General features: G+C 44.4%; 1 protein-coding gene across 1 annotated transcript; it reads left to right on the plus strand.

Annotated features, from left to right (window-relative positions):
- Nucleotides 1-8,043: 8,043 nt before the first annotated feature.
- Nucleotides 8,044-106,263, plus strand: WASF2 (WASP family member 2). The gene is made up of 9 exons (XM_069756723.1): nucleotides 8,044-8,122; nucleotides 84,412-84,542; nucleotides 84,926-85,060; nucleotides 85,272-85,425; nucleotides 86,115-86,232; nucleotides 96,429-96,553; nucleotides 96,716-96,859; nucleotides 97,784-98,223; nucleotides 103,599-106,263. Exons 2-9 carry the CDS (start codon nucleotides 84,413-84,415, stop codon nucleotides 103,754-103,756), a joined length of 1,404 nt encoding a protein of 467 aa, XP_069612824.1. The 5' UTR covers nucleotides 8,044-8,122; nucleotide 84,412; the 3' UTR covers nucleotides 103,757-106,263.
- Nucleotides 106,264-144,179: the final 37,916 nt, after the last annotated feature.

Genomic DNA, 144,179 nt, shown 5'->3' on the forward strand with positions numbered 1-144,179 from the left:
TGGGCATACTCTGTATGGTATAACACTGGGCATGGTGTGTATGATATAACAGTGGGCACGTTGTGTATGACATAACAGTGGGCATACTCTGTATGGTATAACACTGGGCACACTGTGTATGTTATAACACTGAGCATGGTGTGTATGGTATAACACTGGGCACGCTGTGTATGGTATAACACTGGGCACGCTGTGTATGGTATAACAGTGGGCACGCTGTGTATGGTATAAAATTGGGCACGCTGAGTATGGTATAACACTGGGCATACTCTCTATGGCATAACACTGGGCACGCTGTGTATGGTATAACACTGGGCATGGTGTGTATGGTATAACACTGGGCACGCTGTGTATGGTATAACACTGGGCACGCTGTGTATGGTGTAACAGTGGGCATACTCTGTATGGTATAACACTGGGCACGCTGTGTATGGTATAACACTGGGCATGCTGTGTATGGTGTAACAGTGGGCATACTCTGTATGGTATAACACTGGGCACGCTGTGTATGGTGTAACAGTGGGCATACTCTGTATGGTATAACACTGGGCACGCTGTGTATGGTATAACACTGGGCACGCTGAGTATGGTGTAACACTGGGCATACTCTGTATGGCATAACACTGGGCACGCTGTGTATGGTATAACACTGGGCATACTGTGTATGGTATAACACTGGGAACGCTGTGTATGGTGTAAAATTGGGCACGCTGAGTATGGTGTAACACTGGGCATACTCTCTATGGCATAACACTGGGCACGCTGTGTATGGTATAACACTGGGCATGGTGTGTATGGTATAACACTGGGCACGCTGTGTATGGTATAACACTGGGCACGCTGTGTATGGTGTAACAGTGGGCATACTCTGTATGGTATAACACTGGGCACGCTGTGTACGGTATAACACTGGGCATGCTGTGTATGGTGTAACAGTGGGCATACTCTGTATGGTATAACACTGGGCACGCTGTGTATGGTGTAACAGTGGGCATACTCTGTATGGTATAACACTGGGCACGCTGTGTATGATATAACAGTGGGCATTCTCTGTATGGTATAACACTGGGCATACTCTTTATGGCATAACACTGGGCACGCTGTGTATGGTATAACACTGGGCATACTGTGTATGGTATAACACTGGGAACGCTGTGTATGGTGTAAAATTGGGCACGCTGAGTATGGTGTAACACTGGGCATACTCTCTATGGCATAACACTGGGCACGCTGTGTATGGTATAACACTGGGCATGGTGTGTATGGTATAACACTGGGCACGCTGTGTATGGTATAACACTGGGCACGCTGTGTATGATATAACAGTGGGCATTGTCTGTATGGTATAACAGTGGGCACGCTGTGTATGGTATAACAGTGGGCATGCTGTGTATGATATAACAGTGGGCATTGTCTGTATGGTATAACACTGGGCACGCTGTGTATGGTATAACACTGGGCACGCTGTGTATGGTGTAACAGTAGGCACACTCTGTATGGTATAACACTGGGCACGCTGTGTATGGTATAACACTGGGCATGGTGTGTATGGTATAACACTGGGCATGGTGTGTATGGTATAACACTGGGCACGCTGTGTATGGTATAACACTGGGCACGGTGTGTATGTTATAACACTGGGCATGGTGTGTATGGTATAACACTGGGCATGGTGTGTATGGCATAACACTGGGAACGCTGTGTATGGTATAACCCTGGGCACGCTGTGTATGGTATAACACTGGGCACGCTGTGTATGGTATAACACTGGGCATGGTGTGTATGGTATAACACTGGGCATGGTGTGAATGGCATAACAATGGGCACGCTGTGTATGGTGTAACACTGGGCATACTCTGTATGGCATAACACTGGGCACACTGTGTATGATGTAACACTGGGCATACTCTGTATGGCATAACACTGGGCACGCTGTGTATGGTATAACACTGGGCATGGTGTATATGGTATAACACTGGGCACGCTTTGTATGGTATAACAGTGGGCACGTTGTGTATGACATAACAGTGGGCATACTCTGTATGGTATAAAAGAGGGCATACTCTGTATGGTATAACACTGGGCACACTGTGTATGGTATAACACTGAGCATGGTGTGTATGGTATAACACTGGGCACGCTGTGTATGGTATAACACTGGGCACGTTGTGTATGATATAACAGTGGGCATACTCTGTATGGTATAACAGTGGGCACACTGTGTATGGTATAACACTGAGCATGGTGTGTATGGTATAACACTGGGCACGCTGTGTATGGTATAACACTGGGCACGCTGTGTATGATATAACAGTGGGCACGTTGTGTATGACATAACAGTGGGCATACTCTGTATGGTATAACACTGGGCACGCTGTGTATGGTATAACACTGGGCACGCTGTGTATGATATAACAGTGGGCATTCTCTGTATGGTATAACAGTGGGCACGCTGTGTATGGTATAACACTGGGCACGCTGTGTATGGTATAACACTGAGCATGGTGTGTATGGTATAACACTGGGCACGCTGTGTATGGTATAACACTGGGCACGCTGTGTATGATATAACAGTGGGCATTCTCTGTATGGTATAACAGTGGGCACGCTGTGTATGGTATAACAGTGGGCATGCTGTGTATGGTATTACACTGGGCACGCTGTGTATGGTATAACACTGGGCACGCTGTGTATGGTATTACACTGGGCACGCTGTGTATGGTATGACAGTGGGCATACTCTGTATGGTATAACACTGGGCACGCTGTGTATGGTATAACAGTGGGCATACTCTGTATGGTATAACACTGGGCATGGTGTGTATGGTATAACACTGGGCACGCTGTGTATGGTATAACACTGGGCACTCAGTGTATGGTATAACACTGGGCACGCTGTGTATGGTATAACACTGGGCATACTGTGTATGGTATAACACTGGGCACGCTGTGTATGGTATAACACTGGGCACGCTGTGTATGGTATAACACTGGGCACGCTGTGTATGGTATAACACTGGGCATGGTGTGTCTGGTATAACACTGAGCATGGTGTGTATGGTATAACACTGGGCACGCTGTGTATGATATAACAGTGGGCATTCTCTGTATGGTATAACAGTGGGCACGCTGTGTATGGTATAACAGTGGGCATGCTGTGTATGGTATTACACTGGGCACGCTGTGTATGGTATAACACTGGGCATGCTGTGTATGGTATTACACTGGGCACGCTGTGTATGGTATGACAGTGGGCATACTCTGTATGGTATAACACTGGGCACGCTGTGTATGGTATAACACTGGGCACGCTGTGTATGGTATAACACTGGGCATGCTGTGTATGGTATAACACTGGGTACCCTGTGTATGTTATAACACTGGGCACGCTGTGTATTGTAAAACAGTGGGCACGCTGTGTATGGTATGACACTGGGCACGCTGTGTATGGTATAACACTGGGCACGCTGTGTATGGTATCACAGTGGGCATACTCTGTATGGTATAACACTGGGCACGCTGTGTATGGTATAACACTGGGCACGCTCTGTATGGTATTACACTGGGCACGCTGTGTATGGTATAACACTGGGCATGCTGTGTATGGTATTACACTGGGCACGCTGTGTATGGTATGACAGTGGGCATACTCTGTATGGTATAACACTGGGCATGGTGTGTATGGTATAACACTGGGCACGCTGTGTATGGTATAACACTGGGCATGGTGTGTATGGTATAACACTGGGCATGGTGTGTATGGTATAACACTGGACACGCTGTGTATGGTATAACACTGGGCACGCTGTGTATGGTATAACACTGGGCACACTGTGTATGGTATAACACTGGGCATGGTGTGTATGGTATAACACTGGGCATGGTGTGTATGGTATAACACTGGGCATGGTGTGTATGGTATAACCCTGGGCATGGTGTGTATGGTATAACACTGGGCATGGTGTGTATGGTATAACCCTGGGCATGCTGTGTATGGTATAACACTGGGCATGGTGTGTATGGTATAACACTGGGCATGGTGTGTATGGTATAACACTGGGCAAGCTGTGTATGGTATAACACTGGGCACGCTGTGTATGGTATAACACTGGGCACGCTGTGTATGGTATAACACTGGGCACGCTGTGTATGGTATAACACTGGGCACGCTGTGTATGGTATAACACTGGGCACGCTGTGTATGGTATTACACTGGGCACGCTGTGTATGGTATGACAGTGGGTATACTCTGTATGGTATAACACTGGGCACGCTGTGTATGGTATAACACTGGGCACGCTGTGTATTGTAAAACAGTGGGCACGCTGTGTATGGTATGACACTGGGCACGCTGTGTATGGTATAACACTGGGCACGCTGTGTATGCTATAACACTGGGCATACTCTGTATGGTATAACACTGGGCACGCTGTGTATGGTATAACACTGGGCACGCTGTGTATGGTATAACACTGGGTACGCTGTGTATGGTATAACACTGGGGACGCTGTGTATGGTATAACACTGGGCACGCTGTGTATGGTATAACACTGGGCATGGTGTATATTGTATAATATTGGGCACGCTGTGTATGGTATAACACTGGGCATGGTGTGTATGGTATAACACTGGGCATGGTGTGTATGGCATAACCCTGGGCACGCTGTGTATGGTATAACACTGGGCATGGTGTGTATGGTATAACACTGGGCATGGTGTGTATGGTATAACACTGGGCATGGTGTGTATGGTATAACACTGGGCATGGTGTGTATGGTATAACACTGGGCATGGTGTGTATGGTATAACACTGGGCATGGTGTGTATGGTATAACACTGGGCAAGCTGTGTATGGTATAACACTGGGCACGCTGTGTATGGTATAACACTGGGCACGCTGTGTATGGTATAACACTGGGCACGCTGTGTATGGTATAACACTGGGCACGCTGTGTATGGTATAACACTGGGCTCGCTGTGTATGGTATAACACTGGGCACGCTGTGTATGGTGTAACACTGGGCACGCTGTGTATGGTATAACACTGGGCACGCTGTGTATGGTATTACACTGGGCACGCTGTGTATGGTATAACACTGGGCACGCTGTGTATGGTATAACACTGGGCACGCTGTGTATGGTATAACACTGGGCACGCTGTGTATGGTATAACACTGGGCACGCTGTGTATGGTATGACACTGGGCACGCTGTGTATGGTATAACACTGGGCACGCTGTGTATGGTATAACACTGGGTACGCTGTGTATGGTATAACACTGGGCACGCTGTGTATGGTATAACACTGGGCACGCTGTGTATGGTATAACACTGGGCATGGTGTATATTGTATAATATTGGGCACGCTGTGTATGGTATAACACTGGGCATGGTGTGTATGGTATAACACTGGGCACGGTGTGTATGGCATAACCCTGGGCACGCTGTGTATGGTATAACACTGGGCATGGTGTGTATGGTATAACACTGGGCATGGTGTGTATGGTATAACACTGGGCAAGCTGTGTATGGTATAACACTGGGCACGCTGTGTGTGGTGTAACAGTGGGCATACTTTGTATGGTATAACACTGGGCACGCTGTGTATGGTATAACACTGGGCACGCTGTGTATGGTATAACACTGGGCACGCTGTGTATGGTATAACACTGGGCACGCTGTGTATGGTATAACACTGGGCACGCTGTGTATGGTATTACACTGGGCACGCTGTCTATGGTATAACACTGGGCACGCTGTGTATGGTATTACACTGGGCACGCTGTGTATGGTATGACAGTGGGCATACTCTGTATGGTATAACACTGGGCATGGTGTGTATGGTGTAACACTGGGCACGCTGTGTATGGTATAACACTGGGCACGCTGTGTAAGGTATAACACTGGGCATGCTGTGTATGGTATAACACTGGGCACGCTGTGTATGGTATAACACTGGGTACCCTGTGTATGGTATAACACTGGGCACGCTGTGTATTGTAAAACAGTGGGCACGCTGTGTATGGTATGACACTGGGCACGCTGTGTATGGTATAACACTGGGCACGCTGTGTATGGTATCACAGTGGGCATACTCTGTATGGTATAACACTGGGCACGCTGTGTATGGTATAACACTGGGCACGCTCTGTATGGTATAACACTGGGCACGCTGTGTATGGTATAACACTGGGTACCCTGTGTATGGTATAACACTGGGTACCCTGTGTATGGTATAACACTGGGCACGCTGTGTATGGTATAACCCTGGGCACGCAGTGTATGGTATAACACTGGGCATGGTGTGTATGGTATAACACTGGGCATGGTGTGTATGGTATAACACTGGGCACGCTGTGTATGGTATAACACTGGGCACACTGTGTATGGTATAACACTGGGCACGGTGTGTATTGTATAACACTGGGCACGCTGTGTATGGTATAACACTGGGCATGGTGTGTATGGTATAACCCTGGGCACGCTGTGTATGGTATAACACTGGGCATGGTGTGTATGGTATAACACTGGGCATGGTGTGTATGGTATAACACTGGGCACGCTGTGTATGGTATAACACTGGGCACGCTGTGTATGGTATAACACTGGGCACGCTGTGTATGGTATAACACTGGGCACGCTGTGTATGGTATTACACTGGGCACGCTGTGTATGGTATAACACTGGGCACGCTGTGTATGGTGTAACACTGGGCATACTCTGTATTGTATAACACTGGGCACGCTGTGTATGGTGTAACACTGGGCATACTCTGTATTGTATAACACTGGGCACGCTGTGTATGGTGTAACACTGGGCATACTCTGTATTGTATAACACTGGGCACGCTGTGTATGGTATTACACTGGGCACGCTGTGTATGGTATTACACTGGGCACGCTGTGTATGGTATAACACTGGGCACGCTGTGTATGGTATTACACTGGGCACGCTGTGTATGGTGTAACACTGGGCATACTCTGTATTGTATAACACTGGGCACGCTGTGTATGGTGTAACACTGGGCATACTCTGTATTGTATAACACTGGGCACGCTGTGTATGGTGTAACACTGGGCACGCTGTGTATGGTATGACACTGGGCACGCTGTGTATGGTATTACACTGGGCACGCTGTGTATGGTATTACACTGGGCACGCTGTGTATGGTATAACACTGGGCACGCTGTGTATGGTATTGCACTGGGCACGCTGTGTATGGTATAACACTGGGCACGCTGTGTATGGTCTTACACTGGGCACGCTGTGTATGGTGTAACACTGGGCATACTCTGTATTGTATAACACTGGGCACGCTGTGTATGGTGTAACACTGGGCATGGTGTGTATGGTATAACACTGGGCACGCTGTGTATGGTATAACACTGGGCACGCTGTGTATGGTGTAACACTGGGCACGCTGTGTATGGTGTAACAGTGGGCATACTCTGTATGGTATGACACTGGGCACGCTGTGTATGGTATAACACTGGGCATACTCTGTATGGTATAACACTGGGCACGCTGTGTATGGTATAACACTGGGCACGCTGTGTATGGTATAACACTGGGCATACTCTGTATGGTATAACACTGGGCACGCTGTGTATGGTATAACACTGGGCATACTCTGTATGGTATAACACCCTATTACCGCCCATACAACCCCCAATACACAACGCAGGCAGCGAATGAAGCGAGCACATGACACACTGCAGCTGCCCCAGCGAGTCAGTCAAGACTCCTAGACTGTGCTGAGGGAGGTCATGGGATCACAGTTCTTATCACGCGATGAACAGCATTCCGGTCTTCGGAATCATGGCTTCTCACATACTATCGGCCACCGACAGATAGTGCGTCTTCACGTCACTGCGAAACGTACCCAGGATGTTATCAGTAATCACCAATCAGTGTCTAGCAGGAAGCAGCAATGAGCCAATCAGAAACATAAAAGTATTCTACACCAATCACAAGCAAAGACAAAGCAGACATAGCCAATCAACAGTCTAGACATTTTTTACTCTAGCCAATCAGAGTGTTTTTGGGGAGAGTGTTGGTGGGGCGGTGTCCTAGCTGGTAGTTTTGTGGTTCCTCGGTGGAAGGAGTGAAGACTCCGGGGTACAGGTAAGGCCTCAGGCCAGGCTGAGGTAGATATGTCCGGGCAGCAACTAACTTATAGGAGTGGGAAAGTTATGAACTGCCAACATGCTGAGACTTCACAACTGTGTTAACTCCTCTGCCAACATGGTAGCCATATTCAACTTGTGTGCCAGTCTGCAAGCTGGGTATATGGCATGGTCTAATCATACGTGATATATATTGTCATAGGGAGCAGGAAACATAGCAGGTGACAGTAATAAACCTCTTGTGACGATGTATCTATGTACAGTGTATATTATGTATTATAGGGAGCAGGAAACATAGCAGGTGACAGTAATAAACCTCTGGTGACGATGTATCTATGTACAGTGTATATTATGTATTATAGGGAGCAGGAAACATAGCAGGTGACAGTAATAAACCTCTGGTGACGATGTATCTATGTACAGTGTATGATAGTATTATAGGGAGCAGGAAACATAGCAGGTGACAGTAATAAACCTCTTGTGACGATGTATCTATGTACAGTGTATGATAGTATTATAGGGAGCAGGAAACATACCAGGTGACAGTAATAAACCTCTGGTGACGATGTATCTATGTACAGTGTATGATAGTATTATAAGGAGCAGGAAACATAGCAGGTGACAGTAATAAACCTCTTGTGACGATGTATCTATGTACAGTGTATGATAGTATTATAGGGAGCAGGAAACATACCAGGTGACAGTAATAAACCTCTGGTGACGATGTATCTATGTACAGTGTATGATAGTATTATAAGGAGCAGGAAACATACCAGGTGACAGTAATAAACCTCTGGTGACGATGTATCTATATACAGTGTATGATAGTATTATAGGGAGCAGGAAACATAGCAGGTGACAGTAATAAACCTCTGGTGACGATGTATCTATGTACAGTGTATGATAGTATTATAAGGAGCAGGAAACATAGCAGGTGACAGTAATAAACCTCTGGTGACGATGTATCTATGTACAGTGTATATTATGTATTATAGGGAGCAGGAAACATAGCAGGTGACAGTAATAAACCTCTGGTGACGATGTATCTATATACAGTGTATGATAGTATTATAGGGAGCAGGAAACATACCAGGTGACAGTAATAAACCTCTGGTGACGATGTATCTATGTACAGTGTATATTATGTATTATAGGGAGCAGGAAACATAGCAGGTGACAGTAATAAACCTCTGGTGACGATGTATCTATATACAGTGTATGATAGTATTATAGGGGGCAGGAAACATAGCAGGTGACAGTAATGAACCTCTGGTGACGATGTATCTATGTACAGTGTATGATAGTATTATAAGGAGCAGGAAACATAGCAGGTGACAGTAATAAACCTCTTGTGACGATGTATCTATGTACAGTGTATGATAGTATTATAGGGAGCAGGAAACATACCAGGTGACAGTAATAAACCTCTGGTGACGATGTATCTATATACAGTGTATGATAGTATTATAGGGAGCAGGAAACATAGCAGGTGACAGTAATAAACCTCTGGTGACGATGTATCTATGTACAGTGTATGATAGTATTATAAGGAGCAGGAAACATAGCAGGTGACAGTAATAAACCTCTGGTGACGATGTATCTATGTATAGTGTATGATAGTATTATAAGGAGCAGGAAACATACCAGGTGACAGTAATAAACCTCTGGTGACGATGTATCTATATACAGTGTATGATAGTATTATAGGGGGCAGGAAACATAGCAGGTGACAGTAATAAACCTCTGGTGATGATGTATCTATGTACAGTGTATGATAGTATTATAGGGAGCAGGAAACCTAGCAGGTGACAGTAATAAACCTCTGGTGACGATGTATCTATGTACAGTGTATGATAGTATTATAAGGAGCAGGAAACATAGCAGGTGACAGTAATAAACCTCTGGTGACGATGTATCTATGTACAGTGTATGATAGTATTATAAGGAGCAGGAAACATAGCAGGTGACAGTAATAAACCTCTGGTGACGATGTATCTATGTACAGTGTATGATAGTATTATAAGGAGCAGGAAACATACCAGGTGACAGTAATAAACCTCTTGTGACGATGTATCTATGTACAGTGTATGATAGTATTATAAGGAGCAGGAAACATAGCAGGTGACAGTAATAAACCTCTGGTGACGATGTATCTATGTACAGTGTATGATAGTATTATAAGGAGCAGGAAACATAGCAGGTGACAGTAATAAACCTCTGGTGACGATGTATCTATGTACAGTGTATGATAGTATTATAAGGAGCAGGAAACATAGCAGGTGACAGTAATAAACCTCTGGTGACGATGTATCTATGTACAGTGTATATTATGTATTATAGGGAGCAGGAAACATAGCAGGTGACAGTAATAAACCTCTGGTGACGATGTATCTATATACAGTGTATGATAGTATTATAGGGAGCAGGAAACATACCAGGTGACAGTAATAAACCTCTGGTGACGATGTATCTATGTACAGTGTATATTATGTATTATAGGGAGCAGGAAACATAGCAGGTGACAGTAATAAACCTCTGGTGACGATGTATCTATATACAGTGTATGATAGTATTATAGGGGGCAGGAAACATAGCAGGTGACAGTAATGAACCTCTGGTGACGATGTATCTATGTACAGTGTATGATAGTATTATAAGGAGCAGGAAACATAGCAGGTGACAGTAATAAACCTCTTGTGACGATGTATCTATGTACAGTGTATGATAGTATTATAGGGAGCAGGAAACATACCAGGTGACAGTAATAAACCTCTGGTGACGATGTATCTATGTACAGTGTATGATAGTATTATAAGGAGCAGGAAACATAGCAGGTGACAGTAATAAACCTCTGGTGACGATGTATCTATGTATAGTGTATGATAGTATTATAAGGAGCAGGAAACATACCAGGTGACAGTAATAAACCTCTGGTGACGATGTATCTATATACAGTGTATGATAGTATTATAGGGGGCAGGAAACATAGCAGGTGACAGTAATAAACCTCTGGTGATGATGTATCTATGTACAGTGTATGATAGTATTATAGGGAGCAGGAAACCTAGCAGGTGACAGTAATAAACCTCTGGTGACGATGTATCTATGTACAGTGTATGATAGTATTATAAGGAGCAGGAAACATAGCAGGTGACAGTAATAAACCTCTGGTGACGATGTATCTATGTACAGTGTATGATAGTATTATAAGGAGCAGGAAACATAGCAGGTGACAGTAATAAACCTCTGGTGACGATGTATCTATGTACAGTGTATATTATGTATTATAGGGAGCAGGAAACATAGCAGGTGACAGTAATAAACCTCTGGTGACGATGTATCTATGTACAGTGTATGATAGTATTATAGGGAGCAGGAAACCTACCAGGTGACAGTAATAAACCTCTGGTGACGATGTATCTATGTACAGTGTATGATAGTATTATAGGGAGCAGGAAACATAGCGGGTGACAGTAATAAACCTCTGGTGACGATGTATCTATGTACAGTGTATGATAGTATTATAGGGAGCAGGAAACCTACCAGGTGACAGTAATAAACCTCTGGTGACGATGTATCTATGTACAGTGTATGATAGTATTATAGGGAGCAGGAAACCTACCAGGTGACAGTAATAAACCTCTGGTGACGATGTATCTATATACAGTGTATGATGGTATTATAGGGAGCAGGAAACATAGCAGGTGACAGTAATAAACCTCTGGTGACGATGTATCTATGTACAGTGTATTATAGGGAGCAGGAAACATAGCAGGTGACAGTAATAAACCTCTGGTGACGATGTATCTATATACAGTGTATGATAGTATTATAGGGAGCAGGAAACATAGCAGGTGACAGTAATAAACCTCTGGTGACGATGTATCTATGTACAGTGCATGATAGTATTATAGGGAGCAGGAAACATACCAGGTGACAGTAATAAACCTCTGGTGACGATGTATCTATGTACAGTGTATGATAGTATTATAGGGAGCAGGAAACATAGCAGGTGACAGTAATAAACCTCTGGTGACGATGTATCTATGTACAGTGTATGATAGTATTATAAGGAGCAGGAAACATACCAGGTGACAGTAATAAACCTCTGGTGACGATGTATCTATGTACAGTGTATGATAGTAATATAGGGAGCAGGAAACATAGCAGGTGACAGTAATAAACCTCTGGTGACGATGTATCTATGTACAGTGTATGATAGTATTATAAGGAGCAGGAAACATAGCAGGTGACAGTAATAAACCTCTGGTGACGATGTATCTATGTACAGTGTATGATAGTATTATAGGGAGCAGGAAACATAGCAGGTGACAGTAATAAACCTCTGGTGACGATGTATCTATGTACAGTGTATTATAGGGAGCAGGAAACATAGCAGGTGACAGTAATAAACCTCTGGTGACGATGTATCTATGTACAGTGTATGATAGTATTATATGGAGCAGGAAACATAGCAGGTGACAGTAATAAACCTCTGGTGACGATGTATCTATATACAGTGTATGATAGTATTATAGGGAGCAGGAAACATAGCAGGTGACAGTAATAAACCTCTGGTGACGATGTATCTATGTACAGTGTATGATAGTATTATAAGGAGCAGGAAACATAGCAGGTGACAGTAATAAACCTCTGGTGACGATGTATCTATGTACAGTGTATGATAGTATTATAGGGAGCAGGAAACATAGCAGGTGACAGTAATAAACCTCTGGTGACGATGTATCTATGTACAGTGTATGATAGTATTATAAGGAGCAGGAAACATAGCAGGTGACAGTAATAAACCTCTGGTGACGATGTATCTATGTACAGTGTATGATAGTATTATAGGGAGCAGGAAACATACCAGGTGACAGTAATAAACCTCTGGTGACGATGTATCTATGTACAGTGTATGATAGTATTATAGGGAGCAGGAAACATAGCAGGTGACAGTAATAAACCTCTGGTGACGATGTATCTATGTACAGTGTATGATAGTATTATAGGGAGCAGGAAACATAGCAGGTGACAGTAATAAACCTCTGGTGACGATGTATCTATGTACAGTGTATGATAGTATTATAAGGAGCAGGAAACATAGCAGGTGACAGTAATAAACCTCTGGTGACGATGTATCTATGTACAGTGTATGATAGTATTATAGGGAGCAGGAAACATACCAGGTGACAGTAATAAACCTCTGGTGACGATGTATCTATGTACAGTGTATGATAGTATTATAGGGAGCAGGAAACATACCAGGTGACAGTAATAAACCTCTGGTGACGATGTATCTATGTACAGTGTATGATAGTATTATAGGGAGCAGGAAACATAGCAGGTGACAGTAATAAACCTCTGGTGACGATGTATCTATGTACAGTGTATGATAGTATTATAGGGAGCAGGAAACATAGCAGGTGACAGTAATAAACCTCTGGTGACGATGTATCTATGTACAGTGTATGATAGTATTATAGGGAGCAGGAAACATAGCAGGTGACAGTAATAAACCTCTGGTGACGATGTATCTATGTACAGTGTATGATAGTATTATAGGGAGCAGGAAACCTAGCAGGTGACAGTAATAAACCTCTGGTGACGATGTATCTATATACAGTGTATGATAGTATTATAGGGGGCAGGAAACATAGCAGGTGACAGTAATAAACCTCTGGTGACGATGTATCTATATACAGTGTATGATAGTATTATAGGGGCCAGGAAACATACCAGGTGACAGTAATAAACCTCTGGTGACGATGTATCTATGTACAGTGTATGATAGTATTATAGGGGGCAGGAAACATAGCAGGTGACCGTAATAAACCTCTGGTGACGATGTATCTATGTACAGTGTATGATAGTATTATAGGGAGCAGGAAACATAGCAGGTGACCGTAATAAACCTCTGGTGACGATGTATCTATGTACAGTGTATGATAGTATTATAGGGAGCAGGAAACATAGCAGGTGACAGTAATAAACCTCTGGTGACGATGTATCTATGTACAGTGTATGATAGTATTATAGGGAGCAGGAAACATAGCAGGTGACAGTAATAAACCTCTGGTGACGATGTATCTATGTACAGTGTATGATAGTATTATAGGGAGCAGGAAACATAGCAGGTGACAGTAATAAACCTCTGGTGACGATGTATCTATGTACAGTGTATGATAGTATTATAGGGAGCAGGAAACATAGCAGGTGACAGTAATAAACTTCTGGTGACGATGTATCTATGTACAGTGTATGATAGTATTATAGGGAGCAGGAAACATAGCAGGTGACCGTAATAAACCTCTGGTGACGATGTATCTATGTACAGTGTATGATAGTATTATAAGGAGCAGGAAACATACCAGGTGACAGTAATAAACCTCTGGTGACGATGTATCTATGTACAGTGTATGATAGTATTATAGGGAGCAGGAAACATACCAGGTGACAGTAATAAACCTCTGGTGACGATGTATCTATGTACAGTGTATGATAGTATTATAGGGAGCAGGAAACATAGCGGGTGACAGTAATAAACCTCTGGTGACGATGTATCTATGTACAGTGTATGATGGTATTATAGGGGGCAGGAAACATAGCAGGTGACAGTAATAAACCTCTGGTGACGATGTATCTATGTACAGTGTATGATAGTATTATAAGGAGCAGGAAACATAGCAGGTGACAGTAATAAACCTCTGGTGGCGATGTATCTATGTACAGTGTATGATAGTATTATAGGGAGCAGGAAACATAGCAGGTGACAGTAATAAACCTCTGGTGACGATGTATCTATATACAGTGTATGATAGTATTATAGGGAGCAGGAAACATAGCAGGTGACCGTAATAAACCTCTGGTGACGATGTATCTATGTACAGTGTATGATAGTATTATAGGGGGCAGGAAACATAGCAGGTGACCGTAATAAACCTCTGGTGACGATGTATCTATGTACAGTGTATGATAGTATTATAGGGAGCAGGAAACATAGCAGGTGACCGTAATAAACCTCTGGTGACGATGTATCTATGTACAGTGTATGATAGTATTATAGGGAGCAGGAAACATAGCAGGTGACCGTAATAAACCTCTGGTGACGATGTATCTATGTACAGTGTATGATAGTATTATAGGGAGCAGGAAACATAGCAGGTGACAGTAATAAACCTCTGGTGACGATGTATCTATATACAGTGTATGATAGTATTATAGGGAGCAGGAAACATAGCAGGTGACATAGCATGTTTAATGTATTTGTCTATATTTGCCCCGTATTCACATGTAAAGCGCCATGGAATAAATGGCGCTATAAAAATGTATAATAATAATAATAAAAGGTGACCGTAATAAACCTCTGGTGACGATGTATCTATGTACAGTGTATGATAGTATTATAGGGAGCAGGAAACATAGCAGGTGACCGTAATAAACCTCTGGTGACGATGTATCTATGTACAGTGTATGATAGTATTATAGGGAGCAGGAAACATAGCAGGTGACAGTAATAAACCTCTGGTGACGATGTATCTATATACAGTGTATGATAGTATTATAGGGAGCAGGAAACATAGCAGGTGACATAGCATGTTTAATGTATTTGTCTATATTTGCCCCGTATTCACATGTAAAGCGCCATGAAATAAATGGCGCTATAAAAATGTATAATAATAATAATAATAAAAGGTGACCGTAATAAACCTCTGGTGACGATGTATCTATGTACAGTGTATGATAGTATTATAGGGAGCAGGAAACATAGCAGGTGACCGTAATAAACCTCTGGTGACGATGTATCTATGTACAGTGTATGATAGTATTATAGGGAGCAGGAAACATAGCAGGTGACCGTAATAAACCTCTGGTGACGATGTATCTATGTACAGTGTATGATAGTATTATAGGGAGCAGGAAACATACCAGGTGACAGTAATAAACCTCTGGTGACGATGTATCTATGTACAGTGCATGATAGTATTATAGGGGGCAGGAAACATACCAAGTGACAGTAATAAACCTCTGGTGACGATGTATCTATGTACAGTGTATGATAGTATTATAAGGAGCAGGAAACATAGCAGGTGACAGTAATAAACCTCTGGTGACGATGTATCTATGTACAGTGTATATTATGTATTATAGGGAGCAGGAAACCTACCAGGTGACAGTAATAAACCTCTGGTGACGATGTATCTATGTACAGTGTATATTATGTATTATAGGGAGCAGGAAACATAGCAGGTGACAGTAATAAACCTCTGGTGACGATGTATCTATGTACAGTGTATATTATGTATTATAGGGAGCAGGAAACATAGCAGGTGACAGTAATAAACCTCTGGTGACGATGTATCTATATACAGTGTATGATAGTATTATAGGGGCCAGGAAACATACCAGGTGACAGTAATAAACCTCTGGTGACGATGTATCTATATACAGTGTATGATAGTATTATAGGGGCCAGGAAACATACCAGGTGACAGTAATAAACCTCTGGTGACGATGTATCTATGTACAGTGTATGATAGTATTATAGGGGGCAGGAAACCTACCAGGTGACAGTAATAAACCTCTGGTGACGATGTATCTATGTACAGTGTATATTATGTATTATAGGGAGCAGGAAACATAGCAGGTGACAGTAATAAACCTCTGGTGACGATGTATCTATATACAGTGTATGATAGTATTATAAGGAGCAGGAAACGTAGCAGGTGACAGTAATAAACATCTGGTGACGATGTATCTATGTACAGTGTATATTATGTATTATAGGGAGCAGGAAACATACCAGGTGACAGTAATGAACCTCTGGTGGCGATGTATCTATGTACAGTGTATGATAGTATTATAGGGAGCAGGAAACATAGCGGGTGACAGTAATAAACCTCTGGTGACGATGTATCTATGTACAGTGTATGATAGTATTATAAGGAGCAGGAAACATAGCAGGTGACAGTAATAAACCTCTGGTGACGATGTATCTATGTACAGTGTATGATAGTATTATAAGGAGCAGGAAACATAGCAGGTGACAGTAATAAACTTCTGGTGATGATGTATCTATGTACAGTGTATGATAGTATTATAGGGAGCAGGAAACATAGCAGGTGACAGTAATAAACCTCTGGTGATGATGTATCAATGTACAGTGTATGATAGTATTATAAGGAGCAGGAAACATAGCAGGTGACAGTAATAAACCTCTGGTGACGATGTATCTATGTACAGTGTATGATGGTATTATAGGGAGCAGGAAACATACCAGGTGACAGTAATAAACCTCTGGTGACGATGTATCTATGTACAGTGTATGATAGTATTATAAGGAGCAGGAAACATTGCAGGTGACAGTAATAAACTTCTGGTGACGATGTATCTATGTACAGTGTATGATAGTATTATAAGGAGCAGGAAACATACCAGGTGACAGTAATAAACTTCTGGTGACGATGTATCTATGTACAGTGTATGATAGTATTATAGGGAGCAGGAAACATACCAGGTGACAGTAATAAACCTCTGGTGACGATGTATCTATGTACAGTGTATGATAGTATTATAAGGAGCAGGAAACATAGCAGGTGACAGTAATAAACTTCTGGTGACGATGTATCTATGTACAGTGTATGATAGTATTATAGGGAGCAGGAAACATACCAGGTGACAGTAATAAACCTCTGGTGATGACGTATCTATGTACAGTGTATTATAGGGAACAGGAAACATAGCAGGTGACAGTAATAAACCTCTGGTGACGATGTATCTATATACAGTGTATGATAGTATTATAGGGAGCAGGAAACATAGCAGGTGACAGTAATAAACCTCTGGTGACGATGTATCTATGTACAGTGTATGATAGTATTATAGGGAGCAGGAAACATAGCAGGTGACAGTAATAAACCTCTGGTGACGATGTATCTATATACAGTGTATGATAGTATTATAGGGAGCAGGAAACATAGCAGGTGACAGTAATAAACCTCTGGTGACGATGTATCTATGTACAGTGTATGATAGTATTATAGGGGGCAGGAAACATAGCAGGTGACAGTAATAAACCTCTGGTGACGATGTATCTATGTACAGTGTACATTATGTATTATAGGGAGCAGGAAACCTACCAGGTGACAGTAAACCTCTGGTGACGATGTATCTATATACAGTGTATGATAGTATTATAGGGAGCAGGAAACATAGCAGGTGACAGTAATAAACCTCTGGTGACGATGTATCTATGTACAGTGTATGATAGTATTATAAGGAGCAGGAAACATAGCAGGTGACAGTAATAAACCTCTGGTGACGATGTATCTATGTATAGTGTATGATAGTATTATAAGGAGCAGGAAACATACCAGGTGACAGTAACAAACCTCTGGTGACGATGTATCTATGTACAGTGTACATTATGTATTATAGGGGGCAGGAAACATAGCAGGTGACAGTAATAAACCTCTGGTGACGATGTATCTAAGTACAGTGTACATTATGTATTATAGGGAGCAGGAAACCTACCAGGTGACCGTAATAAACCTCTGGTGACGATGTATCTATGTACAGTGTATGATAGTATTATAGGGAGCAGGAAACATACCAGGTGACAGTAATAAACCTCTGGTGACGATGTATCTATGTACAGTGCATGATAGTATTATAGGGGGCAGGAAACATACCAAGTGACAGTAATAAACCTCTGGTGACGATGTATCTATGTACAGTGTATGATAGTATTATAAGGAGCAGGAAACATAGCAGGTGACAGTAATAAACCTCTGGTGACGATGTATCTATGTACAGTGTATATTATGTATTATAGGGAGCAGGAAACCTACCAGGTGACAGTAATAAACCTCTGGTGACGATGTATCTATGTACAGTGTATATTATGTATTATAGGGAGCAGGAAACATAGCAGGTGACAGTAATAAACCTCTGGTGACGATGTATCTATGTACAGTGTATATTATGTATTATAGGGAGCAGGAAACATAGCAGGTGACAGTAATAAACCTCTGGTGACGATGTATCTATATACAGTGTATGATAGTATTATAGGGGCCAGGAAACATACCAGGTGACAGTAATAAACCTCTGGTGACGATGTATCTATATACAGTGTATGATAGTATTATAGGGGCCAGGAAACATACCAGGTGACAGTAATAAACCTCTGGTGACGATGTATCTATGTACAGTGTATGATAGTATTATAGGGGGCCGGAAACCTACCAGGTGACAGTAATAAACCTCTGGTGACGATGTATCTATGTACAGTGTATATTATGTATTATAGGGAGCAGGAAACATAGCAGGTGACAGTAATAAACCTCTGGTGACGATGTATCTATATACAGTGTATGATAGTATTATAAGGAGCAGGAAACATAGCAGGTGACAGTAATAAACATCTGGTGACGATGTATCTATGTACAGTGTATATTATGTATTATAGGGAGCAGGAAACATAGCAGGTGACAGTAATGAACCTCTGGTGGCGATGTATCTATGTACAGTGTATGATAGTATTATAGGGAGCAGGAAACATAGCGGGTGACAGTAATAAACCTCTGGTGACGATGTATCTATGTACAGTGTATGATAGTATTATAAGGAGCAGGAAACATAGCAGGTGACAGTAATAAACCTCTGGTGACGATGTATCTATGTACAGTGTATGATAGTATTATAAGGAGCAGGAAACATAGCAGGTGACAGTAATAAACTTCTGGTGATGATGTATCTATGTACAGTGTATGATAGTATTATAGGGAGCAGGAAACATAGCAGGTGACAGTAATAAACCTCTGGTGATGATGTATCAATGTACAGTGTATGATAGTATTATAAGGAGCAGGAAACATAGCAGGTGACAGTAATAAACCTCTGGTGACGATGTATCTATGTACAGTGTATGATGGTATTATAGGGAGCAGGAAACATACCAGGTGACAGTAATAAACCTCTGGTGACGATGTATCTATGTACAGTGTATGATAGTATTATAAGGAGCAGGAAACATTGCAGGTGACAGTAATAAACTTCTGGTGACGATGTATCTATGTACAGTGTATGATAGTATTATAAGGAGCAGGAAACATACCAGGTGACAGTAATAAACTTCTGGTGACGATGTATCTATGTACAGTGTATGATAGTATTATAGGGAGCAGGAAACATACCAGGTGACAGTAATAAACCTCTGGTGACGATGTATCTATGTACAGTGTATGATAGTATTATAAGGAGCAGGAAACATAGCAGGTGACAGTAATAAACTTCTGGTGACGATGTATCTATGTACAGTGTATGATAGTATTATAGGGAGCAGGAAACATACCAGGTGACAGTAATAAACCTCTGGTGATGACGTATCTATGTACAGTGTATTATAGGGAACAGGAAACATAGCAGGTGACAGTAATAAACCTCTGGTGACGATGTATCTATATACAGTGTATGATAGTATTATAGGGAGCAGGAAACATAGCAGGTGACAGTAATAAACCTCTGGTGACGATGTATCTATGTACAGTGTATGATAGTATTATAGGGAGCAGGAAACATAGCAGGTGACAGTAATAAACCTCTGGTGACGATGTATCTATATACAGTGTATGATAGTATTATAGGGAGCAGGAAACATAGCAGGTGACAGTAATAAACCTCTGGTGACGATGTATCTATGTACAGTGTATGATAGTATTATAGGGGGCAGGAAACATAGCAGGTGACAGTAATAAACCTCTGGTGACGATGTATCTATGTACAGTGTACATTATGTATTATAGGGGGCAGGAAACATAGCAGGTGACAGTAATAAACCTCTGGTGACGATGTATCTATGTACAGTGTACATTATGTATTATAGGGAGCAGGAAACCTACCAGGTGACAGTAAACCTCTGGTGACGATGTATCTATATACAGTGTATGATAGTATTATAGGGAGCAGGAAACATAGCAGGTGACAGTAATAAACCTCTGGTGACGATGTATCTATGTACAGTGTATGATAGTATTATAAGGAGCAGGAAACATAGCAGGTGACAGTAATAAACCTCTGGTGACGATGTATCTATGTATAGTGTATGATAGTATTATAAGGAGCAGGAAACATACCAGGTGACAGTAATAAACCTCTGGTGACGATGTATCTATGTACAGTGTACATTATGTATTATAGGGGGCAGGAAACATAGCAGGTGACAGTAATAAACCTCTGGTGACGATGTATCTAAGTACAGTGTACATTATGTATTATAGGGAGCAGGAAACCCACCAGGTGACAGTAATAAACCTCTGGTGACGATGTATCTATGTACAGTGTATGATAGTATTATAGGGAGCAGGAAACATACCAGGTGACAGTAATAAACCTCTGGTGATGATGTATCTATGTACAGTGTATGATAGTATTATAGGGAGCAGGAAACCTACCAGGTGACAGTAATAAACCTCTGGTGATGATGTATCTATGTACAGTGTACATTATGTATTATAGGGGGCAGGAAACATAGCAGGTGACAGTAATAAACCTCTGGTGACGATGTATCTATGTACAGTGTATGATAGTATTATAGGGAGCAGGAAACCTACCAGGTGACAGTAATAAACCTCTGGTGATGATGTATCTATGTACAGTGTACATTATGTATTATAGGGGGCAGGAAACATAGCAGGTGACAGTAATAAACCTCTGGTGACGATGTATCTATGTACAGTGTATGATAGGGAGCAGGAAACATAGCAGGTGACAGTAATAAACCTCTGGTGACGATGTATCTATGTACAGTGTATTATAGGGAGCAGGAAACCTAGCAGGTGACAGTAATAAACCTCTGGTGACTATGTATCTATGTACAGTGTACATTATGTATTATAAGGAGCAGGAAACATAGCAGGTGACAGTAATAAACCTCTGGTGACGATGTATCTATGTACAGTGTATATTATGTATTATAGGGAGCAGGAAACCTACCAGGTGACAGTAATAAACCTCTGGTGACGATGTATCTATGTACAGTGTATATTATGTTTTATAGGGAGCAGGAAACATAGCAGGTGACAGTAATAAACCTCTGGTGACGATGTATCTATATACAGTGTATGATAGTATTATAAGGAGCAGGAAACATAGCAGGTGACAGTAATAAACCTCTGGTGACGATGTATCTATGTACAGTGTATATTATGTATTATAGGGAGCAGGAAACCTACCAGGTGACAGTAATAAACCTCTGGTGACGATGTATCTATGTACAGTGTATATTATGTATTATAGGGAGCAGGAAACATAGCAGGTGACAGTAATAAACCTCTGGTGACGATGTATCTATATACAGTGTATGATAGTATTATAAGGAGCAGGAAACATAGCAGGTGACAGTAATAAACCTCTGGTGACGATGTATCTATGTACAGTGTATATTATGTATTATAGGGAGCAGGAAACATACCAGGTGACAGTAATAAACCTCTGGTGACGATGTATCTATGTACAGTGTATGATAGTATTATAAGGAGCAGGAAACATAGCAGGTGACAGTAATAAACTTCTGGTGACTATGTATCTATGTACAGTGTATGATAGTATTATAAGGAGCAGGAAACATAGCAGGTGACAGTAATAAACTTCTGGTGACGATGTATCTATGTACAGTGTATGATAGTATTATAAGGAGCAGGAAACATAGCAGGTGACAGTAATAAACTTCTGGTGACGATGTGTCTATGTACAGTGTATGATAGTATTATAGGGAGCAGGAAACATACCAGGTGACAGTAATAAACCTCTGGTGATGACGTATCTATGTACAGTGTATTATAGGGAGCAGGAAACATAGCAGGTGACAGTACTAAACCTCTGGTGACGATGTATCTATATACAGTGTATGATAGTATTATAGGGAGCAGGAAACATAGCAGGTGACAGTAATAAACCTCTGGTGACGATGTATCTATGTACAGTGTATGATAGTATTATAGGGAGCAGGAAACATAGCAGGTGACAGTAATAAACCTCTGGTGACGATGTATCTATATACAGTGTATGATAGTATTATAGGGAGCAGGAAACATAGCAGGTGACAGTAATAAACCTCTGGTGACGATGTATCTATGTACAGTGTATGATAGTATTATAGGGGGCAGGAAACATAGCAGGTGACAGTAATAAACCTCTGGTGACGATGTATCTATGTACAGTGTACATTATGTATTATAGGGGGCAGGAAACATAGCAGGTGACAGTAATAAACCTCTGGTGACGATGTATCTATGTACAGTGTACATTATGTATTATAGGGAGCAGGAAACCTACCAGGTGACAGTAAACCTCTGGTGACGATGTATCTATATACAGTGTATGATAGTATTATAGGGAGCAGGAAACATAGCAGGTGACAGTAATAAACCTCTGGTGACGATGTATCTATGTACAGTGTATGATAGTATTATAAGGAGCAGGAAACATACCAGGTGACAGTAATAAACCTCTGGTGACGATGTATCTATGTACAGTGTACATTATGTATTATAGGGGGCAGGAAACATAGCAGGTGACAGTAATAAACCTCTGGTGACGATGTATCTAAGTACAGTGTACATTATGTATTATAGGGAGCAGGAAACCTACCAGGTGACAGTAATAAACCTCTGGTGACGATGTATCTATGTACAGTGTATGATAGTATTATAGGGAGCAGGAAACATACCAGGTGACAGTAATAAACCTCTGGTGATGATGTATCTATGTACAGTGTATGATAGTATTATAGGGAGCAGGAAACCTACCAGGTGACAGTAATAAACCTCTGGTGACGATGTATCTATGTACAGTGTATGATAGTATTATAGGGAGCAGGAAACCTACCAGGTGACAGTAATAAACCTCTGGTGATGATGTATCTATGTACAGTGTACATTATGTATTATAGGGGGCAGGAAACATAGCAGGTGACAGTAATAAACCTCTGGTGACGATGTATCTATGTACAGTGTATGATAGGGAGCAGGAAACATAGCAGGTGACAGTAATAAACCTCTGGTGACGATGTATCTATGTAAAGTGTATTATAGGGAGCAGGAAACCTAGCAGGTGACAGTAATAAACCTCTGGTGACTATGTATCTATGTACAGTGTACATTATGTATTATAGGGGGCAGGAAACATAGCAGGTGACAGTAATAAACCTCTGGTGACGACGTATCTATATACAGTGTATGATAGTATTATAAGGAGCAGGAAACATAGCAGGTGACAGTAATAAACCTCTGGTGATGATGTATCTATGTACAGTGTATGATAGTATTATAGGGAGCAGGAAACCTAGCAGGTGACAGTAATAAACCTCTGGTGACGATGTATCTATGTACAGTGTATGATAGTATTATAAGGAGCAGGAAACATAGCAGGTGACAGTAATAAACCTCTGGTGACGATGTATCTATGTACAGTGCATGATAGTATTATAAGGAGCAGGAAACATACCAGGTGACAGTAATAAACCTCTGGTGACGATGTATCTATATACAGTGTATGATAGTATTATAGGGAGCAGGAAACATAGCAGGTGACAGTAATAAACCTCTGGTGACGATGTATCTATATACAGTGTATGATAGTATTGTAGGGGGCAGGAAACATACCAGGTGACAGTAATAAACCTCTGGTGATGTATCTATGTACAGTGTATGATAGTATTATAGGGAGCAGGAAACTTAGCAGGTGACAGTAATAAACCTCTGGTGACGATGTATCTATGTACAGTGTACATTATGTATTATAGGGGGCAGGAAACATAGCAGGTTACGATGTATCTATGTACAGTGCATGATAGTATTATAAGGAGCAGGAAACATACCAGGTGACAGTAATAAACCTCTGGTGACGATGTATCTATGTACAGTGTATGATAGTATTATAGGGAGCAGGAAACATAGCAGGTGACAGTAATAAACCTCTGGTGACGATGTATCTATATACAGTGTATGATAGTATTATAGGGAGCAGGAAACATGGCAGGTGACAGTAATAAACCTCTGGTGACGATGTATCTATGTACAGTTATGATAGTATTATAAGGAGCAGGAAACATAGCAGGTGACAGTAATAAACCTCTGGTGACGATGTATCTATGTACAGTGTATGATAGTATTATAAGGAGCAGGAAACATAGCAGGTGACAGTAATAAACCTCTGGTGACGATGTATCTATATACAGTGTATGATAGTATTATTGGGAGCAGGAAACATACCAGGTGACAGTAATAAACCTCTGGTGATGATGTATCTATGTACAGTGTATGATAGTAGGGAGCAGGAAACCTACCAGGTGACAGTAATAAACCTCTGGTGACGATACATCTATATACAGTGTATGATAGTAGGGAGCAGGAAACCTAGCAGGTGACATGTAACAACCTACCAGGTGACAGGAATAAACCTCTGGTGATGATGTATCTATGTACAATGTATGATAGTATTATAGGGAGCAGGAAACATAGCAGGTGACAGTAATAAACCTCTGGTGACGATGTATCTATGTGCAGTGTATGATAGTATTATAGGGAGCAGGAAACCTACCAGGTGACAGTAATAAACCTCTGGTGACGATGTATCTATGTGCAGTGTATGATAGTATTATAGGGAGCAGGAAACATACCAGTTGACAGTAATAAACCTCTTGTGACGATGTATCTATGTACAGTGTATGATAGTATTATAAGGAGCAGGAAACATACCAGGTGAGAGTAATAAACATTTGGTGACGAAGTATCTATGTACAGTGTATATTATGTATATGCGCTCTATAAGGCTGCTTTCACACATTAGGTTTTTGGTTTCAGGCACAATCCGGCAGTTACAGGCACAATCTGGATCAGTTTTTTTCTGATGCCTAATCCGTTTTTTCCCCATAGAGTTGTATTACTGCCGGATTGTGCCTGAAGGACATGCGTTTCATCCGTTTTGTGCCGGATCCGTCCCTTCAGGCTTTTTTGCCGGATACAAAAAACGTCTCCTGCAACGTTTTTTGTATCCGGCGAAAAAGCCTGAAGGGACGTTTCCGGCAATAAACGCATGGAACTGATGTGTGAAAGAACATTTCCGATGACCGAATCCGTTTTTAACACACTGAGCATGCCCAGAAGCTTTGTTTTTGATTCTAGCACGGAGAATCTCTCTCTCCCTCTCCCTCTTCCTCTTCCTCTCCAAACATGCGCAGTACATAGAGCCGGATCCAGATAAAAAACTGATCCGGTGCATCAGTTTGCATCCTTTTTTTCACTGTTTACACCGGATCTGTTTTTTAGCAAATTTGCCGGATTGTGCCTGAAACCAAAAACCTGATGTGTGAAAGCAGCCTAATACATAATCGTCACCCGAGGTTTATTACATGTCACCTGGTATGTTTCCTGCTCCCTATAAGGCTACGTCCCCACAGTCAGTAATCGGCAGCACATGTCCGCTGTGTCCAAAGAGCTGCCGGCTTTTGAACACAGGTGATTCCGCATGTGTACATTGAATCATGCGTCTCCGCAAGATGGACATGTTGCGGTCTAAAAAGACACGCCGTATGTCCGTCTCCGCAGGTGATCCGTGGGTGCTGGACGCATGGTGGACATGGGATTTCTTGAAATCCCATCCACTATGCTATAACATCTTGCCGCTGCGGATGTAGGCAATGTCCAACCCGCAGCATTTACTGACCGTGGGAGCATACCCTAATAAATAACATAGCAGGTGACATGTATCTATGTACAGTCTGTTTCCTGCGCTCTATAATGCATAATATACACTGTACATATGTACATCGTATCTGTAGGCGGTGACGGAGTGCATCTATCCATGTGACCGAAGCTCGTGGTCACCATTGGCAACACCAGCCAGCTAAGTGGACACATGTGCCATAATGTACTCACCCCGATACATCAGCATACCTCTTTGCACTTTGTCCATGATGGCTGGTGTAGTGCGGCGGTGGTAATGAGGCAGTGAACCAGTAAAATTCAAAGCAAAATGTTTTAAATGTCCAACAACTAATGAAAAGCAAACGGTATCCTCTGGATTGCAGCCGGGGCATCAAAGCAGTCCGTATCTGAGACCTTTTACCGTGGACGACTGCACCACCATGTCATGCTGAGGGGGCGCCAGGTGTTCGTCTCCCTTGGCTCTGTGTTGACAGCACACATAAGCTGGAAATTGCAGAGCCACCTGCTCTGCAACTTACAAACCAACACTGACGCACCCAAACCTTTTCTGCAGAGTTTTTAAATGAGATCTGTGGCCATGGCCCACTTGTAAGACCCGGCTGGAGAGTGAACCGCCCCACTACCATCCTGTCATTCACTCCAAAAATAAAAGGCCATGCCAGGTTTTCTTAAATCTGCCTTTGGTAAATAGCTTGTCCACGACCAAACTTACTTTTATTTTCCACTGCAACCACAGCTATGTCTGTGATTGCAATGCACTCCAGTGGCTCAATATGCTTCTATGTGCATCCTGCGGGATACATACTGACCCTCGCATATAATTCCCCTCACTGCCTCGCAACACCGCGGATGGATGGATACCATGCTTGGCATGGGTAGTTTTCCTTTATTGGATGTTTTCCTTTATTGGATGCTGCCCTTCCCGTGGTTGTTCCTTCCCGGGGAAAGGCCTGGCTATTCATTGCTTGCGTCGAGAAACACGTGATGGTGTCTCCGCAGCTTACTTTACATGCGTTTGCATATTTCCCATAAGGGATGGGGGCAGTGTTCTGGATCACTGCGTTGAGAAACACGTGATGGTGTCTCCGCGGTGTTGAATGTTTTGGTCTCCCCGAGGTCATTCATCTGTACCTTCACAGCCTTTTACTAGGCACTGCTCCTAATAGCCAGTTTCCTACTCCACACTGATGAGGGGCAAAAACCCCGAAACGGCTGTCTGTGGATGGATACCATGCTTGGCATAGGTGGTTTTCCTTTATTGGATGTTTTCCTTTATTGGATGCTGCCCTTCCCGTGGTTGTTCCTTCCCGGGGAAAGGCCTTGCTATTCATTGCTTGCGTCGAGAAACACGTGATGGTGTCTCCGCAGCTTACTTTACAAGAACCATCTGGTGACTCGAGCATTCCTCTCCTTCGCATTACTCATCCAGACGTGGGGTGAATGGTCCGTTATCAAACTAAACTGTCCGAGCAAATAGTAGGGTAGGGACTCGAAGGCCCACTTATTCGCCAAACGCTTCTTGTCCACTGCGCTATAATTTATCTCTGTCGGGGTAAGTTTCTTGCTGAAGTAGGTGACTGGATGTTCATCCCCGTTCATGTCTTGCAACAGTACCGCTCCTAGACCTATCCCTGAGGCATCTGTTTGCACAACAAAGGTTTTGCTGAAGTCGTGGCTGATGAGGACCTGCTGTCCACTCAACTCTGACATCATGGACTGGAACGCTTCCTCCGCTTGAGGATTAAATCGTACCATAACCAACTTCTTATCTTTTAACAGATTGTTAAGGGGTGACGATCTCCCAGCAAAATTGGGTATAAACCGGTGGTAGCACCCAATGATGCTGAGGAATGCTCTCTCCTGTTTTGTACCTACAGGCCTGTGCCAGTTTTGAATGGTCTCAATCTTGTCTCAGCAAGATAAAATGACATGCTGCAGTCTGGAATCACGCGCCACATGTCCTTCTCCACAGGGAAGCTGGTGCACACATAGTGGAGATGGGATTTCTTTAAATCCCATCATCTATGCTGTAACATCTGGCCAATGCGGTTAGGACTCTGTGGATGTACACAGCGCCCAACCGCAGCCTTTACTGACTGTGGGAACATACCCTAACTGGAGCATTTCATTGCTTCGGCCGCGATGGCTTGCCTCCAGGCTTCTGGCACTTGGTAAATTTCACCCGTACCCTTACGGTGACAGTCATGTTGGATCACCGAGGTCCGACCGGGCAGTTCTGAGAATGTCTGTATTCTGCTTCACCAAAAATGGAGACTCTTCGTGAGAGCATAATTTATCTTTACCTCCGACCCGGCCGCGTCCTTGACCGGAGACAGAAGGTTCTGCGACGGTACAATCGCAGTCGCCTCTATAATCAAACACTCCCGGTCTTACCAGGCTTTTAGCAGATCCGCATGATACAGTTGTTTGGGTTTTCTCTTTCTGGGCTGGTACACTCTAATTCACTTCCCCCACTTTTTCTGTTACCTCATATGGCCCTTGCCACTTGGACATGAGTTGACTCTCTGCTGTGGCCACTAGCACCCGATCCCCTTTAACCCCTTTCTGACCTCGGACGGTATAGTACGTCCGAGGTCAGATCCCCTGCTTTGATGCAGGGCTCCGCGGTGAGCCCGCATCAAAGCCGGGACATGTCAGCTGTTTTGAACAGCTGACATGTGCCCGTAATAGGCGCGGGCAGAATCGCGATCTGCCCGCACCTATTAACTAGTTAAATGCCGCTGTCAAACGCAGACAGTGGCATTTAACTACCGCTTCCGGCCGGGCGGCCGGAAATGACGTCATCGCCGACCCCCGTCACATGATCGGGGGTCGGCGATGCGTCTCCATTGTAAACATAGAGGTCCTTGAGACCTCTATGGTTACTGATTGCTGGTGGCTGTGAGCGCCACCCTGTGGTCGGCGCTCACAGCACACCTCCATTTCTGCTACATAGCAGCGATCAGCAGATCGCTGCTATGTAGCAGAGGCGATCGGGTTGTGCCTGCTTATAGCCTCCCATGGAGGCTATTGAAGCATGGCAAAAGTAAAAAAAAAAAAAAAAAGTTTAAATCACCCCCCCTTTCGCCCCAATCAAAATAAATCAATAAAAAAAATATAAAATCTACGCATATTTGGTATCGCCGCGCTCAGAATCGCCTGATCTATCAACTAAAAAAAAGCAATAACCTGATCGCTAAACAGCGTAGCGGGAAAAAAAATCGAAACGCCAGAATTACGTTTTTTTGGTCGCCGCGACATTGCATTAAAATGCAATAACGGGCGATCAAATGAACGTATCTGCCCCAAAATGCTATCATTAAAAACGTCATCTCTGCACGCAAAAAATAAGCCCTCAACCGACCCCAGATCACGAAAAATGGAGACGCTACGAGTATCGGAAAATAGCGCAATTTTTTTTTTTTTTTAGCAAAGTTTGGAATTTTTTTTCACCACTTAGGTAAAAAATAACCTAGTCATGTTTGGTGTCTATGAACTCGTACTGACCTGGAGAATCATAATGTCAGTTTTAGCATTTAGTGAACCTAGCAAAAAAGCCAAACAAAAAACAAGTGTGGGACTGCACTTTTTTTGCAATTTCACCGCACTTGGAATTTTTTTCCCGTTTTCTAGTACACGACATGCTAAAACCAATGATGTCGTTCAAAAGTACAACTCGTCCCGCAAAAAATAAGCCCTCACATGGCCAAATTGACGGAAAAATAAAAAAGTTATGGCTCTGGGAAGGAGGGGAGCGAAAAACGAACACGGAAAAACAAAAAATCCCAAGGTCATGAAGGGGTTAAAGGGAACCTGTCACCCCGTTTTTTCAGTACGAGATAAAAATACTGTTAAATAGGGCCTGAGCTGTGCGTTACTATAGTGTATTTTGTGTACCCTGATTCCCCACCTATGCTGCCGAAATAACTTACCAAAGTCGCCGTTTTCGCCTGTCAGTCGGGCTGGTTAGGTCATATGGGGGCGTGGCGACATCGCTGTTTCTTCCCCCAGATCTTGCATATCTTTCCGTTGGTACGCATCTCGGCTTCAGGAAAATGGCCGCCGCGATTTCCATCTGCGCATGCGCGGCATCCCGCGGCCATTTTCCTGAAGCCCCAGACAGCAGAGGACTCCATATGCGCACGCGCGGCCTCAGGAAGATGGCCGCCCCCACAGATCACCAGGGAAATAGCGCAGATTGCACGTTTTTTCTTCTCCTGCCCAGTGGATTCAGAAGATGGGCATGCGCAAACCACTACGCCACCAACGGAAAGATATGCAAGATCTGGGGGAAGAAACAGCGATGTCGCCACGCCCATATGACCTGACCAGCCCGATTGACAGGCGAAAACGGCGACTTTGGTAAGTTATTTCGGCAGCATAGGTGGGGAATCAGGGTACACAAAATACACTATAGTAACGCACAGCTCAGGCCATATTTAACAGTATTTTTATCTCGTACTGAAAAAACTGGGTGACAGGTCCCCTTTTAAAGGTCCTGACCGTCGCCCTTTTACTATATGTGCGAGTCTTTGCTGCCTGGGCATCCATTAGGTGCTCTTTTACTATGGGCATGACTACTGCATACTTGTCTCATGCTGAGTGACACTCTTATGTGGAGTTAGCTTCTGTTCCCACATCTCCTTGGCCATGTCCAGCAGCCCCCTAGGATGCCTGCCGTACAGTAGATCAAAGGGTGAGAAGCCCGTGGAAGCCTGAGGTACCTAGTGGACAGTGAACATCAAAGAGGACAGTAACATGTCCCTATCCCTCCCGTCTTTGGAGACCACTTTTTTTTTTTAGTATGGATTTAACCCCTTACCGACATCAAGCGTAATAGTACGCCAGTGTCGGTATCCCCCGCTTTGATGTGGGCTCTGGAGGTGAGCCTACATTTTTTCCGGGACATGTCAACTATTTTGGCTTGCAATAGCCTCGGGTGGAATCGTGATCACCCTCCGCTATTAAGTAGTTAAATGCTACTGTCAAACTCTGACAGCAGCATTTAAATTGTGCTTCCAGCCATTGGGCCGGAAATACGCGCACACATCATGTGATCGGGGGTCATCTGTTCGTTGGCATGACAACCAGAGGTCATGCTTACAATGTTAATGTCAACAATAAAGTGTAACCTTTTGTTAGACCACACTTTCTCAATTTGTTATCAATGACCTCCCAAATTATGAATAATAAAGAAAATAGTATTCAGGATTCACTAAATATTTTAACATTGCCACTTGATTGGCAGAAGATTTAAAGGGGTTGTCTGTCCTTAATATATCGCTGACCAATCTGCAGGATACATCATTAATGTGAGATCAACATCAACAGTTTTCATCTCTGGTCACATGTAACCAGTGTACACAGCCAGAAGAGCACGGTTCTGTTCACTTCGTGGTCCATATTGCCGAGAACTGCAGTTCTGCTTGCTTTACTTCAACAAAATATTGGTACAATTTGTTCAGTTGTAAAGACTCCTCAAATCTTCAAAACTCCGTAGTGAGGCACAAACTATGCCTAAAGCATGACTCATTTAACTCAAAACTTAAAGATTATTTTGGGGTCACGAATTAGAGCATTTACTTTAATAAATATGCCCTAATTTTGCAGCCAGAGCCTCACAAGGGTAGTCTACCACAAACACTGTGGCAGCATGACAGCTGGCGTTCCCCACCTGTGTGCTGGCTTCCTCTACTAGCCCTGATGCCGTGATATTCCATCAGAACAGGAAGAAACAGTAAAGGAATACTGTTTTAACGATCTGTGCCACGTAATCATTGGTAATCAAGCGGGCACAGCTGCTATGCCTGCAGGATCATTAGGCTGTAGACAAGTTTGTGTATTTAGCAATACAATTTAACAATATACCAGCTTTCATACAGTACAAAGGTTATTAAAACTATTCTGTCAGCAGGTTTTTCTATGTAATTTGAGAGCAGCATGCTGTAGGAACAGAGACCCTATGTCCAGCGATGTATCAGTTACTGGTCTACTTTAGTGCAGTTTTGACATACGGTAAGTTTTAGCTACTGCAGATCTAGCACTTCTCTGAATGCTGAGCCCTGTATATAAGTCCTATTCTAAGGCTGCCGTCACACTAGCAGTATTTTATCTCAGTATTTGTAAGCCAAAACCAGGAGTGGGTGATAAATGCAGAAGTGGTGACGTGTCTCTATTACACTTTTCCTCTAATTGTTCCACTCCTGGTTTTGGCTACAGATACTGATGTAAAATACTGACCAAATACTGCTAGTGTGACGGCAGCCTAAGGTTGTATTCATACTATGTTGTCAAATCGTGGTAAAAGGCAGCAGTTCTGCCATGATTTTGTGACATAACTCTGTTAGTAGATCATGAAGTGAGCTCACTTTTGGAGATACCCTACCATATTATGGTTTAACCCCTTCATGACCCAGCCTATTTTGACCTTAATGACCTGGCCGTTTTTTGCAATTCTGACCAGTGTCCCTTTATGAGGTAATAACTCAGGAACGCTTCAACGGATCCTAGCGGTTCTGAGATTGTTTTTTCGTGACATATTGGGCTTCATGTTAGTGGTAAATTTAGGTCAATAAATTCTGCGTTTATTTGTGATAAAAACGGAAATTTGGCGAAAATTTTGAAAATTTCGCAATTTTCACATTTTGAATTTTTATTCTGTTAAACCAGAGAGTTATGTGACACAAAATAGTTAATAAATAACATTTCCCACATGTCTACTTTACACCAGCACAATTTTGGAAACAAAATTTTTTTTTGCTAGGAAGTTATAAGAGTTAAAATTTGACCAGCGATTTCTCATTTTTACAACGAAATTTACAAAACCATTTTTTTTAGGGACCACCTCACATTTGAAGTCAGTTTGAGGGGTCTATATGGCTGAAAATACCCAAAAGTGACACCATTCTAAAAAATGCACCCCTCAAGGTGCTCAAAACCACATTCAAGAAGTTTTTTAACCCTTCAGGTGCTTCACAGCAGCAGAAGCAACATGGAAGGAAAAAATGAACATTTAACTTTTTAGTCACAAAAATTATCTTTTAGCAACATTTTTTTTATTTTCCCAATGGTACAAGGAGAAACTGAACCACGAAAGTTGTTGTCCAATTTGTCCTGAGTACGCTGATACCTCATATGTGGGGGTAAACCACTGTTTGGGCGCACGGCAGGGCTTGGAAGGGAAGGAGCGCCATTTGACTTTTTGAATGAAAAATTGGCTCCACTCTTTAGCGGACACCATGTCACGTTTGGAGAGCCCCCGTGTGCCTAAAAATTGGAGCTCCCCCACACGTGACCCCATTTTGGAAACTAGACGCCCCAAGGAACTTATCTAGATGCATAGTGAGAACTTTGAACCCCCGGGGGCTTCACAAATTGATCCGTAAAAATGAAAAAGTACTTTTTTTTCACAAAAAAATTCTTTTAGCCTCAATTTTTTTCATTTTCACATGGGTAACAGGATAAAATGGATCCTAAAATGTGTTTGGCAATTTCTCCTGAGTACACCGATACCTCACATGTGGGGGTAAACCACTGTTTGGGCACATGGTAAGGTTCGGAAGGGAAGGAGCGCCATTTGACTTTTTGAATGGAAAATTATCTCCATCGTTAGCGGACACCATGTCGTGTTTGGAGAGCCCCCGTGTGCCTAAACATTGGAGCTCCCCCACAAATGACCCCATTTTGGAAACTAGACCCCCCAAGGAACTTATCTAGATGCATATTGAGCACTTTAAACCCTCAGGTGCTTCACAAATTGATCTGTAAAAATGAAAAAGTACTTTTTTTTTCACAAAAAAATTCTTTTCGCCTCAGTTTTTCATTTTCACATGGGCAATAGGATAAAATGAATCCTAAAATTTGTTGGGCAATTTCTCCCGAGTACGCCGATACCTCATATGTGGGGGTAAACCACTGTTTGGGCACACGGCAGGGCTCGGAAGGGAAGGCGCGCCATTTGACTTTTTGAATGGAAAATTAGCTCCAATTGTTAGCGGACACCATGTCGCGTTTAGAGAGCTCCTGTGTGCCTATGCATTGGAGCTCCCCCACAAGTGACCCCATTTTGGAAACTAGACCCCCCAAGGAACTTATCTAGATGCATATTGAGCACTTTAAACCCCCAGGTGCTTCACAGAAGTTTATAATGCAGAGCCATGAAAATAAAAAATAATTTTTCTTTCCTCAAAAATGATTTTTAGCCTGGAATTTCCTATTTTGCCAAGGGTAATAGGAGAAATTGGACCGCAAATGTTGTTGTCCAGTTTGTCCTGAGTACGCTGATACCCCATATGTGGGGGTAAACCACTGTTTGGGCGCACGGCAGGGCTCGGAAGGGAAGGCACGCCAATTGGCTTTTTAAATGGAAAATTAGCTCCAATCATTAGCGGACACCATGTCACGTTTGGAGAGCCCCTGTGTGCCTAAACATTGGAGATCCCCCACATATGACCCCATTTTGGAAACTAGACCCCCAAAGGAACTAATCTAGATGTGTGGTGAGGACTTTGAACTTCCAAGTGCTTCACAGAAGTTTATAACGCAGAGCCATGAAAATAAAATAAAAATTTTATTTTCTCTAAAATGATTTTTTAGCCTGCAATTTATTATTTTCCCAAGGGTAAAAGGAGAAATTTGACCCCAAAAGTTGTTGTACAGTTTCTCCTGAGTACGCTGATACCCCATATGTGGGGGTAAACCACAGTTTGGGCACATGTCGGGGCTCGGAAGTCAAGTAGTGACATTTTGAAATGCAGACTTTGATGGAATGCTCTGCGGGCGTTACGTTGCGTTTGCAGAGCCCCTGATGTGGCTAAACAGTAGAAACCCCCCACAAGTGACCCCATTTTAGAAACTAGACCCCGAAAGGAACTTATCTAGATATGTGGTGAGCACTTTGAACCCCCAAGTGCTTCACAGACGTTTACAACGCAGAGCCGTGAAAATAAAAAATCATTTTTCTTTCCTCAAAAATGATGTTTTAGCAAGCAATTTTTTATTTTCTCAAGGGTAACAGGAGAAATTGGACCCCAGTAATTGTTGCCCAGTTTGTCCTGAGTACGCTGATACCCCATATGTGGGGGTAAACCACTGTTTGGGCACATGTCGGGGCTCGGAAGTCAAGTAGTGACGTTTTGAAATGCAGACTTTGATGGAATGGTCTGCGGGCGTCACGTTGCGTTTGCAGAGCCCCTGGTGTGCCTAAACAGTAGAAACCCCCCACAAGTGACCCCATTTTGGAAACTAGACCCCCCAAGGAACTTATCTAGATATGTGGTGAGCACTTTGAACCCCCAAGTGCTTCACAGACGTTTACAACGCAGAGCCGTGAAAATAAAAAATCATTTTTCTTTCCTCAAAAATGATGTTTTAGCAAGCAATTTTTTATTTTCTCAAGGGTAACAGGAGAAATTGGACCCCAGTAATTGTTGCCCAGTTTGTCCTGAGTACGCTGATACCCCATATGTGGGGGTAAACCACTGTTTGGGCACATGTCGGGGCTCGGAAGTCAAGTAGTGACGTTTTGAAATGCAGACTTTGATGGAATGGTCTGCGGGCGTCACGTTGCGTTTGCAGAGCCCCTGGTGTGCCTAAACAGTAGAAACCCCCCACAAGTGACCCCATTTTGGAAACTAGACCCCCCAAGGAACTTATCTAGATATGTGGTGAGCACTTTGAACCCCCAAGTGCTTCACAGACGTTTACAACGCAGAGCCGTGAAAATAAAAAATCATTTTTCTTTCCTCAAAAATGATGTTTTAGCAAGCAATTTTTTATTTTCTCAAGGGTAACAGGAGAAATTGGACCCCAGTAATTGTTGCCCAGTTTGTCCTGAGTACGCTGATACCCCATATGTGGGGGTAAACCACTGTTTGGGCACATGTCGGGGCTCGGAAGTCAAGTAGTGACGTTTTGAAATGCAGACTTTGATGGAATGGTCTGCGGGCGTCACGTTGCGTTTGCAGAGCCCCTGGTGTGCCTAAACAGTAGAAACCCCCCACAAGTGCCCCCATTTTGGAAACTAGACCCCCCAAGGAACTTATCTAGATATGTGGTGAGCACTTTGAACCCCCAAGTGCTTCACAGACGTTTACAACGCAGAGCCGTGAAAATAAAAAATCATTTTACTTTCCTCAAAAATGATGTTTTAGCAAGCAATTTTTTATTTTCTCAAGGGTAACAGGAGAAATTGGACCCCAGTAATTGTTGCCCAGTTTGTCCTGAGTACACTGATACCCCATATGTGGGGGTAAACCACTGTTTGGGCACACGTCGGGGCTCGGAAGGGAAGGAGCACCATTTGACTTTTTGAATAAAAGATTGGCTGGAATCAATGGTGGCGCCATGTTGCGTTTGGAGACCCCCTGATGTGCCTAAACAGTGGAAACCCCTCAATTCTAACGCCAACACACCCCTAACCCTTATCCCAACTGTAGCCGTAACCCTAACCACAACCCTAACCGCAACACACCCCTAACCACAACCCTAACCCCAACACACCCCTAACCCTAACCACAACCCTAATTCCAACCCAACCCTAACCCTAAGGCTATGTACCCACGTTGCGGATTCGTGTGAGATTTTTCCGCACCATTTTTGAAAAATCCGCGGGTAAAAGGCACTGCGTTTTACCTGCGGATTTACTGCGGATTTCACCTGCGGATTCCTATTGAGGAATAGGTGTAAAACGCTGCGGAATCCGCACAAAGAATTGACCTGCTGCGGAAAATACAACGCAGCGTTTCCGTGCGGTATTTTCCGCACCATGGGCACAGCGGATTTGGTTTTCCATAGGTTTACATGGTACTGTAAACCTGATGGAACACTGCTGCGAATCCGCAGCGGCCAATCCGCTGCAGATCCGCAGCCAAATCCGCACCGTGTGCACATAGCCTAATTCTAAAGGCATGTGCACACGCTTCGGAAAACGCTGCGGATCCGCAGCAGTTTCCCATGAGTTTACAGTTCAATGTAAACCTATGGGAAACAAAAATCGCTGTACACATGCTGCGGAAAAACTGCACGGAAACGCAGCGGTTTACATTCCGCAGCATGTCACTTCTTTCTGCGGATTCCACAGCGGTTTTACAACTGCTCCAATAGAAAATCGCAGTTGTAAAACCGCAGTGAAATGCGCAGAAAAACCGCGGTAAATCTGCCATAAATCCGCAGCGGTTTAGCACTGCGGATTTATCAAATCCGCTGCGGAAAAATCCGCAGAGGACCAGAATACGTGTGCACATACCGAAACCCTAACCCTACCCCTAACCCTAACCCTAACCCTAACCCTACCCCTAACCCTACCCCTACCCCTACCCCTAACCCTACCCCTAACCCTAACCCTACCCCTACCCCTACCCCTAACCCTACCCCTAACCCTAACCCTAGTTCTAACTCCAACCTTAGTGAAAAAAAAAAAATTTTTTTATTTTATTATTGTCCCTATCTATGGGGGACAAATGGGGGGGGGTCATTTACTGTTTTTTTATTTTGACCACTGTGATAGATTATATCACAGTGATCAAAATTCACATTGGAACGAATCTGCCGGCCGGCAGATTCGGCGGGCGCACTGCGCATGCGCCCGCCATTTTGGAACATGGCGGCGCTCGGGGAAGAAGACGGACGGGACCCCGCCAGGATCGGTAAGTATAAGGGGGGGAGATCAGGGCACAGGGGGGGAGATCAGGGCACGGGGGGGCGTCGGAGCACGGGGGGGGAGGGATCGGAGCATGGGGGAGAGTGATCGGTGTGCGGGCGGGTGGATCGGTGTGCAGGGGGGGTGGATCGGTGTGCAGGGGGGGTGGTTCGGAGCACGGGGGGGGGATCGGAGTGCGGGGGGGTTTGATTGGAGCGCGGGGGGTGTGACTGGAGCACGGGGGGAGCGGACAGGAGGACGGGGGAGCGGAGCACAGGACGGAGGGGAGCGGGCCACAGATCGGAGGGCTGGGGGGGCGATCGGAGGGGTGGGGTGGGTGCACATTAGTATTTCCAGCCATGGCCGATGATATTGCAGCATCGGCCATGGCTGGATTGTAATATTTCACCATTTTTTTAGGTGAAATATTACAAATCGCTCTGATTGGCAGTTTCACTTTCAACAGCCAATCAGAGCGATCGTAGCCACGAGGGGGTGAAGCCACCCCCCCTGGGCTAAACTACCACTCCCCCTGTCCCTGCAGATCGGGTGAAATGGGAGTTAACCCTTTCACCCGATCTGCAGGGACGCGATCTTTCTGTGACACAGCATATGCGTCACAGGTCGGATTGGCACCGACTTTCATGACGCATACGCTGTGTCACAGGTCGGGAAGGGGTTAAAGGGAATCTGTAACCCCCCCCCCCCGACATATAAGACCTATTAATAAGGGCATACAGGTTATAGAAATGTTACAATAGTCCTCCCTGTCTGCCTCATATTAATGGTCTTGTTGTGGACAAATGTTATATTCTGCCTTCATGCTAATGATTTCTTCCAGGTTCTGGGTCGAGCGGTGCCTGGAAGAAATCCGTGCTTCCTCTCCTCATTGTAATACTACCCCCTCCCATGTATGTCAGTTCTGGGGCTGGAATCCTGCGCCCTGTGCTCCCTCACAAATGTATACCCTATCCTCCCTTCTATGGGCACTGCGTTCAGGGATCTTCTGCTGAGGCGCTGGGACTTCCGCTCCAGTGACCTCCAGGCGCCGGGCCTCTCTGACCTTTTCCGGCGCCTGCGCACTGCAGTACTTTGCTCTGCCCTCAACAGGGCAGACAAAGTGCGCTGGAGCCATGGCTGGAAGACAAGAAGAAGACGTCATCGTATGAAGATGGGAGGCCCCGGACCGCGACGCCCATTGGAGCGGACCCGGACCGCCCCTGGATTATAATCTAACGTGTTTTTCTTACCTTTCAGGTTACATCTGGGTCTTATCTACAGCATTACAGAATGCATTACAGAATGCTGTAGATAAGCCCCTGATGCCGGTGGCCTTCTCTCATATACAATTTTTGGGGTGACCGGTTCCCTTTAATAAACTTCTTGAATGTGGTTTTGAGGACATTGAGGGGTGCAGTTTTTAGAATGGTGTCACTTTTGGGTACTTTGTCATACAGACCCCAAAGCAAATGTGAGGTGGTCCCTAAAAAAAATGGTTTTGTAAATTTTGTTGGAAAAATGAGAAATCACTGGTCAACTTTTAACCCGTCTAACTTCCTAACAAAAAAAAGTTTCCAAAATTGTGCTGATGTAAAGTAGACATGTGGGAAATGTCATACAAAATTGTTAATGAATAACATTTCTCTGATTTAAGTGCATAAAAATGTAAAAGTTTGAAAATTGCAACATTTTCAAAGTTTGACAAATTTCCATTTTTATTTTCACAAATAAACGCAACTCATAATGAAGAAATGTTGCCTCTGTCATGAAGTACAATATGTCACGAGAAAACAGACTGATTTTCAGAATCAGTGGGATACATTGAAGCGCTCAAGAGATTTCCAGATAAAGCGACACTGGTCAGAATTGTAAAACTTGACTCTGTCACTAGGGGGTTAAGAGAAGCATAGAGTCTAGATCAGGTGAAGTAATAATCCCACTGTACTCCTCCTTGGTCAGGCTGCATCTGGAATACTGTGTCCAGAGTGGGGCTCACATTATAAAAAACACATTGAAAAACTGGAGCAAGTTCAGAGAAGAGCTATCAGGATGGTGAGGAGACTGCAAAGTATGTCCTACGAGGAACAGTTAAAGGATCTGGGAATGTTTAGCTTGCAAAAAAGAAGGCTAAGAGGAGACTTGTCTACAAATATCTGAAGGGATGTCACAGTGTAGATGGATCATCCTTATTCTCATTTGCACATGGAAACACGAGGAGATACAGATTAGATACTAGAAAAATCTTTTTGACAGCGAGGGTGATCAATGAGTGGAACAAGCTGCCACGATAGGTGGTGAGTTCTCCTCCAATGGAAACCTTCAACCAGAGGTTGGACATACATCTGTCTGAGATGGTTGACTGAATCCTGCATTGAGCAGAGGGTTTGGACACGATGACCCTGGAGATCCTTTCCAACTGTAACATTCTATGAAACGTCTGACGTCTATAATTGCGAACAAAGGTTTCTGTACCAAATACTAAGTTCTATTTTATCTATTGTATCCAATGCTTATTTCATTCAATAAAATGCAAATTAATTATGTAAAAATTGTGGTTTCATGGACTTTTTTTTTTTTTTTTAAGATTCTGGTTCTCGCAGTTGAAGTGTACTTATGATAAAAATTACAGACCTCTCCATTCTTTGTAGGCTGGAAAACGTGCAAAATCATCAGTGTATCAAATACTTATATTCCTCACTGTATGTAAGGGAGATAAATAAATGAATACCTTCAACCTTAACAACTATGAAACATGGACAACCTATTCTTAAATGCTGCAGTCCCCCAAGTAAAATAAAATTTTTTTGCAGCACTTATACTTTTCCCGCACTATCGAGTTTCATCTGAAGGAAGTGTGAGTGAAGCAGCCCATTAGTGGCCTTGATTGGCTGCACCATTCATGATATAAAGCAGTATTCTTTTTTTAGTACCATAAAAAGCAGCTTTTAATTTGCACAAAAAGCAGCAAAAACTGCAGTGCAGAGGCATTGCTTTGGAATAAGTACACCCAGGGCGTAGCTTTGGAGTAAGTTCACCCAGAGTGCAGCTTTGGAGTAAGTTCACCCAGGGTGCAGCTTTGGAGTAAGTACACCCAGGGTGCAGCGTTGGAGTAAGTACACTCAGGGTGCAGCTTTGGAGTAAGTACACCCAGGGTGCAGCTTTGGAGTAAGTATGTGAGGAAACGGACAGTGTGTGCAGTGCATACACACTAGCGAGGGAGAGGACTGTACAGAAGAAAACTGTGCTTACCGTGCGCACACTCCAGAGGGGAAGGGAAGGAGAGAGTAGCAGGCTGAAGTGGAGGTGTAAAGAGACACAGACAAGGACCTGGCGAGTCACGTGACCAGAGCGGGAAGGTCCTAAAGACAAGAGCAAGCACCCGAGCGTACTGAGGGGCGAAAGGTTGAAAATAAGAGCCGACAACGCCGAGAGCGGAGATAAGCCAAGGTCAGTAACAGGAGGACCGCGCAGGACAAAAGGGGTGAGACAAAAACGTAGGATCATGACAGTACCCCTCAACGGGGGGCCCCTGGACCACCCAGGCCTCTCTGGATGCTTGGCAAGAAATGCTCGAACCAGACGATCTGCATGTACCAAGTGAGCAGGGATCCACGAACGATCCTCTGGCCCATACCCTTTCCAGTAAACTAGATATTGCAAGGAGCGACGCACCAGCCGAGAATCCACGATATGTCCAACCCCATACTCCACCAACATCGGAAGAGCCACGGACCCAGGATCCTCTTTGGCTGATCCCAATGATTTCAACAGGGATTTATGGAATACATTAGATATTTTAAATGTGGCAGGAAGACGCAACCTAAATGCCACCGGATTAACTATTTCCACAATCTCATATGGACCAATAAATTTTGGTCCCAATTTGGCCAACTGAACCTTAAGATTGATGTTCCGTGCGGAAAGCCAAACCTTCTCCCCCAACTGAAATATGTGCCCCCGGAGTTTCTCCTATCCGCGAAAAACTTATACCTCCCTTGAGCCCTGGAGATATTCCGGCAGACTTCAGCCCACAGATCTTTTAACTGCTGAACTGCTGCCTCCGCCCTGTGGCACCCGGAATCTAATTGCAAAAATTCCCCAAAATGTGGACTAAACCCATAGTTGACCAAAAATGTGCACATACTGGTGGATTGATTCACCCTTTTGTTAAAAGCGAATTCAGCCAAAGGTAGAGCGTCACACCAGTCATCCTGTCTGACAGAGGTCAAACACCTAAGAATCTTTTCCAGGGATTGATTTGTGCATTCAGTCTGGCCATTGCTCTCCGGGTGATATGCAGAAGAAGAAGATAAGGAAATGCCCAATTTCTTACAGAATGCCCTCCAAAACGTGGCCACAAACTGAACACCTCTGTCAGACACCACATTCAGGGATACCCCATGCAAGCGGATCACGTGCTGCACAAATAACCGAGACAAAGTTTCAGCTGAGGGCAAAGCTGCTAATTGCACAAAATGGGCCTGCCTGGAAAACCTGTCCACTACTGCCCATATCACAGTATTGCCCCTGGAAGGCGGGAGGCCGGTGACAGGCCATGGACTCATCTGTCTATTGACTATCAGGAACCGTCAAAGGCACCAATTCCCCAGCCAGCCTGCCATGGGAGCTCTTGAAACGAGCACAATCCCCACATGCAGATATGAATTTTTTTACATGAAAACTTAGTGAGGGCCACCAAAAAACCCTGGCCACTGCCTGTTGTGTGGCCATGATACCGGGATGAACACTAAGCCTGGACTCATGAAATTACTGTAGAAGCTTGGAACGCAATTGTTCAGGAATAAACAATTTATCCCCAGGATTAGAAGCAGGGGCTAGAGATTGGGCCCCCACTATCTCTTTCCAACTCAGACGAGACCCCTGCCAACACCATCCTGGGACGAAGAATGGAAGATGGCGGTTTGGAGGAAGATACAGGCTCAAAACTCTTGGACAAGGCATCCGTCTTAACATTCTTGGAACCAGGACGAAAAGTAATAGAAAACTGAAACCGTGAAAAAAAAAAAAACGACCAACAAGCCTGTCTAGGAGTCAAGTCCTTTTGCAGACTCGATATATGCCAAATTTTTATGATCAGTGATTACGGTAATCCGATGAGCCTCCCCTTCCAAAAAGTGCCTCCATTCTTCGAACGCCAGTTTAATCGCAAGAAGTTCTCTATTGCCCACATCGTAATTTTTTCTCAGCGGACGAGAACTTCCTGGAAAAAAAAAGCACAGGGTTTGGGGTTAAAGTGGCAGGACCCTGGGATAACACTGCCCCCACCCCCACCTCAGAAGCATCTACTTTCACAACAAAAGGTTTGGACGAGTCTGGCTGAATCAAAATTGGAGCAGACGTAAAACATTTTTTGAGTGCTAAGAAGGACTCCTTGGTGGGTCCAGACCAATTTCTTACATCCACCCCCTTGCGGGTAAGATCAGTAAGAGGTTTAACCAGCTCCTTAAGATCTTGTGGTTGCACCTAGTCTGCAATCACCTGCACCTACATGGGATCCCTGCGAAACCCCTCACAGGAGACTGTAAGACCCAAAAAAGATAGTTCTTGTACAAAAAACAAGCATTTTTCCAATTTAACAAACAATTGATTTTCTGAGTCTTTGGAGAACCCTTCTTAGATGTTTTAAATGAGCCTGACTGTCCGGGAATACACTAATTAATGTTATCCAAATAAATAATAAAGCGGCCTATGAGGTCCGCGAACACCACATTAACCCCTTTCTACCATTGGAGGTACTATTCCGTCCATGTGATCCGGGCCCTAATTCCCATAGACGGAATAGTACGTCCAACGTGATCAGCTGCGCTCACGGGGGAGCGCGACCCGGTGTCAGCTGATTATCACAGCTGACACCCAGCACTATGTGCCAGGAGCGGTCATGGACTGCTCCCAGCACTTTAACCCCTTGAACACTGCGATCAAACAAGATCGCAGCGTTCCGGTGGTATAGGGAAGTATTGCGCAGGAAGGGGGCTCCCTGCCTGCTTCCCTGAGACCCTCAGAGCAACGCGATGTGACCGCTTTGTTCCAGGGGTCTCCTCCGTTCTCCTCTCTGCAGGCCCTGGATCCAAGATGGCTACTGGGTCTTTCTGGGTTCTGCAGTGAGGTGGCTTGTCAGTGCCTGCTTAGAGCAGGCGCCGGCAAGCCTCCTGCACTGCCTGTCAGATCAGCGATCTGACAAAGTGTCAAATCAGCAGTCTGTCACTATATAGTGATGTCCCACCCTGGGACAATGTAAAAAGTAAAAAAATAAATATTAACATGTGTAAAAATATATATTTTTAAATTCCTAAATAAAGAAAAAAAATTAAAAGTATTGTTCCAATAAATACATTTCTATATGTAAGTAAAAAAAACAATAATAGTACACATTTAGTATCACCGAGTCCGTAATGACCCGACCTTTAAAACTGTCCCACTAGTTAACCCCTTTAAGGCTAGGGTCACATTGCGTTAGGGCAGTCCGTTTAGCGCATAGCACTACGGACCGCGCTAACGCAATGTCCCAAAAGGGATCGCATTTGCTGATCCCGCTAGCGCAGATCCCCGATCTGCGCTAGCGAGGAACGGACCGCAAACGCTGCTCACTCAAAATATTGCCAATGTGGGCGTGCGCTAGCGATGCGTTCGCCATTACAATCAATGGCGGCGTTAACGGACTACGTTACACCGCGTTATGCCGCGGTGTAACGTAGTCCGTTGAACGGGGACACATAACGCAATGTGACCCTAGCCTAACCGCTTTATCATCATGCCGCCGAACATAAAGTGGAATAACACGCAATCAAAAAGACGGATATAAATAAACATGGTACTGCTGAAAACGTCATCTTGTCCCACAGAAAACGAGCCGCCATACAGCATCATTAGCGGAAAAATAAAAAGTTATAGCCCTTAGAATAAAGCGATGCAAACATAATTATTTTTTATATAAAATAGTTTTTATTGTATAAAAGCCCCAAAACATAAAAAATTAAATAAATGTGGTATCACTGTCATCGTACTGACCCGAATAATAAAACTGCTTTATCAATCTTACCAAATACGGAACGGTACAACCCCCCCCCCCCAAGAAATTCATCAATTGCTGGTTTTTGTTCATTCCCCCTCCCAAAAATCGGAATAAAAAGCGATTAAATGTCATGTGCGTGAAAATGGTAACAATAAAAACGTCAACTTGTCCCGCAAAAAACTAGACCTCACATGACTCTGGACCAAAATATGGAAAAGTTAAAGCTCTCAAAATGTGGTTATGCAAAAACTTTTTTTGCAATAAAAGTGTCTTTTAGTGTGTGACTGCTGCCAAACATAAAAACCTGATATAAATAGTAAATCAAACCCCCCATTATCACCCCCTTAGTTAGGGAAAAATAATAAAATAGAAGTATTTATTTCCATTTTCCGGTTAGGGTTGGGGCTAAAGTTAGGGTTGGGGCTAGAGTTGGGGTAAGGGTTTGGATTTCTTTTACGATTTGGGATTAGGGTTTGAATTGGGGTTAGGGGTGTGTCAGGGTTAGGGGTGTGGCTAGGGGTGTGTTGGGGTTAGGGGTGTGTGACGGTTAGGGGTGTGGTTAGGGTTATGGTTGGGGTTAGGGGTGTGTTGGGGTATGGGTGTGGTTAGGGTTGGGATTAGGGTTAGGTATATGCTGGGTTAGGGTTGGAGTTAGAATTGGGGGGTTTGCACTGTTTAGGCACATCAGGGGCTCTCCAAACGCGACATTTTCACCAAATTTCCATTTATTTCACAAATAAACGAAAGTAATATCACAGAAATTTTACCACTATCATGAAGTACAATATGTCATGAGAAAACAGTGTCAGAATCACCAGGATCCGTTGAAGCGTTCCAGAGTTATAAACTCATAAAGGGACAGTGGTCAGAATTGTAAAAATTGGCCGGTCATTAACATGCAAACCACTTTTGGGGGTAAAGGGGTTAATGAAATTTCAAAAAATAGCGGGAGCATTAGTGAGTTCAAACGGCATGACCAGATTTGCAAAGAGTCTCTCTGATGTGAGGAACGCCGTTTTCCACTCGTCCCCCTCCCGAACCCTTATCATATTGTAAGCCCCCCGGAGATCTAATTTGGAGAACCATTTGGCCCCTGATAACTGGTTACACAAATCTGGAATAAGGGGAAGAGGGTAGGGGTTTCATACAGTTATTTTAAGTTCCCGAAAGTCGAGGCATGGACGCAGACTGCCATCTTTTTTTCTTAGAAAAAAGAACCCGTCAGCCACAGGAGAAGCGGAAGGCCATATATGCCCCTTACGAAGGCTTTCCGCAATATACTCCTTCATGGCTAACCGCTCAAGACCGGACAAATTGAACAGACGGGTTTTGGTAACTTAGCCCCCAGGACTAACTCAAAGGCACAATCAAAAGGTCTGAGGCGGTAAAACCTCTGCCTCGCTTTCGGAAAACACGTCCTCGAAGTATTTCAGGTACTCCGGAATACAGTCAAGACCGACAGACGACACTGAGACAGATATGACTGAATCAGATAATAATGCAGATTCACGACAATGGTTAACATAGTTAGGATCCCATTGGACAACCTCCCCTGTCTCCCAAATGATGATAGGGTTGTGGCGTTGTAACCAGGGCATACCTAACACCAACCCAGCCGGTAAATTCTCCAAAACAAAACAACTTATTTTCTCAGTGTGATCAGAGCCCACTTTGAACCAGAAGACTTCCGAGACGTAACAAATCCCTTCTTTGTTGAGGGGAGAAGAGTCAACTGCCACCACTTTAACAGGAGTCTGGAGTCTAACTGTCCCTATCTTGCATTCAAATGAAGGCTAACCAAGTTGATGGATGAACCGCAATCGACAAAAGCTGTAGAAAAAGGAAAACCGTCCACTAAAAATTCCACCTGAAGCAAAACTTTGAAACATGAGGACAAGTGTACCTGAAGGTCAGGATAGCCTTCTCGACTACTACCCAGACCTAGAAGAAAGTCAAAACACTGCACTCATCCAGTTCAGGTTTGCTGAAGAGAGTATATTTATTAAAGAGGTGGGGACGGAAGTCCCCAAGGGGGAAAGGGTAATGGAGGCAAGGATTTCAGCGCCATGTCTTTCACATAAATTGGTGGCGCAGGGATCATGAAGTCCGCATTGGTGGTCCAGTGGGGAGCGCCGACACAGCCTGTGTCCTGGTGGAGAGAGCTGGATTATATTTAATATAGGAATAATTAAGCCCGTCTACCTCTTGACAGATGTCTCAATCACTGATAGACTGTCCTTGACAGTGGCTACTGAAAATTAAGACATTACATCCACTACCCGGGGGAGAACTGGACTACCTCTACCTTTGAATAGATTAAAAATCTCTATCTTTCACATGACGCTCGACGAACACTTAAGGCACCATTTGTGATCAAGGCCACTGAGTGGCCGAAACGTTAAATTTGTTGCCTTACTGTTTCGTCCCCACCTCTTTAATAAATATACTCTCTTCAGCAAACCTGAACTGGATGAGTGCAGTGTTTTGACTTTCTTCTAGTATTTGGGGGTCTTCGGATCCCGTGCACTTGCACCATCAAACTCCATCTATTTGTCGAGTGCTAGCTTTTTTGTTTATTCTACTACCCAGACCTAGTCGTTTCCCGCCGCCTTGGATGATGAGGGGCAGGATGGACAGTCCTTCCTCCAGTGTTCCGATTCTAAACAATAGAAGCACAACTGCTTCTCGCGGCAGCGTCTTCTCTCTTTCTCCTTTAAAGGTGAAGACGCCCACCTCCATAGCCTCAGGAGAAGGCCTGACCTCATCTCCACTGGAGAACAATTTTGTGTTTCAAATTGCATAATGCCTCTCGCCCGTAGTCTGCGATCCATACGGACCACTTGGGTCATTGCGTCTTCCATGCAGTCAGGTGGAGGATGAAGTGTCAAGGCACCCTTCAGATGTTCAGACGGGCCTCTACGAAACAAACCCCGGAGGGCGGCATCATCCCAAGAAACCTCAGCAGCCCAGCGTCTGAATTCTGAACAAAACCACTCCCCTGACAGACACCCATCACCATGTCCTCAGCCAAGCACACATGATCAGGCTCATCATAAATGTGCCCAAGAGCCTCAAAGAAAATGCATCCACAGACACTCTCTCAAGGGCTGTAGAGGGGAGGGAAAACACCCAGGCTTGCGGAGCCCCCCCTAAGCAGAGACATAACCACTTCCACACTCAGTTTCTCATCCCCAGAGGAGCGGGGTTTCAGGGAGAAAAAGAGCTTACAGCCCTCCTTTAAACACTCTCTTCAATTCTTTTTTTATTACCAGAAAATGTATCTGGCAACTTGACCGGAGGTTTGGGAGAAACTAAAGCGACGTCCCTAGCCCCCACCCCTGAATTCCCGAGGCCAGAGCCCCTTGAACAGTATCCGCAACCTGCTGGTGGGACTGAGCTAGGGAAAGCTGCTCCAAGTTTAGCTTCTGCAGCATCTGAGTCAGGTGTTTCACCTGCTCAGACAAAGCCTGCATTGGGTCCATACTACAGGAGGTGGGGGGGAGGTACTGGTCAATTATAATGTGAGGAAATGGACAGTGTGTGCAGTGCATACACACTAGAGAGGGAGAGGACTGTACCGAAGACTGTGCTTACCATGCACACACTGCAGAAGGGAAGGAGAGAGTAATAGGTTGAAGTGGCGGTGTGAAGAGACAGACAAGGACCTGGCAGGTCACGTGACTAGAGCGGGAAGGTCCTAAAGACGAGCAATCACCTAAGGGGCGCAAGGTTGAAAATAAGGGCCGGCAATGCCGGGAGCGGAGTCAGACAAGCCAAGGTCAGTAACAGGAGGACAGCGCAGACAAAAGGGGTGAGACAAAAACGTAGTTAGGTGTCAAGCCGGAGTCAATAAACACTAGAACCGAACAACGAAGTATAGAGTCAACAGGCAATAGCAAAGTGGGGGACAGACCAGATCAGCAACAGGAAATATTCACGCAGAGCAGGCACAAAGCACAAACACACAAAACACCAGGGTCAACTTAACTTAGCCAAGGGCAGGAGTATAACTGTCAAGGACTCCAGCTAACCAAAGCTATAAAAAGCCTTCCCAGAACCAGAAAGAGGCCACAAATAATTAACCCCTGGAACGTCAGTCCAAAAACTACCATAGGATCGTGACAAAGTACACGTGTAACAGCCAGGTCATAGCTTTGGAGTAAGTACACCCAGGGCACGGCTTTGGAGTAAGTACACCCAGGGCACGGCTTTGGAGTAAGTACACGTGTAATAGCCAGGGCATAGCTTTGGAGTAAGTACACCCAGGGCACGGCTTTGGAGTAAGTACACGTGTAATAGCCAGGGCATAGCTTTGGAGTAAGTACACCCAGGGCACGGCTTTGGAGTAAGTACACGTGTAATAGCCAGGGCATAGCTTTGGAGTAAGTACACCCAGGGCACGGCTTTGGAGTAAGTACACGTGTAACAGCCAGGTCATAGCTTTGGAGTAAGTACACCCAGGGCACGGCTTTGGAGTAAGTACACCCAGGGCACGGCTTTGGAGTAAGTACGCGTGTAATAGCCAGGGCATAGCTTTGGAGTAAGTACACCCAGGGCACGGCTTTGGAGTAAGTACACGTGTAATAGCCAGGGCATAGCTTTGGAGTAAGTACACCCAGGGCACGGCTTTGGAGTAAGTACACGTGTAATAGCCAGGGCATAGCTTTGGAGTAAGTACACCCAGGGCACGGCTTTGGAGTAAGTACACGTGTAATAGCCAGGGCATAGCTTTGGAGTAAGTACACCCAGGGCACGGCTTTGGAGTAAGTACACGTGTAATAGCCAGGGCATAGCTTTGGAGTAAGTACACCCAGGGCACGGCTTTGGAGTAAGTACACGTGTAATAGCCAGGGCATAGCTTTGGAGTAAGTACACCCAGGGCACGGCTTTGGAGTAAGTACACGTGTAATAGCCAGGGCATAGCTTTGGAGTAAGTACACCCAGGGCACGGCTTTGGAGTAAGTACACGTGTAATAGCCAGGGCATAGCTTTGGAGTAAGTACACCCAGGGCACGGCTTTGGAGTAAGTACACGTGTAATAGCCAGGGCATAGCTTTGGAGTAAGTACACCCAGGGCACGGCTTTGGAGTAAGTACACGTGTAATAGCCAGGGCATAGCTTTGGAGTAAGTACACCCAGGGCATGGCTTTGGAGCAAGTACACGTGTAATAGATGTGCTGTGAATTGGGGGCCCTCTGTCCTTCATGTACCCTGGTCCCTAGTGATGACGTGCTGACATAACACTTCATTGCTGGAGATGAGGATACAGGTAGAAGTGGTGGACCAGGCATGTATCGCCAGGTAACAGTACATTTTTTGTTTTTCTTGTCTCCAGTGGTCATGACCAGTGGACGCCTGTTTACACAAGTGGTATAACACCAACAAACTACATTGTAAGTAATAAATCAAAATAGAAGAGGCGACACTAGTGCCACACACGAAGCAAAAGGCACATATATAAAGCAAATAGATCTGTTCCAAAGTCATGGACACCTATACTGATATCAAAGAGTGCACAATATCATACATGGAATGCTGAGTTACATAATGTACAAATTAAGATCAAATTAGCGTAAAAGTAACTGAGACATAGATCATATAATGAATACTCTCAAATAAAGTGCCAATGCAAGGAGATATGCAAGCAAGATACACAGTAAGATGCCTAGTGCAAACAGTTGTATATTAATACATTCAGAATAAAGTGCCAATGCAGGGAAATACCCAATAAGCGACCAGGATACACAATAAAGTGCCTAGTGCAAACAATTGTATATTGCAATGCTATCCATAAGGTGCATGATAAAGGCTAAATGCTATCTATACAGTGCATAATATGTGCTGGATGTATATAATGTGGCATATACTATACTCAGGCTGATGATACAGGTTCAAGCATAAAGGGAAAGTCCCATACATACAGGTAGATGAAGCCTATGCTATACCTACATAATGCACATAGAGAGGTACACATATGGAGTACCAACCTGCTGCCGTGTGGGGAGAGGGGAGCCCCGACGCGCGTTTCGCATGTGTTGCTTCCTCGGGGGGCGCTAGTGTGAGAAGTGGAGGTCTCTTTTTATCCCCAATGAAAGCGCCTCCAGCGAGCATAGGCTTCATCTACCTGTATGTATGGGACTTTCCCTTTATGCTTGAACCTGTATCATCAGCCTGAGTATAGTATATGCCACATTATATACATCCAGCACATATTATGCACTGTATAGATAGCATTTAGCCTTTATCATGCACCTTATGGATAGCATTGCAATATACAATTGTTTGCACTAGGCACTTTATTGTGTATCCTGGTCGCTTATTGGGTATTTCCCTGCATTGGCACTTTATTCTGAATGTATTAATATACAACTGTTTGCACTAGGCATCTTACTGTGTATCTTGCTTGCATATCTCCTTGCATTGGCACTTTATTTGAGAGTATTCATTATATGATCTATGTCTCAGTTACTTTTACGCTAATTTGATCTTAATTTGTACATTATGTAACTCAGCATTCCATGTATGATATTGTGCACTCTTTGATATCAGTATAGGTGTCCATGACTTTGGAACAGATCTATTTGCTTTATATATGTGCCTTTTGCTTCGTGTGTGGCACTAGTGTCGCCTCTTCTATTTTGATTTATTGCATCCCATTACTTGATTTTATCTATGTATCTTTTTGTATTCTAGTTATATGGTTCTATTAATAAATTGTTACAGTTTAGCTCTTTGTGTCCATTTTTCATTCGGGTTTTCTAGTTGTTATATGATGGCGGAGCATTTAACTCCGATGCCCTTTTTGTAGGTTTAATTACATTGTAAGTAATCCTAATAACTGAACAACATTATCACTGATTATCCGGTGAGCAACGAACGCATATGTTTTCTCAATTTTATGTTACACAATAAACGTCCAATGTAAAAAATGTTTCAGCTAAATATGAAGTTATGCAATCTCCTAATAAGAAATCTAAGGGAGCATTCACACCTAGCAGTAGTTTCACCTTAAATTGCATTTTTTCAATGCATTAGGGTATGTGTTCACCGTCTGTAATGACGGTGCTTTGGACGGAGAGGAAAACTTGCGCCGCACCTTCTGTACGCGCGGTGATTCTGGATGTGTTCATTGCACACATCCGGAATCTCCGCACCCCATACATAGGGCCCTGTGATTTACCATGCGGCGACGGAGCTTCGCCGCAAGGTAAACAGACATGCTGCGATCTAAAATGACGCGCCGCATGTCCGTAAACGCAGGGCGTCCGGATGCGTGTTCGCACGCATAGTGGAGACGGGATTTCATAAAATCCCCTCCACTATGCTGTAACATCTGGACGCTGCGGGTTGAACGCTGCGGTTGTACACAGCATCCAATCCGCAGCTAATCCGGATGTAATCCTGAACGTGGACACGTACCCCTACAGTTTTAATGTATGGCCCACATGTTTGTGCAGGAAAACCTTCAGTGTCACAGTGACTGTAGTGCTGAAGGGGTTACAGCTGCAGTATCTGGCTGCAGGCTCTGAGCTGTAACCAATGAGATGTGGAGAAGGGGTGTGCCAGCCTTCACACCTGGATCTCTTGGCAGCTCTCTGTCTCTCTGGTAATCCCTCTAGGGGCCCAGCCTCCGCCTGCATGATCAGGCCAGCTCTGGCCCTAGGAGTGGGGGGAATATAGTGACTCCTCCCGCAGTTAGGAGCCAGATGCTGACAGTAAATATAATGACATTATTCATGAAAAGAATGCATATGGATCATAATAATAATAAAATGGAGTGTATTGCTGGCCTATTTCTGGCCAAGTCAGATGTGGCTTTGCAAGCTGTTAGGCCCATACCTTGGGGCACACATTCTTCATTCACATGCAGCACTGAACATTTACCCTGTGTGTCCATGTATGAGGTGATTGCTGCCTGCCCTAAGCATGCCCTCTGCCATCCAGCTGAGCAGCTTGGAAAGTGAAATCTGAGTTTGTGTGCATATATGGTAAAGTCCGAGCCCTCAGGTCTCTGCTGAATACTGGAGCAATCTGCCCAATGTGAGAAAAATTACCGGTCTTTATCCTGCACCATAAAAAGCTTCCAAACCTTCTGTGCAGGAAATGCAGAACTTGATTAGTCTTAATTGAGTTTATATGCTAAAGTGAATAGGTACAGAATGTGCCAAGTGAACCTCTGTTTTGCCATCGTTGCAACTTCTGCATAACTATCGTGTGTCAAATATACGTGTGTGTGTGATGTATACATATGTGTGTGTGATGCATATGTGCGAATGTATACATGTGTATTATATATACATACGTATATGATGTACACATAGACGTGTGTGTGTGTGGCGTATACATATGTGCGATGTGTGTGTATATATATATATATATATATATATATATATATATATATATATATATATATATATATATATATATATATATATATGTGTGTATGTATGTATGTATGTATGTGTATGTATGTATGTATGTATGTGTATATATATTTTCACACCCGATACCCCATGTGTGGGGTAAACCACTGTTTGGGTGCATGGCAGAGCACAGACGGGAAGGAGCGCCATTTCACTTTTCAATGCAAAATTGGCTGGAATTAAGATGGGATGCCATGTTGCGTTTGGAGAACCACTAATGTGCCTAAACATTGAAACCCCCCACAAGTGACACCATTTTGGAAAGTAGACCCCTTATTCTCTAGATGTTTGGTGAGCACTTTGAACCCCCAAGTGCTCCACAGAAGTTTATAACGCAGAGCCATGAAAATAAAAAATATTTTTTCACAAAAATGAATTTTCGCCCCCAATTTTTTATTTTTCCAAGGGTACCAAAAGAAATTGTACCCCAAACGTTGTTGTGGAATTTGTCCCGAGTACGCTGATACCCCATATGTGGGGGTAAACCACTGTTTGGGTGCATGGCAGAGCTAGGAAGGGAAGGAGCGCCGTTTGACTTTTCAATGCAAAATTGGCTGGAATTGAAATGGGACGCCATGTTGTAGTTGGAGAGCCCCTGATGTGCCTAAACATTGAAACCCCTCACAAGTGACACCATTTTGGAAAGTAGACCCCCTAAGGAACTTATCTAGATGTGTTGTGATAGCTTTGAACCCCCAAGTGTTTCGCTACAGTTTATAACGCAGAGCCGTGAAAATAAAAAAATCATTTTTCCCTTTTTCTTTTTTGCCCCCCCCCCAATTTTTATTTTCCCAAGGGTAACAGGGGAAATTGGACCCCAAAAGTTGTTGTGCAATTTGTCCTTAGTATGCTGATATCCCATATGTGGGGGGTAACCACCGTTTGGGCGCACGGCAGAGCTCGGAAGGGAAGGAGTGCCGTTTGGAATACAGACTTGGATGGATTGGTCTGCAGGCATCACGTTGCATTTGCAGAGCCTCTGATGTACCTAAACAGTAGAAACCCCCCACAAATGACCCCATAATGGAAAGTATACCCCCCAAGGAACTTATCTAGATGTTTTGTGAGAACTTTGAACCCCCAAGTATTTCACTATAGTTTATAACGCAGAGCCGTGAAAATAAAAAATCATCATTTTTTTCCCACAAAAATGGTGAGTGAAGGACCTTCAGTGACGTCGCGGTCACATGAGTGGTCAGGTGACCGGTCACCTTACCGCTCATGTGACCGTGACGTCATCGAAGGTCCTTCACTCACCGTATTCTAAGGAACAGAGGGAGACGCTAGCAGCGCTGTGATCCAGGGCCCGTCCGAGGGTGAGTATATCCATGTTTTTTATTCTTTATTTTTAACATGACTATGGATCCCAGGGCCTGAAGGAGAGTCTCCTCTCCTCCAGACCCTGGGAACCACACGCCGTATAAGATGACTGGGCGTATAAGATGACCCCCGTCTTATACGGCGGGCATATCCCAAATTCCATATTTTATATGGAAAAGTTGGGGGTCGTCTTATACGCCCAGTCGTCTTATACGCCAGAAAATACGGTACTTTTATAGCGTTTTTTTTAGCAGATTTTTATGATTGGCAGCTGTCACATTAAAAGATGCTTTTTATTGCAAAAAATATTTTTTTGCGTTACCACATTTTGAGAGCTATAATTTTTCCATATTTTGGTCCACAGAGTCATGTGAGGTCTTGTTTTTTGCGGGACGAGTTGACATTTTTATTGGTAACATTTTCGGGCACTTGACATTTTTTGATCGCTTTTTACTCCGATTTTTGTGAGGCAGAATTACCAAAAACCAGCTATTCATGAATTTCTTTTGTGGGGGGGCGTTTATACCGTTCCGCGTTTGGTAAAATTGATAAAGCAGTTTTATTCTTCGGGTCAGTACGATTACAGCGACACCTCATTTATATCATTTTTTTTAATGTTTTGGCGCTTTTATACGATAAAAACTATTTTATAGGAAAAATAATAATTTTTGCATCGCTTTATTCTGAGGACTATAACTTTTATTTTGTCGCTGATGACGCTGTATGACATCTCATTTTTTGCGGGACAAGATGACGTTTTCAGCGGTACCATGGTTATTTATATCTGTGTTTTTGTTCGCTTGCTTTTCCACTTTTTGATCAGCGGTATGATAATAAAGCGTTGCTTTTTTGCCTCGTTTTTTTTTTTTTAGTGTTCACTGAAGTGGTTAACTAGTGGGACAGTTTTATAGGTCGGGTTGTTACGGACGCGGCGATACTAAATATGTGTACTTTTATTTTTTTTATTTAGATAAAGGAATGTTTTTATAGGAATGTTTTTATGGGAATATATACAGGTCCTTCTCAAAAAATTAGCATATAGTGTTAAATTTCATTATTTACCATAATGTAATGATTACAATTAAACTTTCATATATTATAGATTCATTATCCACCAACTGAAATTTGTCAGGTCTTTTATTGTTTTAATACTGATGATTTTGGCATACAACTCCTGATAACCCAAAAAACCTGTCTCAATAAATTAGCATATTTCACCCATCCAATCAAATAAAAGTGTTTTTTAATAACAAACAAAAAAACCAACAAATAATAATGTTCAGTTATGCACTCAATACTTGGTCGGGAATCCTTTGGCAGAAATGACTGCTTCAATGCGGCGTGGCATGGAGGCAATCAGCCTGTGACACTGCTGAGATGTTATGGAGGCCCAGGATGCTTCAATAGCGGCCTTAAGCTCATCCAGAGTGTTGGGTCTTGCGTCTCAACTTTCTCTTCACAATATCCCACAGATTCTCTATGGGGTTCAGGTCAGGAGAGTTGGCGGGCCAATTGAGCACAGTAATACCATGGTCAGTAAACCATTTACCAGTGGTTTTGGCACTGTGAGCAGGTGCCAGGTCGTGCTGAAAAATGAAATCTTCATCTCCATAAAGCATTTCAGCCGATGGAAGCATGAAGTGCTCCAAAATCTCCTGATAGCTAGCTGCATTGACCCTGCCCTTGATGAAACACAGTGGACCAACACCAGCAGCTGACATGGCACCCCACACCATCACTGACTGTGGGTACTTGACACTGGACTTCAGGCATTTTGGCATTTCCTTCTCCCCAGTCTTCCTCCAGACTCTGGCACCTTGATTTCCGAATGACATGCAAAATTTGCTTTCATCAGAAAAAAGTACTTGGGACCACTTAGCAACAGTCCAGTGCTGCTTCTCTGTAGCCCAGGTCAGGCGCCTCTGCCGCTGTTTATGGTTCAAAAGTGGCTTTACCTGGGGAATGCGGCACCTGTAGCCCATTTCCTGCACACGCCTGTGCACGGTGGCTCTGGATGTTTCCACACCAGACTCAGTCCACTGCTTCCTCAGGTTCCCCAAGGTCTGGAATCGGTCCTTCTCCACAATCTTCCTCAGGGTCCGGTCTCCTCTTCTCGTTGTACAGCGTTTTCTGCCACATTGTTTCCTTCCAACAGACTTACCATTGAGGTGCCTTGATACAGCACTCTGGGAACAGCCTATTTGTTGAGAAATTTCTTTCTGGGTCTTACCCCCTTGCTTGAGGGTGTCAATGATGGCCTTCTTGACATCTGTCAGGTCGCTAGTCTTAAGGTACCTTCACACATAACGATATTGTTAACGATATCGTTGCTATTTGTGACGTAGCAACGATATCGTTAATGAAATCGTTCTGTGTGACAGCGACCAACGATCAGGCCCCTGCTGGGAGATCGTTGGTCGCTGAACAAAGTCCAGAACTTTATTTCGTCGCTGGACTCCCTGGAGACATCGCTGGATCGGCGTGTGTGACACCGATCCAGCGATGTCTTCACTGGTAACCAGGGTAAACATCGGGTAACTAAGCGCAGGGCCGCGCTTAGTAACCCGATGTTTACCCTGGTTACCATCCTAAAAGTAAAAAAAAACAAACACTACATACTTACCTACAGCCGTCTGTCCTCCAGCGCTGTGCTCTGCTCTCCTCCTGTACTGTCTGTGAGCCGGAAAGCAGAGCGGTGACGTCACCGCTCTGCTTTCCGGCTCACAGACAGTACAGGAGGAGAGCAGAGAAGCAGAGCGCAGCGCTGGAGGACAGACGGCTGTAGGTAAGTATGTAGTGTTTGTTTTTTTTTACTTTTAGCATGGTATCCAGGGTAAACATCGGGTTACTAAGCGCGGCCCTGCGCTTAGTTACCCGATGTTTACCCTGGTTACCGGCATCGTTGGTCGCTGGAGAGCGGTCTGTGTGACAGCTCTCCAGCGACCAAACAGCGACGCTGCAGCGATCCGAATCGTTGTCGGTATCGCTGCAGCGTCGCTTAATGTGAAGGGGCCTTTACCCATGATGGAGGTTTTGAGTAATGAACCAGGCAGGGAGTTTATAAAAGCCTCAGGTATCTTTTGCATGTGTTTAGAGTTAATTAGTTGATTCAGAAGATTAGGGTAATAGGTCGTTTAGAGAACCTTTTCTTGATATGCTAATTTATTGAGACAGGTTTTTTGGGTTATCAGGAGTTGTATGCCAAAATCATCAGTATTAAAACAATAAAAGACCTGACAAATTTCAGTTGGTGGATAATGAATCCATAATATATGAAAGTTTAATTGTAATCATTACATTATGGTAAATAATGAAATTTAACACTATATGCTAATTTTTTGAGAAGGACCTGTGTGTGTGTGTGTGTGTGTGTGTGTGTGTGTGTGTGTGTGTGTGTGTGTGTGTGTGTGTATATATATATATATATATATATATATATATAGGAACAGCATCTACAAAGTACCTGATAAAGTGCGAAGCTTCCCCAGTCAGTAGTCCAATGACTTCCAGCAATATAAAGAAAAAAAGTGAAGCAGCACAAAAAATAAAAAGAAATGTGGATTTTATTGCCTGGATGGCGTGGCGACGTTTCGGATGCAAGATCCTTTTTCAAGCTTGAAAAAGGATCTTGCATCCGAAACGTCGCCACGCCATCCAGGCAATAAAATCCACATTTCTTTTTATTTTTTGTGCTGCTTCACTTTTTTTCTTTATATATATATATATATATATATATATATATATATATATATATATATATATATATATATATATATATATATATATATATATATATACACACTAGATGGTGGCCCGATTCTAACGCATCGGGTATTCTAGAATATGCATGTCCACGTAGTATATTGCCCAGCCACGTTTGCCCAGCACACAGCTACGTAGTATATTTCCCAGCCACGTATTGCCCAGCCAAATAGTATATAGCAGAGCCACATAGTATATTGCCCAGCACAGAGGCACGTAGTATAGAGACTTCAAAAAAAAAAAACATATACTCACCTATAGTGAGGCAGCATCATAGGCAGCATCAATAGTAAAAGGTTGGGGACACAGGCTTAATAGCGGCGGTAACGGAATGCGTTACCACCGGCATTAACCCTGTGTTAGCGGTGACCGGAGGGGAGCGGAGCGCCGGGGACACAGTGCGGGGAGCGGAGCGCCGGGGACAGTGACTGTGGGGAGTATGGAGCGGCCATTTTCTTCCGGACTGTGCCCGTCGCTGATTGGTCACCGCAAAACAGCCACGACCAATCGGCGACTTGGATTCCCATGATAGACAGAGGCCAGGACCAATGAATATCCGTGACAGAAGGACAGACAGACGGAAGTACCCCTTAGACAATTATGTATATAGATATGTTTGTGTGTGATGTATACATATATACAGTGGATACAGAAAGTATTCTGACCCCTTTTAAATTTTTCACGCTTTATTTCATTGCAGCCATTTGGTGAATTCAAAAAAAGTTCATTTTTTTTTTCTCGTTTAATGTACACTCTGCACCCCATCTTCACTGAAAAAAAACCAAAAAAAACAAATGTAATTTTTGCTAATTTATGAAAAAAAGAAAAACTGAAATATCACATGGTCAGAAGTATTCAGACCCTTAGTCAGTATTGAGTAGAAGCACCCTTTTGAGCTAGTACAGTCATGAGTCTTCTTGGGAATGATGCATCAAATTTCTCACACCTGGATTTGGGGATCCTCTGCCATTCTTCCTTGGAGATCCTCTCCAGTTCCATCAGATTGGATGGTGAACGTTGGTGGACAGCCATTTTCAGGTCTCTCCAGAGATGCTCAATTGGGTTTAGGTCAGGGCTCTGGCTGGGCCAGTCATGAATGGTCACAGAGTTGTTCTGTAGCCACTCCTTTGTTATTTTAGCTGTGTACTTAGGGTCATTGTCTTGTTGGAAGGTGAACCTTCGGCCAAGTCTGAGGTGCAGAGCACTCTGGAAGAGGTTTTCATCCAGGATCTCTCTGTACTTGCCAGCAATCATGTTTCCTTCAGTGGCAACCAGTTGTCCTGTCCCTGCAGCTGAAAAACACCCCCATAGCATGATGCTGCCACCACCATATTTCACTGTTGGGATTGTATTGGGTAGGTTACAAGCAGTGCCTTGTTTTCTCCACAGATACCGCTCAGTATTATCACCAAAAAGGTCTATCTTCGTCTCATCAGACCAGAGAATCTTATTTCTCATAGTCTGGGAGTCCTTCATGTGTGGTTTTTTTTTTTTTTTTAATTTTTTTTTTAGCAAACTTAATGTGGGCTTTCATGTCTTGCACTGAGGAGAGGCTTCCGTGGGCCACTCTGCCATAAAGGCCCGACTGGTGGACGGCTGCAGTGATAGTTGACTTTGTGTAACTTTCTCTCATCTCCCTACTGCATCTCTGGAGCTCCACCACAGTGATCTTGGGGTTCTTCCAAGGCTCTTCTCCCACAATTGCTTAGTTTGGCTGGATGGCCAGGTCTAGGAAGACATCTGGTGGTTCCAAACTTCTTCTATTTAAGGATTATGGAGGCCACTGTGCTCTTAGGAACCTTGAGTAACTGCAGAAATTCTTTTGTATCCTTGGCCAAATCTGTGCCTTGCCACAATTCTGTATCTGAGCTCCTTGGCTTGTTCATTTGGTCTGACATGCACTGTGAGCTGTGAGGTCTTATATAGACAGGAGTGTGCCTTTCCAAACCAAGTCCTATCAGTTTAATTAAACACAGCTGGCCCCCAATGAAGGAGTAGAACCATCTCAAGGAGGGTCACAAGGAAATGGACAGCAATGAGTGTCTGCGCAAAGGGTCTGAATACTTATGACCATGTGATATTTTCTTTTTTAATACATTTGCAAAACTTTCTACATTTCTGTTTATTTTTCAGTCAAGATGGGGTGCAGAGTGTACATTAATGAGAAAAAATCAACTTTTTTGAATTTACCAAATGGCTGCAATGAAACAGTGAAGAATTCAAAGGGGCCTGAATACTTTCCGTACTCACTGCATACGTGTGTGACTAATACGTGTGTGTGTGTGTGTGTGTGTGTGTGTGTGTGTGTGTGTGTGTGTGTGTGTGTGTGTGTGTGTGTGAAGTATACATATGTATGTGTGTGTGATGTATACATACGGTATATGTGTACGTGTGTATATGCATATGTGTGTGTGTGATGTATGATACACTCGTCCTAACTATGCAGAAGGTGTTTATACAGTATATTCGTATGTTTCCTAGTAACAGGCACCAAGTACAGTACAGACCAAAAGTTTGGACACACCTTCTCATTTAAAGATTTTTCTGTACTGGGACCAACTGATGGTCCCAACCCCATTTATAAGGCAAGAAATCCCACTTATTAAGCCTGACAGGGCACACCTGTGAAGTGAAAACCATTCCCGGTGACTACCTCTTGAAGCTCATCAAGAGAATGCCAAGAGTGTGCAAAGCAGTCATCAAAGCAAAAGGTGGCTACTTTGAAGAACCTAGAATATAAGATGTAATTTCAGTTGTTTCACACTTTTTTGTTAAGTATATAATTCCACATGTGTTAATTCATAGTTTTGATGCCTTCAGTGTGAATGTACAATTTTCATAGTTATGAAAATACAGAAAAATCTTTAAATGAGAAGTTGTGTCCAAACTTTTGGTCTGCGCTGTATATCATTAATTTATAAAATCCAAAATCCACAAAGTTCCACCATCTCTAACAAATCTATTCCTTTATTGTCTGCGTGTATTTTTTTGTAGATAGAAGGAACAACTATTGTTTTAGGGTAGTGGAATAGTAACCGTAAATTTCTATTCTCCTTCAGGCAGTAGTTTCTAGTATGTGGAGGATAGACACAGATTTTGGCATGTGCATTTGTACAGTACAGGTTGCCGTGTATACAGCCGATTAGTAAGCCTTGTGGCTAACAGTGCATGCTGGGAATTGCTAATTTAGGATGTCCGGCAGAGACTCCACTTTCCTCCCGCCTCTCTGGCAAAGCATTACATCCTGTCTATCCACAGAGCTCCAGAACATTCTGATTCTACTCAATCCTTCTCGCTCTTTCTTTCTACCTCCGATGTGAACAGACCTAAGTACTGAATAAGCAATATGTGCAGAAAGGGGCAAATAATCTGGATTAGTATCTATCTTGTATGATCATGCTGCTATTATTGTTATCTACATTGGCGTGGTAGCATGATATGGCACAAATGGCTGTAGAATCCATGGTACTATATGCCACTTTGTGATGGGGATAAACTCGGCACTCATAGGTTACGTGATGAAATAGTGAGTGTTTTAATATGGTAATCCAATTAGTGATTTTGAACATTTCAGTCCAAAACTCCGGACCATCATCAAAAAGTAACGGATTGTCATAGGAGAAGCAGTCCCAGGAGACCAAGCGCAGAGCTGTGCAGAGAAATCTGCTTTCCCATCCTGGATAGATGTTTCAGGCCATGTTCACACTATGCGGTTTTTACTGCGGAACCGCGGCGATTTTGCCGCTGCGGGTCCGCAGCTGTTTTCCATGCAGGGTACAGTACAATGTTACCCTATGGAAAACAAAAACCGCAGTGCACATGATGCGGAAAAACCCGAAAAAAAACCACGCTGAATTGCTGCGGAAAAAAAAGGACCATGTCACTTCTTTGTGCAGAATCGCAGCGATTCTGCACCCATAGAAATGCATTGATCCGCTTACTTCCCGCATGGGGCTGTGCCCACCATGCGGGAAGTAATGCGGATAATGTGCGGGTTATACCCGGGGTGGAGGAGAGGAGACTCTCCTCCAGGCCCCGGGAACCATATTTGTGTTAAAAAAAAAAAAGAATTAAAATAAAAAATCATGTTATACTCCCCTCTGAAGTCTCAGCGCTGCACGCGGCCGTCCGGTCTCAGGTTTGCTTTGCGACCAGGACCTTCGGTGACGTCGCGGTCACATGACCATGACGTCACTGAAGGTCCTGGTGGCACAGCCTCTTTGGAACCGGACCGCCGCCTGCAGCGCCGAGGAGATCGGGACGTCAGAGGGTGAGTATATCATCATGATTTTATTATTTTTAACACTACTATTGATGCTGCATATTGCTGCATATGCAGCATCAATAGTAGGGGTAAATCCCGCAGCGGAACCCGCAGCGGAACCCGCAGGACAAACCGCGATAAATCTGCAGGGATAACCGCAGCGGGTTTGCCCTGCAGATTTATCAAATCCGCTGCGGGAGAACCCGCAGAATAAAAAGCAACGTGTGAATGTGGCCTTACTCTCCGTTTACAGGTACAGGCAGATTTTCTCATTACCAAGATTGGCAATGACAGGAGGAAGAAGGAGCAGGTTGGAGCTAGAGGCAGATACAGACATTCTGCTGAGAGTTCTCCTGGAACCAGTTACATTTCTGTACTGAACTTTATAAACACCAACTGTCCTCTCCTGTCTGTAGTCAGGATTCTGTATTCACTGAAGACGGATTTTACCCGTGCATTTACGCAAATTGTCTCTTCAGAGAGGAACAGGACTAGAACTCTAGAGCCACCTATAGGAAGTGGCAATCCTAACAGTTGGTCACCGCTGTGCTCTGCTTTACGGCCGGCGCTGACACAGGCAGTGCGGGAAGCTGACGGCGGGGGACGTGACAGACATCGGAATGTGAGTATGTAGTGTTTTTTTTTTTTTTTTTTTTTAACTTTTACAATGGTAACCAGGGTAAATATCGGGTTACTAAGCTTACCCTGCGCTTAGTAACCCGATATTTACCCTGGTTACAAGTGAACACATCGCTGGATCGGCATCACACACGCAGCTCCAGCGATGACAGCGGGTGATCAGCGACCAAAAAAGGTCCTGATCATTCCCCAACGACCAACGATCTCCCAGCAGGGGCCTGATCGTCGGTCGCTATCACACATAACGAGATCGTTAGCGGGATCGTTGCTACGTCACAAAAAGCGTGACATTGCAACGATATCGTTAACTAAATCGTTATGTGTGAAGGTACCTTTAGACATGGCCAACATGTCTTATGACTCCTCCTGCCTGGACAATCCATCGGCATTTTGGTGTTGGCTCCCTCTTCTGTATTGTATGGTGAAATTGTAGGGCTGAAGTGCCAGGCTCCACCGCAGTAAACATCCATTGTCCCCAGAAACCCTATTCAGCCAAGTGAGGGGATTGTGGTCAGTTAACCACAGTGAATTCTCGACCATACAGATATGGCCTCCGTTTTCTAAGGACCCATACTACAGCCAGGCATTCCTTTTCTACAGTTGCATAGGCCACTTCTCGGTCCAGCAGTTTCCTGCTTAAGTAGGCAATGGGGTGCTCCTCCCCAGCGGCATTCACTTGGCTGAGAACAGCTCCCAGTCCATAAGAGGCATCTGTCTGCACAATAAATCTCCTCTTGTAGTCCGGGGCAGCAAGAGCAGGATCACAGACGAGGGCGTTGTTCAGCAGGTTAAAAGCCTCGTCACATGCTGGAGTCCAGGTCACCACTCTGGGCATGGCTTTCTTCATAAAGTCCGTAAGAGGTTTGGCCACAGTACTTGAAATGAGAAACCATTTTCCTGTAATAGCTAGCAGTGCCCAAAAGAGCCATAACTTGTTTCTTGGTTTGGGGTACAGGCCATTCTCTGATAGCCTGTATTTTTGCAGGTTCAGGACGTAGTTTCCCTCCCCCTACCCTATGTCCCAGGTATTGTACTTCACCCATCCCCAACTGGCACTTATCAGGTCGAATTGTTAGGCCAGCTGCATAAAGCCGGTCGAGAACAACAGCTACTTGACTCAAATGATCCTCCCATGTGTGACTAAATATAGCAATATCGTCCAAGTAGGCACAAGCAAAGTCGCCGCATCCCCGAAGTATCTGGTCCACCATTCGCTGAAATGTGGCAGGGGCATTCTTCATACCGAACGGCATGTATAGGAATTCAAACAGACCAAAGGGGGTTATAAAAGCCGATCTCTCTGTTCCTCCCTCCGTTAGAGGGATTTGCCAGTATCCCTTGCTGAGATCCAAGGTGGTGACATATTTTGCCCCAGCTAGCCGGTCTAGAAGTTCATCGATGCGGGGAATTGGGTAGGCATCGCTAATGGTATGGTCATTTAGTCGCCTGTAGTTCGCGCAAAATCTAGTACTGCCATCCTTCTTGGGTACTAACACCACAGGAGAGGCCCAAGGACTTTGTGAGGCCTGAATTACCCCCAGCTGTACCATCTCCTCCAGCTCATGTTGCATGGTGCTTCTAACAGATTCTGGTACCCGATAAGGAGCCTGCTGTATAGGGCAGATGCCCTGGGTGTCCACATTATGCTGAGTTACTGTGGTTTGCCATGGTCGGGATGAGAAAGCAGCCTGTCTTTGGTGAAGCACTTCCAGCATTTGTTTCTGTTGTAAGGAATTCAAGTGGTCCCCCAGAGGAACCTGTTCCACAGTGGATGGGGTTCTCGCAGCTTCAACAAGATCAGGTAACGGGTCCTTGTCCTGACTCTCTTCTGAAACTAGCTGACAACTGGCTATCACAGGTAGGGTCCAGTCATGATATTCCTTGATCATATTCACGTGGACAGTCTTTTGCCTTCGACCCTGGTCATCTAAAGCAAGGAGGTAATTGGTGTCGTTAAGTTTTCTGAGAACTCGGAAGGGACCTTCCCAAGTGGTCTGAAGTTGTCCTTCTGCAAACTCTCGATAGCATGCTTTGCGGTCATACCATGTCTTTTGTCTGGTTTGAGCCATCCGTATTTGATCCTGAGCAAACCTAGCCAGTTGAGCTAGAGTTTCGCGAAGCTTCAGAACATATGGGACAACAGGGATTCCTGTATCTTCCACTTGCCCCTCCAAATATTCTTTTAGCAGGGTTAAGGGTCCTCTGACCTTCCTTCCATAGATCAGCTCAAATGGAGAAAACCCTGTGGACTCCTGGGGAACTTCCCGGTAGGCAAATAGAAGATGGGGTAGATACTTCTCCCAGTCTGAATCTATTTCAGTGAAGGCTCTTAGCATATTCTTCAGGGTGCCACTAAACCTTTCACAAAGCCCATTGGTTTGAGGATGATATGGTGTAGCTCGTACTCCACAAGTGCGCCAGAGACACTGTACAAGCTCTCACATTAACTGGGAACCTTGGTCCGATAGGATCTCACTTGGGAATCCCACTCTAGTGAAAATTGTAACCAGGGCCTCGGCTACTTTGGCGGCAGAAATACTTGACAGGGCCACCGCTTCTGGGTATCTAGTGGCGTATTCCACAAGTGAGAATGTACTGCTTTCCAGATTTACTGGGTTTAGCCAGGGATCCAATAATATCAACAGCTACTCTTTGGAAGGGCTCTTCTATTATGGGTAGAGGTTGTAAAGGTGCCTTTGGAAGATCTCCTGGTCGCCCTCTACGCTGACATATGTCCCAAGTTCGGCAGAAATGTGCTACTGCTTGAGAAATCCCAGGCCAATAGAAAACCTGAGTTAATCGTCTCTCCGTTCGGGTTTTCCCTTGATGGGTCGGTCTCTATTTCTTGTCTAAACTGAGCTTTATCCCAAGGGACACTTATATTATCCCCAACAGAAGTCACTCACCGGCTGCGAAGGCAATGCTGATGGTCATAGCTCCAATGACGGGTTGAGCATATCCATTTGTGCATCTCTCTTGGCTTGACTTCGGGTTACTGCACCCACAAAGTGGCACTGAAGATCCCCCCACATCATTTCCTAGAAGAATGTCTGCAGGAAGGCCACTCATCACACCAATCATGAATCGTTTTGCCCCGAAGCCATAGTCCAAGATCACGTTGGCTTTTGGGATATTCCTCTGGGTGCCCCCAGCCAATTCAATGGCAATCCCTGGTCCCTTTTGAATGGCTTCTGGCTGACCCACCCGGGGATCAGCTATAGTGAGAAATGCCCCCGAGTCACGGAAGCCAACAACCTTTTGGCCATCCAGCATAACTTCCTGTAGATGTTTGCTCCGCAGATCAGAAGAACAGGTGGCGGTGGCCCGCACCCCATAAGCTCCAGGTAGTGGGGCAGACATATTATGGTCACTTGGCAAGTCATCACGGAGTGAAACAAGCTCTTCCTCTGTTGAAGGTGTTTGTAGATAATGGATTGGCCAAGTTGGGGTGTGGCCATTCCTCCGACCACCTGGACAGGCAGCTTGCAGATGCCCAGGCTGCCCACATCCATAACATCTACGTTCTGCTATTCCCCAGCGTCGCATTCCAGAAGATGTGGTAGCAGTTGCAGGCACTTTCACACGCGTATCAGTAGGGCGGTGATATCAGTAGGGCGGTGAACATTGGGGACTGAAGGTAAAGGAGCCACTGGTGATGAAGGGGAGTTGGTAGTTCTTTCTCCGGCTTGATGGTGAGAACCTCATCAGCGAAGGCTGCAGCTTGTTCTACTGTAGCTGGCTTTCTCTCACACACCCATTCCTTGATCTCTGTGGGACACTTCGCAAAGAACTGTTCTTTTAGGATGGCCTGGAGGATGGTCTCCTGCGTTAAGGTCCCCTCCCCCTCCAGCCAGCGATGGCATGTTTTTTTTTATTCTATGGGCATACATTTTAAAAGACCCATGCCCCCTACAAGTTAGTAAACGGAACAGAGTCCTGTAGGTCTCTGGAGTCACAGCATAATGTTCCAGAATGGTTTCTTTGATGTCCTCATACTCTTGATTCCACCGAGGGTCCATAGCTCTGTATGCATCCGCAGCCTCACCGTCCAAAAGTCCCACCAGATGTCTGATCCGCTCCATTTCTGGGACTTCCATTACCTGACATTGATGTTCAAAGTCTTGGAAGAATCCCTCAATGTCCCCTGCAGCCTTGTTAAATGGCTTAAAGTTCTTGTGGGACACTCTTGGAAGTTCCCTCATGGTGGGAGTTATGGTGGAGGTCTGCCTGTGGGCTCTAGCTGCTTCCTCAGAGAGCTGCCTTTCATGAGCTCTCCAAATAGCCTCCCGTTTATCTTCTATGGTGGCTTCTCCTCCCAGCAAGGCCATCTCCTCCTCATACCACACAACCCACTGACTTTTCTGAGTATTTACCTCCAGGTTCGGTCTTTCCTCCAATTGCTCTGGGAGTCCCTCTCCAGTGCCATCTTGAAGGCTAGCTCCTTCCAAAGCCTCAATCAGCTCCTTGTACAGTCCTTTGTAACTGACCCCTAATTCACGGGCCTTTGTCTGTAGGTTCATCACAGTCCAGCTCCTGTATCCTGAGGTTCTGGTTCCATTTGTTGCTGGGCTGCTGATCTCCATTCCCTCTGCTCTGATCCCGCTGCTTGCCACCAGTTTGTGACGGGGTGTGCGACAGAACAAGCAGGGACAGTAGACCGATGAATAATCCAAGAGACCTTTATTGCAACTGAGAGAATATTCCGGCAAACAGTGATCAGGTTCTTCAACATACAATAAGGCCGCAACTAAATAGCAAATCCAGGGCGACACCCGATAATCCGACTCCAGGGAAAACAAAACACTAGTTCATAGACAGGCACCAGGATCTGGCCACAGCAGCAGATCCTAGCTCCTCACACCACACAGGTCCCAGAAGAATGATAGTATACCCATGGGTTTATTGTTCCACCCTCTAGGGATCAGCCCCTTGGATGGGTGGAGGGGCTCACACCCACCATCAAACATTTGTTACCTGGAGCTGAAAGTACAAAAGAGGCTCCAAATGGCCAGTCCCAGCCAGTCTGAGAAGCCCCCTGCAGAGAGCAACAAAGGAACACAATGTCCCCCACCAGAAGCAGGGTAGGAAATGTAAATGAAGTATGGTCTATAAAATCAGGGTGGGGGTGGTACTCCGTTACAGTCCACATAGCAGCTCCTCCTCCTGATTGACAGCCAGCTCCAACCACTTAGGCAGGGCGAAGCCAGGCTCTCACTCATCATGACAGGAAAAGAGTAACATCCGCACTCAAAAAGATTCTTTGCTTTTGCAAAATAGTGCTCAAATTTATTTACAGTACACCACAGAAAAGGATAAGTAACACAAGAATGTAACATGAGACGCCAGCAGTAACTCCTTGTTAACAGAGCAGAGCGGAAGAGAAGTCGCTAGTCTGTCAACATTGCTGGAAACCGCTGAATCGCCGGCAGTAGCGGTCTGTGAACTGCTGGCAGAGATCAGCGCTGGGCACAACAGGCACGTAGGTAGCGGCCACCTGCTTTGTAGTTTTTAGGTCCATAGTGAAAAAAGAAAGTCATGGATAAACTGTTCAACTACCTATTCAAATGAATAGGGAAAAACACATAAAACATGCATGCAAAAAAAATGTATGGACGTTGTTTTAAGTATCCAGATGTTTAACTTAATTCATCATTTGCAACTATTAGGGTAAGTTCACACAGGGCGTTTTTGCCCATTTTTTTTACTGCTTTTTTGTTAATTTTCAGCTGCTTTTTACAGTAACAACAAAGCCTATGAGATTTCAGAAATCTCATGCACATGCATTAGGTTTTTGTGTGATCAGTATTTTGTGCTTTGCAGTGTTTTTTTTTTTACATAAGGCATGTCACTTCTTTCAGCGTTTTTTCAGGGTTTTCCATCCATTGACTTGAATGGATGGTGAAAAAATGCTGCAAATACGCAAGGTTGACTTTTCCTGCAGCGTATTTGCTACAGAAAAGTAAAGTACAGCTGGATGTGACGTGACACTCGGCTCTGCTACATCTAGATGGCAGGCTGCATGATGCGTCCATGCAGCCTGTCATCCAGCAGAGCTGACCCTAACCCCATTCAGTGTTTGACACACTGTCATAAGCATTACAGCGTGGCAAACACCGCTTCTGAGCGGAGGTGTAAACTTCACCTCCGATGACTGGTGTTAGCTGATGGGACTACTGATCCCATCATCTGACACCTACAGCCGCTAATTACAGTGAGAGAAGGAGCGGTGGATGGGAGTTTTCACCTGCTGCTCCTGTGCTATAAATAAATAATTTAAAAAAAAAAAACTGCGTGGGTTCCCCTCTAATTTTCATAACCAGCCAGACACAACTCACAGCTGGGGGCTGCAATCCCCAGCTGTCCGCTTCAGCAAGGCTAGTTATCAAGAATAGAGGGGTCCTCACGCTTTAAAAAAAAATTATTTAACCCCTTCCCGACCTGTGACACAGCGTATGCTTCATGAGTCGGTGCCAATCCGACCTGTGACGCATATGCTGTGTCACAGAATGATCGCGTCCCTGCAGATCGCTCTGATTGGCTGTTGAAAGTCAAACAGCCAATCAGAGCAATCTACTATATAAAGCTGTATGTGTGTGTGTGTATGTCCGGAATTGGCATCTGCACCGTCGCAGCTACAGCCACAAAATTTTGCACAGTGACATGTCTGGACCCTGAGAGCGTCATAGGCTACGTTGTGAGGTTAAATTTTAACCCCGCGCGTTCCAATTCACCAAACAATTTTGCCCCTATCTACATAATGGGGAAAAAAGTGAAAGGAAAAGTGTTGGAGACGTCGCAGCTACAGCAACAAAATTTTGCACAGTCACACGTCTGGACCCTGAGAGCGTCATAGGCTATGTTGTGAGGTGAAATTTTAACCCCGCGCTTTCCAATTCACCAAACTATTTTTCCCCTATCTACATAATGGGGAAAAGTGAAAGGAAAAGTGTTGGAGGCAAATTGACAGCTGCCAGATGTGAACAAGGGGGACTTAAAGAATGAGAGCGATGGCGCCAAAGAGTATATACCGATCAGTTGCTAAGGTGGGGCCCCGACATGAGATACTCACCACACATTGGGATAAGAACACACACACAAAATGCGCCAAACACTACCACGTGCTTGAACACATATACCACCCTCAGCACACATTTCACCACACATACACCAACCTCGCCACATAAAAGTCGAAACACAAAAGTCGCCGCTCAAAACTCACCACGCGCAAAACTCGCCACATGCAAAAACTAGGCTCACGCAAAACTCGCCACAAGTGCAAAACTCACCTCATGGAAAACTCGCCACACGCAAAACTTGCACACGCGGAAAAATTGCCACATGCACAAAATTTGCAACACATGCAAAAGTTGCCTCACACAAAACTTGCACATACTCAAAAGGCACCAGACATAAAACTCACCACGCGCAAAACTCGCCATGCGCAAAACTTGCTGCACACAACTTGCTACACTAACCTGTCACATGCAACTCGACACACAAAAAGTTGCTACACGCATGTTGCCACACAAAACTCATCTCACAAAAGTCGCTACATGCATGTCGCCACACACAACTCAACACACACAACTTGACAGACGAAACTCGCCCTAAAACACACACAAGTCTGGTATTAGCCTTCAAAAATAAAAATCTGATTAAGAAGCAGACAAACTACAAGAGCAACAAATGTACCATATAGGAAATACAGCAGCTGTCAGTCACATAACCTGTCTATTATGTGTATGTGTGAGCTAATATATACTGCCAGGGGGAGGGCTTCCTGTTGGCTGGGGATTTATCAGGCTGCCAATTTATCTTACAAATACTGAGGTAAAAATACTGAGCAAATAACGTGTTAACGAGGTCTAATACAGGAGATCACACAGGTATATACTATATACAGGGGAGATGACACACAGATATATACTATATACAGGAGAGATGACACACAGGTATACACTATATAGAGGAGGAAATGACATACAGGTACATACTATATACAGGAGGAGATGACATACAGGTATATACTATATACAGGAGCAGATTACCTACAGGTATATACTATATACAGGAGGAGATGACACACAGATATATACTATATACAGGGGAGATGACACAGGTATATACTATATACAGGAGGAGATGACATACAGGTATATACTATATACAGGAGGAGATGACATACAGGTATATACTATATATAGAAGGAGATGACATACAGGTATATACTATATATAGGAGGAGATGACATACAGGTATATACTATATATAGGAGGAGATGACATACAGGTATATACTATATATAGGAGGAGATGACATACAGGTATATACTATATACAGGGGAGATGACACACAGCAGGTATATACTATATACAGGGGAGATGACATACAGGTATATACTATATACAGGAGATGACATACAGGTGTATACTATATATAAGGGAGATGACAAACATGTATATACTGAGGTGAAAATGAGAGGTGTGAGGTGAAAATGAAAAGGTGTGAGTGCAAAATGAGAAGAGTGAGGGAAAATAGTGTAGTGATCGGAAAATGACAGATGTGAGGTCGAAATGACAAGTGTTAGGCGGGAATGAGAGGAGTGAGGGAGAAAATGAGAGGTGTGAGGGAGAAAATGAGAGCTGTGAGGGGGAAAATTAAAGATGTGATTGGGAAAATGAGAGGCGTGATGGGAAAATAAGACAAGTGAGGTGCTATAACTAACCACAGTTATTTACTATGCCCAGGCAACGCCGGGCTCTTCAGCCAGTTTGTAATATATCACCTATGAAAAATGGTGAAATATTACAATCCAGCCATTGCCGATGCTGCAATATCATCGACCATGGCTGGAAACCCTGAGCTGCCATCACCACTGATCTCCTTCCCAGTCCTCCGTTCTGCCCCGTACTGTGGTCCGCTCCTGTCTGCACCCCCATCCTCCTGTCCGCCCCCTCCGTGCTCCGATCCACCCCCCCGTGCTCTGATCCCACCCCCTCATACTTACCGAGCCTCCCGGTTTCCGTCAGTCTTCTCCATGGGCGCCGCCATCTTCCAAAATTGCGGGCGCATGCGCAGTGCGCCCGCCGAATCTGCCAGCTGGCAGATTCTTTCCAGGTAGGTTTTATCACAGTGATTAAAATGTATCACAGTGATCAGAATAAAAAAATAGTAAATGAACCCCCCCACCTTTATCACCCCCATAGGTAGGGACAATAATAAAATAAAGAAAATTTATATATATTTTTTTTTCCACTAGGGTTAGGGTTAGAATCAGGCTATATGCACACGGTTGTAACATATCAGAAACACAGATAATGAAACTGTGATCCAAGAAGTGCCACTAAGATATATTTAAAACAAACTGCTTTTATTTACAAATCATTTAAAATACAAATATACATATATAAACACAAAGGTGCCTCATTAAACAACCAAAATTGCGGTCAGCATGAGCAGGACACTATTTAGATGGAGCAAAAAGAGCACACTGGGAGTGTGGCAGATTCCACATATATCAAGTCATGCATATGATCTCCTAAATGCAGCCACTGCATAATATTGCATAAATTCCCAGTTGAATTACACCAATGTGGGGCATTCTGACTTGTCAGCAATCATGACACACTACTCCAGGTGCTACTGAGGGTTTGGCTGCAATCACCGCCGCATAACATATACTTACAATCTGTGCAACATACTATAGCATTGTAAGCGGTGCGCCCCGTCCCCCACACATATTACCTGCTCCGTGCCTTCTCCTAACGTGCTCAGCCTGGTGGCGTGCTGTGTCCGCAAACCCCGACGCACGTTTCGCGTGATGCTTCTTCCTGGGGGTGTGTCTAAGGCGATGAGTCTCAGAGGTCTTATGTGGTAAGCATCCAATCCAGGCTCTTCAGGGCGGGAACTTGTGTATACACGTCATGTTATGTCCGCCCACTCATTCTAACCTATGCCAGCAGCCCTACCTGACTTCCCTCTACCACATAACATGAAGGAGGGATAGATGATCATAAAATGTCGGGATAAATATATCTTAGTGGCACTTCTTGGATCACAGTTTAATTATCTGTGTTCCTGATATGTTACAATAGTTATATGAAGTGTTGCCCACTCCCCTTTGGGGTTATGGGTTTGGGCGTTGTGCTCACTATATGCACACGGTGCAGATTTGGCTGCGGATCCTCAGCAGATTGGCCGCTGCGGATTCGTAGCAGTTTTCCATCAGGTTTACAGTACCACTTAAACCTATGGAAAACCAAATCCGCTATGCCCATGGTGCGGAAAATACCGCATGGAAACGCTGCGTTGTATTTTCCGCAGCATGTCAATTCTTTGTGCGGATTCCGCAGCGTTTTACACCTGTTCCTCAATAGGAATCCGCAGGTGAAATCCGAACAAAAAACACTGGAAATCCGCGGTAAATCCGCAGGTAAAAGTGCCTTTTTACCTGCGGATTTTCCAAAAATCGTGCGGAAAAATCTCACGAATCCACAACGTGGGCGCATAGCCTTAGGGTTAGGGTTGGAAATAGGGTTAAGACTAGGCTTGTGGTTAGGGTTATGGTTAGGGGTGTGTTGGGGTTAGGGTTGTGGTTAGGGTTATGGCTAGAGTTGGGATTAGGGTTAGGGGTGTACTGGGGTTAGTGTTGGAGTTAGAATTGAGGGGTTTCCATGGTTAAGGCACATCAGGGGTCTCCAAACGCAACATGGTGCCACCATTGATTCCAGACAATCTTGCGTTCAAAAAGTCAAATGGTGCTCCCTCCCTTCCGAGCCCCAACGTGCGCCCAGTGGTTTACCCCCACATATGGGGTACCAGCATACTCAGGACAAACTGGGCAACAATTATTGAGGTCCAATTTCTCCTGCTACCCTTGCGAAAATAAAAATTGCTTGCTAAAACATAATTTTTGAGGAATGAAAAATGATTTTTTATTTTCACGGCTCTGCGTTGTAAACTTCTGTGAAGCACTTGGGGGTTCAAAGTGCTCACCACATATCTAGATAAGTTCCTTGGGGGGTCTAGTTTCCCAAATGGGGTCACTTGTGCCTAAACAGTAGAAACCCCCCCACATCAGGGGCTCTGCAAATGCAATGTGACGCCCGTAGACCATTCCATCAAAGTCTGCATTTCAAAAGTCACTACCTCCCTTCCGAGCCCCGACGTGTGCCCAAACAGTGGTTTACCCCCACATATGGGGTATCTGTGTACTCAGGACAAACTAGGCAACAACTTTTGGTGTCCAATTTCTCCTGTTACTCTGGTGAAAATAAAAAATTGCGTGCTAAAAAATAATTTTTGAGGAAAGAAAAATGATTTTTTTAATTTTCACGGCTCTGCGTTATAAACTTCTGTGAAGCACTTAGGGGTTTAAAGTGGTCTCCACGCATCTAGATTAGTTCCATGGGAGGTCTAGTTTCCAAAATGGAGTCACATGTGGGGGAGCTCCAATATTTAGGCACACAGGGGCTCTCCAAACGCGACATGGTGTCCGCTAAAGATTGGAGCCAATTTTTCATTCAAAAGTCAAATGGCGCTCCTTCCCTTCCGAGCCTTGCCGTGTGCCCAAACAGTGGTTTACCCCCACATGTGATGTAACGGTGTACTCAGGAGCAATTGCCCAACATATTTTAGGATCCATTTTATCCTGTTACCCATGTGAAAATGAAAAAATTGAGGATAAAAGAAATTTTTTGTGAAAAAAAGTACTTTTTCATTTTTACGGATCAATTTGTGAAGCACCTAGGGGTTCAAAGTGCTCACTCTATGCATCTAGATAAGCTCCTTGGGGGGGTCTAGTTTCCAAAATGTTGTCACTTGTGGGGGAGCTCCAATGTTTAGGCACACAGGGGCTCTCCAAACGCGACATGGTGTCCGCTAAAGATTGGAGCCAATTTTTCATTGAAAAAGTCTAATGGCGCTGTTTCCCTTCTGAGCCCTGTCGTGCGCCCAAACAGTGGTCCCCCCCCCCCCCACATACTCAGGACAAACTGTACAATAACTTTTGGTGTCCAGTTTCTCCTTTTACCATTGGGAAAATAAAAAAATTGTTGCTAAAAAATCATTTTTGTGACTAAAAAGTTAAATGTTCATTTTTTCCTTCCATGTTGCTTCTGCTGCTGTGAAGCACCTGAAGGGTTAATAAACTTCTTGAATGTGGTTTTGAGTACCTTGAGGGCTGCAGTTTGTAGAATGGTGTCACTTTTGGGTATTTTCAGCCATATAGACCCCTCAAACTGACTTCAAATGTGAGGTGGTCCCTAAAAAAACAAAAAATGGTTTTGTAAATTTCGTTGTAAAACTGGGAAATCGATGGTCAAATTTTAACCCTTATAACTTCCTAGCAAAAAAAATGTTGTTTCCAGAATTGTGCTGTTGTAAAGTAAACATGCGGGAAATGTTATTTATTAACTATTTGTGTCACACATCGCTCTCGTTTAACAGAATAAAAATTAAAAATTTGAAAATTGTGAAATTTTAAATATTTTAGCCAAATTTCCATTTTTTCACAAATAAACGCAAAAATTATCGACCTAAATTTACCACTAACATGAAGCCCAATATGTCACGAAAAAACAATCTCAGAACCGCTAGGATCCGTTGAAGCGTTCCCGAGTTATTACCTCATAAAGGGACACTGGTCAGAATTGCAAAAAACGGCCAGGTCATTAAGGTCAAAATAGGCTGGGTCATGAAGGGGTTAAATAAATTAAAAAAAAAGGCGTGGGGTCCCCCCCATTTTTGACAACTAGCCTTGCTAAAGCTCACAGCTGGGGGCTGGTATTCTCAGGCTGGTGATATAGGCCTCCCCCAGCCTAAAAATAGCTATCTGTTCTGTCTATCTACAGGAAGTTGTTTTTGTTTCTCTGTGTGCACTCAACTTTATTGGCATGCACAAAGAGAAAAAAGATGCACCAAAAACACACCTAAACCTGCGTTTTTGTTCCAGTTTCTTTCCTGCCAAGATGATCAAGTTTTGCTGCAGAAAAAAACGCCCTGTGTGAACTTACCCTTAGAATATAAAATTTAAAATTTTATTTTTGCGCTGTTGAAGACAAACGTGTGTCATTTCAAAGGATGATTATGTGAATAATCGCAAATAATGAATTGGACTGTAAACTTTTATGTATGACTTTGGTCTGTTGCTCTGAACAAGTTTATTTGATACTTCGTTTGAACAAATCATCCACAGAAAGCTAACAAAACACAGACATGTGAACATGAACAGCATTGTAGACTGAATGGGTACGTGTTCTATCCGTGAATCCCAGATACAGCATATATGTGAAACGCGGATATTTTTAATGAGGCCTAAGACTACAAAAGAGTGGCAGTAATGTGGTGAAAAAAAAAAAAAGTGGCAATTAGCCAAACTCGCACATCTGACAGTTGCAGTGATCCTTGCTGACTATATAATTGACCTTTGTTGATAGATAGTAGTATTGTCACAAATACAGTACATTTGACCAGTGCAGACAATCAGTGGGCTCAGCAGTGATGCTGCGGTAGTCGGCTCAAGACTAGCTTAGCTTAGTGACCTCACCTGTCAACATATACCAGTGGCAGGAGTGGACGGACTGTACTGGACCTGTGGTAAACGAGTAAAGTTTATTGGTATTTTAGAATTGGTAAGCATGGGAACAATATTAACAATGGAGAACCACTTTAGGAGAGGTGCAGCACATGTCTGATGTGTCCATTTTCTGAAGTGGAACCCCACTACAGTACGACATAATGCGAGTCATAGTGATGGATCAGTCCCGTCTTACAGTCTGATTTTATTTCTTGGTAGATTTAAACCTTAAGGCTATGTACACACGTTTGTGTTTTTTCGCGTTTTTTTGTTATAATAACGCTATGAAAATGCTAAAAAACGCATACATTAAGCATCCTATTATTAGAATGCAATCCGCCTTTTTTGTGCACATGCTGCGTTTTTTTTTTTCGCGGCGGAATCGCATTCCAGAAAAAAACACAGCATGTTCATTCTTTGTGCGGAATCTCTGTGATTCCGCACACATAGGAATACATTGATCCGCTTACTTTCCGCATGTGGCTATGCCCACTGTTGTGAATTCTGTGGCCAAGCTCCCTCCTGTGGTCGTGAGTGGTACTTCGGCTGGTTCTGTCTATGAGCTTCCTTTGGTGGATGAGAGTGGTACTGCGGCTTCTGAGTTTCCTTCCTCAGGTGATGTGGTGAAGTCGTTAGGTGCTGCTCTATTTAACTCCACCTAGTGCTTTGATCCTGGCCTCCAGTCAATGTTCTAGTATTGGTCTTGCTTTCTCCTGGATCGTTCCTGTGGCCTGTCTATCCTGCATAAGCTAAGTTTTGCTTGTGTTATTTTTTGTTTGCTATTTTTTCTGTCCAGCTTGCTATATTGGTTTTTCTTGCTTGCTGGAAGCTCTGGGACGCAGAGGGAGCACCTCCGTACCGTTAGTCGGTGCGGAGGGTCTTTTTACCCCCTCTGCATGGTTGTTTGTTGGGTTTTGTGTTGACCGCAAAGCAATCTTTCCTATCTTCGGTCTGTTCAGTAAGTTGGGCCTCACTTTGCTAAATCTATTTCATCTCTGCGTTTGTATTTTCATCTCAACTCACAGTCATTATATGTGGGGGGCTGCCTTTTCCTTTGGGGTATTTCTCTGAGGCAAGCTAGGCTTATTTTTCTTTCTTAGGGCTAGCTAGTTTCTCAGGCTGTGCTCGAGGCGCATAGGTCTGGTCAGGAGCGCTCCACGGCTACCTCTAGTGTGGTTGGATAGGATTAGGGATTGCAGTCAGCAGAGTTCCCACGTCTCAGAGCTCGTCCTATGTTTTTGGGTAATTGTCAGGTCACTTTGTGTGCTCTGAACTTCAAGGTCCATTGTGGTTCTGAATTACCTGTTCATAACAGCCCACCATGCAGTAAGTAAGCGGATCATGTGCGGTTGGTACCCAGGGTGGAGGAGAGGAGACTCCTCCATGGACTGGGCACCATATAATTTGTTTAAAAAAAAAAAAATTTAAATTAAAAATTCGTGATATTCTCACCTTCTGGCGTCCCTCGCAGCGTTCCCGCTCCTCGCGATGCTTCCATTCCCAGGGATGCTTTGCAGCAATAACCTGTGATGACATGGGTCTCGCGAGACAGCTACGTCATCTGAGGTCATTGCCGCGAGGCATTATTGGGAACGGAAGCATCGCGAGGAGCGGGAAGACTGCCGGGGACGCCGGAAGGTGAGAATATCACGATTTTTAATTTTTTTTAGAATGTTTAGAATTAGAGTTTTATTCAAATGATAACCGCGACAGCAGGCAACGGCTGATTGGGCTATTACTCCCATCAGTCTACATCTGCTGCTGCTAGTAACAGTGACAGCAGATGTGGCTGATGGGAATATTCATCCCCCCACGGCTGCTCAATAAATAAACTGGTCTGGGTTCCCCTGCATTTTTGATAATCAGCCAGGCAAAACTGATAGCTGGGGGCTGCAACCCTCAGCTGTCAGCGTTAGCAAGGCTGGTAATCAAGAAAAGAGGGGTCCCATGCTGTTTTTTAAATTCTTTAAGTAAATAATTTTTAAAAAACTGGTGTGGGGTCCCCCCCATTTTTGACAACCAGCCTTGCTAAAGCAAACAGCTGGAGGCTGGTATTCTCAGGCTGGTAAGGGGCCATGGGTATTGACCCCTCCCCCAGCCTAAAAATAGCAGTTCAGCCGCCCAGAAAAGGCGGATCTATTAGATGCACCAATTCAGGTACTTTGCCCGGCTCTTCCCACTTGCCCTGAAGTGGTGGCAAGTGGGGTTCATGTTTGTGGAGTTGATGTCACCTTTGTAGTGTCTGTGACAAGTGCTAACTGTACCGCTGTTTCTCAGGCGCCGATGCGTGAAGTACTGATGTGGCACATGGTTGCCACACGTGTGCCACAAGTATTAGGCTGCCGTCACACTATCAGTATTTGGTCAGTATTTTACATCAGTATTTGTAAGCCAAAACCAGGAGTGGATGATAAATACAGAAGTGGTGTATATATTTCTGTTATACGTTTCCTCTATATGTTCCACTCCTGGTTTTGGCTTACAAATACTGATGTAAAATACTGACCAAATACTGCTAGTTTGACGGAAGCCTTATACACACGGACACGGATCTCCGCAGTACCGGAAATATCAGGATGTGTGAAACAGGTCTTATACTCGATCTTTTCTCACAAACCAATAGCCAACTACTCGTCTCCACCACTCTATAACATGGTACCTGTAGACTGGACTGAAATGTCATAGTGGCAGGTTTCCTTTTAACCCCTTCGTGACATGCGCCGTACTAGTACTGCGCTGCCAGCACTGCATTAGTGCCAGCAGCAGTACTAGTACGGCGCACCGATCACCGCGGTCTCGCGCTGAGCGCCGCGGTGATCGGGTGCGGGTGTCAGCTGTATATGACAGCTGACACCCCGCAGCAATGCCCACGATCGGCGCTATCGCCGATCGCGGGCATTTAACCCCTCTGATGCCGCTGTCAGTAGTGACAGCGGCATAGAGGGGGATCGCGCAGGGACGGGGGCTCCCTGCGCTCTCCCACCGGAGCAACGCAATAAGATCGCGTTGCTCCGGTGACCCGGAAGGAGTCCCCGGATCCAAGATGGCCGCCGGACTCCTTCCGGGTCATGAAATGACCTGGCTACCCGGCGCCTGCTGAGAGCAGGCGCTGGAAAGCCAGCTAAGCTGCCTGTCAGATCGTTGATCTGACAGAGTGCTATGCACAGTGTCAGATCAACGATCTGATCTAATACAGAGATGTCCCACCCTGGGACAATGTTAGAAAGTAAAAAAAAAAAAAAAAATAGAATGTGTAAAATAAAAAAAAATCCCCAAATAAAAAAAAAAAAACATTTCCCAATAAATCCATTTATTTATGTAAAAAAAAAAAAAAAACAATAAATGTACATATATTTGGTATCGCCGCGTCCGTAATGACCCGCTCTATAAAACTATCCCACTAGTTAACCCCTTCAGTGAACACCGCAAAAAAAAAAAAAAAGGCAAAAAACAACGCTTTATTATCATACAGGCGAACAAAAAGTGGAATAACACGCGATCAAAACGACGGATATAAATAACCATGGTACCGCTGAAAACGTCATCTTGTCCCGCAAAAAAAAAGCCGCCATACAGGATCATCAGCAGAAAAATAAAAAAGTTATAGCTCTCAGAATAATGCGATGCAAAAACGATTATTTTTTTATATAAAATAGTTTTTATTGTGTAAAAGCGCCAAAACATAAAAAAAAATTACATAAATGAGGTATCGCTGTAATCGTACTGACCCGAAGAATAAAACTGCTTTATCCATTTTACCACACGTGGAACGGTATAAACGCCCCCCCTAAAAGAAATTCAGGAATAGCTGGTTTTTGTTCATTCCGCCTCCCAAAAATCGGAATAAAAAGCGATCAAAAAATGTCATCTGCCCGAAAATGTTACCAATAAAAACGTCAACTCGTCCCGCAAAAAACAAGACCTCATATGACTCTGTGGGCCAAAATATGGATAAATTATAGCTCTCAAAATGTTGTGATGCAAAAACTATTTTTTGCAATAAAAAGCGTCTTTTAGTGTGTGACAGCTGCCAATCATAAAAATCCGCCAAAAAAACGCTATAAAAGTAAATCAAACCCCCCTTCATCACCCCCTTAGTTAGGGAAAAATAATAAAATGTAAAAAAATGTATTTATTTCCATTTTCCCGTTAGGGTTAGGGTTAGGGCTAGGGCTAGGGTTAGGGTTAGGGTTGGGGTTAGGGTTTCAGTTATAATTGGGGGTTTCCACTGTTTAGGCACATCAGGGGCTCTCCAAACGCGACATGGCGTCCGATCTCAATTCCAGCCAATTCTGCTTTGAAAAAGTAAAACAGGGCTCCTTCCCTTCCGAGTTCTCCTGTGTGCCCAAACAGTGGTTCCCCCCAACATATGGGGTATCAGCGTTCTCAGGACAAGTTGGACAACAACTTTTGGGGTCCAATTTGTACTGTTACCCTTGGGAAAATAAAAACATAGGGGATAAAATATCATTTTCGTGGAAAAAAAAATATTTTTTATTTTCACGGCTCTGCGTTATAAACTGTAGTGAAACACTTGTTGGTTCAAAGCTCTCACAACACATCTAGATAAGTTCCTGGGGGGGTCTAGTTTCCAATATGGGGTCACTTGTGGTGGATTTCTACTGTTTAGGTACATCAGGGGCTCTGCAAATGCAACATGACACCTGCAGTCCATTCCATCTAAGTCTGCATTTCAAACGGTGCTCCTTCCCTTCCGAGCTCTGCCATGCACTCAAACGGTGGTTCCCCCCCACATGTGGGGTATCAGCGTACTCAGGACAAATTGGACAATAACATTTGTGGTCCAATTTCTCCTGTTACCCTTGGGAAAAAAAAAATTGCGGGCTAAAACATCATTTTGTGGAAAGAAAAAATGATTTTTTAATTTTCACAATGCTACATTCTAAACTTTAGTGAAACAATTGGGGGTTAAAAGTGCTCACCACACATCTAGATAAGTTCCTTAGGGGGTCTTCTTTCCAAAATGGGGTCACTTGTGGGGGGTTTCCACTGTTAAGGCACGTCAGGGGCTCTCCAAATGCGACATGGCGTCCGATCTCAATTCCAGCCAATTTTGCATTGAAAAGTCAAATGGCACTCCTTCCCTTCCGAGCTCTGCCATGCGCTCAAACAGTGGTTTATCCCCATATATGAAGTATCGACGTACTCAGGACAAATTGCACAACAACTTTTGGGTCCAATTTATCCTTTTACCCTTGGGAAAATAAAAAATTTGGGGCAAAAAGATCATTTTTTGTGAAAATTAATATAAATTTTTTTTTACGGCTCTACATTATAAACTTCTGTGAAGCACTTGGAGGTTCAAAGTGCTCACCACACATCTAGATTAGTTCCTTAGGGGGTCTACTTTCCAAAATGGTGTCACTTGTGGGGGTTTCCACTGTTTAGGCACATCAGGGGCTCTCCAATCGTGACATGGGCTCCGATCTCAATTCCAGCAAATCTTGCATTGAAAAGTCAAATGGCGCTCCTTCCCTTCCGAGCTCTGCCATGTGCCCAAACAGTGGTTTACCCCCACATATGGGGTATCGGCGTACTCAGGACAAATTGTACAACGACTTTTGTGGTCCAATTTCTCCTGTTACCCTTGGTAAAATGAAACAAATTGGACCTGAAGTAAAAATTTTGTGAAAAAAAAGTTAAATGTTCAATTTTTTTAAACATTCAAAAAATTCCTGTGAAGCACCTGAAGGGTTAATAAACTTTTTGAATGTGGTTTTGAGTACCTTGAGGGGTGCAGTTTTTAGAATAGTGTCACTTTTGGGCATTTTCTGTCATATAGACCCCTCAAAGTCACTTCAAGTGTGAGGTGGTCCGTAAAAAAATGGTTTTGCAAATTTTGTTGCAAAAATGAGAAATCGCTGGTCAACTTTTAACCCTTATAACGTCCTAACAAAAAAAAATTATGTTTCCAAAATTGTGCTGATGTAAAGCAGACATGTGGGAAATGTTGTTTATTAACTATATTATGTGATATAACTCTCTAATTTAAGGGCATAAAAACGAAGAGTTTGAAAATTGCTAAATTTTCATAATTTCCGACAAATTTTTGTTTTTTTCACAAATAAATGCAAGTCATATCGAAGAAGTTTTATCACTATCATGAAGTACAATATGTCACGAGAAAACAGTGTCAGAATCACTGGGATCCGTTGAAGCGTTTCAGAGTTATGACCTCATAAAGTGACAGTGGTCAGAATTGTAAAAATTGGCCCTGTCACTTAGGTGAAAACAGGCTTTGGGGTGAAGGGGTTAAATAGTGAACCCCAGTGAGGACAAGAATTGTGAATGGCTGGTGTGCGGTATAAATGATGGTAAATTATAATCACCACACCTCATGTGTGATCCACAAGTCTGCGCAGAACATTTGTTACCAAGGAGACATCCAGCTAATCACTCAGTCCATTTGTGCGTGCTAGTGCTGGCTACAGCTCCATCAGTCTTTTTTATTTTTTCAACTTATCTGACGTACACTGAGCTGCATCTAAAGAATGTTTGCTTTTGTCTTTCTGTATGTATACAACTATGCTTTATTAGGTTAAAGCCTTGGGGAATAGCTTGATATATAAACCTATGTAGTTACTAGTGTACACACTTTGTCAGGACAGTCACAGACTTTATGCTGAGCTGTGTCAATGGAAATGGAGAAGTACTTAACTTACCAATCCTCATGGATAGACTATTGAAGGGTGCATCATTAACCGTACACGTGACCAAGGTTATTAATGTGCCATTAATTCATTCTTAATATTAAGTTCTCTTCCTGATTGACCTTATATTATGATATACCGGTATATATTTGGAAAGTTTATGAATGATAGCTGTTGAAGAAGAAAGTATAATTGACCTGTGTACTTATTGGTGACTTTCTTTATTTTACCAGAATGCCGCTGGTTGCCCGCTGCATTGAGCCGCGCCATGTGTGTAGGCAAAAGCTTCCCAATGTCCGAAGTGAATTGGAATGTATGACCAACATTTCACTATCTAATGTCATTCGCCAGCTAGGAAGCCTTAGTAAGTAACAGGGGGGGTTGTATTTTTTTCTTTTTTCATGAGCAATGTTGCATTGTAAAAATTGTGATTTTGGAACAGGAGTGTAAAATACAACAGTTAAAGCTGAACGCTTGGCTCCCATGCCTGCCTGAAGGGTGAGGTCCATGATTTTATGCCTTACAAGATGTCAGCGGAGCAGAGCTTCCTCTTTGAGAACTTCCCCTTTGAGCAGAACTATTTATTTATACAGCTATATGGTTTACAGAAAGTTACATCTGTAACATTAGATAAGTATACCAAGATGTCAAGTATCTTTGTGACACATTTATCTTGCATTTCTTTGTTAATTACTTTAAATTTGTTTTGTATTTTTGCAAACCTGCTACATTTCTTATTTCTTGCAGGCCGTTATGCTGAGGACATATTTGGAGAGTTGTTCACCGAAGCAAGTCTGTTTGCGCAGCGGGTAGGAACGCTAGGTGAGAGAGTGGAGAAGCTACAGGTCAAAGTGACCCAGCTGGATCCTAAAGAAGAAGAAGGCAAGTAGTCTAAGAAGCCATCACATGGCCAATATATGGGGCTGCAATGTGAAAGCGGTGTTCCTCTTACCAGTAATCCTTACTCTTTTAGTATCTTCATGGCTAGCTATATTGATACCTAGTTTAAAATACATAGTATGTCATTACTACCACCAGTGTTTAATAAAATCTGTTTAATATGGCTACTCAAATTTTCTTTTTACTCCCGTAGTGTCTTTGCAAGGTATAAACACAAGAAAAGCATTCCACAGTAATACCTTTCAAGATCAGCAACTGTTTGTACGTGACTCTCTCTCTATTCCTGTCTATGAAACCTATATCACATGTGACATGCCGCCACCACTTAATAACCTTTCTCCCTACAGGTAAGTTTTTGTTTTGTTTTTAAAAAAAAGAAAAACAACAAAAATTCCTCTTCTAAAATATGTTCTCTTTCTTTAAAGTGAACCTGTCACCAGATTTGGCTGATATGAGTTATGGCCGCCACTCTTCAGATCTGATATACAGCATTCTATAGTGCTGTATATCTTCCCCCAACTTGACCTATAAGAGAAGAATTTTTTTTAAAAATCTTTTATACTCCCCTGCGGGGCGGTCCAGTCCAAGGGGTGTCGCACTTGGTCCAACGCCTCCCATCTTCTTGGTTCATGTGGATGACGCGTCCCTCGATCATCCACAGAAGTCTCCTCAGCATCGAGCTCCTGCGCAGGCATACTTCTCTGTTCTGTTGAGGGCAGAGCAAAGTACTGAAGTGTGCAGGAGCCGGGAAAGGTCAGAGTCCTGGTGCCTCCGCACTGCAGTACTTTACTCTGCCCTCAACAGGCCAAATCAGTACGCCTGCGCATGAGCGCGATGCTGAGGAGACTTCTGTTGATGATGGACCAGACCGCCCCACTGGTGAGTATAATAAGTTATTTTTCTTCTCTTTCAGGTTGGATCGGGGGCTTATCTACAGCATTATAGCATGCCATCAGCCCTGAAAGGTGGTGGCCGTAACTCATTGGCCAAAACTGGTGACAGATTCTATTTAAATATTGCTTCATTTTTCTTACAGGGACGATGGGAGGGAGGCATTGAAGTTTTACACTGACTCCTCATATTTCTTTGACCTGTGGAAGGAGCAGATGTTGCAAGACACTAAGGATATCATGAAAGAAAAACGTAAACATAGGGTGAGGAGCTGTCACATTTTCAGTAATGCTGTTCTCAACGTCTTCATTGACTACACTTTGGAGAGTTATCTTGCTAGTCATTTGTTAGTATTTAAAGTTGAATCTGTTAGTTAATCCAAGCTCCAGTACTCGGCTGTCATTGCCAAGGGAAGCTGCATTTGGCTACATATATTCTCTGCAGAAGTGGTATATGCAAATGGCAGTGCCATTATAGGGCATATGGACATGACTTGTTGTCCACTTCCAAAAAATCATCTTTACGTGTTTTCTAAATATAAAACCACATATCTTACTAATGTAGTTGTTGTTACAAATGTGTCTTGATCAGATATTAGCAGCAGCACTCTTCTCTGTATATGCATTGCTTATGGTGAAGGAGACTGCTTTGCTAATGAACCAGTCATCCAGCTTCTGCACATACTGAACTGGCCAAGTGCCGACACAGGAAACCCTCTCATCTGTCAAGCAGAAACTGGTATTGGAGCTGCCGAGACCAATGTTGATATCTGAAGGTCACAGGGCCTTTTGTAAATGACAATGTATTAGTGAGTTGTATGGATTTATATTAGAACCCATTTAACCAAAGTTTTTTTTTTTTTTAAGTGTGCATCCCTTTTAAAGAATCATTTTAGGCAGAACTAAGGTAATATGGGCTGGTTCTGCAGACTAGTGCATGATACAGAGATGCTCTTTTATTCTTTTTGAAATACCTTATTATACACTCAAACCCTACACTAGAAAGTAGTCTCATCTGTCTATAAGAGTGAAATACTGTATACAAACATTCCTAGAAATTTGCAACACCAAGATGGAAAAGATGTGGCATTATGGCAATCGCAGGATCAATAGAAATGTTAGTAGTATGAAGACATAAACAACATTTTGAAACCTCTCGATTTATTTAACATTAAGTATGAAGGGCACATTCAGAAATACTTAGAGCTATGGCATGCTACCAATGAGGTTATTAATGGTTGTCCGAGAAATGTTCTGCCGATGAATGCAGGTGGGCATACAAACCCTCAAGATCCACTCCTTGCAGTTACCTTTTGCAGTTGCTAACAAATGATGGCCCAGATGTGCTCAATGGTAGACATGTCTGGAGACTATATGACGTTTTGGTCAGGCGGACTGCTCACAGTAACACAAGCAACATATTGCTTGGCTGTGGGAACACAGCTCGTCCGGCACTTGAAGAAATGCCTGTACCACTGGTTATACAATTTATCCATTTGGAATGCAGTTGAAGTTGGACGTCACATACAAAACTTAAGGCAGAGGTGGGTAATCTTCTTTTTTTTCTGCCAAGGGCCATTTGGATAGTTATACCATCCTTCTGGGACCATACAAATTGTGCACTAACTCTACCCACAAAGTACATCCTAACTCTGGCACTGGTGTCAGGATGTAATCTTTCATTGCATGCGCCTCAGTGTTCAGTAGTGAACGCTTGTGCTCACAGAGCAAGAGGACATTAATGGGCCAGCGGCCATCAAAATACAACTGCTGGCCCAAACACTGCGGTCCCCGGGAGCCTTCCCGGAGGCCAGATAAAATATCACGGGCCTGAGGTTCCCCACCCCTGGCCTAAGTCATCAAACTGCGTCTAGACATACCATAACAAGGCATTTACACCACATTGGGCTATTAGCCAGACGTTCAACTCCAGGATTTCTATAGACCTCATGCCACAGCTCTAAAAAGCTATCATGGTACAGAGCAAGACAGCCATGGAGACCGAAATGTAGTTGGGATTGTGATAATAGAAGGGCAAGCTATTGCATATAACACGTTAATGTCATTTTTGCTAATTTGATATCTGCGCTCTCATTTATTTCAATGTGTTTCATTGGTTTAAATGTATAATGTAATGTATAATCTTTTCTCTATTCTTAATCTAATCAAATGCAATCTGGCTTAGTGTTCATTGTTAAAACAAATATCACATTACTCTGTCGCCTCATTGGGGGACACAGGACCATGGGTGTTATGCTGCTGTCCACTAGGAGGCGACCCTATGCATAATATGAAAAAGATTAACCGTGGCTCCTCCTCTGCATTATACACCCCTGGACATTTTTTTCCGACGGATTACAGATAAAGAAAAGTGGGTCTCCTGTGAGACTCCCGGCATGGCTCCTTCCTCGGGCTCCCTATTACGTGGTGCTCGGTTGAAGTCGAGATGGCTATTCCCCATGTCGCTCCTTCCCCAGTCCCTCGAGTGCTGGTTTGAAGTCGAGACCCCCCCCCCCCCCTTCCCCAATTCCTTTTGGTTTCTGGGTTGAGGTCGAGGCGAGGATAAAGCCCCCTGATGGTGACAGCAGCACCCTCCCTAATCCCCCTCTTGAGGTTGAGACGCCTCAGGTAGGGCCTGTACAGGCAGCACTCTGCAGCTCCCAGCATGGGCCAGCACACTGCGCCTGTATCCAGGGACCCCAGGCCAGCTGCAGGCTCCTGTCGGGGCCGGGGGGAGGGTAGGCAGGCATGGCACAATAGAGACACAGGGCTCCCTGCACCCCTGTCTCTGCGGCAGCACCAGCTCTATAGTGCCTCAGGGGGACCCCTCACAGGGCCCCCCTTCCGCTTATAGCCCCACCTCTATCCTGCCTTTAAATCCGGGGGGGACCGGTTCAGATCCGACCCCCTCCCGGACTTCCGCGCCAGCCTGGAGCCTTTCTGGGCATCAGGCATCTAATTTAGGCCGCGGTTTCGGCCTAGCTGAAGCCGCCAAATCCCCCCCTCTCCCCCCCCCCCCAGGGATGGCAAATATGACACTCTACAGTGTCAGAGGGGGCGGATCGAGACAGAGAGGGCGCGTTTTTACACAGCTCTGCCGCCCTTTTTACAGCTCTCCGCCCCCTTCTCCCCCTGCCTCTTCTTCTTGGCGGCCATTTCTGCTGCAGGACAAGGATTAACCCTGCATCTCCCAGTCAGCAGGACCAGGCCAGCCAGTCTCCGGGGGGCACAGGACTGTGGATCTTCGGCGCTGGACCTAGGGGCAAACTGGTGGGGTAAGATCACAGCTGGGTTTTTTAATCTGCTGTGAATCCATATTCCTATAAGACCCCCTATAGGTTCCTCTGCATAGCCAGCCCTTCTGCACTCTGTGCACTATGCCGGGCTCAAGGTCCAAGAGAACCAGGCAGGACTGCTATTATGCATTCTGCACAGCCTGCAGGACCGCTCTCCCCAGTGGCAGCACGTACCCGCACTGCCAGGACTGCATCCAGACTACTGTGTCAGAGCCCCAAGAAGCCCCTGCCAATGCTTCGGTGCCTAATGCCACGCCGGAATGGGTCACTCAGATGTCGCAATCTATGACGCAGTCTATAAATAACCTAACCTTCACATTGCTTCAGGCTCTGCAGAGTCATGCCTCGGCTATGACCGCTACCCAGCAAAGGGAGAGCTTGTATCAGGGTCAGGACGACCCTGGCACATCCACATCTAGGTCAGGACGCAAGCGGACCCATAGGTCAAGTCCATGTGCGTCATTCCATAGCACACGGTCATTCCCTTCTAGGGAGAAACACCGTAGTTCCAGGTCATCTAGACCGTCCCCTTCCAGGGGCAGACAATGCAGATCTCCGCTATCCCCGACCAGAGAAGGCCTCTGCCCCAGCTCACCCAGCAGGGGACGCCTCAGTGATACACAGGATTCGGAAGGCATCTGTGACTCCGACTCAGACAAGGAAACGGGAGGGGTCCCTGATCCCAATCCCCCCTAGCAATACAGCGCTAGTTGAGGACATAATCTCTTCCATCCATCGGGTGCTGGACATTTCTGATCCGCCACCAGAGGCGCCAGAACACAAGATTTACTTTGAAGGAGCTCTTAAGCCGCCTAAGGTTTTCTCTAACCACCCAGAGTTTAAAGGGACTCTGTCACCTGAATTTGGAGGGAACAATTTTCAGCCATAGGGGCGGGGTTTTCGGGTGTTTGATTCACCCTTTCCTTACCTGCTGGCTGCATGCTGGCTGCAATATTGGATTGAAGTTCATTCTCTGTCCTCCATAGTACATGCCTGCACAAGGCAATGCCTTGCGCAGGCATGTACTACGGAGGACAGAGAATGAACTTCAATCCAATATTGCAGCCAGCAGGTAAGGAAAGGGTGAATCAAACACCCGAAAACCCCGCCCCTATGGCTGAAAATTGTTCCCTCCAAATTCAGGTGCCAGAGTCCCTCTAAGGCGATCCTTTAAAGGGAACCTGTCACATGAATTTGGCGGGACCGGTTTTCGGTCATATGGGCGGAGTTTTCGGGTGTTTGATTCACCCTTTCCTTACCCGCTGGCTGCATGCTGGCCGCAATATTGGATTGAAGTTCATTCTCTGTCCTCCGTAGTACACGCCTGCGCAAGGCAAAAACCTGGAAAATCGGTCCCGCCAAATTCAGGTGACAGGTTCCCTTTAAAAAGCAGCTCACAGCAAGAGAAAAAATTTGCTAATCACAAATATCTGGAGGCAAGGTACCCCTTCTCACAGGACACCAAGGAATGGAAAGATCCACCCGAGGTGGACCCCCAGTCTCTAGGCTAGCAGCAAAGACCCTCCTTTTACTGCCAGATAGCTCAACCCTCAGGGACGCAGCAGACCGGCAGGTAGAACGCATAGCTCGTTCAATATTCGAGGCTGCAGGGGCATCCCTGGCTCCCGCGTTCGCTTCTGTTTGGGCTGCCAAGGCCTGGGCCAAAAATTTACAAGGTGGCCTCCAAGCATCCGCTCCTGAGCTGTCGGACCAAGCGGTTCAAAGAGCAGTTGTAGCAGATTACATGCTTCATGCAGCTCTGGATTCAGCAAGGGGTGTAGCTGGGATAGCATCAAACGCTATCACAATTTGGCGTATCCTCTGGCTGCGGGAATGGAAAGTGGATGCAGCCTCAAAGAAGTCCCTCACGCACCTCCCCTACCTCAGTGGGCGACTTTTCGGTGAACAGTTGGACACGATGTTATCCAACGCCACCAGGGGTAAGAGTACCTCTCTTCCCCAACTGAAACCTAACCGCACTTACAAGAAGCGTAACCAAACTCTATTCCGATCCTTTCAGAACTCCACGGGCTGGTCCGTCTCGCGTCCAGCACAGAATCGTAACCGTTCCCCACGCAAGGACAACTCACGTTCGACGCAAAGGTCGGACGAGACCTGGCAGTCAAAAGCAGGCCAGTCTAAGCCCAGAGGAGGAAAATCTCAGACTTTCTCCTCATCATGACTCACGGACTCCGGAAGACACCACACCCATAGGCGGCCGAGTTTTGCTCTTTCATCAAGTTTGGCTGCCTATTACAGAAGACAGGTGGGTCAGGGAACTAGTGTCTTCCGGATACAAGATAGACTTCACCTCCAACCCACTGGACTAATTCTTCCTCTCTGTCCCCCCAAAACCACCAGCCAAGGCTCGTGCCTTCCACCAAGTGGTCTCTTCGCTTTTTCAAGCAGGGGTCATAGTACCGGTCCCCACGGCCGAGCGCTTCTGAGGGTTCTACTCTAATCTATTCATAGTTCCCAAGAAAGGAGGCAGCGTACGTCCCATACTGGACCTAAAACAGCTCAACAAATATGTACGGGTCCGTCACTTCCGCATGGAGTCCCCTAGGTTCATCATTGCGTCCATGGAGAAGGGAGAATATCTCGCCTCCATAGACATACAAGACGCATACCTGCATATACCTATTGCACCCGCCCATCAGAGATTTCTCAGGTTCGCAATCGACCAGGACCACTACCAGTTCGTGGCTCTCCCGTTCGGACTCGCCACGGCTCCCAGAGTGTTCACCAAACTCATGGCAGCCACCATGGTCGTCCTGCACTACTTAGGCATAGTAGTCGTTCCATACCTGGACAATCTACTCATCAAGGCTCCCACCTTCAAGGACTACGAGCTCAGCGTCTCAATCACAATCGACACTCTGAGTCGCATGGGCTGGTTAGTCAACCTACAAAAGTCCTCACCAACCCCGAGTCAGTCTCTGACCTTCCTGGGAATGCTATTCAACACCTCCACCTTCGCACCCTCCTCCGCAAACCCCCTCGATCTCTCCGGTTTGCCATGAGAGTCCTTGGCAGGATAGGGGCAGGAATAGAAGCGGTCCCATTTGCCCAGTTTCTCGTCAGGCCTCTCCAGCTAGCCATCCTCAAGTCCTGGGACAAGAACCCTTTCTCTCTCGACAGTGAGTTCCGGCTAACGTCGTCAACCAGGAGGTCCCTGCACTGGTGACTCAAGCCAACCTCGCTAGCAAAGGGGAAATCCTTTCTCACAGGTAAGTGGAAGGTTCTGACCACCCATGCGAGCCTGACGGGTTGGGGTGCAATGCACCTTCACCACAGGGCAAGTGGTCACCAGTGGAAGCGACCATGCCCATCAACATCCTGGAAATTCGTGCCATCCTCCTGGCATTGAGGGCCTGCCATCATTTACTGGCAGCCTCTCACATCAGAACACAGTCGGACAGTGCCACGGCTGTGGCATATGTGAATCACCAAGGGAGGACCCGCAGTACCCAGGCGATGCGAGAAGTGTCGCACATCCTCCACTGGGCGGATGACACAGGGTCGGTTCTCTCGGCGGTCCACATTCCAGGTGTGGACAAATGGGAAGCAGACTTCCTCAGCTGACAAGGAATACTCAGGACAGTGGTCTCTCATCCCGATATTTTTCGCCAGATCTGCCATCGCTGGGGGACCCCGGATGTGGACCTAATGGCATCCCACTTCAATGCCAAGGTCTCCAACCTCATGGCCAGAACACACAATCTGCGGTCGCTCGGAGCAGACGCTCTGGTTCAGGACTGGACCCAGTTCCAGCTTCTGTACATTTTTCCACCTCTCCCCCTGATATCCAGAGTGGTGAGGAAGGTCAAGCAAGACTGAGCTCCAACCATCCTAATCGCATCGGACTGGCCCAGACGTACATGGTACGCTGACATCGTACAACTTACAGCAGACGCCCCCTGGTGCCTCCCCGACCGCCCAGATCTTCTATCACAAGGCCCATTCTACCACCAGAATGCAGGGGCCCTCAATTTGATGGCGTGGCCCTTGAAACCTGGGTTCTAACCCAGGCAGTGCTCTCGCCGGACATCATTAGGACCATGATCAGGGCACGGAAGCCAGCCTCTGCCAAGATTTATTACCGTACCTGGAAAGCTTTCTTTACCTGGTGCGAATCTCGTGGCCAGACCCCATTCCCTTATTCCCTCCCCAAAATACTTGGTTTTCTCCAATCGGGTCTGGAGGCCAGGCTGTCCCTGGGCTCGCTTAAGAGCCAGGTGTCAGCCCTCTCAGTGCTTTTTCAAAGGCGCATTGCTACCAAGCCGCAAGTAAGGACATTTCTTCAGGGGGTTTCCCGATTTGGTTCCCCCCCCCCCTACAGACGACCACTAGAAACGTGGGACCTCAACCTGGTCCTGACAGCATTGCAGGAACCACCCTTCGAACTCCTTAAAGAGGTCCCGCTCCGCCTTCTATCCCAGAAGGTGGGTTTCCTGGTGGCAATCACCTCGCTATGCAGGGTGTCTGAACTGACAGCACTCTCCTGCAGATGGCCCTTTCTGGCTTTTCACCAGGACAAGGTAGTCCTCCGCACGGTCCCATCCTTCCTTCTGAAGGTTGTGTCCAACTTCCACCTCAATGAGGAAATTTCTCTGCCTTCCCTTTGTCCGGTCCCGGTTCATAGAGTGGAGAAGGCTCTGCATATGCTTGACCTTGTCAGGGCATTGCGTATATATGTGTCTAGGACCGCGCACTTCCGGAAGTCTGATTCTCTTTTCCTTCTTCCGGATGGCGGCCGCAAGGGTCTGCCAGCTTCCAAAGCTGCCCTTTCCAGGTGGATCAAATCCACCATACAAGAGGCCTACCGCCTTAAGAATTCTCCTCTTCCAGCCGGTATTACGGCACACTCTCCACAGGCGGTAGGGGCCTCCTGGGCCATTCGGCACCAGGCTTCGGCAAAACAAGTGTGTAAGGCTGCCACCTGGACTAGCCTACACACGTTTACTAAACACTACAGAGTTCATACCCAGTCCTCAGCGGATGTGAGCCTGGGTAGATGGGTTCTGCAGGCGGCGGTGCCCCAAGTTTAGGGGCCTGTCTGCACAATATTCGTCCATTGCTTCCCACCCAGGGACTGCTTTGGGACATCCCATGGCCCTGTGTCCCCTACTTAGGCGAAAGAGTAAAGGAGATTTTTGTGTACTCACCGTAAAATCTCTTTCTCTTGGCCTCTAATTGGGGGACACCGCTCCCACCCTGTTGCCCTTTCCGGGCCATTGTTACTGTTGAGTTCTCATATTGTTTCTTGAGCTCATACATAGTTGCCTTCTTATAGGCATGGTTATGTTATTCATGTTACTTTCCTCCTAATGCTTTTGCACAAAACTGGAGAAGGCCGACATCGTCCAGGGGTGTATACTGCAGAGGAGGAGCCACGGTTAATCTTTTTCAGGTTATGCATAGTGTCGCCTCCTAGTGGACAGCAGCATGACACCCATGGTCCTGTGTCCCCCAATTAGAGGCTAAGAGAAAGAGATTTTTCGGTGAGTACACAAAAATCTCTTTTTTTAAGTGAAACATTTCACTTGAAATGTTTCAAAATGAAATGACTGTATATTCTCTTTAAATCCATAGAAATTTGTTATACCAGTTTGAACAAATAATGGTGTGCAAGCTCCTCTTTACATATAAGATCATTTATTGTATAGTTTGCACACTATATTGCACATTTCTATTTTTAATGTCCTCTTGTAGGACTCTCATGTGCCTGCTCATGTACATGATGTTTACCATAGTACCCTGAGGTCATGTGATGACCCCAGGGTACAGTGGCCTGTGAGATCTAGCAATAAGCGGAGTCTCACAGGCACCAGTCGGTGAGTCACTGACAGTTGCATGCACTGCTGAACATGAGTACAGCAGTGTATGAGATCAGCGATCAAAATAAAATTATACATGTTCCACAGTGGGACTAAGTTAAAAAAACAAAAAAAAAAAAAAGTGTAAAATAAAACACACACAAATCACTAAAATCCATTTCACTCAAAACGCAGCATTTGTGATAAAACAAAAATAAACAAACGTACACATAATTGCTATCTCTGCGTCCTTAATGGCACGCTCTTTAAAACTGGCATGTTATTTATTTCGTTTAGCGAACCCCATTAAAAAAAAAAAAAAAAACGCCAAAAAATGCCACTTTTTCATCATCGCGACTCACAAATAAGTGAATAAAAAGCGATCAAAAAGTCATATGTAAAAAAAAAAGTGGTATAAATGAAAACCCTAAACCATGCTGCAAAAAACAAGCCCTAATATGGCTCATTCGTCAAACAGTTACAGCTCTCAGAATATGGCGATCTAAAATCACATTAATTTTGGTAAAATATTGTTTTAAGTCTGTAAAAAGAGCAAAGCTTAAAAAGAGCAATCTAAATCTGGTATCATTGTAATCATAGCGACCTGACGAACAAATCTCTCATCACTTTTAACGCACGGTGAATGGCGCATAAAAAATAAAATTAAAAACAATAACTAAATTGCTCGGTTTTGTTCATTCTGTGTCTGGAATAAATCTGAATAAAAAGCAGTCAAAAAATATTATGTAGAAATATACAGCGGCGCTGGGTATAAAAGATCTCGTATTGCTGCGAATTTAGACAACCTCCACTTCTTTGTCAGAGAAAATAAAATTTAAGAAAAATAAATTCGCGCACAAAAAGATTAAAGAAAAAAAGGGGGGATAACCCTATGTTTAATAGAGAAACTGAAAATAACTAAAAAGGACGCAAATACAAGAAAGCACTCAATAGATATAAAACTGCAGATATAAAATTGCACTATTCCCACAACAACATATGACTAAAAAAGCCTGTGCCTAAAGATGCATATATACAATAAATCAAATATTACATTAATGAATTAGCAGCAAAGTGGGTCACACCAAGCCCACGCTATATCAGAAAGCCAATATTTTCCGACGTGCACAAAAAACGTTACAATGAACGTTACACGACGGACCGCTATTTTATGACGGATCCAGTGCACGACGGATGAAACGGATGGCCATCCGTCACAATTCGTCGCTAATACAAGTCTATGGGAAAATGCATTCTCAAAAATCAACGGATTGTGACGGATCTGAAAAGACGGAGGTGTGAAAGAGGCTTAAACTCATTGTACATATTTTTTTTTTCCTTTTAGAAAGAAAAGAAAGATAATCCCAACCGCGGCAATGTTAATCCGCGGAAGATTCGCACACGGAAAGATCAGTGGGAGCAATTAAAGATGGGACCAGAATTTGTGGATGCAAAAAGTCAGCTTTCTGGGTATGGATACCTTGATTTAGAAGTATGGAAAGCAAGATTTAAGTTTGCATACTGGAAATATCTTCCTAGACTGCAATGCACTAGTGGTCCAAAATTTTTTATTTTTTTTTTTTTCTTCTAAAAAGCTCATTACATAAAATATACTGTTTTTGTATTTTTAAGGGTCCAAGTAACTCACAATGGTTCTGTTAGCCCTGTGGATATGGGAGAAATAAACCATTACCCTCCTCCACCACCAAGTGATGACATGCCAAGCCCAACTCTACCTTCTGGTGACTCTTTGCCTCCTCCTCCCATGGAATTTAGGTGAAAAAAAGATCAATAACATACCATTTAAAAGTGACTCAAGGATAGATGTGTGTTGTATTGTATAATTGTAATCTTGGATGTGTCTCAAGGCTATTTAAGTAGAAGTTAAAAGTAATTTTCTGGTATATCTTTGAGGCATGTTAGAAAATGACAGTAGTGGAGTCTATAACTTTGCCAATTTACAAAATTTAGACCATTCATGACAATAAATTTGTGATTGAAGATTTGTAGTAAAGTAAATCTTCATGGCAGTAGAGGGTTTGATCACTATGATCACTACAGCCCAGTTGATCTGGAAATCAATGGTTGCCAAGTTAATTAGGCTGGAATGTAGTACGTAGCAAAATTATGGACTGCAACAGTGATTTTTGGAGGGAAATTTGTAAAGGAGACAGCATTTAATAGATCTAGGTCATTTATTCTGATGATCATGGAGGGTCCCAGTAGTTGGATGCCCACCAAATAACAAGTTATGTCATAATATCATGATTGATGTGTCAACAGTTGCAGTAGTGGAAAAAACACTGTTGTGGTTAAGTCCTACTGGTATTATTTGAATAGCAAATGAGACACAGCCTTACTTATAGGGTACATTCCAATGCATTTATGGTGTGCATGTCCGTGTAAATTTCACCATTTCCATTATTCCCTTGCATCTTTTTCATAATAATGTCTATAGGGATAAATACTGCTGTGGATAGTAAAAACTGCAGTATTCCTTTTAGAGGGCTGTCTCTGTTATGTACTGCATCGTATTTCCTTCAATGTTGAGGAAAAACGAAAATCCACTGGCAACCGAACCCTTCCTACCCGCCAGCTTATCGTCAGAAATCAGGCAGTTTCATGTAGTTAGCAAGATTGTTGAAAAACACAAAAAAAAAAAAAAACTTATTATTTTTCTTCTTCCAATTTCTTGTTTAGTTCACCTGGAAACTCCAATCGCTCAAGTCTTGTTAGCCCGATAAACCCACCCCTAACAACTCCTTCTGGCCTTCCTAATGGAGGACGACCCAATTTTTCGCCGCCTCCACCACCACCTGCTAGTATATTCCCAGAAACCACTTATCTTCCACCCCCCTCGCCACCAGTGTGCCCTTCTGCTCCTGGCTTTCCTGCTCCTCCCCCTCCTACAGATTATACAGCTGTCTCTCCTGTTCCTCCTCCTCCCGCTCCTCCTGCAGGCGGTCCCCCTCCTCCCCCACCACCTCCTCCTCCGCCAGGCCCACCACCTCTTGGCCCTCCTCCACCTCCATTTTTTTCTCCTCAAGATGGAGATTCTGGGAGTCAGCCCCCCAAGCCCAAATCTTCGCTGCCACCAGTGAGCGATGTTCGGAGCGATCTCCTGTCTGCAATTCGTCAAGGTATTTCTCACCTCATTATTTTCTTGCATTCATTGTTTCTTGTTGTTCTTCATTGTATGAAGAGTTTTACCAATTCTCAATAGACCAGTCTAGGATCAAATAAAACAAATGAAGACATGGTGAATTATTCAGTTCTATTGTAAAGGTATCCTTTTGCATTATTGCCATGTATTTTTATTTTTAGTTTTATGGGTTGATTTTTCTGCTTTGGTTTATCTTAAAATTTACATATATTTTCTCTAGTCACCTTCCATGACAGCATAGGAGGATGTCTCCATTCCCTAATGGGGGACAGGAAGCACGAGAGGTTAAAAGCCCCTCCTCCCTCCAAATCGCCAGTGTCTTTCCTGTCCCCCATGAGGCATGGAGAGGTCCTGGTATGCTGTGTGGCCGGCGACTGCGGTATACCTGTATTTTTTTTTTTTTTTTCTGCCGGGCAGTTGTGGTCAGGGCTCTTCCTTCCTCCTCGTTCTACTACTACCGTCTCCCCTGGACTCGGGACCTTCCTGGCCCACCTGCGCCTCGGCGGAGGTAAAGCGGGCCAGTGGTCCCCGGCGGTGGCCTTCATGAGCTCACCGCTTCATCCTCCTCTCCTGTGCGGCGTTCGGCATCCCGGAAGTGACGTCATTGTTGCGCGTGCGTCACTTCCAGTCCTGCGATATCTCTGCTGGAGCGCATCGATTTCCTGGTCTGGCCTCCAAGCGCCCCCAGAACTACCGACGCCACACAGAGCACGCCTTTCCTCATGGAGGCCTACTCCAGGACCCGGGGAGGAGAAGGGGAACTGATTCACCTGTGCTGGGGGCTGGATTTATTTTTATATAAACCAGCCTGAAGATACCTCCAGGTAAGACTGATCCCTGTCATAATGGATGGTGCTTCCTGCCCTGCATCTGCAGAGCCCAGCGCTTCCCCTGCTCCAGTAAGTCCGTTGTGGGGTGGGTCCGAGGCTAGGATTAGTGGGGCTCTTCTGATCCTTACACCACTCTCCCTCTCTTTGCAGGGAGACAAGTCTGCCCAGAAAATCCCGACCAAAAAGACGCCTAAATGTGCAATCTGCAATGTAAAGCTTCCCTCTCTATGAGAGAAGAAGCTGTGTCAGGGGTGCACGGATAAAGTTGTCAGAGCCGAACAGCCTTCCCTCCTTGACGAAATCCCGGGCCCTAGTCAAACATGAAGTAAAAAAACTTCTCTAGCTGCCTTCAATCCTCCTCCTCCTCCACAGCCACAGGGTCCTTCCCCTTCTAAAAAGAAAAATACAATTTGAGGATTCGGCCTCCGAGTCCGATCACTCTTTTTCATCCTCTTCTGAAAAATGGGGTCTCCTAAATTTACGGAAGCAAGAAAATATTTTTTCTCCTCTGATTATGATGTTCGTCCTTCGTTTTCGAAGATGACCATGACTTCAGGGTTAGAAGAGAATTAATAGTTATGGGTCCGGAGGTGGCTGAGTCCAATCCGGGCCCTGAAGGTTCGCCCACATACTTGACATACGAAAGCAGATGTGGTCAGTACACCAGATTCTGCTTGTGCCTTGCGTACAGCACGCTTTCTTTTTGCGTCACAGATTTTCCTATCTTCAGCTGCACGTGCTCCTGAGGTGATCCTGCCCCGCCAACCTGGACGATCCAGGGCAAGCTCTTCCCATTCATTGGTGTTGACTTCCAGGCTTAAACTGTGGAGTGGTGACGTTACTTCCAAGATTAAACTGTGCTCAATTCCCTTAAAAGGTGATTATCTTTTCGGGCCTGCTCTGGATGAAATTCTGGAAAAGGCCACAGATAAAAAAAAAAGGCCCTTCCAGAACAGAAGTCGGTCAGAAGACGTTTTTTTTCGTGCCCCCCAGTCTAATACCCCTTAAACAAGAGGTAAAGGGAAAACGGGGCGATGGAGTTATGCTAAGGGGCAAATGGAAGAATATCCTCATTCCCCAGCAGCAGCCACAGTAAGATAAATGACTCCGTCCCGGTGGGGGGGGAGGCTCGCAAATGTCATCCATCATTGGCGGGCCATTACCAACTGTCAGTGGGTTCTCAATGTTATTCAGGAGGGCCTTCTCATAGAATTCATATCTTCCCCCCCCCCCCCTCGGAATCTGAGGATTACTTCTCTGACCTCTCAGGGAGCACATTCAGTGATGATGACAGGCCTTGGGATCTCCTAAAATCAAATGCGATCTCCCCTGTACTCCCCGAAGAATGGGGTTCGGGCCACTACTCTCGTCTCTTCCTGGTTAAAAAACCATCAGGCGAGGCGCGAGTCATACTAAACCTAAAAGATCTCAACCGTCATATCCTATACCGCCGTTTCAAGATGGAATCGGTGAAGTCTGCTATCCCCCTGATAGGTCAAAATTATTTCATGGCAACCATCGACCTAAAGGACGCCTACTTTCATGTGCCGATCCATCCCCGGCACAGAAAGTATCTCAGGTTTGCAATATAGTTCAACCAACAAGTGAATCATTTTCAGTTCAACGTACTCCCTTTCGGCATTTCTTCAGTGCCGAGAGTATTCTCCAGGATAATGGCGGAGGCCGTGTCTCACATCCGGAGTCAGGGAGTCTGTATTGTCCCATACCTGGACGATCTGCTGCTTATAGCCCCCTCGGCTCAGATCCTCAACAGTCATGTCTTAAAGACCCTGGACGTTCTCAAAACCTTGGGGTGGCTCCCAAACCTGAGAAAGTCCCAGCTACAACCTCCCAATCAAGGAGGTTTCTGGGGGTTCTGTTGCACTTTCTCCCGGAAGATCATCGTCGAGTGTTAATAGAGAAGATCGTAGATCTCAGAGGACAGATTTCCGACTCTACGGAAAAGTATGTCGGTCCTAGGCTCTATGACGGCATCTGTTCACTCGGTTGCCTGGGCTCAGGCCCATTCCAGAACCCTACAAGCTCACATCCTCGCAAACTGGGACGGAAATCCGGGTTCCATGAACAAAAGAGTACATACTACAGGGCGCGTAAAAGCAACTCTAGTATGGTGGTTGAACCCCAAAAACATCTGCAGGGGTGTGAACTGGTCACAATCCCCCCTTGTAACGATTACAACCGACGCCAGCAAGCAGGACTGGGGGGCAGTAATCTCGCATACTCTCTTCCAGGGATGCTGGAATCAAGCAACAAGCACCAGATCCTCCAATTTCAGGGAGTCGAAAGCAGTGGAGGAGGCCCTCCTAGCCGCAAGCGGCCTAATATCGGGGAATCACGTAAAAATTTACTCGGACAACATGACAGCTGTTGCTCACCTCCGACATCAGGGGAGCTCAAAGTTCAACAGTTTAAAAAACATCTCAAACCGAATATTCTGTTGGGCAGAAAAACAACTTCTCTCTCTCTCACAGCCGTCCACTTGAAGGGGTCTTCCAACCTGCAAGCGGATTTCCTGAGTCACCAGGACATTCAGCCAGGAGAATGGAGCCTGAACAGAAGAATCTTCAGGATGTTGGTAGACAGAAGGGGTCTTCCAGAGGTAGATTTATTTGCCTCAGACCAAAATTCACAGGTCAGAGCCTTTTTTTTCCCTAAACCCCAGGGAGAATTCCAAAGGAGTGGACGCTCTGGTCCAGGCATGGAACTTCCGATTGGCCTACGCCTTCCCGCCAATCCCAATACTGGCAAAAACCCTCCGAAAGATTCGAGAGGAACAGGTGCCAACCATCCTAGTTGTTCCGGTATGGCCAAAGAGAAGCTGGTACAATCTCATAATCTAACTACAGATAGACGGTCCGGTTCACCTGCCGGTAGATGCCGATCTTCTCCTCCAGGGACTCTTCCAGCACCAGAATCCCCAAATATTGAGCTTAGCGGCCTGGTTACTGAGTGCCAGGTCCTAAGTGCTAGAGGGCTGTCGGATGCTGTAATCTCTACTTTGCAAAAATCCAGGAAGCCTGTCACTAATGTAGTTTATGCTAAAGTGTGGAAGACTTTCTCGACTTTCTATCTACCTAATAAACCAGATCCACTCCCTCCGAACATATCTCAAATATTGGACTTCCTTCAGCATGGGTTAGAGTTGGGCCTTAGACCCAGCACTCTAAAGGTTCAAGTTTCCGCTATCAGTGCTGTTTGTGACCAGGATCTGGCCAATCACCGTTGGATCAGAAGATATATGGTATCAGCTGTAAGATCGCAGCCTAGGATACAACCCATGATACCCTCATGGGACTTGAATCTAGTCCTCAGGGGACTCACACAAGCACCGTTTGAGCCTTTAACTTCCTGTTCTCCTCAACACCTGTCATACAAGGCCGCCTTCCTGTTAGCGATTACCACAGCAAGACGTGTGGGAGAGCTGCAAGCCTTATTGGTTAGAGAACCCTTCTTGAAAATAACAGATGACTCTATAATTCTCCAGCTTGATCCATCTTTTCTGCCGAAGGTGGTGTCTCATTTTCATCGTTCTCAGAACATTATTCTTCCTTCCTTCTGCCAGAACCTGGCAAACCCAAAAGAAGAAGAGTTCCATTCTCTCGATGTTAGAAGGACTATTCTATACTATCTTGAACAAACTAATTCTTTCAGAATTGATCAAAACCTGTTTGTCCATCTGTCGGGTCAGAATAAAGGAAGGAAAGTGGCAAAAAGTACTATTTCTAGTTGGATCAAAAGAGCCATACATGAAACCTATCTGGCCCAGAACTTGACTCCTCCATTCAAGGTCAAGGCCCATTCTACAAGGTCTACTTCAGTGTCATGGGCAGAATGAGCAGGCGCTTCCATCGAGCAGATCTGCAGGGCTGCAATTTGGTCTACGCCACATACCTTTACCAAACACTACAGATTGGGCTTATTGTCCAATAGGGATCTAGTCTTTGGCCGGAAAGTTCTCCAGGCTATTGTCCGCCCCCCCCAAATTCAGAATTGGTTGGTACTCCTTCTATGCTGTCGTGGAAGGTGACTAGAGAAAATAGAATTAGACTTACCGGTAATACGGTTTCTAGGAACCTTCCACGACAGCACTAATCCCTCCCTTTCCTTGGATTTATCCTGGGTTCATTAAGGTAGCTAGTGCTATGGTATCCGTTGTAAGTCGCTGGCGATTTGGAGGGAGTAGGGGCTTTTAACCTCTCGTGCTTCCTGTCCCCCATTAGGGAATGGAGACATCCTCCTATGCTGTCGTGGAAGGTTCCTAGAAACCAAATTACCAGTAAGTGTAGTTCTATTTTTGACTTGTTGTGAATGTTAATATCTAAGAGGTGTGTCGCACAACTGGATTATGACTACTGGCTTACTTTGTTTGCAGAGGCCCCAGGATTTCACTTTATAACCAATAAAGTACAAAGTAGAAATAAGTCTACTGTCAAATCTGGTTTAAAGATTCTGTTTTTAAGCTAGTTTGACTTTTTTTTTTCATTCTTTTTCTTTTCTTCAGGATTCCAGCTCCGCAAGGTGGAGGAACAGCTGGAGCATGAGAAGCGAGATGTTGGAGGTAATGATGTGGCTACCATCTTATCTCGTCGTATAGCAGTGGAGTACAGTGACTCGGAGGACGACTCTTCGGAATTTGATGAAGATGATTGGTCTGATTAGACATGCCATCATTGGTGGGAATAGGTTTGTGGGATCAGTGTTATGGAGATTTTTCACTGCCAAGATATCTTTCTGCAGTGTGTGTCAAAAGGCAGGTATCAATATGATGTTCTTAAATGTAAGAGAACACTTAACATTAATCTTACCTATGGTCATTCTTTGGAACAATAGTTTGGATTGTGTGACTTTTTTTTCCTAAGCTACAGTTAATCTGTTAGTTTGGCAAAACTCATGACTATTACACTTGGGCTACATTCACACGAGAGTATTTTCAATGAGTGCGGTCCGTTGAAAAAATAGACAGCTCTAGGGCCAATGTTAATCAGTTGGACAGCCCAGATGTCTTTTTTTTTTTACGTGGACTGAATGGCCACGTGAGAAAATCGCAGCATGCACTAATCTCTTCTGTATTTCGACTGAAACTTGCCTATTCAAGTGTACAGGCAAGCAAAAAAAAAATCAGATCTCATGCGTATTAAACGTACAGCATGCAGTTTTTATGGATACATTGCACTTCTTACCATAGGAAACGGTATTTGGTCTTGTAAATTTTCTTCACTGCTGATCTATAAAAACATGTTATGTGGATATGGATTGTATATGGATGTCGTATGGATGAAAAAAATTATCCATATTTTTCTGGATGAAAATCTGATATTTTTTTTGTACACTTGTGTGAACTTAACCTCAAAGAAGAAGTCTGCTTTATTCTGTAATCCCTTCTGTAATGATGTGTAAGTGTAGTAAAATACTTACCAGTCACTGACTTCCCTGGTTTCCAGCACCACTCTAGCCCTCATACCTGAAATCTGGCTGGCTAGCTGGCTCACTGAGGAGTTAGTTCATGTGTGGACCAACGTAAAGGCCCCGTCACACTTAGCGACGCTACAGCGATCCCGACAACGATACGACCTGGTGAGATGTCAAACTGTGAGATCTCCCCAACGACGCAGCAGCGATGCGGCGACCTGTAGCGACCTGTACAACGATGTCACATGGCAGCTATTTCATGACGATTAACAGACCTCAATGAGGGAAGTCCTGTCATGAGGTCGTTGGTAAGGTGTCAAACACAGCGATGTGTGCTACCCAGCGGGACCTCAACGATCAAAAAATGGTCCAGGCCATTCCGACACGACCAGCGATCTCACAGCAGGGGCCTGGTCGCTGCTACGTGTCACACATAGCGAGATCGCTACTGAGGTCGCTGTTGCGTCACAAAACTTGTGACTCAGCAGCGATCTCGCTAGCGATCTCGCTATGTGTGACGGGGGCTTTAGTCTATGAAGCCTCTTTCCTAGTCTCATACACATACACTGGTGAAGCAGCACCACGCATACAATAGACTATGTGTGAGCTTGCAAAGTGGTCATGTGGATGCGTAGTGACACTGAGAACCAGAGAACACTGCAATCAGTAAGTAATTAACATACTTACACACAATTACCGTACATTATTAGGACAGATTATGGAATACAAATTTTGATGAGACTTTTTTTAAAGAAGAAATAAAAAATCTAATCTTCAGCTACAGTGTGAACAATTACTAGATTCTAATAAAGAGAATGCTCCAGCCTTATTTTGATGTGCAGAAAATAGGTTTTGGTGAAATGAGCACATTCTTGTCTGCTCATGACAATCTTATCACTGTTTTTGTGCCACATCTGGACAGCGAGTAGGCTGCCGGTATTCAGTCCTTCACGTGTGAACATTCCTTAGTTTAAATGCATATTTGCACTTGATGGCAAAATATTAAGATTTTTAGATGATCTTTGATAAAACTGTGCCTTCACTTTAACAGTTAAATGGCCATTTGTGGAAGTAAATTTATGATCAAATATTGCTATATTTCTCCTAATATGGTTGCCCTAATGTGTGAAATCCTGAAAGCTTAGTGCAGTTAAAATGAAAACTCTGTTTTACAATGCAGATGAATGTGTCAAGGATTTCCATATAACCCGCTATATTTGGTGTTAGGGCAGGCGGGGTACTATTCTATGCATATTTACTATAGTTAGCTTATACGGTTTGTTGTTGTAATTCTGTGTTTGTACCAGACTCAGTGGGGAATATATGCCCTTATGAGTACTTTATTGCGATAAATTGTCTGGGTCACTGGAGAACAACATGAGATAACTGGGGAAAAATCTAAATCTAATAATTGTGTAATTTTGTTATTATAATGTATCTAGAGAACAACATAATCTATTCTTTAAATCTTCGTCTATGCAAAATATATGCCTATAAACTGTGTGTATTCAATTTGTGCATCTCAAGTACATAGCTAAATCTACACTCAAGAAGCTGCAAACTACTGAGTTGACTGATGATATCGAGATCTTAAGTGCCTTAATAGAAGTGACTTGAAGACACCGTGCCAAAAGTAAAAAATGTCATCACCTTTGTACTTTCTCTTCATGTCCTTCTCTTTATAACCTGCTTTTATAGATTTCAAATTATATTCACTTGTATACGTATACTGTTTAATAAGAACTCTGTAAAATTACTGTCATGTGTCTTGTGTGTTTTTTGGTGGGAGGTTACATGGTCTTGAACCAGAAAATAGGTATTTACTTGTAGAACTTTAAGTTGTCTTATGTATGAAATAAACCTTTACACGACTTTAACGAAGATTTCTCCATATATCATGACCTATGTAGACGTGTTTTCCTTTTTACATTAAGCCTGTTTATTTTTCAGATTAACTTCTTACATTGTATTGTTTAACCACTTAATGACCGCCAATATGTCTTTTTTACTGACCTGAGATATGAGAGAATAACATCCCCTGACAGGTGACAATCCAGCAGCTGTCGGCTGTACACTATAGCTGACAACTTGCTGCATCAGCCACGATCAGTGTTTGCACCGTCCAAATCTGTTTAGCCCATTAGATTCTGCTGTCAATAGTGACTACATCATCTAAATGGTTAACTGAGTTAGGGAGCTTCCTCTTTATCCCCAATTTCACCCTGAGATCATGATTTTGTGGTCCTGATGTTTGCCATGGCAATTCATGACCAAATAATGGCCTTAGGCTGCCGGCTACAGTAGCCTGTTCAGAAGTTAGCGACATTTAGGTGGTAAAAATACACTTTTTCATTCCTGTCATGTCACTTTGCATTAATTCCTGAAAAGCACCTGAAGAGTTAATAAACTACCTGACATCAGTTTTCAGTATGTCAGGGGGTGCTGTTTGAAAATGGTATCACTTTTGGGGATTTCCAACATATAGGACCACAAAGTCAGTTCAAACCTGGATAGGTCCCTAAAAAAATAATTTAGTAAATTTCCTTGGAAAAAAGGAAAAACTGCTGCTACATTTTTAAACCTCCTAAAATAAAACCAAAATTAAATAACATTTTACAAATGGTGCTGATTTAAAACAGACATGAGGGAAATGTTATTTATTAATGTTTTTGTGTGGCATGACTATCTGGATTAAAGGGATAATCATTCAAAGTTTGAAAATTGCATTTTTTTCATTTTTGTAAAATTTCTGATATGTTTTATAAATAAACGCAAAACATATCAACCTAAATTTACCATTATCATACAGTATAATGTGTCACGAAATAACAGTTTCCAAATCAATGAGATCCGTTTAAGAGTTCCAGAGTTATTGCTACATTAAGTGACACTTGTCAGATTTTAAAATATTTAGCACACTGGCACTGGCACAAGATGGAGGCATCAGTGAAGCGGCTGGACAGAAATATGACTCTGGCTGCAGCATTCAAGATAGATTGGAGAGGAAAAAGTTTGGTAAGAGGAAGACCGAAGAGACTCAGAAGAGAGTTGCAGTAGTCCAGACGGGAATGAATAAGAGCGACAGTAAGAGTCTTAGCAGTTTCAACGGTGAGAAAAGGTCGGATTCTGGAGATGTTTTTAAGATGCAGGTGACAAGAGCGAGTGAGTGATCGGATATAGGGAGTAAAGGAAAGTTCGGTGTCGAATATGACCCCAAGACAGCGGGCATGCTGCTTGGGAGTTATGGTTGAACCCTCCAAGGTAATTTCGATGTTGAGTAGAGTGAGGTTAGTAGAAGGGAGAAACGCAAGAAGTTCCGTTTTGGAGAGATTTAGTTTCAGGTAAAGGGAGGACATGATGTTAGAGACAGCAGACAGACAATCCTTGGTATTTTGAATTGGGGTAAGGGTGATGTCGGGAGAAGTATATAATTGGGTGTCATCAGCATAGAGATGATACTGGAACCCAAATCTGCTGATTGTTTGTCCAATAGGGGCCGTGTAAAGAGAGAATAGGAGGGGGCCTAGGGCTGAGCCTTGCGGAACCCCGATAGTAAGGGGACGAGGAGAGGAAGAGGAGGCGGCAAAAGATGAAGAAGTGAAGGAGCGGTCAGAGAGGTAGGAGGAGAACCAGGAGAGGGCTGTGTCCTTGAGGCCTATAGAGCGGAGCATAGTGATGAGCAGCTGGTGATCCACAGTGTCAAATGTGGCAGAGAGATCCAGGAGAATCAGCAGAGAGCAATGACCTTTGGATTTAGCTGTTATTAGATCATTAGAGAATTTAGTGAGGGCAGTTTCAGTGGAATGTAAAGAGCGGAAATCAGATTGTAAGGGGTCAAGAAGAGTTATCCGAGAGATAGCGGATTAGACGGGAGTGGACCAAGCGATCCAGGAGTTTAGAGATGAAAGGTTAGAGACAGGTCTGTAGTTAGCAGTGCAGTGCAGTTCTGGTCCAGGGATGGATTTTTAAGTAAAGGGGTTATGATGGCATGTTTCCCTCATTTAAAGATACCTGAAGAAAGAGAGAGGTTAAATATTTGTCAGGCGAGTGGTGACCACTGGTGAGAGTGTCTGCAGGAGAGGTGAAGGAATGGGGTCACTGTTGCAGGTTGTAGTGAAGTGTGTCGTGGCACAGCTGTGTCGGTGCTCAAGAGAGGTTTCCCACACCAGTAAATATATAGAAGATGAATAACTTGGCACTCAACTTGGTGGATAGTGGTAATCAAGAAAATCAAAATTTATTACTTAGAGTAGCAGTCCAGTAAGATAACCTGTTGTAGGCCGAGCAGAAGCGAGGCGCTTGGAAACTTCTTCTGAAACAGGCTCAAAGATGTCTAGTGAGCTTGAGGTGCAGGGAAGGGGATCCAGGCACTGAGGTGATTGCACTGAGATATTCTGATGTATGTGGTTGATTTTTTTCTAAGAAATAAGTGGCCAGATCCTCACTGCTGAGGTTGGTGATGGGGGCCTGTACTTTGTTTCAGGAGGGAGTTCAAGGTTTCAAAAAGTCGTTTTGGGTTGTTTGATAGTGAGGTGATGAGGGTGGTGAAGTAGGATTGTTTGGCCAGATAAAGGGCAGAGTTATAGGTTTTGAGCATGAATTTATAGTGGATGAAGTCTTTTGTTAAGAGAGATTTTCTCCACTGCCGCTCTGCACACCTTGAGCAACGCTGAAGAAAGTGTGTTTGCATAGTGTGCCAGGGCTGCCGTTGTCTGTCGGGTCTTTCTGCCTGTAGAAGGCGCTGCTTTATCTAGGGCATTCTTCAGTGTATTATTGAAGTGTGACAATGCTAAGTCTGGACAGGAGAGGGAGGAGATGGGGGCTAGAGATGGGTGGAGATTGTCCATAAGCTGCTGGGTATAAATGGTACGTGTATTCCGATAAGTGTGGTAAGTGGGGATGTCCTGGGTGAGGAGACAATTCTTGATAGAGAAGGAAAGAAGGTTGTGGTCCGAGAGCGGGATAGGGGAGTTAGTAAAGACGTGCAGCGAGCCGGGATGGGAGAAAACCAGGTCCAGAGTATTCCCGTCCTCATGCGTAGGAGAATTAGTAAACTGTGAGAGGCCGAATGAAGAAGTTGGAGAAAGAAGATGAGAGGCAGATTGGGAGAGGGGATCGTTGATGGGGATGTTAGTCTTCCATGATGAGGGTGGGGAATGTAACAGGATAGAAAGTGAGTAAGCCAGGTGGCAAAGTGGTCTAGAAACTGGTGGGAGGAGTCTGGAGGGCGATAAACAACAAGGAGAAGGGCTTAAAGAGTCTGACAGTGTGGACTTCAAAGGAAGGAAATGAGAGTGAGGGAATCGGGCGGATGACCTGGAAAGCACATTGTGATGAAAGGAGCAAACCAACACCTCCACCCTGTCTGTTCTCAGGTCTGGTGGTATGTGAAAATTTCAGCCCACCAAACGAGAGTGCAGCAGCGGTGGTGGTGTCTGAATGCTGGATCCCAGGTTTCTGTAATAGCCAGAAGGTTAAGGGAATTAGAGAGGAAAAGATCATGAATGTAAGTTAGTTTGTTACACACAGACTGTGCATTCCAGAGAGCACAGTGGAAGGCGATATGAGAAGGCATGCACTGAATGTTAATAAGATTAGCAGGGTTTCTATATGTAACTGGAGGAGAGTAATGTATGCTGGTGGAGGGAGGCGCAGGGTTGGGGGAGATGTCACCTGCAACTAGTAGAAGGATAAAAAACAGAAAGAGCAAGTGGTGGGATGATTTGTATGAACGGTTTGAGTGCTGCATGGCGGTAGTGGCTGGTTTGGAGTGGGTAAGAAATGTCAGTAGAGCCTCAGAGTTATACATGGGAGCACAATCCTGCTGACAGGTTCCCTTTAATATGGAAAAATGCCCCCAAAGGTCTTTTTAAACCTCATGGGGGGAGGTGGACACAGTATATTACATACATTAATAATAATAATCTTTATTTTTATATAGCGCTAACATATTCCGCAGCGCTTTACAGTTTGCATACATTATATCATCACTGTCCCCAATGGAGCTCACAATCTAAATTCCCTATCAGTATGTCTTTGGAATGTGGGAGGAAACCGGAGTGCCTGGAGGAAACCCACGCAATCACGGGGAGAACATACAAACTCCAGGGTTGTCCAGGGTGGGAATAGAATCCAGGACCCCAGCGTTGCAAGGCTGCAGTGCTAACCAGTGAGCCACCGTGCTGCCCCATTAAAAAAAAAAAGTTTCGAAAAATGAAATAAAAAAGACCGAGTCATTCTTTCCCCACCCCCATTGAAAAAAAATGTCCAATATATAAAAATATTTTCTTCAAAAAGGGTAGTGCAAGTTTTTTTCTTTTTTTAAAAAGCAATCCTTTTTGGTTTAAAAAAAAAACAAAAAAACTAAATAGACACTTGCAATTACGTATTGCAACAGGGGGACAGCAATGATAATGTCTATAAAGCGCTGTGGAATTAATGTCTTTTTTTCAGCAAAAAATAAATAAATTAAAAAAGGACACAAAAATTAAGCCCCATGTATTGCAAAAAAGAGGGCCAAAAGTAATTTGAATAACCGAACAAAAAGATTTTTTAGAAACTGAAAGAGCATGTACAATGAAACCCAGATATGTGACTGGTCAGGAAGGGGGGAAATGGTCCAGTCATAAACTGGTTACAGAATAAACCTCAGCAATTTTTTTTTATCCTACATTGTCTTAATTATTTATGAAAAACAGTGCAAATGTATTAAGATAATTATCAATTGCTGTCTTTCCTGGTTTCTAGTGTCACTCTGGTCTTTTGGGTGACGGTAGCGCTCCTCTTCTTTGATGGTTAACCCCTTAATGACAGCCAATACGTCTTTTAACTGACCTGAGATATAAGAGACTAGCATTCTCGTACAGGTGTCAATCCAGGAGCTGACAGCTAAACACTATAGCTGACAACTTGCTGCATCAGCCACAATCGGTGTTTGCACCGTGCAAATCTATTTAACCCCTTAGATGCTGCTGTCAATAATGACTACATCATATAAATGATTAACAGAGTGTGGGGGCTTCCTCTTTATCCCAATTGGTGCCCTCAGATCATGATTTTGTGGTCCTGATGTTTGCCATGGCAATTTATGACCAAATAGCGACCTTAGAGTCTGACGGCTTTTGTAACCTGTTCAGAAGATGGCGTCGTGTGGGTGGAAAAAATACACATTTTCATTTGTCATGCCACTTTGCATTAATTCCTGTAGAGCACCTGATGGGTTAATAAACTACCTGACTGCAGTTTTCAATATATCTAGGGGTGCTGTTTTTAAAATGGTATAACTTTTGGGGGTTTCCCAATATATGTGACCCCTAAAGGCACTTCAAACATGGATAGGTCCCTAAAAAATACATTTTGCAAATTTCCTTGAAAAAATGACTGCAACATTTTGAAACCTTCTAAAATACTAACAAACTAAAATAACATTTTACAAATGGTCCTGATGTAAAGCAGACATGGGGGAAATGTTATTTATTAATGTCTTGCTGTAGTATGACTATCTGGATTAAAGGGATAATTATTCAAATTTTGAAAATTGCTAATTTTTAACATTTTTCTCAAAGTTCTGATATTTTTTATAAATAAACGCAAAATATATTGACCTAAATTTACCATTGTCATAAAGTATAATGTGTCACGAAAAAACAATCTCAAAATCACTGGGATTTGTTGAAGCATTCCAGAGTTATTACCACATAAAGTGACACTGGTCAGATTTAAAAAAATTTGGCTTCCGTCACTAAGGGGTTAATATTCAGACCATTGTGTGGAGAGGTGCTACTTCCTTCAGTGTAAGCCTATGGAGCCTCAAAATGAGGCTTCATAGACTTACATTGAGAAATCGACTTTTGATCCACAAATAAACCCGTGTTTTCCGATGTATCTTAATAAAGGACAGGTGAACGAGAAAACTAACGGAGCTTCCTTGGAAACTGCGCAAGGCAACAATTGGTAACATTTGCACCACTGTACAAAAATACAAAAATAGGATGAGTTAGAGAAAAAAAATTTTATCATTCATCTCATTGGGGACACAGAACCATGGGATAGTCTGCTGACAATATTACATTTAAATACAATTGGCTCCTCCCCAGCAGACTATAACTCGCCTGCTGCTTGATTAAGACGTCCTCAATTTTTTGTAGTTTTAGTTGGAAGAAAGGTTTTTCTCAGAACTCTTAGGCCATGTTCACACGTTGCGGTTTTGACGCTGCGGATCTGCAGCAGTTTTCCATGCGGTCTACAGTACCATGTAAACCTATGGAAAACCAAATCCGCTGTGCACATGCTGCGGAAAAAAAACGCGTGGAAACGCAGAGTTGTTTTTTCCGCAGCATGTCAATTCTTAGTGCGGAACTGCAGCGTTTCTGCACCCATTGACTTGCATTGAGTTGGGCACTTCCGCAGCAAAACCGCAGATATAAAAAAGATCTGCGGTTTAGCTGAGGAGGAAACGCTGCAGTTCGGGCGGAGGGAAGAGTGGGCAGTGACTGTGTGTGTGTGGGTGGGGTCTGCGAACTCTCCATGCCTGGTCTGCGGGCTGTCTGGCTGGTCTGCGGGCTCTCCGTGCCGACTCTGCGGGCTGTCCGAGTGGTCTGCCGGCTGTCCGGGGGGTCTGCTGACTGTCCGGGTGTGTGTGCAGGCATCGTCCAATGGGACTACAAGTCCCATCCGGCTATGCCTGCTACAGTGACAGTGAGTGACACATTAGCCAATGATGGGACAGTAGTAGTCCCATCATCCGGCTAATGTGTTGAATGAAAAAAAAAAAAAACACTAGCATACAACATATTACATACAACATGCATACTACATACATACACCATACAGTAAAGACCAAAAGTTTGGACACACCTCATTTAAAGATGTTTTTGTATTTTCATGACTATGACAATTGTACATTCACACTGAAGGCATCAAAACTATGAATTAACACATGTGAAATTATATACTTAACAAAAAAGTGTGAAACGACTAAAATTATGTCTTATATTCTAGGTTCTTTAAAGTAGCCACCTTTTGCTTTGATGACTGCTTTGCACACTCTTGGCATTCTCTTGATGAGCTTCAAGAGGTAGTCACCAGGAATGGTCCTCCAACAATCTTGAAGGAGTTCCCAGAGATGCTTAGCACTTGTTGGCCGTTTTGCCTTCATTCTGCTGTCCAGCTCACCCCAAACCATCTCAATTGGCTTCAGGTCTGGTGACTGTGGAGGCCAGGTCATCTGGTGTAGCACCCCATCACTCTCCTTCTTAGTCAAATAGCCCTTACACAGCCTGGAGGTGTGTTTGGGGTCCAATGATGGTCCAACTAAACGCAAACCGGATGGAATAGCATGCCGCTGCAAGATGCTGTGGTAGCCATGATGGTTCAGTATGCCTTCAATTTTGATTAAATCCCCAACATTGTCACCAGCAAAGCACCCCCCACACCATCACACCTCCTCCATGCTTCACGGTGGGAACCAGGCATATAGAGTCCATCCGTTCACCTTTTCTGCATCGCACAAAGACACGGTGGTTGGAACCAAAGATCTCAAATTTGGACTCGTCATCAGACCAAAGCACAGATTTCCACTGGTCTAATGTCCATTCCTTGTGTTCTTTAGTCCAAACGAGCCTCTTCTGCTTGTTGCCTGTCCTTAGCAGTGGTTTCCTAGTAGCTATTTTACCATGAAGGCCTGCTGCACAAAGTCTCCTCTTAACAGTTGTTGTAGAGATGTGTCTGCTGCTAGAACTCTGTGTGGCATTTACCTGGTCTCTAAGCTACATACATACATACATACATATATATAGTACAGACCTAAAGTTTGGACACATGCTTCTCATTTAAAGATTTTTTTTGTATTTTCATGACTATGACAATTGTACATTCACACTGAAGGCATCAAAACTATGAATTAACACATGTGGAATTATATACTGTACTTAACAAAAAAGTGTGAGCAAGTGTGACCAAGTTTTTACTATAGATGTTTTTACTATTGACGCTGCATAGGCAGCATCAAATGTTAAAAATAATAAGAAAAATAAAAAATCATTATATACTCACCTTTCCCGCTCCATGCAAGCGGCAGGTTCTGGTAGCAAGGATGGTATGGGAGAAGGACCTGCCATGACGTCACGGTCATGTGACCGTGACATCATCACAGGCTCTGTGCGAGAAGGACCTGCCATGACGTCACGGTCATGTGACCGCGACGTCATGACAGGTCCTGCGCGAGAACGACCTGCCATGACGTCACGGTCATGTGACCGCAACGGCATCACAGGGCCTGCGTGAGAAGGACCTGCCATGACGTCACGGTCATGTGACCGCGACGTCATCACAGGTCCTGCGCGAGAACGACCTGCCATGACGTCACATTAATGTGACCGAACTACAAGGGGCCCTCGGAAGGTGATTATATGTTTATTTTTTAACCTGTGTCATACGTGGCTGGGCAATATCCTACAGTCATGGCCAAAAGTATTGACACCCTTGCAATTCTGTCAGATAATAACAGAATTTGTGTTTGCAATCATTTTCAGGAAGAAACTGAGTATTATCTGACAGAATTGCAGGGGTGTCAATACTTTTGGCCATAGTACGGGTTGACACTGTTGTACCCTCGGACTGCAGGGCAGCTTGAACTTGTTTGGATGTTAGTCGAGGTTCTTTATCCAACATCCGCACAATCTTGCGTTGAAATCTCTTGTCAATTTTTCTTTTCCGTCCACATCTAGGGAGGTTAGCCACAGTGCCATGGGCTTTAAACTTCTTGATGACATTGCGCACGGTAGACACAGGAACATTCAGGTCTTTGGAGATGGACTTGTAGCCTTGAGATTGCTCATGCTTCCTCACAATTTGGTTTCTCAAGTCCTCAGACAGTTCTTTGGCCTTCTTTCTTTTCTCCATGCTCAATGTGGTACACAAGGACCCAGAACAGAGATTGAGTCAACTTTAATCCATGTCAACTGGCTGCAAGTGTGATTTAGTTATTGCCAACACCTGTTAGGTGCCACAGGTAAGTTACAGGTGCTGTTAATTACACAAATTAGAGAAGCATCACATGATTTTTCGACAGTGCCAATACTTTTGTCCACCCCCTTTTTTATGTTTGGTGTGGAATTATATCCAATTTGGCTTTAGGACAATTCTTTTTGTGTTTTTTTTTCATTTAAGACAAATTAAAAGAAGATAATAATAACAAAGAATTTGTGTTTGCAGTCATTTTCAGGAAGAAACGGAGTATTATCTGACCGAATTGCAGGGGTGTCAATACTTTTGGCCATGACTGTAACTGGGCAATATACTACATGGCTCTGTGTTGTATACTACGTCACTGGGCAATATACTACGTCACTGGGCAATGTACTACGTGGCTGGGCAATATACTACGTGGCTGGGCAATATGCTACATGACTCGGCAATATACTACGTGACTGGGCAAAATACTACGTGGCTGGGCAATATACTACGTGGGCTGTGCAATATACTACGTGGACATGCATATTCTAGAATACCCAATGCGTTAGAATCGGGCCACCATCTAGTATATAATATATATATATCATAGTGCGGCAGTGTTCACACAGCGCGGTAATGATGCACTGACCCAGTAAAGTTCAAAGCAAAATGTCTGAAATGTCCAAAAACTCACAAATGAAAAGCAAACTGTGTCCTCCGGATTGCAGCCAGGGCATCAAAACAGTCCGTATCAGAGAGCGGTTGCCAGGGGCGACTGCATCACCGTCTTTCACTGAAGGGGAGGCGCCAGGCGTGGCTATGTATTGACTGCACACACAAGCCAGTTGTTACAGATTCACACCCAACTCTTGCTGCAGGGTTTTAAAATGAGATCTGTGGCCATGGGCCGCTTCCAAGACCTGGCTGGTGGGAGTGAACTAACCCACTACCATCCTGTAGTTCATTCCAGAAATAAACTCCCATGCTGGGTTTTCTTAAATCTGCCTTGGGCAAATAGCTTACCCAAGACCAAACTTTTATTCTGCACTGTAACTACAGCTGTGTCTGTGACTGCAATACACTCCAGCAGCCTCAATACACTTCTATGCGGATCCCGGGGGATACATACCGTCCCTCGCATATAATTCCCCTCACTGCTACGCAATATATATATATATATATATGTATATATATATGTACGATATATTTTTTTTTATTACATACATGTACATCGACCACAACTCTATTCAGAGCCCCAGTTATCGGAATCTGTGTGGGAGCCAGCAGTCAGACCTCCAGCAATAGGGAAATTATCCCCTATCCCACGGATAGAAGATAACGCTCAAACTTTAGATGACTATTAACCACAAACCGCAGTACTAGTACGGCTGCGCGATCATGCGGCCTCACAGTGAGCGCCGCGGCAATCATGTGCGGGTGTCAGCTGTATGTGACAGCTGACACCCCGTAGCAATGCCCACGATCGGTGCTAGCGCCATTTGTGGGCATTTAACCCCTCTGATGCGATTGCGTTGTTTCCGTGATCTCCATGGACACCCCAGATCCAAAATGGTCGTTGGGATCCTTCCTGGTCCTGCACTGAGGTGGCTTGCGAGTGCATGCTGAGAGCAGGTGCCAGCAAGCCTCCTGCACTGCTTGTCAGATCGCTGATTTGGCACAGTGCTATGCAAAGTGTCAGATCAGCGATCTCACGTTATATAGTGATGTCCCAACCTGAGACAATGTTATAAAGTTTTTTTTTTTTTAAAAATACACTGTATAAAAATTTTAAAAAACTCCCCAAATAAAGAAATTTTTTTTCCAATAAATCCATTTATTTATGGAAATAAAAAAAAAATAATAGTACACATATTTGGTATGGCCGCGTCCGTAACGACCCGCTCTATAAAACTATCCCACTAGTTAAAGCCTTCAGTGAACACAGTTTTCCTGGTGAGGTCCGTCAAAGGTTTTGCCAGGCCACTATAGTGCTGTACGAAGCGCCTATAGTACCCTGCCGTGCCCAGGAAGGACATCACCTGTTTCTTGGTCCTGGGGGTGGGCCAGTTCACGATCGCTCCCACTTTCTCAGGCTCTGGCTTTAGGGTGCCCCCGCCTACCCGGTGCCCCAGGTAGTGGACCACACTCATGCCCATCTGGCACTTTCTCGGCTTGATAGTCAGTCCAGCTCGGTGAATACGTCTGAGCACCTCCTCGAGAAGTTGCAGGTGTTCCTTCCAGGAGGAACTGAAGATGGCAATGTTATCCAAGTATGCCACTGCGTACTTCTCCAGTCCCTGAAGCAGGAGGTTGACCATCCGCTGGAAAGTGGCAGGGGCATTCTTCATGCCGGAGGGCATGAAAGTGGACTCATACAGTCGAAATGGTGTGATAAAGGTGGACTTCTCCTGCGCCTCGGGGCTCAGGGGATTCTGCCAGTATCCTCGACTCTTGCGCGTCAGAGGCTGTGATGGTGTTGAGCCCCCTGTAGTCCACGCAGAACCGGGTGGTCCGGTCCTTCTTTGGCACGAGAACTACAGGTGAGGCCCATGCACTCTTTGACCGTCGAATCACCCTCAGCTGTAACATCTCATCGATCTCCTGGCGCAAAACCTGCTGCACCTGTTCGGAGATTCGATAGGGTGTTTGCCGTAGTGGGGCATGATTCCCAGTGTCCACCTCATGGACTGCTAACTCAGTCCTTCCAGATCGATTGGAGAACACGGCCCGGAACGGTTCCAGCTTGGTCTGCATTTGCGACCACTGGGGTTCGGTTAGTGAGGCGCTTACCTCCACATCCTCGATAGACCCACCGGCCTTGGCTTGGGCCAGCATGTCCAGGAGGGTGTCTTCCTCCCCATCTTCGAGCAAGCTTCAGACCGGTAGGACGAAAGGTTCACGTTCGTGATGAGCCTTCATCATGTTGACGTGAAAGGCCTTTCGCCTACCCCAAGTGTGGTCAAGTGTGACCACGTAAGTGACCGGATTGAGCTGTTGGTGGACGACGTACGGGCCCTCCCAGGCTGCCTGAAGCTTATCCTTTGGCACAGGGACCAGCACCCACACCGCTGGACTGGCGCATAGCAAATGTGGTGCCAATATTCAAAAAGGGCTCTAAAAGTGAACCTGGAAATTATAGGCCAGTAAGTCTAACCTCTATTGTTGGTAAAATATTTGAAGGGTTTCTGAGGGATGTTATTCTGGATTATCTCAATGAGAATAACTGTTTAACTCCATATCAGCATGGGTTTATGAGAAATCGCTCCTGTCAAACCAATCTAATCAGTTTTTATGAAGAGGTAAGCTATAGGCTGGACCACGGTGAGTCATTGGACGTGGTATATCTCGATTTTTCCAAAGCGTTTGATACCGTGCCGCACAAGAGGTTGGTACACAAAATGAGAATGCTTGGTCTGGGGGAAATTGTGTGTAAATGGGTTAGTAACTGGCTTAGTGATAGAAAGCAGAGGGTGGTTATAAATGGTATAGTCTCTAAATGGGTCGCTGTGACCAGTGGGGTACCGCAGGGGTCAGTATTGGGACCTGTTCTCTTCAACATATTCATTAATGATCTGGTAGAAGGTTTACACAGTAAAATATCGATATTTGCAGATGATACAAAACTATGTAAAGCAGTTAATACAAGAGAAGATAGTATTCTGCTACAGATGGATCTGGATAAGTTGGAAACTTGGGCTGAAAGGTGGCAGATGAGGTTTAACAATGATAAATTTAAGGTTATACACATGGGAAGAAGGAATCAATGTCACCATTACACACTGAATGGGAAACCACTGGGTAAATCTGACAGGGAGAAGGACTTGGGGATCCTAGTTAATGATAAACTTACCTGGAGCAGCCAGTGCCAGGCAGCAGCTGCTAAGGCAAACAGGATCATGGGGTGCATTAAAAGAGGTCTGGATACACATGATGAGAGCATTATACTGCCTCTGTACAAATCCCTAGTTAGACCGCACATGGAGTACTGTGTCCAGTTTTGGGCACCGGTGCTCAGGAAGGATATAATGGAACTAGAGAGAGTACAAAGGAGGGCAACAAAATTAATAAAGGGGATGGGAGAACTACAATACCCAGATAGATTAGCGAAATTAGGATTATTTAGTCTAGAAAAAAGACGACTGAGGGGCGATCTAATAACCATGTATAAGTATATAAGGGGACAATACAAATATCTCGCTGAGGATCTGTTTATACCAAGGAAGGTGACGGGCACAAGGGGGCATTCTTTGCGTCTGGAGGAGAGAAGGTTTTTCCACCAACATAGAAGAGGATTCTTTACTGTTAGGGCAGTGAGAATCTGGAATTGCTTGCCTGAGGAGGTGGTGATGGCGAACTCAGTCGAGGGGTTCAAGAGAGGCCTGGATGTCTTCCTGGAGCAGAACAATATTGTATCATACAATTAGGTTCTGTAGAAGGACGTAGATCTGGGGATTTATTATGATGGAATATAGGCTGAACTGGATGGACAAATGTCTTTTTTCGGCCTTACTAACTATGTTACTATGTTATCTTTTGACCCACGTGGTAGGTCCGCTCCTGGGCGTTCTGGTCGTACCAGTGCTTCTGATCAGCCTGAGCCTGTGTCATGTGTCATTCACCAACTGCGTCAAGGTCTGCATCTTGTCATGGAAGCGCATGACATACTCCACTATGGACACTTCAGAAGGGTTCGTCTCCTCTTCCAGGATTCTCTTACCAACCCAAGGGGTCCCCGGACTCGCCTCCCGTACAGGAGCTCGAAGGGGGAGAACCCCGTCAAGGCCTGCAGAACCTCTCGGTAAGCAAATAGCGGGTGGGGGAGGTACCGCTCCCAGTCGCGCCCTTGGGTCTCAACCAGCATGCGTAGCATCTGTTTGAGGGTACTATTGAAGCGTTCACACAAGCCATTGGTCTGTGGGTGATACTCGATACCAGGTGCTTCACCTGCATTCTCTTACAGAGGGCCTCCATTAGGCCAAACATAAATTGGGTCCCTTGATCAGTAAGCATCTTCCTGGGAAATCCTACACGTGAAAAGATGGCCAACAGGGCATCCGCCACCTTATCTGCCCTAGTTGACGACAGAGCTACTGCCCCTAGAGTGTTGGGGGTGGATGGAAAAAGAGGCAAAGAGCAATGCTTTATCCTCATACCGCCGAAAAAAAAGTGCAATAAAACGCAATCAAAAAGACATATAAATAAAAATGGTACAGCTGAAAACGTCCTCTTGTCCCGCAAAAAAACAAGCGGCTATACAACTATACAGTGCCATCTGAAGAAAAATAAAAAAAGTTGTAGCTCTCAGAATAAAGTGATGCAAAAACAATTACTTTTGATATAAAATGATTTTTATAGTGTAAAAGAGCCAAAACATAAAAAAAGATATAAATGAGATATCGCTATAATCGTACTGACCCGAAGAATAAAACTGCTTTACCACATGTGGAATGATATAAAGCCCCCCCCCCCCCCCCCGAAGAAATGCAGGAATTGCTGGTTTTTGTTCATTTTGTCTCCCAAAAATCGGAATAAAAAGCGATCAAAAAATGTCATGTGCCCCAAAATGGTACCAATAGAAACGTCAACTCATCCCGCAAAAAAACAATACCTCACATGACTCTGTGGGCCAAAATATGGATAAATTATAGCTCTTAAAATGTGGTGATGCAAAAACTATTTTTTGCAATAAAAAGCATCTTTAGTGTGTGACAGCTGCCAATCATAAAAATCAGCTATAAAAACCCGCTATAAATAGTAGATCAAACCCCCCTTTATCACCCTCTTAGTTAGGGAAAAATAATAAAATAAAGAAAATGTATTTCCATTTTCCCATTAGGGTTGGGGCTAAAGTTATGGTTGGGTCTAAAGTTAGGGTTGGGGTTAGGGTTTGGATAACGTTTACGGTTAGGGTTGGGATTAGGATTAGGGGTGTATCAGGGTTAGGGGTGTGGTTAGGATTATGGTGAGGGTTGGGGTTAGGGGTGTGTTGGGGTTAAGGGTGTGGTTGGGATTAGGGTTAGGGGGTGTGTTCGACTTAGGATGTGGTTAGGGTTATGGGTTGGGAGTAGGGTTAAGGGTGTGTTGGGTATAGGGTTGGAGTTAGAATTGGGGGGTTTCCACTGTTTAGGCAAATCAGGGGATCTCCAAACGCTACATGGCGTCCGATCTCAATTCCAGCCAATTCTGCGTTGAAAAAGTAAAACTGTTCTCCTTCCCTTCCAGCTCTGTCATGCACCCAAACAGTGGTTTACCCCCACATATGGGGTATCAGCGTACTCTGGACTAATTGGACAACAACTTTTGCCCGCAGACCATTCCATCAAAGTCTGCATTCCAAAACAGCGCTCCTTCCTTTCCAAGCTCTGCCATGTGCCCAAATGGTGGTTCTCCCCACACATGGGGGTATCAGCGTACTCAGGACACATTGTTCAACAACATTTGGTGTCCGATCTCAATTCTAGCAAATTTTACATTGAAAAGTCAAACGGCGCTCCTTCCCTTCCGAGCTCTGCCATGCCCCCAAACAGTGGTTTACCCCCACATATGGGGTATCAGCGTACTCAGGACAAATTGTTCAACAACACTTGGTGTCCAGTTTCTCCTGTTACCCTTGGTAAAATAAAACAAATTGGATCTGAAGTAAATTTTTTGTGAAAAAAAAGTTAAAGGTTCATTTTTTTTTTTAAACATTCCAAAAATTCTTGTGAAGCACCTGAAGGGTTAATAAACTTCTCGAATGTGCTTTTGAGTTCCTTGAGGGGTCAGTTTTTAGAATGGTGTCACTTTTGGGCATTTTCTGTCATATAGGCCCTTCAAAGTCACTTCAAGTGTGAGGTGGTCCCTAAAAATAATGGTTTTGCCAGTTTTGTTGTAAAAATGAGAAATTGCAAAAAAAAATTTCAAAAATTGTGCTGATGTAAAGCAGACTTGTGGGAAATGTTATTATTGACTATTTTGTGTGATATAACTCTAATTTAAGGGCATAAAAACTAAAAGTTTGAAAATTGCAAAATTTTCGCCAAATTTCCAATTTTTTCACAAATAAACGCAGGTCATATCGAAGAAATTTTACCACTATCATAAAGTACAATATTTGGTATTTTTTGTTACCCCTGTTCATATTACCTTGTTAATCTTGTTGGTGTATTACAGTACACTACTACTCCCCTCTTCCCTGGGTGGGGAAATGGTACAGACTGAGGGCGGATTCAGGAGCTAAGGAAAGGTACGTGGCCCCATCATCTTTACCATCAGAAGTAATCTGGGGAACAGGGCGAGCTAGGGCGCCCCTAGCATTAGTGTCAGGGAAAGAGCCCTTGGTCTCGGGACACCCGACAACAGAGTCGTGACATATTGGTTGTGTACTGCATGCGACAACAATCGGCTGTATTATTAAATGTCTGGCCTGTAGGGTGTGGTGGCAAGACAGAAGCCTTTTCTTACAAAGAAAGACATTCAAGCCCTTAGGATTCACTGATGCTGCTGTATACATCACATAGGAGCTACTGAGACTGTTGTATAGATATCACATACTATATACTAAGACATTGCTGCCTATACATCACATGGCATGCATTGACACTGCTGTAAACATCACATAGGAGACACTGAGACTGCTGTATACACAGTCACCCGCCAGTTGCTACTTTCACACTAAAAAAGAACACTCACTTTTACATGCTGCTGCTGCTTCTTCAGTAGAGCTGTGGAGAACTCAGAGTTGCTCTATCAGTGGTGATTGGTTAATTTCTCCTCTTCAGCGTGCTATGTGAAAAAGCTTTCAGATACATACCGTATTTTGCAGACTACAAGACGCACCAGAATTTAAGACGCACTCCAAATTTTGAGAAAAATAGGAAAATAAATTTTGTTTAATAAAATGGTGATGCTTCTTATAATCCATGCGTCTTATTGCTTACCGAGGCTGGTGGCTGCGGTGAAGCGGGGTCCCAGGGTCACTGCTAGAGGAGGCATGAGTGAAGCGTTGCTGAAGGCCGCAGGCTGGGATGAGGGGGTGTTCAGATGGGCGGTGCGCCACTGCGGGGGCTCTGCTGACATTTTGTGAAAGCCCACGCAGTTACATGGCTTCCTATGCTGCGGACTTTGGGAAAATGGCTGCCGGGGGCGGCACATGCATATATAGAGATCTCGCTCCACTCTTGCCTCCTCCAGCAGCGACCCTGGGACCGTGTTCCACCGCAGTCGGCAAGGTGTATCCACATTATAAGACGCACCCCCATTTTCTCCCTAAATTTTGGGGGGGAAGTGTGTCTTATAATTTTTTTTATACATTGCCGTATTTTTCAAATTATAAGTAAACAGACTGTAATATACAAGTGCTTCTCAGAAAATTAGAATATCATCAAAAAGTTAATTTATTTCAGTTCTTAAATACAAAACAATTCACAAAGTGAATCTCATATTATATAGAGTCATTACAAACAGAGTGATCTATTTCAAGTGTTTATTTCTGTTAACCCCTTCAAGACACAGCCCTTTTTCGTTTTTGCGTTTTAGTTTTTCGCTCCCCTCCTTCCCAGAGCCATAACTTGTTTTACTTTTCCGTCAATATGGCCATGTGAGGGCTTATTTTTTGCGGGACGAGTTGTACTTTTTAACGACACCATTGGTTTTACCATATCTTGTACTAGAAAACGGGTAAAAAATTCCAAGTGTGGTGAAATTGCAAATAAAAGTGCAATCTCACAATACTTTTTTGTTTGTTTTTTTTGCTAGGTTCACTAAATGCTAAAACTGACCTGCCATTGTGATTCTCCACGTAATTATGAGTTCATAGACACAAAACATGTCTAGGTTGTTTTATCTAAGTAATGAAAAAAAAATTCTAAAACTTTGCTTAAAAAAAAATTGCGCAATTTTCCGATACCCGTAGCGTTTCCATTTTTCGGGGTCTCGGTTCAGGTGAGGACTTTTTTCCATGCCGAGCTATCGTTTTTAATGTACCGCTTTTGTGCAGATATGTTCCTTTGATCGCCCGTTATTGCATTTTAATGCACTGTCGCAGTGACCAAAAAAACGTATTTCTGGTGTTTTTAATTTTTTTTCTTGCTATGCCGTTTAGCGATCGGGTTAATCTTTTTTTTTATTGATAGATCGGGCGATTCTGAGTGTGGAGATACCAAATATGTGTATGTTTGATTTTTTTTTGTTTTATTTTGAATGGGGCGAAAGGGGGGTGATTTTAACTTTTGTTTTTTATTTTTTTCATATTAAAACATTTTTTCCAGGTCACCAGCTGACAGCACCATGGAGGACGTCCTTCTTATCCATAATGAGACAGGAAACACGAGAGGTTAAAAGGACCCTCCCCCTACCACCCTTCAGTGTTTTTCCTGTCCCATTGTGGAACGGCGAGAGTGAAAGATCTGACTGTTCTGAGTGGGAGGTGTGGATCGGGGGGGGGGGGGGTTCAGCTTCTCCCTTCCCACTGTGATATGTCCGCAGGCTGACACCCGCCCGAGGGTCCCTCGGCCTACCAGTGCAGCGCTGCTACTGGTCTAAAGGGTCGCTTCCTCCTGCTGGGGGCTCTCGACCCTTCCATCATGCCCCTGGTGTACCTGGCTCCGGACCACATCTCTTGGCACGGTACATCTTCACGCGGCTTTCCGGAGGAAGACAGATGGGGTACGCTTCACAAGTGCTGGCCGCTTATCACTTCCGGATCGTGGCCGAGAGGGGTGGGCGGCATCTCCACAGAGAGATACTTCCGGAGCTGTCGGGGAGCGCCGATTCATCGCAGAGGCATAGAATGAGGTTATGGGGACTGTGGGGTTCACTGAAGCTCGGGCAATCCTCAGAATGGAGGATACGGTGAAAGCTGATGCGGGGCAGGAGAATCTGGGACACATAAGTGGCACAGAGTAGAGGCCCCAAAGTGCATACACATACGGCTCCACAGTAGCTACAATTATCTTTTGTGGGCTCCAATCCGTGCCAGAGAAGAGTGTAAAGAAATCATTCAGGAATAGGAAATGCCCTATATGTGCTTCAAAGTTGAAGGATTCCTGGCAGAAACCCCTATGTGAGATGTGCACCAGCCGGATTGTGGGGGAAGAACAGGCTTATGTCTAATATGAGAGCCATTATAAGAGAGGAAGTGCAGGCTTCAGTGTCAGGACTGGTACTCAAACCTCACTTTCTGATACGCAGAGACCCAGGAAAAGATCAAGGGAAGAGTTTTCTTCTGTGGACTCGACCCCTTCTGAATCAGACCCGGAGGAGGATGATGAAAAGAGTAGAGAGCCTCTGGAGAAAGGAAGGAGATATTTGTTTTCTGCTGGGGATACAGAGGAGCTCCTTGAAGCAGTAAGACAAACTATGCAGATTGAGGAACCCCAAACGACGTGTTCAGTACAGGATAAAATGTTTGGGGGTTACGTTCCCAGACGTCTAAGGTTTTTCCAGTAAACTACCATATCCGCTCCATGATTTTAGAGGAGTGGAAGGAGGCTGAAAAGAGACTAACAATCCCCAGAGACTTTAGACTTCGTTTGCAATTTGACCCGCAAGAGGTCAAAGAATGGGTGAATATCCCCAAAATAGACATCCCGCTTGCTAAAGTGTCAGAGAACGGCCATTCCTTTTGAGAACTCTAATTTAAAGGGGCCTATGGACAGGAAGGCAGATGGCCTCTTAAAAAGGGAGAGTTCAGCGGCGATTATAGGAGCAAATATAGCTGTGACATCAGTAGCTCGCTCCATGTATCTGTGGAAAGATTATCTCCAAGATCAATTATCAGCCAAAACTCTGAGGGAAACTATAATAAAATCCCTTCCCCTTCTGAAATTAGCCTTTCTGGCAGATGCTTCTGCAGAGTCTGTTAGATTTGCGGCTAGAAGTCAATCCTTATCTAACACAGCCAGAAGAGCTATCTAGCTTAAGAGCTGGTCCGGGGATATGCATTCTAAGAACAAACTTTGTTCTATACCCTTTTCCGGAGGTAGAGAATTTGGGCCCATCCTCGATTATATTTTAGATAAGGCCTCAGATGAGAAGAAGGGGTTCCCAGAGGAGAAGCCCAAAAGATATCAGCCCTTTCGTAGACCCCGTTATAATCAAAAAACATTACAGGGGAAGCAAGGCAGATGGAGTAATCAGAAAGTGGGAGAGAGCAGAGTCAAGAATAAGGACTCGAGCTGCTCAGGTTCTGGATCTAGCTTCCGAAGGAAATGACGCCATCAGAGTAGGGGGCCGACTGACCGATTTTCTGGTGGGATGGCGGGATGTTACCACAAGTCCTTGGGTATTACAGGTGGTTTCCCAGGGATACAGAATAGAGTTTGTGTCTCCCCCTCCCAAAAGATTCCTCGTCTCCAGTTCCCACATAAATTCAGCCTCCCCTATGTGGTCAGATATTCAGGACCTCCTAGGCATAGCGGCAATTGTTCCGGTACCCCCTCGAGAAGAATGCAGGGGTCATTACTCAAATCTCTTCATGATAATAAAACCATCTGGAGAGTCCAGAGCAATAATAAACCTCAAGTATTTAAACAGATGGGTAAAATACAAAAGGTTCAAAATGGAGTCGATTCGTTCCACCATTCCTCTGTTAGGGAAAGGTATGGTAATGTGTACTCTAGATCTAAAAAGTGCATAAAGGTTTCTGAGGTTTGCAGTAAAAAAGGGGAGAAAATCTATCACTACCAGTTTCGCTGCCTCCCCTTCGGCTTAGCGTCAGCCCCCAGAGTGTTTACAAAGCTCATGGTAGAAGTGTCCGCTTATCTAAGGAATCAGGACATCACGGTTATTCCCTACTTAGACAATTTTCTAGTAGCAGCAGAGTCTGTTGCCCAGCTCAGAATCAACTGTCAATCCCTAATCTCTACACTGCAAAAGCTGGGGTGGATCATAAACTGGTCCAAGTCAGATCTGGTACCAAAACCAAAAATTCTTGGGTGTCATACTAGATTCAGAATCAAGAACGTCTTACCTTCCAGAAAAAAAGCTAACAGACATGGTGCAGAAAGTTCATCATTTTGCACGAAGTCGAATTTCTATCAGGGACCTTATGACCGCCTGCATTCCATCAGTGAATTGGAGTCAGTTTCATTCCCGGCAATTACAATAGGAACTTCTGGCATCCTGGAACAGAAAGCAGAGTTCACTAAACCAGGGATTAAGACTATCCCCTTGGGTCAGAAGATCCTTAAAATGGTGGACTCTTCCCAAAAATCTCTGAGACAGTGTTCAGTGGCTTCGGACCCCAGAGGTCTCAGTCACGACAGACGCAAGTCAGCAGGGATAGGGAGGTCACGTCCAGGGAAGATATTTTGAAGGACGATGGAGTCAGAAGGACAGCAAAAGATCATCAAACTACAGAGAACTACATGCCAGTACCGATACCATAACTTGACCATATTAATGGGGAATACTCCTGATAGAGCAATATAGTAGTCATAAAGAAAGAAAAAGGAGCCAGAAATTCCCAAGTATAATTACCTATATAAAATACGCAACATATACCATGAGAAACCTGCATATAAAAAGTTACAAAATTTTATTAGATCAATAATACACAAACATATACAAAAAATACATATCAAAAAATAATAAGTCTAGGACAGGTAAGTTATATGACAATGCATCGGGGTATCGGAGCAGTGCCTTAGTACTATCCTAATGGGTGAGACTTTACTTTTTCCAGTACCTCCTCTCCGGTGATTATATGTGCATACTCTATTTGGATCTGTATTATGGGTCTTTGGCACACTTCAGATATGGAGTAAAGGAGTCTGGTGTTACTTACATGCAGCTCACCCATATATTTATATGGTTTTCATTAGGTTACTCATATTTATGCCACCTCGTTTTAGGTATATGTACAATTGTGGTTATTTATTGAGAACCCTTGAACTTGTGGATAGTCTGTCACTGCCTGTATGCATTGTCATATAACTTACCTGTCCTAGACTTGTACAAAAAATACATATAAAAAAATAATATGTTTGTGTATTATTGATCTAATAAAATTTTGTAACTTTTTATATGAAGGTTTCTCATGGTATATGTTGGGTATTTTACATAGGTAATTAATTATACTTGGGAATTTCTGGCTCCTTTTTCTTTCTTTATGACTACTAGAGAACTACATGCGGTCTGGAAGTTCTTATTAGCCGCCCAGTCTTTGGTAAAGAACAGACACGTGAAGATCTTCTCAGACAATACAACGACAGTAGCCTTCCTTTGCCATCAGGGTGGCCCAAGACATATAGCGTTGCAGGACCTGGCAGAGCGAATCTTCAAACGGGCGGATGTGACGGTGCTCTCGATCTCGGCTGTACATCTGGAAGGTCCCAAAAATCAGCTTGAAGATTTCCTGAGCAGGAGACAAGTGAACCCAACAGAGTGGGAACTGAAGAACGAAGTCTTCGACGGTCTGTCAACGGTGGGGAAGACCCAATGTGGACCTATTCGCAGTTAGCCAGAATGCAAAAGCCAGAACCTTTTACTCCCTAAATCCTCTGGGAGGTCCAGCAGGGATCGATGCCTTTTCACATCCCTGGAACAGCGGGTTGCTGTATGCGTTCCCTCCTCTAGCGACGATCCCAAGAGCTCTCAGAAAAATTTGCGAGGACAGGGCCAAGGTCATTTTCATAGCGCCTCTTTGGCCAAAGAGGAGCTGGTTCCCCTTACTAAAAAAGTTATCAAAAGAGGAACCCTTTCTGCTACCAAAAAGAAGAGACCTTCTTTATCAGGGACCGGTTCTACACCAGAACCAAGAAGCTCTGCAGTTAGCAGCCTAGATCCTGAACGACAGGTCCTAAAGGCAAAGGGGCTATCGAATGATGTTATTTCTACCCTTCAAGCCAGTAGGAAACATGTGACTTCTGCAATTTATACAAAAATATGGAAGTGATTTTGCTGTTGTGGGGAAACAACAGTTGATACTGACAAACCTTATGTTCCCAAGATCCTTGAATTTTTGCAGTCAGGTTTCAGAAAGGGGCTTAGACCTAGTACGTTAAGGGTCCAGGTAACAGCCCTGAGTGTATTTTATTATTCTCCTTTATCATCTCATCCTGGGATAAGTCATTTTTCTAGGACAGTTCAGAGACTGAAACCTTTAATTAGGAAAACAGTGCCACCTTGGGATCTTAATTTGGTCCTCAATTATCTATGTAAACTCCCGTATGATTTAGCAGGGGATATAGACATCAGTAAACTGTCTCTTAACCCTGCTGTTCTGTTCGGTCTGGGGAGACCTATTTTGAACTTTGGTATTTTTTGGGGTGTTCAAGATGCGGTTCTGAAACTTGTGGTTGATTGACTTAAATGAGGATGGGTCGGTCGGCCACAGGTTTCAGAGCCGCATCTTGAATATTTTAAAGAATATTGAAGTTCAAAGTCGGTCATTTTTGACCAACAGAACAGCAGGGTTAAAACAACATTCTTGGTGGCAATTACATCTGCAAAAAGGCTAGGAGAATTACAGGCTTTATCCATCCTGAATCCGTATTTACAAATATTCAATGATATGCTAGTTTTGAGGCTAGATCCAGTTTTTTCTCGAAAGTGGTCTCAAACTCAAATATGAATCAGGAGATTGTTCTCCCTTTTTGTCAGTTCCCTAAAAACCAGAAGGAAAGTTTTTACCATAATCTGGATGTTAGGGAAACTGTGCTCAAATATCTAGAGTCAACTAGGCCCTGGAGACAGGATAGCAATCTGTTTGCTCAGTTTAGGGGCCCAAATAAAGGGAAAAAAGCGTCTAAAGCAACCATTGCAAGATGGATAAAGTCTACAATTAGATTAGCCTATGAAGCACAGGAAGAGTTCCCCAGTGGATCTTAGAGCTCATTCATCTAAAGCCATGGCCACGTCATGGGCAGAGAAAGGGGGGGCCTCAGCAGAACAGATCTGCAAAGCTGCATCTTGGTCCAGTCTTAGTACCTTCGCGAAACATAAGCTAGATGTAGTATCAACACAATTAGCTTTTGGTAGAAAGGTGCTATAGGCAGCAGTCCCACCCTAATTTCGGTCTCCGTTGATATTTCTCCATGGTGCTGTCAGGTGGTGACCTGGAAAGCGATAATTAGACCTACCAGTAATTGTATTTCCAGGAATCCATCCTGACAGCACTATTAGTTTCCTCCCTAATGCATTATCGTTTACTAATGTGGTATAACATTTGTATGACTGATTATTTTGCTGGAATAAACCTTATTTTTTGCATCCATCCAGATGTGTTACTTTGAAAGACACTGAAGGGTGGTAGGGGGAGGGTCCTTTTAACCTCTCATGTTTCCTGTCCCATTATGGATAAGAAGGACGTTCTCCATGGTGCTGTCAGGATGGATTCCTGGAAATAAAATTTCCGGTAGGTCTAATTACCATTTTTTACTTTTGCTATGCTTCAACAGCCTCCATGGGAGGCTAGAAGCTGGCATAGCCTGATCGGCTCTGCTACATAGAAGCGATGCTCAGATCGCTCATATGTAACTGAATTATGGCATGGCTATGATCGCCGACCACATGGTGGCGCTCACAGCAATCCGGCATCAACAACCATAGAGGTCTCAAGGAGACCTCTGGTTGTCATGCCGACACATCGCTGACCCCCGTCATGTGATCGGCCCGATGGCCGGAAGCGGTAGTTAAATGCCGCTGTCAGCGTTTAACAGCAGCATTTAACTAGTTAATAGTGGCGGGTGGATCGCGATTCCACCTGCCGCTATTGCGCGTACATGTCAGCTGTTCAAAATAGCTGACATGTCGCAGTTTTGATGTGGGCTCAGTGCCGCAGCCCACATCAATGGGGGAGACACGACATGTCGTGAAGGGGTTAATGTTAATTATTATGGCTTACAGCCAATGAATACACAAAAGTCATTATCTCGGTAAATTAGAATAATTAACAAAGCTTCCTAAGTGTTTACAAAGGTCCCTTATTCTGTTTCAGTAGACTCCACAATCATGGGGAAGACTGCTGACTTGACAGATGTCCAGAAGGCAATCATTGACACTGTCCACACGGAGGGTAAGCCACAAAAGGTCATTACTAAAGAAGCTGGCTGTTCACAGAGTGCTGCACAACCAAGCATATTAATGGAAAGTTGAGTGGAAGGAAAAAGTGTGGTAGAAAAAGATGCACAAGCAACCGGGACAACCGCAGCCTTGAAAGGATTGTTATGAGAAGCCCATTAAAAAATTTGGGGGATATTCACAAGGAGTGGACTGCTGCTGGAGTCATTGCTTCAATAGCCACTACACACAGACGTATCCAGGGCATGGGCTACAAGTGTCGCATTAATTGTCAAGCCACTCATGACCAATAGACAACATCAGAAGCGTCTTACCTGGGACAAGGAGAAAAAGAACTGGACTGTTGCCCCAATGGTCCAAGGTGTTGTTTTCAGATGAAAGTAAATTTTGTATTTCATTTGGAAATCAAGGTCCCATAGTCTGGATAAAGAGTGGAGAGGCACACAATCCAAGCTGCTTGAGGTCTAGTGTGAAGTTTCCACAATCAGTGATGGTTTGGGGAGCCATCTAATTGCTGGTGTAGGTCGACTGTGTTTTATCAAGACCAAAGTCAACGCATCCGTCTACCAGGAAATTTTAGAGCACTTCATGCTACCCTCTGTCGACAAGCTTTTTGGAGATAGAAATTTCAGTCTCCAGCAAGACTTGGCACCTGTCCACGCTGCCAAAAGTACCAACACCTGGTTTGAAAACAACAGTATCACAGTGCTTGATTGGCCAACAAACTCGCCTGACCGTAACCAGATAGAGATTCTATGGGGTAATGTCAAGAGGAAGATGAGAGGCATCAGACCCAACAATGCAGACGAGCTGAAGGCTGCTATCAAAGCAAGCTGGGCTTCCATAACACCTCAGCAGTGCCATAGGCTAATCGCCTCCATGCCACACTGCACTGATGCAGTAATTGATGCAAAAGGAGCCCCGACCAAGTATCGAGCGTATTTACTGAACATACATTTCAATAGGCCAATATTTCGGATTTTAAAATAATTTTTCAAGCTGGTGTTATAAAATCTAATTTACTGACATAATGACTTTGGGGTTTTCATTGGCTGTAAGCCATAATCTTCAACATTAACAGAAATAAACACTTGAAATAGATCACTCTGTTTGTAATGACTACATAATATAAGTTTCACTTTTTGTATTGAAGAACTGAAATGAATTAACTTTTTGATGATATTCTAGTTTTGTGAGAAGCACTTGTAGGTACAGAGGGGAAAGGACCCTGCCCTCACAGCCTTACAATCTACAGGGTATTGGGGAAGCAGACAATAGGTCAGGGGTGGGGTAATTCAGCATCTCCAGTGGTGGTGAGTAGGGTTGAGCGACCTTGACTTTTTTAGAGTCGAGTCGGGTTTCGCAAAACCCAACTATCTCAATAGTCGGGTCAAGTGAAATCGGCCGATTATGACGTAAAGTCGGGATCGACCGAAACACGAAACCCAATGCAAGTCAATGGGGCAGCATAGTCGGCAGTGAGTGGGGGCCAGGAAACACCTAGAGTGCCCATTTTAATGCCAAAACCATGCATTCTTCTTAATGAAGCTTGTCAATCTTAATTTCCCTTATAATAATAGTTAAGGTAAGGTAAGTATTTAAACTTTGCAAGTGCTGTGATCCTGAGCAAGCAGGGGGGGCCCACTCGTTGGCATTGGCACTGGCACAGGGCCCCTCAAAGTACGGCGGTGTGTTTGCACGGCGGCGGGGGCGCCTCCCACCGGCAGCGACACTTTTGCGTACTATGAGGGGCCCTGTACCAGTGACGTCGCCAACGAGTATTCCTCCCCCCACCTGATGAAGGAACCTGCACTTTCATCTGCACCTTCCTCTTTGTCCCCGTGTAAGTTGGTATGGTATGCGGGAAGAGGAACCTGACTTTCAGCAGGGTCACAATCTTGCTGTGTAGCGTGCACGGGGAATGTTGCGTTATGGGTTAATGTACCAGCAGACTCATCTATCACTGGCTGGGCAATGGGCAGGATGAGGAGGAAACACAGATATAGGCCCAAAGAATAAAGGGGTTTAAATGCAGTTCAAAATTGGTAAGAGGACTAACCAGGGGGCATTGCTTTGTTCAGTGGAGGACAACTGTAATGAGAGGCTGACACAGAGAGTAGGCCCAAATCAGTAATTAGTCTAAATGCAGTTCGAAATTGGCAACAGTAGTAAACAGGCGGCACAGCTTTGTTCAGTGGAGGAGAACAGCAAGGAGCGGCAGACACCAATAGTAGGCCCCAACCCAACTAGTAGGCCAAATGCAGTCTAACATTAACAACTACTTAACGAGAGCCTGAAAATGGAATTTCAGGACAGGAAACCAGGAGAACAGCAAGGAGCGGCAGACACTGTTAGTAGGCCCCAACCCAACTAGTAGGCCAAATGCAGTTGTTCCATTTAACAACTATTTAACAAGAGCCTGAAGATAGAAGCTCAGGAAAGGCAACCTGGAGAACACCTTGGAGCGGAAGACACCGTCTCTACAACCCAGACCCAACTTGTAGGCCGAATGCAGTGTTGTTTTCAACAACTACTTAAGAAGAGCCTCAAGATTGAAGCAATGGACAGGCAACCTGGGGAACACCTTGGAGTGGAACACACCGTCTCTACACCCCTGACCCAACTTGTAGGCCGCATGCAGTGTTGTTTTCAACAACTACTAAACGAGAGCCAGAAGATTGAAGCAATGGAGAGGCAACCTGGAGAACACCTTGGAGCGGCAGACACTGGTAGTAGGCCCCAACCCAAGTACTAGCCCCACTGCAGTTAGATTTACAAAAAAATACTAAATGAGAGCCTGAAGATCAAAGCTCAGAAAAGGCAACCCGGAGAACACCTTGGAGCGGCAGACACTGGTAGTAGGCTTTAAACCCAAAATTTTGGTCAATGGAGTTTATAAAATGTTCCAGGGGTACACAGGCAGCATTGGTGTGGTAAGCGGAGGAGTAGTAGAAAGAACGGACCGCAGACAGGCTTCGAAGGCCTAACATAATAAAATTGGGCTGTAGGCAGTTTATAATTGGTTCCAGATGTACACGGGCAGCAGTAGACAGGTCAGTGGAGGCCTAGTGGAAGGAGGGACCGCAGACAGGCTTCGAAGGCCTAACATAAAAAAAATTGGGCTGTAGGCACTTTAAAATAGGTTCCAGGGGTACACGGGCAGCATTGGTCTGGTCAGTGGAGGAGTAGTAGAAAGAAGGTACCGCAGACAGGCTTCGAAGGCCTAACATACAAAAATTGGGCTGTAGGCACTTTTAAATAGGTTCCAGGGGTACACGGGCAGCATTGGTCTGGTCAGTGGAGGAGTAGTAGAAAGAACGGACCGCAGACAGGCTTCGAAGGCCTAACATAATAAAATTGGGCTGTAGGCACTTTATAATTGGTTCCAGGGGTACACGGGCAGCAGTAGACAGGTCAGTGGAGGTCTAGTGGAAGGAGGGACCGCAGACAGGCTTCGAATGCCTAACATAATAAAATTGGGCTGTAGGCACTTTTAAATAGGTTCCAGGGGTACACGGGCAGCATTGGTCTGGTCAGTGGAGGAGTAGTAGAAAGAACGGACCGCAGACAGGCTTCGAAGGCCTAACATACAAAAATTGGGCTGTAGGCATTTTTAAATAGGTTCCAGGGGTACACGGGCAGCATTGGTCTGGTCAGTGGAGGAGTAGTAGAAAGAAGGTACCGCAGACAAGCTTCGAAGGCCTAACATACAAAAATTGGGCTGTAGGCACTTTTAAATAGGTTCCAGGGGTTCACGGGCAGCATTGGTCTGGTCAGTGGAGGAGTAGTAGAAAGAACGGACTGCAGACAGGCTTCGAAGGCCTAACATAATAAAATTGGGCTGTAGGCACTTTATAATTGGTTCCAGGGGTACACGGGCAGCAGTAGACAGGTCAAAGGAGGCCTAGTGGAAGGAGGGACCGCAGACAGGCTTCAAATGCCTAACATAAAAAAATTGGGCTGTAGGCACTTTTAAATAGGTTCCAGGGGTACACGGGCAGCATTGGTCTGGTCAGTGGAGGAGTAGTAGAAAGAACGGACCGCAGACAGGCTTCGAAGGCCTAACATAAAAAAAATTGGGCTGTAGGCACTTTTAAATAGGTTCCAGGGGTACACGGGCAGCATTGGTCTGGTCAGTGGAGGAGTAGTAGAAAGAAGGTACCGCAGACAGGCTTCGAAGGCCTAACATACAAAAATTGGGCTGTAGGCATTTTTAAATTGGTTCCAGGGGTACACGGGCAGCATTGGTCTGGTCAGTGGAGGAGTAGTAGAAAGAAGGTACCGCAGACAGGCTTCGAAGGCCTAACATACAAAAATTGGGCTGTAGGCACTTTTAAATAGGTTCCAGGGGTACACGGGCAGCATTGGTCTGGTCAGTGGAGGAGTAGTAGAAAGAACGGACCGCAGACAGGCTTTGAAGGCCTAACATAATAAAATTGGGCTGTAGGCACTTTATAATTGGTTCCAGGAGTACACGGGCAGCAGTAGACAGGTCAGTGGAGGCCTAGTGGAAGGAGGGACCGCAGGCAGGCTTTGAAGGCCTAACATAAAAAAATTGGGCTGTAGGCACTTTAAAATAGGTTCCAGGGGACACGGGCAGCATTGGTCTGGTCAGTGGAGGAGTAGTAGAAAGAAGGGACCGCAGACAGGCTTCGAAGGCCTAACATAAAAAAATTGGGCTGTAGGCACTTTATAATAGGTTCCAGGGGTACACGGGCAGCAGTAGACAGGTCAGTGGAGGCCTAGTGGAAGGAGGGACCGCAGACAGGCTTCGAAGGCCTAACATAAAAAAATTGGGCTGTAGGCACTTTAAAATAGGTTCCAGGGGTACACGGGCAGCATTGGTCTGGTCAGTGGAGGCCTAGTGGAAGGAGGGACCGCAGACAGGCTTCGAAGGCCTAACATAAAAAAAATTGGGCTGTAGGCACTTTATAATTGGTTCCAGGGGTACACGGGCAGCATTGGTGTTGTCAGCGGAGGCCGATTGTAATGAGTGTCTGCCAGTTAGTAGTCCCAAACAATAAATACATGTTAATCTCTCGCATGACAACAAAACGAAACCACCAAAGGGTGCAATCATTCGGTACTGGGCTGGGCTCCTCTGCGGAGTTTCAGACCTAGTAATTTGGCGCAAAATATTTACTTGGGTAAATATAGGACACTGCCCCGGACTATGTTAAGTACCATCATACATGTCAATACAATGGTATTGTCAGTGGCTGGAATTTAAGGATGTCAGCGCATAGACTAAACATTGGTGGAACTGTGAGAGATAATTGTGCAAGTGGTTTAGCAATGTTTGAGCTGGGGGTGGGGGAACTCTCTTGTGGCCGGCGGTACAGGCCCAGGGCCCCTCATGTTACAACAGTGTGTCTGACGTTGGGTGCGCACCACCACCGCCAGAGACACTTTATTGTACTATGAGGGACCCAGTGGCAGTGCCGTTGACCAAAAGCGGGCACACCCACCTCTTCAGACAAACAGCACTCTCACGGGTGCTGGCGCCAAGTGGCGATACCACGGCCCCGTGTGGGGAGTTTGGCCATTTAGGGAGGTGTAAACATGTCGTATGCTGGACAATCAGGTGATGCAAATTACGAGATTGGAAAAGTCATTCAGAATAGTCTACAGGCAAGACCTTTTCATAGGAAAGCTAGGTGTCGGCCGGGCAAGGTGGGGCAAAAGATTTCGAAATCCAGTTGTGGTTCATTTTAATGAAGGTTAGATCATCTACATTTTGGGTAGCCAGACGAGTCCTTTTTTCGGTTAATATTGAACCTGCAGCACTGAATACTCTTTCTGATAGGACACTAGCTGCCGGGCAAGCAAGCTCCTGCAATGCATATTCTGCCAATTCTGACCAGGTGTCTAATTTGGATAAGGGATGAAAAATAGTTAGTAACCATACTGGACAAATGTTGTCTCCTGTCACTTTGAATTGATGCTGCAGTACCTGTCCTGTCTGCGGTCATAGCAAAATCACTCCACAACCTGGTCAGAAAACCCCTCTGTCCAACGCCACTTCTGATTTCTGCCCCTCTAACACCTCTGGTCTGCTGGCCTCTGCAGCTCGTGTGAGAACGATCACGGGCGCTGTGTGCCGGGAATGCCTGAAGCAAATGGTCAACAAGAGTTGATTGTTTGGTTGCTAATATTAGTTCCAAGTTCTCATGTGGCATTATATTTTGCAATTTGCCTTTATAGCGAGGATCAAGGAGGCAGGCCAACCAGTAATCGTCATCGTTCATCATTTTAGTAATGCGTGTGTCCCTTTTGAGGATACGTAAGGCATAATCCGCCATGTGGGCCAAAGTTCCAGTTGTCAAATCTGCGGTTGTGCTTGGTTGAGGGGCAGTTTCAGGCAAATCTACGTCACTTGTGTCCCTCAACCAGAACCCGGCCTTGCCACGCCACCAATTTCCAGTGGCCCCGGAAAAGCTTCCTCATTAAAAATATAATCATCCCCATCATCCTCCTCGTCCTCCTCCTCCTCTTCGCCCGCTACCTCGTCCTGTACACTGCCCTGGCCAGACAATGGCTGACTGTCATCAAGGCTTTCCTCTTCCTCTGCTGCAGACACCTGATTCTTTATGTGCGTCAAACTTTGCATCAGCAGACGCATTAGGGGGATGCTCATGCTTATTATGGCATTGTCTGCACTAACCAGCCGTGTGCATTCCTCAAAACACTGAAGGACTTGACACATGTCTTGTATCTTCGACCACTGCACACCTGACAACTCCATGTCTGCCATCCTGCTGCCTGCCCGTGTATGTGTATCCTCCCACAAAAACATAACAGCCCGCCTCTGTTCGCACAGTCTCTGAAGCATGTGCAGTGTGAGTTCCACCTTGTTGCAACGTCTATGATTAGGCGATGCTGGGGAAGGTTCAAAGACCGCTGATAGGTCTGCATACGGCTGGAGTGTACGGGCGAACGGCGGATATGCGAGCAAAGTCCGCGCACTTTGAGGAGCAGGTCGGATAACCCCGGATAACTTTTCAGGAAGCACTGCACCACCAGGTTTAAGGTGTGAGCCAGGCAAGGAATGTGTTTCATTTGGGAAAGGGAGATGGCAGCCATGAAATTCCTTCCGTTATCACTCACTACCTTGCCTGCCTCAAGATCTACAGTGCCCAGCCACGACTGCGTTTCTTTCTGCAAGAACTCGGACAGAACTTCCGCGGTGTGTCTGTTGTCACCCAAACACTTCATAGCCAATACAGCCTGCTGACGCTTGCCAGTAGCTGCCCCATAATGGGAGACCTGGTGTGCAACAGTGGCAGCTGCGGATGCAGTGGTTGTGCGACTGCGGTCTGTGGACGAGCTCTTGCTTCTGCAGGAGGACGAGGAGGAGGGGGTGCGAACGGCTACAGCCAACTGTTTCCTAGACCGTGGGCTAGGCACAACTGTCCCAAAATTGCTGTCCCCTGTGGACCCTGCATCCACAACATTCACCCAGTGTGCCGTGATGGACACGTAACGTTCCTGGCCATGCCTACTGGTCCATGCATCTGTTGTCAGGTGCACCTTTGTGCTCACAGATTGCCTGAGTGCATGGACGATGCGCTCTTTAACATGCTGGTGGAGGGCTGGGATGGCTTTTCTGGAAAAGAAGTGTCGACTGGGTAGCTCGTAGCGTGGTACAGCGTAGTCCATCAGGGCTTTGAAAACTTCGCTTTCAACTAACCGGTAGGGCATCATCTCTAACGAGATTAGTCTAGCTATGTGGGCGTTCAAACCCTGTGTACGCGGATGCGAGGCTAAGTACTTCCTTTTTCTAACCATAGTCTCATGTAGGGTGAGCTGGACTGAAGAGCTGGAGATCGTGGAACTAGCGGGGGTGCCGGTGGACATGGCAGACTGAGAGACGGTGGGAGATGGTATTGTTGCCGCCGGTACCCTAGATGCAGTGTTTCCTACTACGAAACTGGTGATTCCCTGACCCTGACTGCTTTGGCCTGGCAAAGAAACCTGCACAGATACTGCAGGTGGTGCGGAAAATGGTGGCCCTACACTGCCGGAAGGGATGTTGCGTTGCTGACTAGCTTCATTGGCCGAGGGTGCTACAACCTTTAGGGACGTTTGGTAGTTAGTCCAGGCTTGCAAATGCATGGTGGTTAAATGTCTATGCATGCAACTTGTATTGAGACTTTTCAGATTCTGACCTCTGCTTAAGGTAGTTGAACATTTTTGACAGATGACTTTGCGCTGATCAATTGGATGTTGTTTAAAAAAATGCCAGACTGCACTCTTTCTAGCATCGGATACCTTTTCAGGCATTGCAGACTGAGCTTTAACCGGATGGCCACGCTGTCCTCCAACAGGTTTTGACTTTGCCACGCGTTTTGGGCCAGATACGGGCCCGGCAGATGGAACCTGTTGCGATGTTGATGCCTGCTGTGGCCCCTCCTCCTCCGCTTCAGAACTACTGCCGCCTGCACCCTGTTCCCCCAATGGCTGCCAATCGGGGTCAACAACTGGGTCATCTATAACCTCCTCTTCTAGCTCGTGCGCAACTCCGTCTGTGTCACCGTGTAAGTCGGTGGTAGAGCGTTCGTGACAGGGCAACATAGTCTCATCAGGGTCTGATTCTGGATCAGTACCCTGCGAGGGCAATGTTGTGGTCTGAGTCAAAGGACCAGCATAGTAGTCTGGCTGTGGCTGTGCATCAGTGCACTCCATGTCAGATTCAACTTGTAATGGGCATGGCCTGTTAACTGCTTCACTTTCTAAGCCAGGGACGGTATGTGTAAAGAGCTCCATGGAGTAACCCGTTGTGTCGCCTGCTGCATCCTTCTCTGTTGTTGTTTTTGCTGAAGAGGACAAGGAAGCGACTTGTCCCTGACCGTGAACATCCACTAACGACGCGCTGCTTTTACATTTACCAGTTTCAAAAGAGGAGGCAAAAGAGCTAGAGGCTGAGTCTGCAAGGTAAGCCAAAACTTGCTCTTGCTGCTCCGGCTTTAAAAGCGGTTTTCCTACTCCCAGAAAAGGGAGCGTTCGAGGCCTTCTGTAGCCAGACGACGAACCTGGCTCCACAGCTCCAGACTTAGGTGCAATATTTTTTTTCCCACGACCACCTGATGCTCCACCACTACCACTACCCTCATTACCAGCTGACAATGAACGCCCACAGCCACGACCTCTTCCACCAGACTTCCTCATTGTTTTAAAAACGTAACCAAACTAACGGTATGTGTTGCTGTCAAACAACTTACACGGTGAGCTATAACTTCAGTATGATTTAGATACCCCTTTACAGGTGGGTGAGACCGCAAGGAAAAGCAGGCACAATGTTACACACTCTGTTTTTGGTGGCACCAAATGAGAGAGATGCCACACACGCAGGACTGTAACTCAAGCACAAATGTCAATATTAATCTCCCACTGTTTGTTGTTATTTTTTCAGGGAGAATTTAGAAACCCAAAAAAAAAAAAGATTTCTTCAGGAAGAATTTAGAAAACAAATAAAAAAAAAGTGATTTTTTCACAGAGAATTTAGAAACCAAATAAAAAAAAAATAGGCTTTCTATGGCCCACTTTCTGAGAGAGAGAGATGGCACACCCAGGAGTCAGGACTGGCACACAAGCAGAAAGGCCAATATTAATCTCCCACTGTTTTTTGTTATTTTTTAAGGAAGAATTTAGAAAACAAATAAAAAAAAAGTGATTTTTTCAGAGAGAATTTAGAAACCAAATAAAAAACAAAAACAAATAGGCTTTCTATGGCCCACTATCTGAGAGAGAGAGATGGCACGCTCAGGACTGGCACACAAGCCCACAGGGCAATATTAATCTCCCACTGTTTTTTTTTTTTCAGGGAAAATTTATAAAACCAATTAAAAAAAAAAAAAAAGGCTTTCTATGGCCCACTATTTGACAGAGAGATGGCACGCTCAGGACTGGCACACAAGCCCAAAGGGCAATATTATTCTCCCACTGTTTTTTTTTTCAGGGAGAATTTATAAAACCAATAAAAAAAAAAATAGGCTTTCTATGGCCCACTATTTGACAGAGAGATGGCACGCTCAGGACTGGCACACAAGCCCAAAGAGCAATATTAATCTCCAACTGTTTTTTTTTTCAGGGAGAATTTATAAAACCAATAAAAAAAAAAAAAATAGGCTTTCTATGGCCCACTATTTGACAGAGAGATGGCACGCTCAGGACTGGCACACAAGCCCAAAGGGCAATATTAATCTCCCACTGTTTTTTTTTTTTTCAGTGAGAATTAATAAAACCAATGAAAAAATAATAAATAGGCTTTCTATGGCCCACTATTTGAGAGAGAGATGGCACGCTCAGGACTGGTACACAAGCCCAAAGGCCAATATTAATCTCCCACTGTTTTTTTTTTTCCAGGGAGAATTTAGAAACCCCACAAAAAAAAAACAGAAAAAAAAATTAGGCTTTCTATGGCCCACTATGTGAGATGGCACACACAGGGATGGCACTCGAGCAGAAATGCCAATCTTAATCTCCCACAGCTTTTTTTTTTAGGGAGAATTAAAAAAAAAAAAAAAAAAAAAACACACAGGGACTGTCCTACTATTACTATCTCCCTGCAGTAATCTCAGCCAGGTATGGCAGGCAGCAATAAGGAGTGGACTGCTGCACAAATTAAATAAAAAGTGTGGACAAACAAACAAGATAGCTGTGCAGAAAGGAAGGAACAACAGGATTTGTGCTTTGAAAAAAGCAGTTGGTTTGCACAGCAGCGTACACACAGCAATGCAGCTATCAGGGAGCCTTCTAGGGCAGCCCAATGAGCTACAGCGCTTAGGAAAAAAAAATGTAGCTTCCACTGTCCCTGCAAACAAAGGTGGTGTTGGACAGTGGAAATCGCTACAGCACAAGCGGTTTGGTGGTTAATGGACCCTGCCTAACACTATCCCTGCTTCTGAAGAAGCGGCAGCAACCTCTCCCTATGCTCAGATCAGCAGCAGTAAGATGGCGGTCGGCGGGAACGCCACTTTATAGCCCCTGTGACGCCGCAGAAAGCAAGCCAATCACTGCAATGCCCTTCTCTAAGATGGTGGGGACCAGGACCTATGTCATCACGCTGCCCACACTCTGCGTCCACCTTCATTGGCTGAGAAATGGCGCTTTTCGCGTCATTGAAATGCGACTTTGGCGCGAAAGTCGCGTACCGCATGGCCGACCCCGCACAGGGGTCGGGTCGGGTTTCATGAAACCCGACTTTGCCAAAAGTCGGCGACTTTTGAAAATGAACGATCCGTTTCGCTCAACCCTAGTGGTGAGATGACAGGGTTGGGGGGGGGGGGGTTATTGCAGCCTGAAGTTGTTTTTGAATAGATGAGTTTTCAGGATCTATTTGAAGGTTTCAAATGTGGGGAATAATTGGATGTGATTTGGCACTGTGTTCCAGAGGATGGGGAATGCCTGGGAGAAGCCTCTTAGGTTAAGGCGATTGGGTATGAGATTTTGTAATCCTAGATATTGATTTTTATATGGTTTCAATCAGTTTAATATATATGATATAGTATATCCCTACTGTATGGATTTAGCAGAAGATCCTTGAAACTTGTTCACCAAATGGTCATTCTAACAAAGGAATGTAAATGAACCAGTTAAAAGACTGTATGCACAGCCTTAGGGTACCGTCACACAGTGCAATTTTGATCGCTACGACGGCACGATTCGTGACGTTCGAGCGATATAGTTACAAGATCGCAGTGTCTGACACGCTCCTGCGATCAGGGACCCCGCTGAGAATCGTACGTCGTAGCAGATCGTTTGAAACTTTCTTTCGTCGTCTAGTGTCCCGCTGTGGCGGCATGATTGCATGGTGTAACATATATCGTATACGATGTGCGCATAGTAACCAACGGCTTCTACATCGCACATACGTCATGAAATTATCGCTCCAGCGTCGTAGATTGCAAAGTGTGACAGCAGTCTACGACGCTGGAGCGATATTGTTACGACGCTGGAGCGTCACGGATCGTACCGTCGTAGCGATGAAAATTGCACTGTGTGACGGTACCCTTAAAGGAAGGAATGTTTTGATCAAAGAGGAGAGATTCAGTCTTGGAGTCTTCTCAGGCTTACATATGTTGATTGGAGGTCATTAAAGCCCCCAGGGATGCCAGGTGGTGAAGAGTTATCTATTTGATTTAATGGGGTTTCACACTGGCAGACTATGGGATAGATCAAAGTCTCTAGATAATGTTCAATGGACCGTTTTTTTTTACATATAAATGTTGAGTGAACTGTTGAAGGAGAGATTCAGAAAGCTAGAGAGACAGACAAGAAGGCATCTGGGAATTTGGAGACGTCCAAAGGAACATTATCTCTCATCCTGGGTCAGTTGCGCATACTATCCAGGATTATTATTATTATACGAAGCTAAGTATATTAATTACTCTCATTTATTGATTTAATTACTGTTTAATTTTACTGTTACCTTGTTTGAAACTTAGTTATTTGTAGTCTTTTATTGTAACTTTTTCTTTTAAATTCTTAAGTAAAATAGTAATTGATCACTCAGTGCAAATCATTTCTTTTATCCATAACAATATCACAAATTATAAAACCATTACAATACAGATTTCTAGAGTAATGAACTCCACAACTCATCATGAATTAGATGACCTATGGCCCCCATCCCACCCAGTACTGCTCATTTTGATGGAGCTGTCCAAACCTGGCATCATAAAATCACAAAAGTGTATGTGCAACTCTCTGTTACACT

Source organism: Ranitomeya imitator, chromosome 3, assembly GCF_032444005.1.
Source record: "Ranitomeya imitator isolate aRanImi1 chromosome 3, aRanImi1.pri, whole genome shotgun sequence".
NCBI classification, from domain to species: domain Eukaryota; kingdom Metazoa; phylum Chordata; class Amphibia; order Anura; family Dendrobatidae; genus Ranitomeya; species Ranitomeya imitator.

What these genes read in the sequence shown, in the direction of transcription:
- WASF2 (XM_069756723.1), top strand. Translation starts at nt 84,413, where the DNA reads ATGCCGCTGGTTGCCCGCTGCATTGAGCCGCGCCATGTGTGTAGGCAA. An exon ending in TCGCCAGCTAGGAAGCCTTA is followed by an intron (nt 84,543 to 84,925) that starts GTAAGTAACAGG and finishes TATTTCTTGCAG; the next exon opens with GCCGTTATGCTGAGGACATA. An exon ending in GCAAAAAGTCAGCTTTCTGG is followed by an intron (nt 96,554 to 96,715) that starts GTATGGATACCT and finishes TGTATTTTTAAG; the next exon opens with GGTCCAAGTAACTCACAATG.